Here is a 137677-nt window from a genome sequence, read left to right as displayed (position 1 = left end):
TGTCCAGTGTCATCCCTTCCCACTGGTTCCATCTCCCCGGAGCTCAGCCACCAGCCTCCCCTGAGGTCTTCTCTCCACTTCCTTGGCCTTCTGTTCCCCCGTGGATGACAGTGGGCTCAGCGCCTCCCTGCTCTCTTCTCCCACCTGCTTTACTCTCGATTCATCTGCAAAGACCCTGTTTCCAAATCGGGTCATATTGTGAGTTTCCAACTGATGTGAATTTGGGGTCCTCTTCAGCCCCATCAGCACCCTGTTTCATACCGAGCTGATGCCCCCTCATCTCCCCATGCAGCAGCCTAAGCGGCCCTATCCTTGTATGCACAGATCCTTGCCCCACCCCTGCTTGGCGACCCTCTCCCTTGCCTGGCCTGACTCCCCCTGGCCCCCGGGCTCCCTGCCCCACCACTCCAGCTGTTTCCTTGCAACACCAGGGACCCTCCAGTAAGGATCCTCTGGGAAACCAGGCTTCTGTGTGCCAATGCCCTTACTCAGACACCCTATGAGTGCCTCCCAGCTGGTGGCCCCACAACCATCTGATCAAAGCCAGACTCACCTAAATGGGCCCTGCCCTGGGCCATGCTGGCCTGTCTCAGGTATGTGGTCCTTGGTATGTTCATCGGCCACCACGTGGCTCTTTGAGACACAGCTCACTGGTTTGCATTGCATCCCAGGGCCAGGACACCAGAGGCAGGAGGACAGACTTGCTGGGCCCATAGTAGTTTGGGTAAAACACGTGTGTGGGGATACACACCAGTGTGTTTACAGATGGCGGGGGGGACATTCAAAGGTCACGGAGAGGCGGGCACCACCCCTGAGGGTTCTGTCAGACGGGTCAGTGGTGATCAGGCTTGGGGGTGGAGAGGTGGCTATGGCTCTGAAAGCACGTGAGGTGCCTGGTCATGTTATCATGTGACGAAGTCGCACAGAACTTGAGGTTTGATGGGTAGACTCAGAGTCTGGGAAGGCGAGAAAGTTCTGGAGGTGGATGTTGGGAATAGTTGCACGACTGTGAATGTGCCTAAGGCCACTGAGCTGTGCACTTAAAACGGTTAAAAGGGTAAGTTTTACATATATTTGACCACAGTAAAACCACGCAGAACTAAGCACATGCACTTGTGTGCACACATGCAGTTACATGCACACACGTGCAGGTGAGCATGTGGTAGGCACTGTTGACACCATCCGTCTCATCACAGGGTGGCTCTAATGCTCAGGCCCACCAAGGCCAGGGTGTCTCCTCTTGTGAAAGGGCAACAGGGCAGACAGAGCAGAGGGGACACACAGGCCTTGGGTGGCGCCAGAGCGGCCGACAGGAGTGTGAGCACCCAAAGAGGGCCACCTGGAGGGGTCTCTCTGTCTTGCAAACCTTTAATTCTCTGGAGAAAAAAAATTTTTTTTCCTTGTCAGAAGTAACCAGGCAGCAGTGGGTTGGTGTTTTTCCAGAGCCATGAGATGTCTCCACTTTCTGCTATGGCCTTGGAGTGGAGGTGGGCGTGAAGGGCAGGCTTTCTGCCTCACTGTGGTCTGGGTGGGCTGCCTAGCCCATGGAGCCCACTACACTTGGCACTGGGATATGCCTGTCACCCACCCCTAATTGCCTGGTTTTATCATCTGTATGCCTGGGACGCATCTGTAAGGTCCAACAGAGTAGGGACACCCGTGGTCTGGCCTGGGGTCTTAAACTTGCTTACTTCAACCCCACCCTGGGTACACAGCCCCTTCCCCATGTGGGATCTTCTGGGACCCACGGCCAAGGACAGAGCAAGCCTTGGAGTCTAGAGGGCCATGCCCCCAAGATGCTAGCATACTGTCCCTGGCCAAGCCTATCCATGCTCAGACTCCTTTCGATTCAAAGATGGTCCTCTGTTAAAGTCTGGGCCACAGGCAGCCACCGGCTGCCCACCTGCAGGCCCTTCCCATAGCTTCCAAAGAGCTGGATGGGTCCTCAGAGCTCAGCCCCTCCCCCACATTGTCCACAAAGACAGGGAGAGTCACCACCGCCGTGAGGTTTGAATTTCAGACTCGCAACAAAGAATGCGGTACTTAGCCACCAGATTATTTGTTGTGACTCTGAAATCCAGGTTGCACTGAGCTCCCGTGTTTTATCTGACGGCGGGAGTGAAGGGATGAAGCAGGGGGAGGTTGCATAAACACATCCCTGTTGCCACTGGCCCTGGAGGGGGGGCTTTGGACTGGGCCACCTGGGGGAGAGGCTCCACCCCACCAGGGTCCTGCCTTCTTCCCATCCCTGGAGGGGCAGAGGGCCCAGCCTGATGACCTATGCCAGGGCAGCACGAAGTGTTTACTTTCAGCCAGCTGCCCCCTGGTGTCCTTGGGTGGCCCAGCAGTAGTGACCCCCTCCCTCAGATGGTGGCACCGGCCCACATGGCTGCTTTACCCTGATGAGGTCGGGCCAGCTGGCTCATTAGGACCACAGAGGGCTGTCTGCAGTCCATAGCTGTTTAGGTGGCCTCCGGGGACCACCCAGCGCTGGTCCCAGGAATCCTCTGTGTGGGCCACAGAGCTGCTGACCCAGCATGGGGGTTCCATCCAGGAGCTTGGACTGAGGGATACTGACTTCTTTCAATGATCTGGGATCCTCAGTGACATAAGCTTCTGACTCAGGGCCCCACGGGAGCTCAGGACGGTGTGCAGACACCGTCCATCCTCGGCCCTCCCCCACCCGGGGTGTCTTGCAGTCTGAAACACTTGGGTTAGAATTTGACTCCTTTCGATTCAAAGATGGTCCTCTGTTAAAATGCACATCTCTCCTCTCTGGAGTAGTCAGCCCATCACACTTTAGTATGAATTAATAGGTTTGAGGAGCTGGGACAAGGGGCAGACAATTTCCAGGCAGAGCAGAGCCTCAGCTGACACAGAAGGCCCTGGGCCCTGAAGGGCATCAGGGAGGGGCAAGCAAGGAATGGTCCACCCCCGTGGCCACTCGGGAATCTGGGGTTCTGCCAAACTGGGGCCCAGGGCGGAGGGCAGGCCAGTCCCTATCCTATACCTACCTCTGCTCAGAACCAGGGCTTGCTGAGCTCTTTGAGGACTGTCCAGCATTTAAAGCAGAGCGTTTACAGATCACCCAGTTTGACGCGTTTGAATTTGGAAGCCGGTGACTCTGGAATGTCACAGATGCATTTTTAGCCCAGCACTACCACCCCCTTCTCCCCTTGCTCCAAACCCTCCCTCCCCCTCCCTCCCCCTCCCTTCTCTCCTGTCTTTCTTCTTTCTCTTTTGAAGGATATTTTTGTGCCCCTCTGAGATTTGTGTCTGACGAGCTCCGCAGCAAGGCACCTCCTCTGGACACAGAGCCTGCCACCTTGGGGACAGGACGCTAGGTGCTGTGTGGGATGCCCTGTTTAGTGGAGAAGGAATTTAAGCCAAGGCAGAGTTCCTGGTGACCTGTGGACGGGAAGGATGTCACAGGCCAAAAGCCTGGCATCCTGCCCTTCCTTCCTTACAGCCAGTATGTTACACTGAACATACCAACAGTCATTGTTTCCTACCAACAATCGCGACATCTTTGAATCACTTTGTTGCACACCTGAAACTAACACAACACTGTAAATCAGCTGTTGTGTTGTGTGCTTGGTCATGTTTGACTCTTCGTGACCCTGGGGACTGCAGCCCACCAGGACCCTCTGACCATGGGATCCTCCAGGCAGAAATACTGGAGTGAGTTGCCATTTTCTCCTCCAGGGGATCTTCCCGACCCAGGGATCGAACTCTTGTCTCTTAGGTGTCCTGCATCGGCAGGCAGCTTCTTTACCAACTGCACCACCTGGGAAGCCCACAATCATCACAAACAACTAATTATTATTTACTAAATGATTAACTCAACTTCCCCATTTTTTATTAAAGACAGAGCCGTCTCATGAGCAGGAATGTTTCCTTCCCCTCCCCTACCCCGAGACAGAGGAATACCAAGCTGGGTCATCACATTACAAAATGTTATTTTGTGCTGGCTTTAGGAAAAGAGGGGCATTTGTTGACTCATGAAACCAAAAGGGGCTAGCTTCAGGCCAGGCTGGATCCAGGTGCTCAGAGAGCAGCAGGTAAAAGCCATCTGCCAGTTCTCGTGGCTTTCTTCTGCCTTGGTTGCAGCAGGCGTGCTCCCTCCATGGAGAGGCCTCTAAAGAACAGTGTTGGAGGCCACCAGGCCAGCAACTCTAGTTGCAGGGGAGCATCAGCCTCCCAGGGCCCCCAAAGTCCCAGGACGGCTGCTGTCTGGCCACACTGGGGATGTGCACTGCCCCAACTTTCCCCCAGTGGTTCTTTGCAGCCACACCTGGGACCCACAGCTGTCCTGGAGCCCAGGGATGGTGTCAGCCCCTAGACCCACTGGAGTGAAGAGGGGATGGTTCCCAAAGGAAAAGCAGGAGCTGCTGCCACCAGAAGAAGGCACTGGGCTTGGGCAGTGAGAGGCCTTGGACTTGCTCAGGAGTGTGTGTGTTTCTAGGTGCCCAGAGTAGGGCTTGGGAGAGGAAGAGAAGGTGGGAGAGGGTGGGGTGTCCCCTTAGCCTTCCAGAGGGGCAGCCCCCTGCCCTGGCCTCAGCTTCCCCAATGTGTGGAAGCACATTTTCCACATGACCTGGGTGGTTGGGTCCAGGTTCCTCCACCCTCCTTCCTAACTCTCCCTTCTCTCTCCCACTTTCTTGGCTCCAAAAGGGCAACTTCTCCCAGCTCCTGTGCACCACACACAGAACATACAGCAGACACCACTGTGTGCTTTGGGTTAAGATCAGCACAGTTGAGTTCATTCCCAAGGCTCATGGGAGATGGGAGCCCTTCCCAGATGCACTGCCAGGCAGGTTTCTCCACTGTACTCGTCATCCAGGGATGCAGGTGAGTCCCAGGAGGACACAGTGGGGTGGAGACCCACTCACATACCACACCCCCCTTGGTGCCCGGAGGGACCCAGGGGGCAGGAGGATGGAGTCTTGGCCCCTACTGGCTGCTGAGTGTGGGATATGAGCCAGTTGCCCAGCCTCCAGGGCGCCAGCTCTAAGGTCTACTGAGTGTAGAGCTGAGCCCACCCCTCTCTGTGGGGAGTCCCTGAGGACACAAGCTCCAATAAATGTTGGTAGAAAGGTTCCCGCACCCCCCGAGCCCAGCCACGAGTGTCAGAATGGGAGGTGGAGGCAGGGGCTAGATAGGCTGGGTCTCCCCATGGCTCAGACCTCCAGAAGTCCTGCCAGCTGATCCCAGGCTTCCCTCATCATGACCCTGATGCCCCAAAGGACTGCTGAGTAACTTGACCTTTTGTAGAAAGATGGGAGCTGCCTGCTGGGCTCCTGGGAACTTCACCCCAGGGTGGGAAGGACCCACACCCAGCAGCTGCACAGAGCCAGTTCCCAGGCGGGCTCTCCCAGAGCCAGCACCGTGGTGGGAGGGGTGGCCAAACAGATGGAACCAGTGCCAGCCTGGAGAGGGGGGTTCCTGAGATCTGTTGGCCCTGCGCCCTGCTTCCCTGAGGGCCAAAGGCTGGCCCTGAGGGGAGCCAGGTCACCAATGAGTGCCCAGGGTAGAACCCTGCCTCAGGCCTTTGCCCAGTTCTTCAGCTGTGTGGCTCTGCCAGTCTCTGCACTTGTCCTCACAAATCCCCCAGGTATCCACTATTAGGGCTGGGCTGACACAGCCGGGCCACCCAGACTGCGCTCCATCCTAGGGCCTTAGGCTCACTCTCTGGAGGCCTCGTTGTCCTCAGAAGCAAGGTCACCCTCCTCATCTCGGCTTCCAGGCCCCGGGGCATCACTGCTGCCCATCTGGGTCCCTTTCACTTACATGCCCTTCTTTCAGCCCATGGGCTCAAACCCACCAGTAGGCTCAGTGGAGGTTTGTGGAATAAAGGAATGAAACAACAGCTCTGCAGACAGGCTCCCTGTCCACATGGCTGATGAGCCAGGTGCCCCCTCCTCTTGGTCCCCCCAACCCCGTCTTCCACCCCCGTGGGAACAGCCCTACTTATGGGCCAGTTGTTTGTCTACCTGCCTCCCACCAGCCCATGGCTGGCTCAGAGCCCGGCACACAGTAGGTGCTCAATAAACAGCAGCTGCCGATGTGGGTGGCGCCCGCGAGGGTGGCAGCTCCTGCCTCTGGGCTCAGCTTTGTCTCTGCTCCCAGCAGTGGATCCAAGGAGAAAGGCCCCCTTGGCGGGTTTGTTTGTGGCAGGACACGACCCAATAGACTCTGTGTCTTTCTTCTCTCCTGCTCCACCCCTGCAAGGGAGCTCTGGGAGCGGCAGTTGCCAGAGATTGAAGGCAAAATTGCTTGAAAGCCTGCACTTTTATCCTCCAATTTGTAGCCATTTAGCAGGGCTGGGCTGAGGGGCAGTGCGGGCTCTGGCTGTGCGGGCAGCACAGAGGCGCCCACTGCTGCAGAGAATGGGTTCTTTGTCCTTCTCCAGACAGCTCTGGGCTGCGAGATGACGCCCACAGACCGGGGGCCAGGCGGGTCTGCAGGGCCGCAGGGAAGGTCAGTGGCCAGCCTCACCCCAGGGCCCAGAGCTGCGAGGGCTTCCCCAAGCTCCGGCCACAGGCAGCGGGTGGCCTCTGTCCACCCTGCCTCACTTCCCCACTCCCAATGCTCAGCTCCCGACAGTGCCCGGGCCCAGAGCAGACCCGAGGCTTGACCCTCCCTTGGGCCACTAAGAAGACTGTTACCCTGCCCAGACCAGAGGAGTCTCTCTGGAGGACAGAGATCATGGAAGGGAAGGGGTACCAGCTTGGTGAGAAAATGTCTAGAAGAGGAAGATTGTGGGTTTTAAACATTGTGAATAGCTGCGCCCCTGCTGTAGTGGGAGCACTGTCTGGACCTCACTGTTGGATTCGGGAGCCATGGCACCCAGCCTTAAGGCTGGCACTGAGGCCGCCAAGCGTCTCTCAGCCAGAGGAAGAGAGGACATGGTCAGGACTGTGGACGCTGTGCCGGCACAGCAGGGGGTGTCCGTGAGGTCAGAGCAGGGAGGGCCCTCGTGGCTGGAAAGGAGGGAAAGCTTCCTGGAGGCAGTGGCATCTGACCCACCTATGTTTATGTCGCCCCTAGGTTGAGCTGGTCTTGCCCTCTTTCCGAGTGGTCTCTGGGCAGCTGGGCCAGTGTCTGCCCCTCTGTGGAGCCCAACGGGCTCAGGCTCACCCAGCACCGTCCTCATCATCTTCTCCCTGTCCCCGTCCATCACACTCATCCCATCTCCAGGCCATGGCCAGGAAGCCACTCTACCAGAGATGCCTCCCCACCTTGGGCCGTCACCCTCTTGAGCTCGGCTCCAGCCCCTACACCCCTGAAAGCTCCCCATGGCTGAGAACAGTGAGAACCTCTGTCCTGGAGCAGGCAAGCTGCAGCAGGTGGGGGCTGTGCTGTCTATTTTCAATCCTGAAGTGAGAGGGAGTGGCGGGCAGAGCACTGCTGGGGCACCATGTCCCTTACTGGGGTTAAACCCTCGTATGACTGCCGGCTGTCTTCTCTCCCCCTCCCCCGCTCGAAGAGACACTGAGGTGGGGGGGAGGGGCAGGCCTGCATCTCATGCCCGCCTGGGTGCTCCTGTGTCCCCGTGGGTTCCAACTGATGCTTGGCCACCCCCATGAAGTCCTCAGGAATCAGCACCAATAAAAAAATACACTTTACTGTGTGGACTGCAGGGTCTGCAGGGGCAGCACGGCAGGGGTGCGGGGAGCAGAGCATGCAGAGCGCCAGCCAGTGCACGGGACGCGGCGAAGCAGCCCCTCTGCTGGGCTTGGCACCTGGCCCCTGGGCTCCTCCGACTGCCCTGAGAGGACTCTCAGGGCTCGGCTCTTTCCCTCTCCCAAACCGGGATACTCTGGTTGAGCAGATGGAGCGGGAGGGGCAGCCTTCTGGACAATCGCGCGTCCGGGGCTCCGGCCACCCTCAGAGCCTCCAGTCGGGGCCCAGTACCCGAGCTGGGGGCAGGGTGGGCAGAGCAGCTGGCTCGGCTCAGCCAGAAGCGGCACACAAGGAAGGAGGACGTGGGAGTCCACACCTGCCAATCCAGCCCCAAGCTCCTCAGCAGTTTTGTCTCTTTTGATTAAACATCTAAGGAACACCGAGTTCACGGACGTGTTTTCTTCTTCTCCGTCTTCCTGAAACACCCAGAATGGAGACGCAGAGACCTGCAGCGAGCAAGGTTCCCGGGGAGCGCCCGGCACTTTGGGAGCAGATAAAGTTGGAGGGAGGAGGGATGAAGGACCGGGTCCGGCCTCAAGCAGGGGACGGACAGCAGCAAAGCCAGCAGCCAGGGCTTGTCTGGGACAGGGCAGGTGTGCAGGCGTGTGCAGGTGTGTGTGCGTGCAGGGGCCGAGCGCTGGCCCCAGAGGCCTGGAGCACACGCCAAGCACTTGCTTTGGGAAGAACACTGAGCAGTAATTGTGAGAAACAAGGACATGACCGGCCATCACACTGTCCGTGGGGGTGGACAGAGTGGCTGGGAGCCCTGGATTGTCCCTCCTGGGCTACAGCAGGACTTGGGTGGCATCATTCTGGCTCACGCAGCAGGGGCCCTTCCAGCTGCCCACCAGCCTGCCTCCACTGCCAGCGGATGGTCTGAGAGGCTGCCATGGCATTTAGGGTGGGCCAGAAACAAGGCAGAGCACACGCCTGCAGGGCGGCCAGGTGTACATGAAGGCCCAGCTGCCCAGGAACCCAGGGCCTCGAGGGGATGGCAGTGGCCTCAAGCATCCCGGGTGCCATGGAAGGCCAGCTCACTTCCAGCAGTGCTCCAGGGAGCTGTGGGGCTGGATCTTGAGCTTCTGGGGGCAGAGTAGCTTGGTGAAAGCCCGGCGGAAGCTATAGTGGCACAGCGGGTAGAGGACAGGGTTGACAGCCGAGTTGGCCCACAGCAGCCAGAAGGACGTCTCGTACCAGTAGTCGGGGATGCAGTGGCCATGGCAGGCGGCCCGAATGATCATCAGGAGCGTGTAGGGGGCCCAGCAGAGCCCGAAGATGCTCACAATGACGGCCAGCGACTTGGCTACCTTCTTATCCCGCGAGAGCCGGAAGCGCTGGGTGATGCTCTGGGACACCATCTTCATGCGCTTCTCGAGGGACGCCGAGGACGCGGACGGCTTGGAGCCGCGCTTGAGTGATCGAGGCCTCTCGGTGCCCCTTGAGGAGCTGCCGGAGCTGGAGGTGGGCGAGGCCATGGCACCCCCACCACTACCACCCCCGAGGGCCACCTCCCCGGCCTCAGGGCCCGGGGTCACCTCGCTGACCCCCACCCCGTACCTGTGCAGCAGCACGGCCTCCCCGCACCCTTTCTGCCAGCATCCCCAGCAGCTGGGTGCAGTGGGCGGTGGAGAGGGCTGGGCCTCGGGTGGAAGCTCGGTGGTGGCCGCCTCGCGCACTCCATCCAGCCGGACACGGGTGCGCCTCTGGATGTTCAGGTAGATGCTGAGGTTGAAGAAGGTGACACTGAGGAAAGGGGTGAAGAACTCAAGGGTGGAGGCCATGATGAGGAAGTACCAGTTGTAGAAGAACTCGGCGTAGCAGTGGCCCTCAGGGATGGAGCTGCCGCCAGACAGGTACTCCCAACTGAGGATGGCGGGTCCATAGAGCAGGAAGGCCAGCACCCACACCAGCACCATCTTCTGCACCGCCCGCCGCGTGTCACCCTGCTGGGCCCGGTAAGAGACCTGTGGCGGGACACGCTGGGTCAGGAGGCAAGGGGACTGAGCCAGGGCACAGTGCTGCCCAGAGCTCCAGGCAGCCTCCAGGCCTCTGTGCAGGGCCCTCCTCAGCAAAGACGCCTTCCCTTATCCTCCACGAACCCCCAGTAGGCTGAGGCCTGTGACTCTCCCATGGGCTCGGAACCGCCTCTCAGAATCCTAATATTGTGCCAGGCTGCCTGTAAGCCATCCCCCTGCCAGCTGTGTGCTCCCTAGGAGTCACATCACTGTCCAGTCCTTTGAGGACCCATCGTGTGCCCTGCTCTGTGCTCGGCATCTTTGATATCATCTCATTTAATCTTCACAGCTGCTCCACCCTGGTCCCCACATTCTTGATGGTTCAGGTCAGGCAGGAAAGACCACAGGTGGAGGGGCTCCACGGGCAGAGCTGACTCCAAACCCATGCTCTCTGCACCCTGACCCACTGCCTCCCTAGACTAGGACACACACAGCCCTGGCAGAGGGAGCCTGGCAGAGCCGTCAGAGGAGATGGCACCAGACTGACCTCTGGGGCAGTGCTGCCGCCAGCCCTGTGCCTGCGTGACTCTGACATAGGAAGCGTGGGCAGTCCAGGGTCCCTAAGTGTGGCCACCCACACCCAGGGCAGCTCATGGAGCTTGTCTTTCTGAGGCACACACACCCGTGGGGAGGTCCTACCAAGGGCCCTTGGCCCCAGATAGTCCCTTAGTTCCAGGGACTTTGGACCTGCTCCAGGGTGGAGGCTGGAGTGACCCCCTCCTTCAGGTCCAGACAGCCCCTTCTGCCCAAACCAGGACCAGTCCTACTGGCAGCAGATGGCTACTGAGCAGGCAGGTGGCTACAGAGTGCCTGAGGTGAGCAGACCCCAAGCCCACCCAGCACCGCCCATTCAGAAGTGGCCGTACCCCCTGCCTGGTGCATCTCCTGGCCGCCTCTGGCCGCCTCTGGGCACCCTGCCCCCTGAGAGTGAACATGGGCACCCACATCCCAGACTCACGGCTCGGGTGACCGACAGGAAGCGGTCGTAGCTGATGAGAACGATATTGAAGACAGAGGAGGTGCAGAGCAGGTAGTCCACCACCAGCCACAGCTTGCAGAGGCCCCGGCCAAAGGGCCAGCGACCAGTCAGCACGTAGGGCACGTAGAGTGGGATGCAGAACGCCCCTGGGGGAAGGAGGGCCGTGGCTGGGCAGGGGCCTGGGGTCAGACACCCCCACAGCCGGGAGATAAGCAGGACCTGGGGGCACATAACGGGCCCCTTTCTGGGACCAGCAATCCCCCCTCCGCCTCCTTCCTAGGCATGCTCTGAGCCCTGCACCTGGCCTCCAACCCTAGCCCCACCCCCAGCCCCACGGTGTTCCTGGACTTGGGAGCAGGAAAAAGCTCCAGCGGTAGGGCCCACTGGGCACAAGGAGACCCAAAGCGTCATTCCTGGCCTTTTGCTAGTCCTCTCAGTGCCTGAAGGAAGGAAGAATTTCCTTCCTCTCCGCCCCGCTGCACCCCAGCTCCTATCCTGGCCTTTGGGCAGCTCCTCCTCATCAGCTCGGAAGCCGAGAAAACATTTCTCCGGACTCAAAGGGCACTTGACTGCTACCATGCGGGCGGCTCCCAACGCCAAGCCCCGCTCTGAGCAGCTGGCAGACGCTCCTCTCAGCCCCAACAGGTGTCTGGCGCTCCGGCCCCCTCCTTGCGCCCCGCCCCCGCCCCCCCCCCACCCTAGCCGGCAGCAGCGCACGGACACGTGAGAGCGCGCGCTTCAGAGCATCTCCCCAACCCCCCCTTCCCCGCGGCCTCCTCCCCCAACACGGCTCTGAAAATCTCCCTTCCACGTCCCCTCCCCCCAGCCTCCCCCCCAGCACCCTCCCCGTGTCCTGAGTCCGCTGCAGCCTTTGTTTGGCTACGGCGCAGGAGCCCGCGCTGCACAGTGGCCGCAGAGCCTTGCGCCTTGCTGAGCGCCCGCTGGCTGGGACCCCTTCCCCGGGGACGTCCTTCCCCAGCCCGAGTCCCGGGGCCCGGGAGGCAAGGAACTTCGCCTGTGCCCACCTCCCCAAAGTCCTGGACACCCCCTACCCAGGCCTGGCTTCCTAGCGGGGTGTGTCCCCGAGGAAAAGCACCCTAGGTCCACGTTCCAATCCCTGCTGACCCGACCCGGCTGGGCGCCCCTGACTCTGGAGGGGGCTGGGGGCTTTACCCACGAGGAAGTCGGAGATGGCGAGGTTGAGCAGAAAGAAGTTGTTTTGCGTGCGGAGGCTCGAATCCGCCACGAAGGCGAGCATGACCAGCGCGTTGCCCAGCACCGTGGCCACGATGAGCAGCGCCATGAGCGCCGCCAGCACCGCGGTCCAGGCGGCGGAGAAGCCGCGCGCCCCGCCCGCCGCCGCCGCCGCCGCCTCGCCCGCCAGCGCCCCCGACGCGTTCAGCGGCCCGTCGGGCGATGAGCGCTCCATGGCCCCGCCGGCTCACGGGGCGCGGGGGCGCGGGGCAGGGTGCGGACCGCCAGCCGGGCGGCCAGGAGTGGCCCCGGTCCGGGAGCCTGGTCTTTGCGGGCTCTCGGCCCGGCCGGGTTCCCCGTTGGGTGCCCGGCGCATGGTCCGCGGGCGCCGAGACGGGGGCCGGGGCGAGCCGCGCCCAGGGGGCCCGGCCCGGAATCTGAGCCGAACCGGGCCAGCGGCACGACCACTGCAGCCCGAGCGGACCCGGGGCGGAGCTGGAGCCGGAGCCGCTGCCTGAGTGTCCGTGCGCCCGGAGTGCCGCGCGCAGCTGAGTGAGCCCCGAGCCCAGCCGGCGGCCCCCCGCGCCCAGCGCAGCGCCCCCGCCATTGGCTGCCGCCCTCGCCCCGCCCCCGCCCCGCCCGGCGCCGGCAGCACCACGGACAGCGCCGCGTGCCCGCCGGGCCGCCGGAGCCCCAGCCCGAGTGCGCACGCCGGCTGGCGAAGAGCCTGGCACGGCGGTCGCCCGAGCTGGGGGCTCGCCTGCGGTCAACCGCCCGCGCACACAGGAGCCAGTCTCTGGGCCGCTTGACCTGCCCCGTGCCCTCCGTCCCAGTGACCCCTGGCTGGCTCTCATCGGGATCTGGGGCGCCTGAGGGGGTCCGGAGTGGGAGTGAGGGGAAACTTCTGCATCCGCGCTCAGGGGAACTTGCCCCCACGGGACCCCCTCCTCGTTTCACCCTTCGAGCAAGCAGGACTCGGAGAAAGGAATCTCCTGAGGAGAAAGGATGGGAGGGGTCTCCGATAGCCGGTGCCCTGGTCAGGGGTTTGCTCCACCCCCCATATGGGTGGGACTTTGGCTCTCACTCTCCCTTGGGCAGGACCCAGGGTAGGGTCCAGGGTGACCTGCAAGGCGCAGACAGATGTGGAGTTACATAAGGGAAGATGGGGAACCAACGAACCCAGCCGCGAAGGGAGCGTGCCCACCCTGAGCTCAGGGGGCCGTAGGCTGGGGGAAAGCGACCGTCGGCCTGGCACCCAGCCTCGGGGTCCCCCCGGTGGACAGCGCGGTGGTGAGGTCGCTGATGCGGGGACAGACGAGGTCACTGCGCTCCGGGCGCAGCTAAGGCGGCGCGCTGCGTTAGCGCCCGCGGGAGGGGCTGGGGGGAGAGCGGCAGGAGGGAGCGCCCCCTCCCCCAGGCACAAGCGTTCGGATAGACAGGGTCAAGGACGAGACACACACAGCGAGACAGACAGACACGCCCGTAGGCAGACACACAGACACCCACAGACGAGGGAAACAGCCACCCAGCGTCAGGCTGGGGGACCCACGAACGGCAGTTAGACACACACACATCTGACAGCAGACAGCGAGGGAACACAGCCCGAGGGAGAGGGAAGCAGCGACTCCGCTCAGTCGCCAGCGGCGCACATCCGCGGAAGCCTTAGAACAGAAAGGCGCGTCTGCTCGTGGGGGTAGGGACGGGAGGCTGCGGGAGGGGCTGCAGAGGGACCCCAGGTGCTGGCACACACGGGCACCCCCACACTTACATCAGCTTCCTGATCAAGCTGGGACATATCCCTCCTCTAGCCCTGAGGTGCTTTAGAAACTTTGGGGAGTGAGGGGTGCTGGGCTCCCTGTCCCCCCTCCCCATGGCTGACTGCAGGGAGGAGACCCTCGCCCCTCATCCCAGCCCCAGAGGATGCATAATGATTCTATGGCTTCTTGCAGCTTGTGCTGGGGGAGAGCTGTTGAGACTCCAGCTCACCACCCCGCACCCAAGCGCTCTCTCAGTACCTCCCCACTACCAGCAGTCTTGCCCCTCTTACAGGCTCCCTCAGCTCCTCCTGACTGCACCCCGACTTTCACGGTGGACCAGGCTGCACCAGGAGCAAGCACCAGCTGATGGGTAGACAAGCCAAGGCAGAGAGCTCATAGAGTGGGCAGCCAGGCGCTCCCACCGTCCAAGCCTTCCCGCATCACTGGTGCTGGGTGAGGGCCTCTCGTCCCTGTGCTCAGCCATGGGCATCCCAGGGCTGGCTCTGGCTAGTAGTGGGCACACTCCCACCCCCTCCCCAGGTTTCTGGAGATGGAGTTGGATGGGGGTTTGGAGAGGGGCTGTGGCCCTCTCCTCACTAGCTGGGAGCCTGTTCCCCAGCCTCAGCTGCTGTCCTGGGTGGAGGGCTGAGTTGGGGAGTGTGAGGAGAGGGGCTGAGCAGAGGGCAGCCCCTTTACAGTCTCAGCCAAGCTCCATATGTAGTCAGTGTTCTCCAGCTCTCCTTGGTGGCCTCACACCACAGCGGCTGGAGCAGCGATGTGATGGGGGGAGGTGGACTCAGCTCAGACCCTGGCACTGGGGACCCAGCTGTGTGCCTTGGGGGAGTTACTCAGAGTGTGGAGACCTGGAAAGCAGGCCATCAGAAGCAGGAAGGCCACAGCTGGCCCAGAGGTTTGAGGTTGGCCGTGGCTGTGTGCGGTGAGCGCCCCCTATGGGCATATATACACATGACCTCATGAGCCCCGACATTCTCCCTACAAGGTGATAAGACGAGCAGCCTGCACAGAGCCCAGGAAGACACCAGCCCAAGTCACACAAGAACAGAGGCCCTTTTCTTGATGGCCACACTCCTGGCCCAGCCCTGAGATCAAGGCCTCTGAGGTCACCAAAGGTACCAACTCTTGGGGCCTTGACTTCGGGTGGATGGGAACCTAGAGTCCTCTGTGCTGGGTTCAACTTGGCCAAGGCAATTTGGGATGAATGAGGCAAGTCCCCACGTGGCTGTCCACAGAGCCTCCTGCCATGAGGTCTCTGTCCCAAGGAGGGGTATTCAAACCCCAGAATGGCAAGGAACCCTCCCCAAGATGACGGGAAAGGCTGGCTGAGGGTAGGAGACATAGGCTCCTCTTCTCAGCTCACCAGGACATCCTCGGAGATTATGGCCTGCAGCTTGAGTTTTCTCCATTTATCAAAACAGCCAGCATTTGGGATTCAAAATGTCCAGTCCAACAAGGAAGCAATGTCCTGACCATGTAAGCCCTAGATCAGAGAAACAGACCCCCTGCAAGGCCTCACAGAGGAGCAGCCTATCCACTGACTGGCTCATTCATTCATTCATTCACCCAACAAGGTTTTATTGAAAGTGAAAGTGTTAGTCGCTCAGTCGTGTCTGACTCTTTGCGATCCCATGGACTGTAGCTCACCAGGTTCCTCTGTCCATGCAAGAATACGGGAGTGGGTTGCCATTTCCTTCCCCATGAAAGTCGTGCAGTCGTGTCTGACTCTTTTCGACCCCATGGACTATACAGTCCATGGAATTCTCCAGGCAAAAATACTGGAGTGGATAGCTGTTCACTTCTCCAGGGGATCTTCCCAACCCAGGAATCGAACCCGGGTCTCCTGCATCACAGGCGGATTCTTTACCAGCTGAGCTACCAGGGAAGCATAGGCTTTACTGAGCTTTTACTAATATCAGGGAACTTCCCTGATGGCTCAGTGGTAAAGAACCCACCTACTGATGCAGGAGATGCAGGAAATATGGGTCTGATCCCTCAGTTGGAAGATCCCTCTGGAGAAGGAAATGGCAACTCCAATATTCTTGCCTGAAAAATCCCATAGTTAAAGGAACCTGGTGGGCTACAGTCCATAGGGTTGCAAAGAGTCAGACACGACTGAGCGACTAAACAACAACAGAATATCAGAGTATCAAGCATTCTGATGCAGGGAGATAAGCATAACAGAGGAGCTAAGCGATGAGTGTCTCAGATAGCCGTGCGCTCCAGGGAGAGAAAAGACCCCAGGCAGGGGATGGAGGGTGCCAGGACAGGGGGCTGGGGGGCCACCGCTGCCTCCCTGGCATTTTGAGGCCCTTGGACCCAGGGAGCAACAGTCAGGAGGAGGACTTTTGGTTCTGTTAGGGCTAACTGGCCCCAGTTGGCAGGGTGAGGTGGCACTGCTGGTACACAGAGTGGCTGGGAGATATGCAGGATCAGGGCCCTCCTAGCACCGTGGTAACTCTCATAGGAAGCCCTCTGAGAACTGCAGAGGCGACAGCGAGGAGGTTGTGGGCTGGAGAGTGGAGGTTGGAGGGGCTGAGCATCAGCTGAGGCCCGGAGACCAGCCGCGGCACAGGGCTGTCTGCCTCCCCACCACTGCACAGAGGTGAGCTGCTCAGAGGCCCCTCCACAGGGATGTTGCTGAGAAGAGGGCAGGTGACGCCCCCCCACCAAGACCAGCCTCTTCTCAGGCATCTCCCGGTGGCCGTGGTGCAGACTTCTGTGTGTGCGGTCTCTGCTCTGGGTCTCACTGCACTGGCCGCCCCACGCTGTCCCCGGACAGCGGCTCTGCTTCCAACTGCCCCACTGGAAGACCTTTCTCCAGGGGACCGCCTGCCCTGGGCTAGTGCCCACAGAGCCCTTCCCTGCTGCGTGGTGACACAGACCACTAATGAGAAATAATGAGGACAGTGGAGCCGCCAGCGACCTGCTGCGGGCAACTGTCCTGCTCTCCAGCCAGGGCACATTTGCCAGGGTGCTTGTCAGCAGTCTAGGGCCGAGTGCTGTGACTCCTCTTCGCTTTCACTCATTCTGCAGAAGCTCATCTGAATATGGGAATGCAGATTTTTCTTTTTTTGCTCCTTGTCTTCCTTTTTTTTTTTTTTTTCTCTCCTGGTGACATTCTGAGCCAGCTCCGGCTGCGTCCTGATGAGCTCAGGGCCCGGGTGTGATCAGGATGGCTCCTGAGGCCACCACTTTGAAAGAAAAGCTGAGTGTTCTGTCTTCGGGGACAAGACTGAACTGGGCCCAGGGCCCTGGTGGCAGGAAGGAGGAGAGGACAGGAGAACGAGGATATAGTTGTGGTTTGGCTGCAAATGACACAAATCTACTCAAAAAAGCCTAAGGAAAAGGAGTATTTATTGTTGGCCAAGGCTGAAAAGTCCAGGGACTGGGCTTCAGACAGAGTTGCATCTAGGAGCTCAAATACCAACTTCTGTCTTTCCCTTGTGTTCAGCTCATTCCCAGAAGTGAGCATTCCCCTGAGAACTCTTCCCTGCAACTCCAGGCTGCTCTCCTGTGCCCTTGTCTACTCTGGGGTGACAACAGAGCCCCAGAATTAGCCCCATTGGCTCGGCATGGATAGTGTTGGTGGCCAGCTGCGGCAGCATTGTTTGCGTTTACAGCAACATAGTCAATGTCACTAGAACCACCCCCCCGGGGGTCATCCCCTGGGGGTCGCATGTGCCTCCACCACTTCCCCAGACAGCGCCTTTGTTGGCAGTGCCCAGGGAGCCCATGCCTGGTCCTGGGGGAACAGTGGACCTGGACACTGAGAGCCCAGTGGGAGACCCCTGAGATGAAGTTCCTGAATGGGGTAGCTGGGCCAGGGAATGCAGCGATGGCTCTCCCTGGGCATCTGTGTCTTCTTGTGCCTGGTTGCTGTGAGTGCAGAGTCCTGGGCAAGAGTGAGGTGAAAGGGTGAGGGGAGTGAGGCAAGGGACTGAGGGAGGAGGGGCAGCTCTCTGCACAGGACTGCAGGGCCTGGGCAGGAAGGGGCTGGGGTCCTCCCCAGTGGTGGTTGCAGGAAGGAGGCTGACAGCCCTCCCCACCCAGTCTGTGCCCAGCCCTCCTGTAGCCAGCGCTGCCAGCTCAGAGGCAAGGTCTACCATCAATGGCTCCAGAAAACAGAGCTTTGGGGCCTTGATTTCCATGTGGTGGGAGGGGAGATGGCTCAGGCTGGAGGGAGCATGGAAAGCCCGGGGAGCTGATCGGAGCGGGGACCGGATCCTGAGTCTGAATTTTCTCACCCACTGCCCTTTCCTCCTACAGACAGTGCCCGCCTGTGGAGATGTTAGCACAAGAGCAGGGACCTCAGGAACGCTCCCTGGAGGAGGTGTGATCTATGGGCATGTGAACAGATCCCAGGGGAGGTGCAGGGGAAGGCAAAGAGGTAGTGACGCTCTTCTCCGAGGACAAGGTGCTGTGCCTCTGGAAGTCCCTCTGGGACCTGGCCTGTGGCTCTGGATGTGCCCTCTGCCCAGGGTTGGCCGTCCAGTCTTTGCTGAGGGAGTGGATGAAACCAGCTGGATCTCTGCAGGTTCTCTCAATGCACTAAAAATGCATAAACCAAGGAGAAAACAGGAAAGAAGGGCAAAGGCGGACCTTTCTCTGGGGTGCCTTCTCCAGAGCCCCGGGTGGGGCTGGGTGTGGGCTGGCGTGTGGCTTCAGGAGGCCCCCAGATCCAGCTGTGGGGGCTGGTCTCAGCCTGGGATCTTCCCCTGCAGCCCCAGGAGTGTTTGATGGGGCCGCCCGTGGCCCCGGTCAGCAGCATCATGTGTCACTGGGACTGGGGGCCTGAGCCAAGCATAGGCTGTGCGTCCCGCCAAGACTCTCCAGGGCCTGCAGACCAGATCCTGATCAGACTTGGACAGTAAGTGTCAAAACCCCTGGGATCACTGAGCCAGGCCAGGGGGGACAGGCTGCTCTGATGAGGGGCTGTGGCAGTGGGTGAGTGTGGGCCCACATGTGTAAGCAGTAGGGGATGCCCAGCTCTGCCCAGCCTGACCCCCAGATCCTCTCCCACACTACAGCTGCACCCCAACCCCAAAGTTTCCTGCTGTGGTCTCAGCCCTACAGTCTGAGTGTGAGGCAAGAGCTGGGGGTGGGTTCTGAGCCACGGCTTTGTCTGGACATCGGGCTGGCTGCCATCTGCCTGCCCCCGGAGGCCCTGCCCCCGCAGAGCATGTCCCCGCACTGCACCCTGTGCCCAGCAGCGCCACTGTCACAGCAGCCCAGAGCCCAAAGGCATCATCCTGACTGACCTTACTCTGGCTTGCCTGCCCTGCTGGGTTCCTGCCCCAGTCTGGGCCTCTCCTGGAGTGACCAGATGGGGTGGCCCTGGTGACAATGCTGATGAGATGACCTGGGCCAGGTGACCCCAGTCCGTTCTGCAGCCCCATGCCTGGGGTCGAGGCTGGGCGCGCTGGGCTGGGGCAGCATGCCCGTTCATGGGCCAGTGAAGCCCTCCCCATGGATGGTCACAGTGAGGGTAGGGTAGTTGGTCTGGGGCAGGGGGCTGGGTGGCTGCTGGGCTGGGCATTCTGGGATCGTGGGGGTCTGACTCCCATGCAGGCACCACCTGCCTGGCTACTGCCCTACTCTGCTCTGGGGTTGAGGCTGAGAGGCCGACAGCCCCCTCACCAGAACCCATCAGGGGCCCCAGGGCCTTGCCCTGGAACCACAGGCCACCTTTTTCTCTTCCCAGCACAGGCATCCCTGCCCACCACGCCGCTTTCCCCTCCCAGAAACCCCCAGGGTTACTCTAGGTCTCCCCATCTGGCCCAACTGCTGTGTACTGGGGTCCAGAGAGCATGAGTGTATGTGTGTGCATGCGTGTGTGGGTATGTCATGCAAGAGTGGTGTAAGCCCCAGGCACACGCACAGTGCCCTGACCCTACAGGGGACGGGAGGGCAGGAAGCCCTGGGTCTCTCTTCCTCACGAGGCAGCCTTCAGTGGATTCAGAAGACGAGAACCACTTTGGGAGCTGCTTCCTGCAGGAGACAAGCCCAGTCCCAGAGCGGCACTTCTGTTTACTCCCTGAGTCCCAGGTGCTCCGGCAGCCCTTTGGGGAGCCTGTGCCTGTCAGGAAAATAACTGACCAAGTGGCTCAGTGCTGGGGGGTGCAGTTAATTAAGATGTCCCCTGAGCCCTCAAGGAGGTGTGTACACATGTGTCTGTATGTGTGTGTAAGTACATTTGTGTACGCCTATGTGTGTCTGTGACTATATATGTGTATGTGTCTCTGTACACATGTGTCTGGGTGCTTTTCAGTGTGTGTGTGTGCATAGGGACCTGGCTGTGTGTCTATGAGTCAGTGTATGTGTCTGAGCGCACACGTGCATAGGTGTGTGTCTGTGGGTGTGTTTCTGACTCCAGCGGGGGTGGGGTTCCTCCATCCCACCCTGTAGGGACAGGACAGAGAAATGTCCTCTTCCCTCCACAGTGGTCCTGACTGTGGGACCAGGTCTTCAATCAGGGTAGGGGTCATGGGGTCAAGAGATTGCTCCAGAATCAGCCCCCTCCCCTAGCCTGGGCACAAGTCTCAGTCACTCATTGGCTACACACACACACACACACACACACACACACACACACACTTCTGCACACACTCACCCACAGCTAGAGACTGCAACATAGAAACAAGTGGATAGCCTCTACCAGGGTGGGGGTGGGGGTGGGGAGTGAGCTCAGCAGACAGAGGGGCCGGGGGGTCACAGGCTGGGGTCCCGGGAGCATCACCTTGTGGGTCTTGCCCTGGGAGCTGGGGGCCTTTGCTCAGAAGCCATTGGCTTTTCTTAGGCCCGGCTGGCCGGTGGCTGTGCTGGGAGACTGGCCTGACTTGGGCCACGAATGGAAAGTGGCCACGTTGGGCTGTGACTCAGAACCACAAAGTCCTCGCCCTCGATCAGAGCCTTGCTGTCTGTAGGGGCACAGTGGGACCACCTGCGCCCTCCCCACAGCCCTGGGTGCTGGTTACCCCGGTGGGACCCCTGCCCATTGTCCCAGTTCCTGCCCACCTTCCCACCTCTGCCCACTCCTTCACACTCCTCCTCACTCCCTCACACCCCTGCCCCTTCTCGCACACCCCTGCCAGACCTCAGTTTGGGTCCACCTTTTCCTGGCATTGCATAATCCTCTCACATTTTCTAAATTTGACCAGCTGATTCATGCAGAGCTGGAAATGCTCATGTAACAAGTAGCTAAGTTCACTGGAAGGCTCTTCACTGGAAAGCCCAAATGGACAGACCCAGATGGACAGAGGTCTCCCTGACACGCATGGAGAAGTGGGCGGGGAAATCTTGGCTCAGTAGGGCATGCATCTGACGGTTCTCTGGTGGTGGTCCTCCTTCAGGCCTGGCTGGATCCAGGAGCACAACGACTCTCATGAGCCTGTGTCTCCCAGCCCAGCTATCCCCTTGGTGTGGCCCCTCCAGGCTGACATCCCATCACTCACAGCCCTGGCAGCAGATGCGGGGGCCCCTTGCCCAAGGCCATGGCCTGACTACTTATCTCAAAATGAGGTAGTGAGGTCTCCAGTTCCAGTCTCCTGCCATTGATAGGGCCAGAGGTGGGATCAACCTGTGGGAGGTTCTGGGGCCTTTGCTAGAATACAGGGTTGGGAGCATTGGATGCTCATCACAGGGGTCCATGCCCATGCCCTCAGGTCCTACAAGGGCCTCACCACTGGGGAAACAGACTGCTTGGAGAGGTCTTGTGTGAGTAAGTGGCTGAGCTTGGCTTGGGGGCTGCAGGTTCCTCCCCAACCCCAGCCCACTGCTGTTGCCCAACTCACTCCCAGAACTGCCTGCTGGCCTCCAGATCATCTGTGGAGAACCTGCTATGTGCAGCTCAGCTAGGAGCCCAGGAGGCAGCGTGGGTTCCCGAGGCCCGTGAATGGTGGAAGGTGCCAGGGTAACTCGGTCTTCAGGGAGGCCTCAGGGGGACCCCAGTCCTGAAAGCCCAAGCCCCCTCGACCGTGGGACTCTTGGCTAGACCTCCTTCCAGTGGCTGGGGCAGGGCTGGACAATTGCCCAGCATGAGGCCTATTATCAGCCCCTTTCCCAGAACAAACCTGGCCTGCTTGCCCAGCCAGCCCCCTTGCCTGGAGGGCACGGAGCCACCAGGCCGGCTTGCCTGTAAGTCCTGTGGCCCCGGAAGTGAAAAGCTAGCACCCCATGGGCCCCAATTCCTGCCCCGAATCCTCCCCAGAATGGCTACGGAAGGTGTGGGTCCCAGTGCAAGACTAAAATGTGGTCCCCTCCTTAGAAGCTAGCAGGGAACTGAGACGGAGCCCCCACCACCGTGGCCACCTCTCCCCCCGCCTCCAGCTGCGACCCCCAGGGGCAGGCTCCCCCCTCGCTGTGACCGCCTGGCACAGACTGCTAGCTGCCTCTTCCTCTCCCCTTCCCTGCCTTCCTCTCCAGGGATAGAATGGGGGCAGCACCGCTAAACCTCCAAAAGTCCCCAAATGCCCTTATGCAAGGCCTCCATCCCCACCGACCGCTGGCTGCCAGGAAGGGAGCCAGGGCAGCTGCCACCTGCCCCCTCCCCACTGGCCTTGGCTGCTCCCAGGCAGAAGAATGATTCACCCCCATTCCTGTTCCTGGGCAGGTTTACACTTTGCCCCCTCCCACCTCGACGCCTGGAGCTCCCCTGGCCGGGCCAGCCACTCCGACAAGTTAAATTTAACCCAGCCCAAGCTGTCTTCCTCCCGCTTTCACCCGCCCCACTGGTCCCCTGCACACAGATGCGCCTCCACCTCTCCCACTCCACGTGAGCCCCTGGAAGGGTGGGGAGAGTAGGACCCGAGCAACCCTGCATGCCTGCATGTCCCCCATAGTCCCTGGGCCCATGCCTGCTCATGATGGCACCCAGCACCCAGTGCAGGGCCAGCAGGGCAGGCAGTGCTCAGCAGTCAGGGCACAGCCAGGAAGAGAGAAACCAGGGCTCAGCCCAGGGACAACACTGAGGCTCCTGCCTGGCACCAGGCTGGGCATGCAGCAGGTACACAGGGTGTGAGCTGAGAGTGCCTCTTTGCAGCTGGCACTTCCCCTTCTTTCCGGGCACCTATTGTGAGCCCACACCATGCCAGGTATCTGCCTGCATTTCTGAGCCTGCAGAGGATGTTGGAGGAGACCTACAGGCCACAGTCAGGCCTGGCCACACATGATCCTCTGGGTGTTCTCAGGGGTCTCTGTCAGGAAAGGCCAGTAGACAGGTCCTCTGACAAGTGACCACATATAATATTCTTCCCCAGCCCTTTTGTTTTATTCAGACTGGAAATGCACTTAGCTAGAATGTTACTGTTCCACCAAGTGGCATGGGATAAATTTCTGGCTAGTGAGATGTGAACAGAAGTACCTAGTGTTATCTTCAGGAACAGGTTCTCAAAGGGAGCTGATGCACCTGGTGGGGCCCTAGTTCTTTTCCTCACTTCTTCCTCCTGGTCAAATATGCATGTGATGGCTGGAGCACCAGCAGCCATTTTGTGTTGTAAGGTGACACTGAGGCTGGAAGCCGGTATTAGAAGAGTGATACAATAAGCGCTTTCCCAGGTGGTGCTAGTGGTAAAGAACACACCTGCCAATGCAGGAGATGTAAGAGATGGAGGTTTGATCCCGCATGGCAACCCACTCCAGTGTTCTTGCCTGGGAAATCCCATTGACAGAGGAGCCTGGTGGGAGTTGCATGGAGTCCCTGGAGGAGTCCGTGGCGTTGCAGAAGAGTCAAACATGACTGAAGCATCTTAGCATAGCACACAGCACACAGTAAGGTAGGAACTGAGTACCTGCCAAACCTAGACAGCCCAGGCTTGCGTCATGTGAAAAAGAAGTACATTTCTGTTTTGTTAGCACCTCCATTATTCTGGGTTTTCTCATATATGCAGCTCTAACTAATCTTAAAAAGCAGGTGCCAAGTGGGCCCAAGTGTCCCCCCAACAAGGTAGAAGGCCACTGCAGAGTCATACAAAGCATTCCATAGGGGAAAAAAAAGTTCAGTTCAAGTAAATCCTGGGTCTGTTGTAGGCTCTCCTGAGTCCTGGGGGATCCACACCCAACAGAGTGGGAAGGGCCCTGAGAAGAGGGACACTTGTTGGCTTTGTTTAAATACCATTCCCAAACCTGCCTGATGGAGGAACACTTTGCTCTCAAATCACCTAATAGCAGCCAGAATTGGGATTCCATGGCACCTCATTTGGGAAACCCTTCAGAAGGGGAATAGCGCATTTAACTGAGAGCGCACTCAAAGGTACTTGGCCCCCAGTTGGGCACACAGTATACGCTCAGTAAGTGCTAGGGCTCCTACTGAAGCTGGAAGTGGGGCCCATGTCAACTCTCAGCACGGAATTCACCCCAACCCCACCCGGCCCCTCATTCCTGCCTGCTCCAGGCCAGCTCCCCTGCTCTGCCCTTTCTCCTGTTTCTGTGGGGCAACGTGGGGCTGCAGAGCCCCAGGGGATGGGGGCAGAGCACTGTGGAATTGGGTGGGATCCACCTAGGGAAGAGTTAGTTTGCAAAGCTCCAGCAGCGAGGAAGGCACGGGGTAAAAAGTTTATAAGAGGAATACATTTTTTTCCTGTTTTGGCAGAATTTAATGGGTGCAGATTGCTCAGGTCCCAAAGCCATGGGGAAAAAAAAGAAAAAGCCCTTTGCCGCTGCTATTGATAACTTGTCTCTCTCCACGTGGTGGGTTCAAAACTAAAAATACTCTTCTCCGACGGTGGGGAAGCCGAGCGCTGTCACGTTGCAAAGGAGAGTTGAAAGCTGTGTGCGGAAGGTTCTGCGTGGGCCACGTGAGCGCTGGGGCCCCGCCGCAGTGGCCAGTCGCCCTCTGCTCACCCAGGATGCATCCAGACAGATTTCCTAGCATTCCACAGAAGGGGAGAGGAAACTTCCACTCCGTGGAGCAGGAGAGTGGGCAGGGAGAGGAGTGACCTCAAGGGGGCCTTCCCAAGGGCAAAGGCCAGGTCGGCAACCCCAGGCACCTGGCATGCTTGGATGCCTAGCTCTGTTGCTGCTCTGGCCACAGATAGAGATAAAAAGATTCACCCAGGCTCAGAAACCTGCTGGAAAGGAAAGCATGAAGCTGGGGACAGAGCAGTGGGCTGCAGGCAGGGCTGGCTCCATTGGCCCGCTCGGCAGCATGACCACTGACCCAGATCTCCTGGACCTTCAGATCTGCATCTGAAATAGGTGCCCAGGTGTTCCTGGAGCCTGGGGGGCATGGCTTGTGGCCTCTGAGCCTCAGTTTCACCTTTGAAGGGGGAGTGATGATCTCTGTTCTGCCTCCTGAAGTGATGGAAGGAAGGAGGATGATGCACTTGAATGTGCCTCCTGAGGGCAAAGTGAGGGCATGTGCTCCCCCACACTGGGGCCTCTGGGGCCCAGGATGCAGGGCTTTGCACCCACAAGTTCAGTTGGCGACTGAGGGGAGAGGAGTTGTGGGCCACAATACCATCTGATCCTGATTCAGAAGGAGCTGGGACAGGGAGGCTCCAGCCATGCTTACTTGGGGTCAGAGGAAGGTCACAGGCAGACATGACTGCAGGGCTGGTCTGATTTTGGTCTAATCTGAGAGCAATTGCAGTGGGACCAGACACCCAGCACTTCTCAAACTCTGAGAGCACACACAGGATGGACCCTGGGGTCCTGAAGAGACTGGGGCCAAGCTAGGCCTGAGTGCTCAGGATGAAGGGGGACACTACGATAACCCCTGCAACCATGGGACAAGAATCAGCTGATGTCCTGGCCACGAGCCATGCCCCTCAAGCTCCAGGAACACCTGGGCATCTATTTCAGATGTAGATCCTAGTCCAGGAGGTCTGGGCAGGGCTCTGTCTTTCTGGCAAGCTCTGGGGCTGGGCCAAGCAGGAACACCCCGGGTCGGGCCACTTCCTCATTGCAGGTCTGGGTGAGTCACTTCCCTGCTTGAGGCTCAGTTTGCTCATCTGTGAAGTGGGAATGATGACCCACAGTATCTATTGGATTGGCTGTTGCAAACTGAAACTAGTGTCAGCTTTCATCATCACTGTCTGGCCCCACACCCTCTTTGTCTGCTTTCCTGCTCCTAGTTTTCAGCCCATTCCTGGAGAATTTTGCCTCTGCAATTGGCCTCCTGACCTAGTGATGGTCATGAAAAATGTTCCTGACTGGTCCCAAGACACTCTCCTTGCAGCTTCTAGCTGGGGGAGGATTCCTGTCCAACCCACAGGCACAGGAAAGAGGAAGCAACAGCTAACACTCAGAACCCAGTTTGCTGCATTTGTTTGAAGGGGATGAACCTACACCCCAGCCACGGGACCCACCTAGGATTGGAGCCCACCCATACTCCTAAGGCCAGGGCGGAGATGGCCATGCTTAGTGTGGTCCACGGGCAGACAGGAGGCTCATTTAACCCCAGCCTGTCTCCTGGCCTGAGCACTCCCTTGTGCACTCACCCCTGGAGTTCATGGCTGAGGAGTGGGCTGGTTGGTCGAACCCCTCAAGAGCATGTCCTTTGCCTGGGGGTCAGAGTCTTAGAGGCTTGTCAGAGTAACAGACCTTGCGCTGGACTCAGGCCAGGCCCACGAGGGAAACTGTGGAGCATCTCCGTGGCAACCGGCCTTGTCCTTGTCCTGGCTTGGGAGCCTGCACACTGCACCCTTCCCTCTTCGGCTGGAGTCGGTTTCTTCAGAGGTAACCATGGCAATGCCTTTGTTTCCCAGGCTGAGCCCCGCCTCCCTCCCAGCTTTTCTCTTCAGCAGAGGCTGGGAGAGCTCCTTTTCAGTCCCTGCACGTCTCCAGCACCCACTGACAGTGGGCCCACCGGTGAGCCAGGGCCAGACCCTGGCATGGGGACAACTGGCTTTCTGGGCCCAGAAATGCAGTTCAGGCCCTGGTCGTGCTGCACTTGCTTGTGCCCCACTATTTACAGGCGGCACCTTCATATGCATGGGGCTGCACAGGCAGCCAAGGCTTGTCCCCATGGCACCCCAGCTGGAAGTGGGGAAGTGTTTTGAGGAGGGAGTGCAAAGGCCCAGGGGGGCTGGTGCTGTGGAGGAGTCGGTGAGGAGCAGGAGCCCAGCACAAGCTCTGTGACTGGGGAGGTCTGTCAGCACTCTTGTGGCTCCAGGGTCCCACCTCAAACTGGCTTAAGCAGAAAGGAAAACGTGGTGACTCACATGTCTGAATTCTTGCCTAGAGATTCCCATGGACAGAGGAGCCTGGTGGGCTACTGTCCATAGCGTGGCAAAAAGTCAGACACAACTGAAGCAACTTAGCACGCACATGCCTGAAAAGTCTAGACAGAGCTTGCCAAGGTGGCAGCTGGTTCCAGGTGAGCCAGGGGTGTTTGCTCTTGCTTTCCTCTGGGTTAGTCTCATCCCCAGGTGGCCCCTCCCCACACGGTGACAAGATGCCCATCAGTAGTCCCAGACTTACATCTTTCTCTCACCTAGCCTAGTTCTGTGGAGGTCTGTGGGTAGATGGGAGAGTCATTTGACCTCAGCTTTCCCTCTGGCCTGAGCTATCTGACCCTCAGTGAAAGTCCCAGTACTGACCCTCACTGGCCAGGACAGGGTAACCTGCTCACCCCTGAACCACTTGCTGTAACTCTCAGCAGTCAGCCTGATTCATGTTACTCCACTCACCCCAAATCAGACCTAAGACTTAGATGGGATTCGGTAGGAGAAACCTGGTTTGCAAAGGAAATCTTGGTACTCATAGGCTCAGAGACGTTAGTTTACTTGCCCACAGCCACACAGCTGGTAAGGATGCAAGCTCGGATCTGACTCCAGAGCTTCTGGGCTTAACCGTGGAGCCACGGCAGTCAGTAAGAGCCCCCAACGGTTTTAAACAAAGGAGGGAACAGTCAGGAGGGTAAACTGGCGCCGGGTTTTGGTGAGTGGTGAAAGGTATGGCACGGAGGGTGGACGGTGAGAAGCCCTGCATGCTGCTGAGGAAGGCAGTTTTTTGAAGGGTGACTCCCGGTTCCGCCAGTCCTCGGGGGGTTGGGAGGGGCAGGTGCAGAGGCCCCAGCGCGCGCAGCAGCAGCGACCCGGCCACCTGACTCGCTGTTTGTAAACTCGGCTCACCCAGCCACGCCCCTTCCTTCCTCTCGCCCACCCCTTTCGCGTCTATATCTGCATAATCCCGCCTTTCCCTTCTTTGATTGGTCTTCCGCATCGTCACTCCTCCGCAAGGGCCGGACTCCTGAGGGGCGGAAGGCGGGGCCTCTCTGGCGACGTAATTAGCATATTCCCGCCTCCCAGAGCCGCCTCGGGTCGAGCGTTGATTGGGCCGGCGGGGGCCGACGCGACGGCGCCAGGCGCAGCGAGTGGCGAACGCGGGCTGTCAATCGGCGGGGTGGCCGGCCGCACTTCCGCCTCGGTGTCAGTGGGTCGCGGGCCTGCGGGGCGGGGGCGGGGCGTGCAGCGGGACTCCGCGGGCGCCGGAGGGACAGCAGTCTAGGTGAGTGACCTGGTCAGGACCCCGACCCTGTGTCTCCCGGGAACCGCGCCCGGCGTCGGGCGGGCAGGCCTGGGCCTCGGGCGACAGGGAGGCCGGGCCCGGCTAGGGGGGAGCCAGAGCCTCGCGCCCCCCGCCTCTTGGCCAGGCCTCGACCCCAGCCCCGGCCCGCCTGGCTTCCCACCGCCAGCCAGCCCGCCGGCCGCGTCCTGGGTCCGAGGAAACTTGGGAGGAAAGTTGGCGGCCGGCGGCTGGGACGGTCCGCGGGCGGGGGCGGCGGGCCCGGGTCCCGGGCGGCCGCCCAGACCCCGCGTCTCCGGGCAACTGCGGCCTCGGTGCTGGACAGCCGGCCGCCGCACCCGGAAGTGGACTGGAGAGCGAGCCCAGGCGCCCTCCAGCCCCTCTCAGCGGCAGAGATGAGTCGGGGGGCGCGTTGGGCAGGGGTGGCGGGACCCCCGACTTTCCCTTGTGTCTAAGGTAGCCGGCGTCTGTGGTCAACCAGTCTGGAAGGGCACGGGGTGAAGAGCCAGTGTCCCCGCTCGTGGTGCAGCCCTCCCTCTCCTGCCCTCCCTCTCCTGCCCTCCTCTCCCCTGCCTCGCGACCACCTGTGGGTTTGTCTGGGCCCTGCGAGGTTTTGTGCCCATGTCCACCCCCTCCCCTGCTCTTCCTTTTGTTTTTAATTTGTCAACTTAGCAGACTGTACTTACTGCAGAGAGCTCTCCACCTCACACATATGTTAGATAAGTTAGATATGTAATCTGATTTTAAAAGCTTCCTTCTCTCTGCAGTTACATTTCAGTAATCAGCAGAATAAATCTTGAGACTTAATAAGCCCAGAGCAAGATTGGGTAATCAGCAATCAGTCTTCCCAGGTTTTTCTGGGAGAAGCAGCCGGGTGGTGTTAGGATGTTCCTGGCACTCTTGAGTGTGAGGATCACCTCCCAGGAAGCTGGGTTCCTGTCCTTGGGGTCAGTCTAGGACAAGTTTTGGACCTCCCAGCAGCCTGTGCCTTAGTCCCTTTGCTGGGGTGGCCTTCGCACATTAGGAGACGTGGTCTCAGTGCAGTTCAGCAGACGTCTCTGGGGTGCCCGCTGCATGCCTGGCTGTGAGCTGCAGGTGCTGTCCATCCAGTGGGGCTGGGGAGCAGCAGTGTCCTGGGACCCTGGCACTGTGGCTCCTTGTCCTGGTGGCAGAGCGAAGGCCCTTGCTGACTGTGCCCTGGGCAGTGTTTGCCCATCACTCCTGGCCTCAGTTCCTGCCTCTGTGACACATAACCATGTTCCTGGCAGGGCTGATAAGACAGCAGATGAAATGCTTGTCTGCAGCAGTTCTGACATGTGGCAGGTGCACGGTTGTTAACTCTCTGCCCCTTGGTTGGGGACAGGAACCTTATGGACTGCACTTGCTCCTTGTCCTGCGCAGCGCCTGGCAGGGTGCTGTCGTTCAGTCCGTGGACAACCGAAATCTCCTTAGAGCTTCCTTTGTCTGTTTGCTTCACCTGTCCTTCTGTTAATAAGCTCTTACCTAAGATGACAGTAATACCTGACAAGCGTTGTCCAGGACTGCTGTAAGCACATTATATTCACTTGATTCATGTGGTTTTCACAGTAGCCTCCAAGACTCTTCCTTAGTTCCATTTTCCTGTGTCTAGTCATGAGAAAGCTGAAGAACAGAGAGGTGAAGTGTGTGTACTTAGTCGGCTCAGTCGTGTCTGACTCTTTGAAACCCCATGGACTGGCTCCTCTGTCCGTGGGGATTCTCCAGGCAGGAATACTGGAGTGAGTTGCCAGGCCCTCCTCCAGGGAATCTTCCCAACCCAAAGATCGAACCCACGTCTCTCGCGTTGCAGGTGGATTCTTTACCGTCTGAGCCACCAGGGAAGCAGAGAGGCTAAGTGAGTTACTCTGAATCACATAGGAGTAAGTTATAGAGCAGGGATTTGAACCGAGGCAGTCTGGCTCCAGGGTCCACATCCTTAAATACCTCTCTGTAGTGCCTTTTAAAAACAAACATTTTCTTTTTCAAGGTCCCTTCAGCGTTTTTCTTTGGAATGTTTAATTGCCTCATTACTGTATGTCAGAACTTTGTTTCTTGCAGCACACATAACTGATAGATTTTCATTTGGGTTGAGCGTGAATGTTTATGAAACCATTTAATTTCTTCTGAAATAAAGTAGAAATTCTCCACTGGCTATCCAGGATTTTGCTCAAGTACCTTGCCTGCAGCCCGGTTCTGCAGTCAGTGGGGAAGCCGCTAACGTTCACTGTGTGAGAGGGCAAGTTGAGGGGACAGGGGTGACATGGATGGATATGCTGTTGGGCTCAAGCCTTGGTTTTGAATTCATTTCTGTGCGAGCTTGATGCGGTGAACTTAAGACTGTAAACCGTGCACTGAGGGCTTTGCTTTTTCATCCCAGGTGTATTCAGAGGGGTCAGGCTCTGGCTTACCATTTTCAGAAGCAGTGTCATTTCAGTGTTTAAAAAGTGCCACTTGACCTTTGTCCCACTGCATCTTATCTAGGCCCTCCAGGAAATGCTTGGATAAATACTTAAAACCAGCCTGATTTTAAAGATCTTGGTACAAATCTTGGTAAAATCTTCAGCTAATTATGAAATGTTGGAAACATTTTATTTATTCTTAAACTGTCTTCAAATGATTTCTTTAGTATTCCTGTGAAAAGCCAACACCCATCTTTTCCTAGGAGTTTGGCTATGTGGGGTATAAGGCATGCAAGGCTTGCATCTTTGAGCAAGGGCTGTGATGCTGGTCCTCAGGTGGCTAAAGTGTTCTGTCTGAGAGGTTAGGAATCTTCCCTGACATGGCCTGAGGCTCTCGGGTTCTGGCCCCCTGGCTCTCTTTGATGGGAGGAAAGTTACTCATCTGCTCTTGCCTCAAGGGTGCTGGCCTGTGAAGTGGGCTATTGCGTAGGTTATATGTGAAAGTGTAACTGAGCGGACCTGGCACTGTAGTAGATTCTCAGTAGACTTTCCGTCGTAGACCTGAGAGCACTGAAATTGACCTCTCCCGACACTGACACAGACAGACAAATGCAACTTATCAGTGAAGGGAAGCCAGGGAAATCGTTGGTAGGTAGATCTGCAGTTCTATTGAAATGAGCTACAGTAACACTTTTAAGATATGACTATTCAGGTGGAGTTGTCTGGAAAACCCCTGGACCCAAGCAGTATCTCTCCTGGGGCTCAGACCCACAGACAGAAACTTAGTGCAGATTGAATTGATATGGATACTGGGAGGAAGGTAGCATTTGAACATAATTGATCATTTACAAATACTTAAATTCTAAGAATCATTAGTATTTTAGGTCTTAGTTTGGGACTTTCAATGCAGTTTCTGTGCACAGTGATTAATTTGTGTCTCTGCTGCAGTGTGTACTTGTCAAAGCATTTTTGCTGATAAATCCCAGGCATTGGCATTGCAGCCATATTGCCCTCTGGCTGGAAGCGTGTGTGGAATACTCAGACCGGTAGCTCCCCTTAACAAACATGTAATGAAATGGTCACTGTAACCCATCCAGGAGCTTTGTGGCTCTTATTTCCTCTCTTTTCCAAATTCAGAAAAACACTTGGGGTATTGGGCAGCGTTTCAAAGCATCACCATCTTTCAACTGGTAACCTGTGCGAAGAGCTGGACAGTGGAGGTCAGCCTTCAGAAAGGACTGTTTTTAGAGACGTGGAGGTGTGGAGACCTCTCTGCCTGATGTTTGTGTGTCTCTTTCTTTGCTTTCTCATTTCATCGTTGGAGTTCTTGCAGGATTTCTTTTGATATGCAAACCCTGAGTCAGTGCTGGGCCGGTTAGCCCTGCACCAGCCCGGCCTGTAGCCTGGGGGCCTAGGGGGGAGGAAGTCTGCTCACCCCTGGGCTCTGGGGTCATGGCAGGAGGAATGGTCTGTGTGGCTCTGGGTGAGGCAGACCTGTCTGACCTTGAGCTCATACCGTTATCTGAGCGGTGGGCCCACCGGCCTCGACAGGTGCCTGGGAAGCACTGTTCCACGCTGGTACACAGGTTCTTGGGGGAGAGCCTGGCATGAGAAATGGTCTTGTGCGAAGTCTTCCTGAACCCAGGTTCTAGAAAAGACGATGGCAGCCATGGGGGGCAGGGGTGGGTGTGTGTTTTACTGAACAAATGAAATGCTGGTTGTGGGAAAAGATCAGCTGTGACCTGGCGCCTGTGCCACCATGCTTGGCTGAAAGGTGAGTTCCACTGTCGCCTTAAACCAGGGAAGTGTGTGCTCTGACGGCCAAAGCGGGAAGCTTTGTGGGTGAAAAGGAGCACCTCAGAGAGAGCTCCAGCAGTGACAGGTGTGAACTGGGGCCGTGACCAGGGAGGGCCAGTGCATCTTGTGCCCAGCTTGGTACCAGTTGGGCACCAGTGCCTGTGTTCTGTTAACCACGGGGCACGTTCCAGCACGTGAGGGAGGGGCTGGAAGGCTCGGGGCTGCCCTGAAGTCGTCTTGGAGGTAGGGTGCTGTGGGTTCAATGGCAGGGCTTCTTACCAGAAGAACTTGTGCAACTGTGTAAAAAGTGGAGGTTCCAGGCCCAGACCTCACCTCCTCGGAGCGGGCTCCTAGGCGGGAGGCCCGGGTCGTGTGTGTGCCCTACTTCTGTGACTCCAGTGGGGCTGGTGTACTTGCCAGGGGTTAGGGTCTAACTACAGGGTCCTAACCCATTTTGGATCAGGATCAGGGACCACCTCCACCCCCCACCCCTGCTGTCCCTGCTTTGAGAACTGAATGAAGAGTCTGAATCAGGTTCCTGGGGAAAAGAATGAACTCAAACAGAACTTTGCACTTTTCCCCTTTTCATTTCTCTCTTTTTTTCCTAGGGGTGGAGTGGTTAGAAATTTGTGGAGTTCCCTGACCTTGGTTAGTGCTCAGGAAGTGCCTGGGGTAGGCGTGACTTGGATGGTGAATTTCTTAGCAGGTGAAACCGGTCAGGGGAGCGAGCAAGTGTGTCCTACTTGGGCGGGAGCTAATGGGGAAGGACCTGGAGTGGGAGAGGGAGGAGGCGAAAGGGCGAGGCTGTCAGACTGGTCCCTGCCCCATGATGGATGTGGCATCTGGAGCATTCCCCCACAACGTGTCCGGGCTGTGGTCCTGCTCATGAGAGATGGACCCGCTGCAGGAGGGGTACTGCCATGGCCTGATTTCTCCCGGCCCTCAGTGTGCTGCCTCCACGGTGGCTGCGGCTCTTGTGGTTTTGTGTGAACACAGCCCCGGAGGCGGTGAACGGGCTCCCAGTCCAGAGCTCTCTCACCCACACCCCCAGGCTGCGTTCACACCACTCTGTTTTACTCTGTGTTGATTCAAACAAACGCATTTGCACAGAAGAGCATCCATTCATCCCGTGCAGTCCTTGTCTGCAGTGCTGTGCGCTGGGTCATCAGTGTGTCCTCCAAGTGCCTACCAAGACGTACTGTCCTGGTGCTCGCCACTGCACGGGGAGCAGTTGGATCCCGGGGGTGGGGGTGGGGGTGGGGGGCGCATGGGACTAGACTGAGTCTGTCGTGGACAAGTACGTGGACGGGGGTCTCAGCTGCTGCTGAGGCCCAGCAGGAAGTGTGGCTCCTGGGACCAGACTGGTTTGCCCCGTGGGGTGGAGAATGGTAAACAGTGGGTGATTAATGCAGCTATTTACACAGCAGAGAGGTTTGCTTACCTTCCTGAGTCTGGAAACTTTCAGTTTCTTGCCTGAACCCCTAACAACCTCGGCAAGTTGTGTGCTGACTGTAAACTGCTCGCTGGCATGGACAAGATGGGAGCCTCTGGGGTTAGGCTGCTCTGGCCCCTTGCCCTAACTCCCACCCCTCAACGAAGACATTTTGAGGTCCCTGCAGCATCTTCATCTTTTGCTGAAGATCACGCCACCCTGCAGAAGGCTGGGGTTGTGGAAAGTCCACAGACAGAAAATACACACGTACTCATTTTGCCCTAAAAGAGCACCCTGATAGAGCCTCAGGCACAATTAGACTCAATCAGATTCCATCGAGTGTAAGGAACCAGTGTCCAAAAGGCCACTCTCGGTTCCTCCCTGTGGTCCCCGAGGTGCATGTGGACAGGTGCTCTGCAGATGACAGCCAGCCTTTTGAGAGGCCTTGCTGGGAGCAGAGTGGGGGTGTTTACCGTATTCCACCACCAAGCGTTTCCAGCCTCAGGAGCGTGACAACCTGATCATTCTTCAGCAGGTAGCGAAGTGAGCATTTCAGTGAGTTCAAGAGGTGAAAACCAGGACAGCTTTGGAAATAAGAATAAAGGGCAGGCTTGGCCTGATGCTCTTCTCTGCGCTCCATCTGTGGCTGGTTGGGAAGGCTGCATGGACCAGGCCAGCTCTGCTGCTACCACCTGACTTGTGTGCAAAGGCCAAGTGGGGCCACCGGAGCTTCCTGGGTCCCCATGTTGTCCCAACCCAGTGAGGCCCTGCAGCGCTCTCTCTGGGATGGACACCACCCGCCACATCGGCCACTGGAGTGGAAGGGATTCAGCTGGGTAGCGTCACAGAGAAGTAAGCGTTGGCTTCCTCTCTGCATGAGCTCAGAGTCACCTGTGGCCCTGTGGCCACTGCTCCGGACAGAGCAGGTTAGAGAGAGTACTTCTAGCACGGCACTGGTGCAAACTGAGTGCTTGTATCCATTAAGTCTTGTTCTTTTACAGAAGAAAGAAACTGGGCACTGTGGCGTGGTGGCAGGAGGAGGATAGGTAGGAGCCGTTAGGCATCCAGGAGACAGGTGGGCTTCCTTGACAAAGTGGACATCTCAAAACTGAAACAGTCAATGACCACAAAGGTCACTGTTCACCCACAGTGACACTGCCACATGGAGGGGATGACACCTCGGGAGGCCCTGGGACTGGTGGTGTCCCTGGGCCTTGTTCCTTCCTCAGAGGGTGGCCAGATCAGGAGAGCCTGTGGGCACGCTTGCGCCACCCCAGAATGAGTTGACATCACCCAGCAGTCTCGGTTCCCCTTTTCCGGATTTAATTTTCCCATCCCCATCCTTCCGGCTCTTCAATTCCTCCAGATACTGATGGAGTCCATTATGTGCTAAACTCTGGTTTTCACACTCAGGAGAGATGGGACTTCCACGCTCTTGGTGGTCATCCCAGCCTGTGCGCTCTGGTAACATGGAAGTGTCTCTGTAGCATCTCCCTGGGGTCTGACAGGACAGCCTCGGGGGTGTGGCCAGGTTGGTCACAGCCAGATGGCCCGTGGGAAGGGGAGGCCCTGGGGCAGTACTGGGACCTCTCTCTGGTCTGTTCCGTCACTGGCCTGAGACTGACTGTGGCCCTCTGCACTGTGCACGGGAAAAGTTTGACCTTGACCTTGATAGCTGTGGGATGGTGAGAGACTTACGGACAGACTGGGCTCTTGCCGGCTACCGCTCCCTTGCTTCTGTCTCTGACTCATTCTTGACGGAAATCCTGTTTTTTGCATCTGATGGGTTGAGCACATGTCCTATCAGGGAAGCGTGCCCCTGGCTGAGGCCCTGGCTGGGTCTCACCGGCAATTCCTTTGGGGTCATCTGCTCCGTGACCACCCTCAGGGTGTGAGCTCTGGGGAGCAGGAGGTGGGAGTGGGGGTGGTACCAGGCCTTCTGGGCAGTTCTTGTGTACCCTTCTTCAATCCCCAGATCCGCTCCCCACCCCGGCCCCCGTGCTCTAGCCCCCTGGCCTCGCTTGGCTCCTTGCCTCTCCCAGCGGGAACGGGGATGGAAGGCTTTGGCTGTGTTCGTGTGAGCCGTTACAAGGAGCAGCACCCCCTGAGGCTGGAGTGTGGATGGGGTTTGGGACCCTTCTCAGAGGGAGTCTCGCATGAGAATCTCTCAGTTCCCAGGGGAATTCTCCCTTTCCAGGGCAGTGCTTCAGAGCCTGGCACCCAGCGCGTGGAGCTCCGTGCACAATTGTTCATTTCTTGTTTGTCCTACTTACGAATGTATTTTTTTTCCAGTTTAGAAAGTTGCAGTAAAATACACATAGCATAAAAATTACCATCCTGACCATTTTTAAGTGTGCAGTTCAGTGGTCGTATATACAGCCATCACCACCAACCACCCCAAAGCTCTTTTCATCCTGTGAAATGGTAAAGACCCATTAAGCACCAGCTCCCCATTTCCCCGCTGCCAGCCTCTGACAACCACCTTCTTCCCGTCTCTGTGAATTTGACTCCTCTACGGTCCCCGTGTAAGTGGGGTCACACAATAATTGTCTTTCGTGTCTGGCGTATTTCACTGGTCATAATGTCCTCAAGGTTCATCAGTGCTGTAGCATGTGGCAGGGCTTCCTTCCTTTCTAGGGCTGAATAATGTTCTGTCATGTGTCTGGACCCCATTTTGCTTTTCCTTTCGTCTGTGGATGGACACTCGGGTTGCTTCCACATTTTAGCTGCTGTGAACATAGGCGTGCAAAAAATTGAAAGAATTGCTTTCAATGCTTTTGGGTACATACCTAGAAGTGGAATTGCTGGATCATGTGGTAATTCTATTTTTAATTTTTTGAGGAACTGCTCTACTATTTGCCACAGCGGCGGTACCATTTTACATTCTTAGCGACATGCGCAAGGGTTCCTCTTTCTCCAAACCCTCACCAAGACTTGTCAGTTTCTGTTGTTTCTGATAGTAGCCATCCTAAAGGGTGTGAGGTTGTGTCTCACTATAGCTTTGATTGCATTGCCCTGATGATTAGTGAGCTGAGTATCTTTTCATATGCTTATTGGCCATTGGTATGGCCACCTGATGCGAAGAACTGACTCATTTGAAAAGACCCTGATGCTGGGAAAGATTGAGGGCAAGACGAGAAGGGGACAACAGAGGATGAGATGGTTGGATGGCATCACCAACTTGATGGACATGGGTTTGGGTGGACTCTGGGAGTTGGTGATGAACAGGGAGGCCTGGTGTGCTGTGGTTCATGGGGTCGCAAAGAGTCAGACACGACTGAGCAACTGAACTGAACTGATGTGTTCTCTGGTGAGATGTCTGGTCAACTCTTTTGGCCCATTTTTGAATCAGGTTGTTTGTTTTTTGTTATTATGTTTTAGGAGTTCTCTATATAGTCATGATATTAATCTGTTATCAGATGTATGATTTGCAAATATTTTCTCCCATCCTGGGGGTTGCCTCTATACTCTGATAGTATCTAATGCACAAATTTAAAAATTTTTTAATGAAGTCATTTTGTCTAATTTCTCTTTGTCTCTGCCTTTGGTGCAGTTGCAGGACACCTGGGTTCAGTCCCTGGGTTGGGAAGATCCCCTGGAGAAGGGAAAGGCTACCCACTCCAGTATATTCTGGCCTGGAGAATTCCATGAACTGTATTGTACATGGGATCGCAGAGTCGGACATGACTGAGCCACTTTCACTTTCACCTTAGTGTCTTATCCAATAAATCATTGCCAAATCCAAAGTTATGGAGGTTTTGCCCTATATCTTCCTCTTAAGAGTTTTTTAGTTTTAGATCTTACATTTAGGTCCTTGATCCATTTTGAGTTAATTTTTGTGTATGATATAAGGTAGGGTCCAACTTCATTTCTTTGCCTGTGGATATCCAGTTTCCCAGCACCGTTTGTTGAAAAGATAGTCTTTTCCTTCTTGAATGGTCTTGGCACACTTGCTTGTCAGAAGTCAGTTGACTGTATATGTGAGGGTTTATTCCTGGACTCTCTTCTTTTCCATTGGTCTCTGGGCTTGTACCACACTGTTTTGATTACTGTAGTTTTGTAGTAAGTTGTGAAATCAGGAAGTGTGGTCTTCTGGCTTTGTTCTCCTTTCTTCAGTTTGTTTTGGCTATTAAAGGTCACTTGACATTCCATATGAGTTTTAGAATGGATTCTTCTATCTCTGTAGAAAACATCATGTTGCTTGATAGGCATTGTATTGAATCTATAGATTGATTTGAATTGTATCAACATCTTAATATTCAGTCGTCCAATCCATGAACGTGGGATATGTTTCCATTTGCTTATGTTTTTCATTTCTTTTGGCAGTGTTTTATAGTTTTCATTGTATGGTCTTTAACCTCCTTGGTTAATTCCTAAGAACTTTATCCTTTTAGATGACATTGTAAAAAGGATTGTTTTGGGGATTCCCTTTTCAGACTGTTCACTGTAAGTGTGTAAAAATACAACTGATTCTTCCATGTCGAGTTTGTATCCTGCTACCTTGCTGAATTAATTTATCCTAATAGTTTTTTTGTATGTGTTTGTGGAATCTTTAGTGTTTTCTCTATATTAGATCACATCATCTGCAAACATAATTTCACTTCTTTTCCAATTTGGATGACTTTTCTTTCTTTTTCTTGCCTAATTATTCGGCCTAGAACTTTCAGTACTGTGGTGACTAGAACTGGTGAAAGTGGGCATCAGTGGTTTCCTGATCTTAGAGGAAAAGCTTTCAGCACTGAGTATGATACTTACTGTTGTTTTTTCCTATCTGGCCCTTTTTATGTTCTCCTTCCATTGCAGTTTGTCAAGTATTTCTATCATGAAAAGGTGTTGAATTTTGCATCAGTTGGGATGATCATGTGTTTTTTCCCCCTTCATTCTATTAATGTGATATATTACATCAATTGAGTTTCACATATTGAATCATCCTTTTGTTCCACGAGTAAATCCCATTTGGTCATGACACGTAATCCTCTTTAATATGTTGCTAAATGTGTGTCAGTGTGTTCTATCTATTAGTATTATGTTGAGGACTTTTGCATCTGTGTTTGTAAGGGATATTGGTTTGTAGTTTTTTTTTTGGTAGGGTCTTTACCTTATCACATAGATGGGGTTAGGAAGTGTCTATTCTTCTTAATTTGGGAGAAAGTTTGAGAAGAATTCATGTTAGTTCTTTTTTAAATGTTTTGTAGAATTTTGAAGTTGTCAGATCCAGGGTTTTTCTTTGTTGGGAGATTTTTGATTACTGATTGGCCTGCTCAGATTTTCTGCTTGATTTAGGCTTAGTACTTTTTGTGTTTCTAGGAATTTGTCATTTCATCTAGGTTATCCAGTTTTGCAGGGTTCATAGCCCTTTCTTATAATCCTTTTGTTTCTGTAGAATGAGTAATGTCCCCATTTCAATTTATGATTTTAGTTTTTTAACTGTTCTTTTTTATTGGTCCATCTAACTGAAGATTAATCGATTTTGTTGATCTTTTCAAAGAACTGACTTCTGGTTTCACTGATTTCCTCTGTTTTCCTCTTATTATTTCCTTCCTTCGGCTAGCTTTGGCATTTGTTTGTTGTTCTTCTCCTTCCTTAAGTTGTGAGGTTAGGGTATTGATCCGGTATCTTATTTTTCTAGTGTAAGTGTTGGTAGCTGTACAGTTTCCACATAGCTCTACTGTCTCTGCATTCCATAAACTTTGGTGTGTTGTGTTTTCATTTTCACTTGTTTATAAGGATTTCCTACTTTTCCCCTGTAGTTTTTTTCTCTGATCTGTTGGTTGTTTAAGATAGTTTTTCGTTTTGTTTTGGCAGTGCCAGGCAGCTTGTGGGATCTTAGTTCCCTGACCAGAGATTGAACTCAGGCAGATTGAACTGAGGCCACTGAGAGTGAAAGCTGAGTCCTAACCACTGGACCACCAGGGAATTCCTAAGAGGAATGTTACTTAATTTCCGAACGTTGTGAATTTTCTAGTTTTCCTTCTGTTAGTGATTTCTAATTCATTATTTTATAGTCAGAGAAGATGCTCTGTGTGATACAGATCATTTAAAATCTACTGAGACATAGTCTACAGCCTAACATATGGTCTGTCCTGGAGAACGTCCCACATGCACTTGAGAAGGTGCGTCCTGTTGTTGGGTGGAGTGTTCTGGATACATCTGTTAGATCTAATTGGTTGATGGTGTTGTTCAAGTCGTCTGTTTCTTATCTTCCATCTGGTTGATGCTTGCTAATGTATTTTTAAATTACTAAATAAAATTTATATTATTTTGGACAATTTAAATTCAGAATTGACATTTAACTGCAAAAGTAGCTTTAAAATTTTCAAATTATTGGTGAGCTTTTCTGTCTTTGTGAAGATTGCATCTAGGTTGCCTTGCTCATTTTTGAGCAGAGAAGTAACACACAGTTTGACTCTTTAGTGAGTCGACCTTGGAGATTAACCACCAGGTCCCTAAGCCAGCCACTTATTCCTCAGTGACTAGGTCTGTTTTTCTAAGAAGATGTAAAGATGGGTTTGTAAGGCTTGAGTGCGGGTATTCGTATATGTGGTGGTGGACAGTCCGCATTTGGAGCCGGGTCCTGGTGGCACGGGGCAGCACTCTGGGGGCGAGCACCTTGAAGAGAGGTGAGGGGCTCTGTGGAGGGGCAGGCGCCTTGTGGGGACCTAAAAGCAGTAGGGTGCCCTGGCTGTCCCTTGGCGGGACCTGGAGGGAATGCTCACTGCGGGGCTTGAGGAGGGGCTGCGGAGGGAGAGTCCCTGGAGGCCCACAGAGACGTCCTGCAGAAGCTTACTTTCTGCGTTTTTCCCTGGACTTAGAAAAGGAAGCAGCTGATTTGGAAAAAGAAAGTCCTTTCCTGAAACCCTGTCTTCTCTGAGGCCCAACAGATACACTGGAGAGGAGGCTTTCTGCTCCCTGCCCACCTTAGGGTCCCTCCATGAGTGTGGGCTGGGTCGGGGGCAAGGACCACCTTGGGGTCAGAGGCCACTCAGCAGGGGACTGAGTATGGAGGGTCCCACAGCCGTAAGACTTCTGAGAAGAGGTCAGGTGGGCAGCCAGACTGAGGTGGGACCAAGGATGCCCTGCCCCCATGCCCCTGGGGCCCCACTCTCCCTGCCCCTGGTCCCCCCCAAACTCAGGAGAGGCCTTCCTCGGGGGCTGTCCCTCCCAGGCATGTCCTCTGTCCTGAAGGAGGTAGATCACTGCCGTCTTATGTTGATCCCATAGTGGTGGCTGGTTTCTCCTGGCACAGTGAAGACCGTACAAGGTGTGTGGCTTTTAGGACGACACCCCCAGGCACAGCCTGGATGCTGGGCGGGATTAACTGTGCACCTGCGGGTATGTGCAGGTCTGAGGTGGCTGCGAGGCTTCTGGCCTTGACACGTGGCGCCTCGTATATGGCTCGGGTACCTGGTGGTAGTTGGACCACAGATCTGCATGGCAGGGTCACAGGGCTGCAGCCACGTCACGGTCCCAGCTATTTGCTCAGCTCCTGTCTTCAGTGTTTGTCCAGCCTGACATCTTACTTTAAGCCTGACCTTCATTTTAAAGACTTTCCATGAGTTTTGATTGATTTACTTTTAACATTGGGACTTTTGTTATGGGCAAGGGAGCATATAAAAAGAAAATACCACAGCTTTGAACATGCCTGCTATCATGGGAGATATTAAAGGCACAGAGAAGCAGGCAGCACAGCGCCATGGTCCCCTGTGAGCCTGTCTCCACACCTGGCAGTTCACCAGCTCCTGGCGCATCTCATCCCCTTAACCACCGCGCCCTCTCCCCAGGTCATTTTGAAGAAACTCCCAGACATGCTGTCGTTCTATCCAATGTGTTTCAGCGCATAGCTCTAAAAAATAAGAGCAGTTTAAAAGATGCAGTTACGATATCTGTGCCTTTAAGTATCTTTTGGGGGTGTGAAGAAGCTGAAGTTGAACGGTTCTGTGAAGACCTACAAGACCTTTTAGAACTGACACCCAAAAAAGATGTCCTTTTCATTATAGGGGACTGGAATGCAAAAGTAAGAAGTCAGGAAACACCTGGAGTAACAGGCAAATTTGGCCTTGGAGTACAGAATGACGCAGGGCAAAGGCTAATAGAGTTTTGCCAAGAGAACGCACTGGTCATAGCAAACACCCTCTTCCAACAACACAAGAGAAGACTCTACACATGGACATCACCAGATGGCCAACACCGAAATCAGATTGATTATATTCTTTGCAGCCAAAGATGGAGAAGCTCTATACAGTCAGCGAAAACAAGACTAGGAGCTGACTGTGGCTCAGATCATGAGCTCTTTATTGCCAAATTCAGACTTAAATTGAAGAAAGTGGGGAAAACCACTAGACCATTCAGGTATGACCTAAACCAAGTCCCTTATGATTACAGTGGAAGTGAGAAATAGATTTAAGGGACTAGATCTGATAGACAGAGTGCCTGATGAACTATGGACAGAGATTCGTGACATTGTACAGGAGACAGGGAGCAAGACCATCCCCAAGAAAAAGAAATGCAAAAAGCGAAATGGCTGTCTGAGAAGGCCTTACAAATAGCTGTGAAAAGAAGAGAAGCATAAAGCAAAGGAGAAAAGGAAAGATATACCCATTTGAATGCAGCGTTCCAAAGAATAGCAAGGAGAGATAAGAAAGCCTTCCTTGGCAATCAGTGCAAAGAAATAGAGGAAAATAATAGAATGGGAAAGACTAGAGATCTCTTCAAGAAAATTAGAGATACTAAGGGAAGATTTCATGCAAAAATGGGCTCAATAAAGGACAGAAATGGTATGGACCTAACAAGCAGAAGATATTAAGAAGAGGTGGCAAGAATACACAGAAGAACTGTACAAAAAAGATCTTCACAACCCAGATAATCACGATGGTGTGATCACTCACCTAGAGCCAGACATCCTGGAATGTGAAGTCAAGTGGGCCTTATGAAGCATCACTACAAACAAAGCTGGTGGAGGTGATGGGATTCCAGTTGAACTATTTCAAACCCTAAAAGATGCTGTGAAAGTGCTGCACTCGATATACCAGCAAATTTGGAAAACTCAACAGTGGCCACAGGACTGGAAAAGGTCAGTTTTCATTCCAATCCCAAAGAAAGACAATGCCAAAGAATGCTCAAACTACTGCACAATTGCACTCATCTCACATGCTAGCAAAGTAATGCTCAAAATTCTCCAAGCCAGGCTTCAGCAATATGTGAACCGTGAACTTTCAGATGTTCAGACTGGTTTCAGAAAAGGCAGAGGAACTAGAGATCAAATTACCAACATCCGCTCGATCATGGAAAAAGCAAAAGAGTTTCAGAAAAACATCTATTTCTGCTTTATTGACTATGCCAAAGCCTTTGACTGTGTGGATCACTATAGACTGTGGAAAATTCTGAAAGAAATGGGAATACCAGACCACCTGACCTGCCTCTTGAGAAATCTGTATGCAGGTCAAGAAGCAACAGTTAGAACTGGACATGTAACAACAGACTGGTTCCAAACAGGAAAAGGAGTATGTCAAGGCTGTATATTGTCACCCTGCTTATTTAACTTATATGCAGAGTACATCATGAGAAACGCTGGGCTGGAAGAAGCACAAGCTGGAATCAAGATTGCTGGGAGAAATATCAATAACCTCAGATATACAGATGACACTACCCTTATGGCAGAAAGTGAAGAAGAACTAAAGAGCCTCTTGATGAAAGTGAAAGAGGAGGGTGAAAAAGTTGGCTTAAAGCTCAACATTCAGAAAACAAAGATCATGGCATCCGGTCCCATCACTTTATGGCAAATAGATAGGGAAATAGTGGAAACAGTGGCTGACTTTATTTTGGGGGCTCCAAAATCACTGCAGATGGTGACTGCAGCCATGAGATTAAAAGATGCTTACTCCTTGAAAGGAAAGTTATGACCAACCTAGATAGCATATTGAAAAGCAGAGACATTACTTTGCCAACAAAGGTCCGTCTAGTCAAGGCTGTTGTTTTTCCAGTAGTCATGTATGGATGTGAGAGTTGGACTGTAAAGAAAGTGGAGCGTCGAAGAATTGATGCTTTTGAACTGTGGTGTTGGAGAAGACTCTTGAGAGTCCCTTGGACTGCAAGGAGATCCAACCAGTCCATCCTCAAGGAGATTAGTCCTGGGTGTTCATTGGAAGGACTGATGTTGAAGCTGAAACTCCAGTACTTTGGCCACCTGATGTGAAAAGCTGACTCATTGGAAAAGACCCAGATTCTGGGAAAGATTGAGGGCAGGCGGACAAGGGGACGACAGAGGATAAGATGGTTGGATGGCATCACTGACTCAATGGACATGGGTTTGGGTAGACTCCGGGAGATGGTGATGGACAGGAAGGCCTGGCGTGTTGCAGTCCATGGGGTCTCAAAGAGTTGGACATAACTGAGCGACTAAATTGAACTGAACTGAACTAGGGGGTGTAATTAACATACAGTAAATTGCAGGTATTTATTTAGTTTTATTTTGGGCCACGCTGCACAGTTTGCAGAATCTTAGTTCCTCCAGCAGGGATCAAACCTGCACCCTCAGCCATGTAAGCATGGAGTCGTAACCACTGGACCACGAGAAGTTCCCTAAATTGCACATATTGAAAGCGCCCAATGGGTTCTGACATCTGTCTGTACCCTTGAAACTGTCCTCACTCGAGATAGGGCAGTGTCCCTTTACCTGCCACTGTGTGTGTGTGTGATTTATTGGTTGCAGAAGCTGGGCTTCATCCTGTGTGCTTGCCCAGGGTCTGGATGTTGCCCACCGTGTCCCTTTGGTGGAGTTTGGCATGTTCCTGTCTTCTCTGTGTTCCTTAGGTTGGTAGTTAAGGTTGGAGGAGGGTCCATTGTCTTAGCAGGACCCCCGAGGAGAAGGCAGGTAGCCTAAGTGGGTCTGTGATGGCATGGCCGTCAGCACTCAGACATGGGAATTCGTCAGGGTTGCACACAGAATCGACATAGCCCGGTCCTTCATGGATCAGCAGGAATGCCTCTAAAAAGTGGGACAGAGAGCCTGCACAGGAAGGCAACTCAAAGGCTTGATGCTTTCCTGCATGTCCTAGTTTTCAGAAGAATGTGTTGGCGTCCTCCATCCAGTGGTGACCAGTCGATTTCTTTTTCAGCATCTCTGTGAACGCAGGGACTTAAATGTGTGAGGTGACTACTCTGGCTGTTCTCAGGGCTCACAGGAGCCTGCGGTCGCAGTGGAGCCTCTGCAGGTTCGTCTGAGCCTTTTGACCTGACTCAGGTAGTCTTGCCAGCTTCCTGCTGCCTCTAGAGGGACCCCAGTTCTGGGCTCAGCCATTTCTCCTCCAGGGAACCCTGGTTCCACTTTGTGGCTTCTGGAGCCCAAGTGTGATGCTGGATATTGTAGATGTGGCCTGTCACATCAGAGAAGAGTCAGAAGTGAGCAATAACTTCTCTAATTTGCCGAAAGGAAATCAGAACCAGCATGGATGACTGAGTGAGGCTTTGAATGGCTGTTTCCTGAAGCTGCCCGGGTGTGGTTCTGCCTGCGGGTTAGGAAGGTGGGGAAGGAAAGGAAACTCTGAAAGAGCTTCCTGGGGGGGAAGGAAGGATGGAAAACCCAACCCCAGTTGGTTGTATGACATAGACGCTCACCTGTGCTCAGGATGGAGCCCGAGATGAACGCTTTGGAGGTGACACCAGGTGCCATGTGACGGCTCCAAGGACTAGGGGACCACCTGTTCCTTTGGAACTGCTCTCAGAACTGGAGGGGAGCGCTCAGTCCTGTGCCTGCCTCACACAGTGAATGAACCGTGGGTCTCTGCTGATTTTCCTAGGAACATCAAACCTGTGGGGACAGTTTCTTGCCATTAATGAAACACTGTGCTTCATAAGGGAGAAGTTAATATGCATGAGTTCTAAAATATTGAGCTAAAATAATTTTGAAAAAATTTGATTACAGTTTATGCTGAGGACAGCGAACTTACACAGCAGTCTTATTTCTCCAGAATTGAAAATTGGTTTCAGGTTGTTGTGGAATAAATGTTTTAACAGAACTTTGCATTATTTATAACCATTTGTTCCAGCTTCTGGTGAAAATACGCAGTGGCAAAGGTGTGTTGGGGCCTTGATGTGTGGACGCCTCACTTTCACTAATTGGCTTTTTGAACTGTTCACGTGACCCCAGATTAGTCATTTCAGTGGACAGTGGCTTTTAAAGTAACTTCAGATAGTGGTGCCCACTGATGGACAGAGATGTGACTGTTTCCTCTTGTGTGAGGTCATTCCTTTTACTTCTTTGCTCAGATGTAATCAAGATGAACTCAAGGATAGTGAATGGGTATTTTTAAATGTTTCTAAACTATACAACTTCCGAAAGCTAAATACACTAAAAAAATTTTTTTCCCCTGTAGGTCTCCAGTGCCTATTGGATTTTTGCCTTAAAAAGTTCGCAGCTTGAAATTTCTGACGCTGTCGATGTAGATTCAGTACAATGATTGAGTAGAGGACCCTCTGGATCAGGCGGCGGGCGCCTGGCTGCTGAAGGATGAACGGAGAGGAGGAGTTCTTCGATGCCGTCACAGGTGAGCGGAGAGGGGGCCAGCGCAGAGGCCAGATGGTGAGCACGAAGCCCTCAGACCCCAGCCTCAGACATAGCCTGGGGACATGAGGATGGCCTGGGAGAGCCATGTAGAGGGAAGGGTGACGTGTTCCCAGGAAAAGCACTTGTCCTGGCCCAGATTTGGAGGAAAACATCCACTTCGGACTGCAGGAGATAACATGAAAGGGCAACTGTGTGTTTCAGTCTTTGAAAGGGTTGCCCTCAGGTGTAAATATTTTTATTTGGCTCCTGAATGAGATGGTCAGCATCCTTATATTGTTTATAATGATCAAAACCTTACTGTCCTGTCTTGTATCTTGTTTTGCACCACTTAAAGTCTACCAGGGAATAGTAGATTATTTGCTTCCCCAGCAACTCTTGCTGTGTTAAAAGTTCAGTTCTAAAAAAAAAAAAAGTTCAGTTTCGCTTTTCAAACACCATTGTGAACACTGGTACCCAGGCTAGTGGGGTGGAGTATGTGGTGGGGTGGGTGTTCTGTGTATGTGTGAGTGACTGGGGTGGCAGGGGGTGGGGGGCAGGAGAGGCCAAGCTGGGTCAGGCCACATTTGCTTAGAGCACCCCCTCCTCCTCCTGTCACCTCCTGAGGGGCCCCCAAACTCAAGTTCAAGATGTCCCCCCTACCCTCCACCCACTTGTCAGCACTGGGAGCATCACTTTGCTTTTCTTGCTGAGGGTTCTTATTGGTGGAGACGGACTTCGGGGGACTCTTCCAGTCCACGGCCTGCTCTTGGATGTGGGGACATAGAAACAGCGGCTCTGAAATGTTACTGCCACCAGGTTCTTCAGTGATAATCTCCCCAGTGCTGTCAGAGGGGCCCTGCCATGGTTGGTGCCAAGAGAGTGTGGTGCCCAGCGCGACAGGAGGCTCTTGCCTGGTGGTGGTCGCTGTCCCCAGACACCTGTGCTGCCCCTGCTGGGACACCTGGAGCCCTGGAGCCCTGCCGCACACTGCCTGCGTTCATTGCATACTTCTCCGAGGGAAGGGCTGGAGCAGTTGAGGGCCAGCAGCCTCAGGTGATCGACTTACTCTCGTCCGAAGCCCCAGGAGGAACTGGCATTGTGCTCCCCTTCGCTGTTCTCAAAGGCTGAACCACTGAGTCATCTCCCGAGATTTCATAGCCGTTATGTTCCCAGTAGACATGCTTTCCTGGGAAGTGTGTCGTCTGCTCAACCACCCGCTCGTCAGTGATTGTTAGCAGCTGAATTCCACCTAGCGGCTGGTTGTCGGGGAATCACACCCTTAGTCCGCCTGGCCCTGGCAGAGGGACCATGTCTGCAACCGGAAGAGCCCGACCTCAGTGAGGCCTTCTCACCCAGGAGCCTCCTGGAGGTGCCCTCTTACTGGGACCAGTGTAACTGGCTCTCCTGAAGGGCTTTCCCTGGAGAGGCCCTGAGCTCTGGGGGTGCCATGTGTGTATGACTCCATCGCCGCCTCTCTGCACGGTGGGACCTTCCACAAGTCCCTGAGATGGAGGCAGTTTGGTTCACTGAACCAAACTGTCCTTTGATTCCCAAACAAGCAACAGGAAGATGAGAAGTCTGAGGTCTCCCAATGCAAGGAAATGCCCAGCAAGTACTTCCCTGTCTTAGAGGCTGTCTTACTTTGTGACTCTATTAAAACATATTTAAACCCAGCAGTTGCTGAATGGATGACTTCAGTGGGCAGTTATTCCCTCTAAGAATCAGTACCTTTCAATTTGAAAGGCTTTTAAATAAAGCACTTGAGAATATGTACAGATGAAGGGCTGTAAAAAGTCAGACCGACCTGTCAAAGATGGGCATCTCTAAGTGATCAGATTATAGATGCTTTAAGCTTGCACCTTGGCTGTATTTTCTCTTTGTGTAATAACAAGAAACGTTGTATATTAAGTATTAAGATGATTAAGCTGTTACGGAGCATCGGCTTCACTAGAGACAAGACTTCAGGCACTTGTGAGGGAGAAGCTGCCTTGTTTATTGGGGCCCACCCCAGGGCTGTGATCTAAACGAACTTTCTACTTAATGGTGGCCTAGATTCTTGGCCCTGAGGGATACAGGGATACCTGTGCACTCAGCAACCCTAAGCTGGGACTGTTTCAGGCTCTGTTTAGACCCACGTTTATGCTGGGGATCAACAGGTGTCACTTTGGGGATGGTTAGCAAAAACTAGAGGTGACAGGCTATTTCAGAAGGTATTGATTATTTTAAATTATATCCTTTCAAGTTCATTGTGTCATCGGTTTCAGTGCTACTACATTTTGGGGATCTGTCAATAGAGAAGAATGTGAAAGAAGGTATTTTTGCATTTTCTCAAGAAAGCTTATCAGTGGCAAGGTGGTTTATGTTTTGTGTGTAGCAGCAGCCACCCAGGTCTTTCACGCTGGGCCACACTTTCCACTCAGAAATGAGGGGCTGTTATGGGAGCCCACCCTGTGCTCCTCGTGGGCTCATTGCTGGAGGTCAGCAGTCAGGAGCCCCTGCTCCAGCTGGAACGACTCACCTGGCAGCCACAGCTCCCTCCAGGCTTGCCCTGGAGCAAAAGGAAACACACTTCCCTTGTCCCTGGTCACTGGCCACTCAGAAAAAGTCTTCCCGGTGGAGAAGACCCAGGAGTCTGCCCAGGGTTGTGACCTTCTTCCTCAGGGACTGGACGGGCCAGGAGATAGCTGCCTGTGTTTCGCACTAGTCCTCATGGTTCATTTTCCCCAAGTTTTCCGTGTACTGTGTATTCTCTGGGTTCACATCCATCATCCACAGTTTGGGTTATTGTTCATAGGTTGGCTAGGTTCTGCCGATACGGTGGCGCGATGCTTGGTCTTAGAAATACTACAGCAGATATGTTTCAGAACATGATGCAGAGTTTGACCTCAAACTTGGACAGAGGAGGAGGATGTTGTGGCCTGAGTTAGGTGTGACCACCCTGGAGGACATGAGTCATTGATGACCACGGGAGAAAACTTCTCATGCCCTGTGGCTGCCCCACATGGAAAGGACCATGGAGCATACAGTGTCGGTGGCAGGGTGGGGTCCTCCTTGGGGAGCCCCCGGGAGCAGTCCTCTTTCTCCACCTTCGTCTGCAGCTCTTGGCAAGTGGAATTAATTACTCTGTGTCCATTAGAAACACTTTAGAGCTTCAGGTTTTCTGCTTTCAATGAGAATCCTTAGAGGTGACGTCCTGCCACATCATCCTCTGCTTGTCTCACACAGGCTTTGACTCTGATAACTCTTCCGGGGAATTTTCAGAGGCGAATCAGAGACTCAGTGGCGTGATTCATGTGGACACCAGCAAAAGTAATGGGATCGGAAAAGTTGGGGACGGGCCTCCTCAGGAGAATGGGATTCAGAAGCACAGGTAGGTTGTCCCGTGGGTACATCTTAATGTCTCCCAGCACACTGGTACTCACTTGCCCCAGAAATGCTGCGGGTGCAAGTTGTGAGCTGAGAACATCCTGTCCAGTGTCACTGGGCAGATCGAGGGCCTGTTCAGCCAGCCTCTGGGTGGGCCCTACAGATCAGTGATGGTGATCAACTTGACTCCCGTCCATAAGCTGACGGGGCAGCTGTGCCTGCTCCGGGTTGCGGGACTGAGCTCCAGGGGGCCCTGGTGTTTGCACACAGCCTGCCCTCACTGTTACCAGAACGTCCTTCTGGCTTCATGCAGATCTGCCTGCATTCTCTTTCCACACACTGACCTCTGACAGTGAGAGTTTCTGAGGGTTGTTTGGTGCAGCGAGACCACATTCTGTTCTCTCTCCACCACCACTGGGTTCTCATGGGAGCAGACTCCAGTGACACTGACTTGAGTTCACCAACAGAAGGAGGGACTCAGGTGGGACAGACAGGAAGCAGGTGAGCCCCTGGGATGGTGGCAGTGGCCTCTGTCCACCCAGGGAGCCCACCTTCACCCCAGCCTCTGCCCTGTACTGGACCCAGCGGGACCCTGAGCTGCCAGAGCACCTCCTGCCTGCTCTCACGGCCTGAGCTCAGCCATCAGCTCCCCCCATCCCCCATCCCCCATCCCCCGGAATCTGGCCCTGGTGCCGCATCCCCCCTTCCTCCCATATCCGTCCCCCAACCTGACTTGCTGCCCTCTGGAGACGTGTCTTGGATGCCTTCAGCTTTGCCAGCTCCTGTGTTCCGGCCTGTCCCTCCTACACTGGGCCTCCTGTGGGCACCTCCTCTGCCTGCTCCTTGCCCAGATTTCGCTGTTTCTGGACAGGTCCCATCCTGTGCCTCCCCCTTTTTAGAGCTCCCAGGCGGTGGTCACATGGCCCTGAGTGAGGGTGCAGCAGCCCTTCCTCTCTCCAGTGTGTTAGTTTGGGCCATGAACCGTAAGGGTCTCCTCTAAGGGTGACCCCTGTGCCTCCCTCTGGGGGTGGCCCCGCCCATGGTCAGAGGTCCCAGCCTCGTGGGGCCCTTGGCACCCCGGCTTCTCCCTCGTTAGGGCTCCGTCTGCTCCGTGCCCCAGGCCTGGGCCTTCTTCTCCCCCATCTCGTTGGCTCCTGCCGTCACTCCTGTCTGTATGCAGGGCCATCCTTGGGCTTTGCCCACCCTCCTCGTGGCCCCTCACAGCCGGGGCCTGTCATGTCATGGCCACGCAGGACCTCAGGAAAGACAAGCACAGGCTTCAGAGCGGTTTAAGAGCTGGTTTCTTTTTTCTTTTTATTTATTTATTTAGTTATTTTTACTTTATTTTACTTTACAATACTGTATGGGTTTTGCCATACATTGACATGAATCCACCATGGGTGTACATGCGTTCCCAAACATGAACCCCCCTTCTGAGATGTTTTCTGAGTGGGACTCCTTCCTGTCTGACCTCTGTCCATGGTCCTGCAGCTGCTTCTGGCTGCTGGCGCCCGGCTGCCCTGGGGTGGGGGTGCGGCGACCTGACTCCCGAGCTCCATGGGGGAAGGTCGTCTGTGTGGCTGTGATCATTTCCCAGGAGGCCCTCCAATATTCGGCACAGAAAGCTTTCTCTGGGACTTCCGCAGCAGTCTGGTCCTTTTTTCCTCCACTAGTGAGCCAGCATAGAGAAACACTAATGCTTGGAAAAAGTGAGGACTTCCCTGGTGGCTCAGACAGTAAAGTGTCTGCCTACAATGTGGGAGACCCAGGTTCAATCCCTGGGTCGGGAAGATCGCCTGGAGAAGGAAATGGCAACCCACTCCAATATTCTTGCCTGGAAAATCCCATGGATGGAGAAGCCTGGTGGGCTACAGTCCATGGGGTCGCAAAGAGTCGGAAAGGTGAAGGACAGGGGCCACTGAGCAGAGCTATCCATTGTAAGTGACTCTCACATTGTTGAAACACACGTGTTGCCCTGGTTGCTCCTCCGCAGGACATCTCTGCCTGCCCCAATGTTTACCAGAAGCGACTTCAGCGTGTGGAGCATATTGAAGAAGTGCATTGGCTTGGTAAGTTCAGAGAGCCAGAGGCCTCCACCATCTTGTCCGGCGCAGATGGCTGTGACTCCAAGAAGCGGTGCTCGGAGGAGGGGCGGGTGTGGGGAGAGCCTGCTGCTAATGCAGCGGGTCATCTCCGGCCCCTCCTAGGAGCTGTCCAAGATCACGATGCCCATAGCCTTCAATGAGCCCCTGAGTTTCCTGCAGCGGATCACAGAGTACATGGAACATGTGTACCTAATTCACAGAGCCTCCCGCCAGCCCCAGTCCCTGGAAAGGATGCAGGTGGGTGGCAAGCTCACGTTGGGGGGCACCTGGCACTGTGCTTGGTTGCATGCAGACCATAACAGTTAAGAATGTGACTTAATCTGACTGGCCACATGGGGACAGGGACCCGGGCCCTCAGCAGTGGGACATCTGGGAGCAGGGCCAGAGCAGCTCATACTGACTTTGGAGAGCTGTCCTGCCCAGTGGCCTAGGCGTTTGCCACAGGCACATTCTCCACGGGTGTCGTCTTGGCCTCCTGTCGGTTGGGCCTGTAGGGCTGCAGGGGGGTGTGGGGCTGGCAGTTGGCCCCTCTTGGGTCCTTTTAGCACCACTGTCCCATGTGAGTGTGTGCACACATGTGTGATAGACGGCCTGCAGGGCAGGCCCCAACTGGGATGGGAGATGGCAGAGATCCTGCTTTCTGTGGCTTTGAGGAAGTGGTGGGTGATAAACAGCATTTCCCCGGAAGTTCTGTGGTTTCACATGCGTTACCAGCGGGAGACTGAGAAGTCACCCCAAGCGCGTGTCTGGGTGCCACCCCCTCACTGGCCTGTGGTTGCTTCCAGTCTGTGGCAGCCTTTGCGGTTTCGGCTGTGGCTTCCCAGTGGGAGAGGACCGGCAAGCCCTTCAACCCGCTTCTGGGGGAGACGTATGAGCTCATCAGGTAAGCGGATGGGACCCTTGTGGTGTCTTGGGCACAGGGCTCTGGTGACGGATGAGGAGGGTCCTTGTGCAGCATGGATGTCTCCAGTTGGCTGAATTGAGGGGCTCCTGTGGGTGGACAAATTGTTCACTTTAGAGAGGTGTTGTGTTAATGGCATAACAGAACTCTCGTGAGAAACCGAGTTGAAAACCGAAGACTGCGTTAGCTCAGGAATGGAGAGGGGATGGCCAGAACGTGTGGCTTAGGTTCAGGATCTAACCTACATGTTGTTTAGCTTAGGTTCAGGGACAGAGAGGGGACGGTGGGGTGTAGAGCTGCTGGGTGCTTGTGTGGGGGCGTGTCTGCGTGGCCTGCTGTAATTTGCAGCATCTTTATAAAACACTGGTGTATTGTGTGACTAATCTTGGAGTCAAAGAACCACAGACTTCTGGCTGTAGTTCTTGGGTCCTTCTGTGCATGTGTTGTTAATGGCTGAGTCTTTCCAGTGGTGAGTAGATGATGCTGGGGTGTGGGGGTGCTAGGCGGCTGAGAACGGGCCCTTCAGACGTGTCAGAGTTTACAGTGTGTGCGGAGGTGTGCCTGTCAGCACTGCTTTCAGACCATCCGGGGAGGAGTTGTCATCTTAGTGATGCAGGCAGCCTGCACGTACATCTCTTCCCAGGTGGGGAGGCAGCATTCATGCCAGTTTCAGATTCCACCTTTTCTGGCTCGTCCTGGATGGCTCAGCAGCGGCCCCTCCGCGCACAGGGCCTGTGTGGGGGTCCTCCTGGGTTTTAGTGTGCTTTAGAGGCTGGCTGGCACTGGGTGCTGGAGGACCCCTTCTCCACATCTCATTTTCTTCGAGAAAGCCAGATGAGTTGGGAGAAAGCATGCTGTGTGCTTCCAGGGACCTTGTAAACGACAGGAGTGCAGCAGGTGGTCTGGGGCTGCGGCAAGTCACAGCAAGAGGGACCATAAGGCACAGCCCTCTCCTTTGAGAAACAGGGAAGCTGAAGCCCAGGCAGGGGAAGGCTGGCCTGAGGGTCAGTCTCAGGGGGGCACTTGTATCTGGAATTCGTGTAGATGTTCCTTAGATATTCCTCTCGAGCAAGAGCTTCCTCCCTCTGGTCAGCATACTCTGGTCCAGTATTCGAGATTCTGCCCTTATATAGCTGTTAGAGAGTTTTCGGCATTTGTGCATTTTAAAAGCATCATTGAAATATCAGAAAAGAGAAATCAAAGGATAGTACATTAAGAGTCCAGACAACAGAAAGTAAGCAGGGGGATTAAAAGCATGCAAGCCCTCAAGGCGCTGAATGTAGCAACAGCCCAGTGTCCGTCTCTTTCAGAGCATAGTTCAGGGCTGAACTAGCCTCACAGACTCGTAGGGAACACTGACACACTCTCTACACTCGTGTCAGGCTGCAACTTCCCAGTCACGCTTCCAGTGTCTGCCGCATGCCACGCGTGTGAGACAGCCATCTTCCTGTTTGGGCAATGTAACTAAACTGGCCACTCACCAGTATCGTTTTGTCCCTAGAGCTTGCTCATGGATAACTAAATATAACACTTTCTGTTCTTAGACAAGTATTCATTTTGTAAATTACATACCTTGGTAGGCAACCTTTTAAAATCTAATTTTTCAACTTTCCTTCCTCTGTAATGATTGGAAATTCTGATTCCAGTTAAGTTAGTAATTATGTGGTTGAGCTTTTATAATTTTTAATGACTATAGCTGTAGGTGTATTCAGAGTTCTCGAACAATTAAAAACTGACATTTTTATTGAAAAAGAGAGTGTACTAAAAATCCTATTTCCTGGCCAGGAATATCTTGGGGCATAAGACATTTCATCACAAACATCCTGGGAGCCTTGAAAAGAGGCTGGACAGTCCTCCTCTGGGTTTACTGGGCAGTGGGTGTCCCTCGAGAACTCAGGTGACAGTTTACGGTCAGGCCTCTGAGTCGCTGGTCCTAAGAGCACCGGGGTGGGCAGGGCGTCAGGGCAGGAGGCCTCTCCGCACAGTTGCTTGTTTTGTGTGTTGATGATGACCCCGTGTGTGTGTGTGTGTGTTCAGCATTAGGCCAAGTGTGACATTGGAGAGCCGTGTTGAATGTTTCTGCCGTGTGTGACAGCACGTGTGGTCCCCTTACCCCAGCACCCCTCCCAGATGTGGGGGGCAGGGACTCTGTGGGTCCTCCACCCCACATGCAGGTGCTGAGCTGTGGGTTTCCCTGGGGAGGGAGGTACGGGACTGACTTTATTGGCTTTGCTGTCACTCACAAGGTCCTTTGGCTGTCTCTCCCTCCCCTTCCTTTCTTTTCCTCATTTTTGCTTCCAGGGAAGACTTAGGGTTCAGATTCATATCCGAGCAGGTCAGCCACCACCCCCCGATCAGTGCTTTCTACTCGGAGGGCCTCCACCAGGACTTCCTCTTTCATGGCTCCATCTATCCGAAGCTTAAGTTCTGGGGGAAGAGCGTGGAAGCAGAGCCCCGCGGCACCATCACACTGGAGCTGCTCAAGTGAGTGGGGAGCTGTGCGGTGCAGGGTTCGTGGTGTTCTGCCAGGCAGGCAGCCTTGCAGCGCAGGACCCTCCTCCAGGGAGCCTGGAGGCCTCACTGGGGCGGTGGTTCCTGGGGCAGAGGGTGTGCTCCTTACAGGGTTGGGTTGGGTCCTGTTTTTTCTCCCCTGGTCTCTGCGGTTCAATCCCTGGTCGTGGTCGTCATCCCCTGCTGTGAGACAGCCCAGCTCAGAGCCTGAAATAGTCCTGTCCTCGCGTGGTATTGGGGGTGATGTGGGGGCTCTGTTGGGGTTCTGTGCTGGTGCAGCTGGGGTGCGGGCTGGACGAACCCCTAAAGACAACCAGGCAGAGCCTCTGCTCCCGCACTCCCTTCCCTGGCCACTGGCGGAGGCCTGGGTTGCTTGCCGCCCCCCTGTTCTGCACAGCTGTACAGACGGACACGGGCACCCCCCAGAGCTAGGGACCAAGGAGGGGTGCCCCAGGATAGACATGTCCTTCATCACCTGACCTCAGAAGTGACCACAGCCTATGTGCTGGTCGAGGGTCTGAACTCCAGGAGGGGAGGAGAATGGAGGGGCCATCTTCAAAGATGTGTGCATACCTTTAAATCTATTTAAATCCAGACATGCCCAATCTGACGTTGATCAAAGACCCTCCAGGCAGAAACCGAGTCTCTAGCAGCCTCCTGGCGCTGCAAACCCGTTGTGGACGGTCCAGGCCAAGGGGCACAGCCGGCTCCCTGAAGCACAAGCCTCGCTGCCTGCAGCTCTGTGGGAGCTTTGTATGGCATTTGTGTTTCCTGTGAGCCCCACTTGGCCAGAGGAATATGGGCTCCCCAGTCCCCATCCCAGACCCCTGCATCTCGGGGCAGACCAGGGCAGCCCCTCCTGGTCACCCGCTCTTGACTTTTAGGGGCAGGGCACCGGGACCTGCAGAGTCGCAAGGCTTGTCCGTGAACGCTTTGGGTTCCCAGGACATTCAAGAAGTTCCCAGTGTTCCTCGTGAAATGCTTGTGCCCTGGGCCGGTTTTTGCCCTCAACTGTGGCTCTGACACAGCCTCCCTTGAGACATGGGTCTGGCCCTCTGCTCCCCGCCCGTTTGTGAGGTTTCTTTTCTCCTTGAGGAAGCCCACCTAGGGAGCAAGAGGCCTGACTGATGGGAAAGGCATTTGCACCCCAGGACCCACCCCGCCTCATATCGGCCCCAGAAGGCCAGGGCCCAGGCTCTCTAGGGACCTCGTGGTTCCCACAGGGCAGGGTGGGGATGGGTAGGGGGGCTGTTCTGTTGACGACTTCACAGGAAACCTCTTGCCTTTGTTGGAGCCTTTTATTGCTGATTAACTTGTCTACAAAGGACATTTCAAATGAATGCTAAAGATGTAGCCACCGCTCGGGAGTTCAAAGCTGTGCTGTGCCCTTCTGCAGCTTTCAGTCCATTATGGTATGATTCTGTCTGGGGCTTGGCTGCTAGGGTCACGCGGTATCTCTGTTCTCTGGCGTATTTCAGACATAAGGAGGCATACACCTGGACCAACCCTACGTGCTGTGTCCACAACGTGATTATCGGCAAGCTCTGGATAGAACAGTATGGGACAGTGGAGATTTTAAACCACAGGTAACGGGCCCAGTGCTGAGATGCTGCGAGTCAGGGTGGCGATGGGGCACCCAGGGCACTGGCCACTGGCGTTCAGCTGTGTATTCATGCCGCCCTCAGCTCCCTAATGCCCTCCCTGGCCCCCAGTGCGCTCGGCTTCCGGACGGGCCATGCTGACCGTGAGACACCACCCGTGGTGCAGTTGGGTCTGATTCTGGCCAGCACTGGTCAAAGTCATCGTCAGTGCTCCGTGTTGTTATTTCTGTGTTTTTAGTCGCAATGGTTGATTTGGTTTGGAGTTCTAAACTACACTCAAGAATGGTGTGATTTTCCGGTGAAAGCAGTGGCCACTGTCCAGTCTGTCAGGCCTTATTCCTAGAAGTTCCTGGCTGGTTTGCTTTGTTTTTTAACAGCTTTGTTAAGATATAATTTACATGTCATAAAATCCACCCATTTAAAGTAGACATGTAAATGACTTTTAGTAAACCTACCGAATTGTGTAACCATCAGCACCAGGCAGTACTCGAAGCTTTCTGTCCCCTGGAAAGGTCCCTGGGCCATCCATGCGGTCCTGATGCTGCCTCGCCCTGGGGAGCCCCTTGTACGAGCTCTTGCTTGCTCCCTTCTCTCCCCTGCCATCTCCCCATCTTCCCCTCACTCTCAGTCTCTCCCTCTCTATCTCCCCCTCCATCTCTCTCTCCTTCTCTCTTTCCCTACCCCCTCGATTCGCCTTTTCTGACATTTCCCATCCACAACAGAAGCCTGTGTTTGTCTTCCCTGCAGGACTGGAGATAAGTGTGTGCTTCACTTTAAACCATGTGGACTGTTTGGGAAAGAACTTCACAAAGTGGAGGGGTACATTCAAGACAAAAGGTAGATCCCCGCGCAGGTCAGGTCACAGGTGCCCAGTTCGTGCATGCGTCTTCTGCAGAAGTCATGGTTTTAGAATCTGACCTCATGTTTCACTCTCTCTGCTGGGCTCAGTATGGTTGTCAGGCAAAACCCAAACACTCATTTACGGGCATCCTTTTCCACATGATTTTTTTGTTCCTGTCAGGAAATGTGGGACTTATTCAAGTTTCTGTGAGCAGAGAAATGACCAGTAGTATTTTAACAAGTTTGGGGGATTCTTCTCCGCTTTGGGTTAGTTACGCTATGTGTTGGGTCTCAGTTTCTCTCTCCCTTTTTTTCCATCAAGTAACTTGGACCACATAACAGCCATAAGATTCCTTTCAGCTCCTAAAATATGTACATTTTCATGTAGAAATAGTCCTAGTGTAAAGCAGCGGGTGCTTTTGCTCTGTCCCACTCTGTTGGGTGGCAGATGTTCACCTGTTCAAATCCCTTAGACTTAGGACTCTGACCACTTCGCCCCTTGAAATCTTTTGGGACTTGGCATGTGGCTTCACAGGACAGCAGTCCTGTTAGGGGGATTGGCATTGACCAGCCCTGCGGAGTCAGCCCAGAGAGAGACCGCAGTCAGCTGGCTCACAGACATGGGCTGCAGCAGTGGACACCCACCTGCACCAGCCCAGCTCCGAGTTTCTGGTTTTCCATCCCAAATTGGACACACAGGACCGGCCATGTGTCCCCACCTGCCACCCTCCAGGCCCAACCTCTGAGGCACAGGTGCCCTCCCAGCATGGCCCTCGGCTGCCAGCACAGCCTTCCAGGAGCACATGGGCAACTCCCTGCTCACCCAGGAAGATGCAGGAAAGGAGAACAAGGCACGGCATGCGTTGTTCCTTGGGAATCAGGCAGAGCGCCCTCTCTGGAGGCTGTGGGCGGACAGCGATGGGGGTCTGACTCCAGGTTATGGAGCTGAAGAGGCAGCGGCAGCTGTATGTGCGGAGGGTTGTTTATAGGACATACAGAGAAGAAGGGGCTGCAGGACACGCGGTACTTAAAGATGTAGTATATTTTAAAAATGACAGTCAGGCTCACAGGGTATTATGTTACACACTTGTTCTCACCCCATCTGCCTCCCGCAGCCCTTCAGGTTCTTGTACCCTTGTTTTCTCTTTCCTGCTTTGGCAGAGGAGTGTGAAGAGTTAGTCTGAAAGCTGTGAGTGGCTATACTGAAATGGAACTTTCTGTCTGCATGTTTGCACCAGCAGTATCTTAGGGTTTACAAGAAGACTGACGATGAGGATTGATTCTGGGTCAAGTTAGGGTGCTGCATGTTTGGATGAATGGTTAATGATCACTGTTACTTGCTGTTAAAAATTCCTTTTCCCTCCAGCAAAAAGAAGCTCTTCATGATCTATGGCAAGTGGACGGAGTGCTTGTGGGGCATAGACCCTGTTGCATACGAGTCCTTCAGGAAGCAGGAGAGAAGAGGGGACTCCCTGCGGAAGATGAAACCGGTACGGGGCTGCCGTGGGGAAGTCCCCAGCGAGGGTGAGGGGGCCTGGCCGGGCAGTGCCTTTATGGTCCAGCTGGAGGGGATGGATTACAGAATCTGTCTCTCAGAGCGAGGGTGCTTGTCCGCCTGATTCTGGATGGCCGGGCACTGGGGTACCTCTACCCACCCCCCTACCTGGCAGAATCAGAGGGTGCCTCCATTTCCTTCTGGATATTTCTTGATACCTCTCCTGTCCCTGCACCTTGTTAGCTGAGACCCAGTAGACGAGCAAGTGGATGTCCTTTCTGCATTTCTGGTTCTGAGTTCCAGGTGATAAAACCCAAGAATGATCATCTTAAGACTAGTTCTTCTTGAGCCTAAAACTAGCGGCAATAGTTCAAAAGAAGTGTCATGTTTTTCTAGATGATAAATTAGAATGTACCAAACCTGAGGTGTTCAATATCTGTTTCACAGAATATTCAACTTCTGCTGAGATTGTAATTATTTCTTGTTTTGTTTTTGACCAAGCCACGAGGCATGTGGCATCTGGGAACTCAGTTCCCTGACCAGGGGTCACACCTGTGCCCCCTATAGGGGAAGCTCAGAGTCTTAGCCACTGGACTGCCTGGGACGTCCCTGTTGGTTTTTATATTGTAATATTTCACAGGTGCTATTAGACATCTTTTCTAAAAATACTCCTTTAAACTAAAAAAAAAAAAAAAAGTAAAGTTCCATTTGAAGACCATAGAGCAGATGTTAAATCTGTTTGCTGACATGTGTAGTACGTTTGCTTGCCTGTGTTGCCCCTCGGGGTGGCGTCCCAAGGAGGGAGCATTTCATGGGGGTGCAGACCGCTGCCCTGTGTTTTCACTTGGCTTCTGGCGCCACACCGCATAACCCGCAGGCAGGGAAGACTGCCAGGCTGTGCCTGTTGTAATTAAGTATCTCCCTCACAGCTAACTGAAAGCCACTCTTCTTCTCCAGGTCCCACTGCTTTTGAAAAGGAAGTAGCAGTTGTACTTTTCTATTGAGATGTGACCCCAACAAGCGAGGGCTTAGTTTAGAGACGCTGAGACACCCTGACGTCACCACGTGCGCAGAGGGCAGCGTGGCGGGAGGGGACCACTTGGGGGCGCCCTTGGCTGCCTGAGAAGGTGTTGCCCCATCCAGTCCTGCTCAGGAAGCCACACGGGCCCCCTACCAGGAGCGTGGTGCCTGCTGCCCTCTCAGGGGCTTGGGAGGGTCTGCCAGGGCTCCGGGGGCAGTGGGTGCTGTGTCTTTCAGGACGACGGCCCCGAGAAGGCTGATGGCGATGTGGCGGACACTGTGCCCGAGTCTCAGGAAACGGTGCAGGTCATTCCAGGCAGCAAGCTACTCTGGAGAGTCAATACCCGGCCCCCCAACTCCGCTCAGGTCTGTGCCTCCGGCCCTAGCCAGGCTCCCAGTCATCCTGTCACCCTCGGGGCTCCCTGCCCTCTGACCCCTATGACCCCCACTCATCAGCACTCAGCTCAGGCATCCACACACACCTCAGGACCTGGTTACACTGAGAACCCTGTGTCTACACCAGCTGTGTCTGACCGAAAGGGTTTCCAAACCGGTTTTGAGAGAATTTTTCTGACTCGTCAATTTCAGTCCTTAAATGCATTTTGATATTTGTTTTGGAAAACTGCACTTGTAATTTTGTTACCTATGATAAAATTGAAAATTGTGCTTATAATTTTGTTACCTGTGGTAAAATTATTATATTACATACAGTAATGTTTATATAAAATAATTATATTATAAATACATAGTAAATTTCATTTTAATATATTATAAATTTATATTATTTATATATAAAATATATATACAGTGTACCATAGATTTTTAAAAATTTTTTGTCACATCCTTTAAGCAAAGCCACAGCCTGTGCAAAATAAAGGAAACAAACATGCAGCGATAAATAGATTATCTCAGCACAGCCACTACTGCAGTTTCAGTGGAATACAAATTATAAGATAATAGAGAAAAAGTTTCTGTTTAAAAATCATATACACACACACACACAATAAAAACTAGAAATCACACTCGTTTCTTTGGTTCAGTGAGCATTTACTGGGTTGGAGTAGGTGGGTCCAGGTCCCTGGGAGTAGAGCTTGAGGACAGATGGGCAAGGACCCCAGCCCCACACAGCAGAGTGACTGGTCTGATGGGCTGGATGTGGGCCTCCTGGGGACATGGGTACATGGAGCAAGGACTAGGGAGCTAGGGCCATTGGCCGTAGGGCCGCATTTGGGCCGGGGAGCAGCCAGGGTCCAATCTCCTCTCTTACTGTGCCTGACATGGGGACCCATGGGGTCATTTGAGGGACCAGGGGCCCCTCCAGCCGCTTGTGGACATAGGCTTCAGGGCCAGAGCAGAAGTGGCTGGAGGGAGGCAAGTCCCCAGGTCTGGGTATCAGGAGGCAGCAGACCCCACCACAGAGGGGTTGAGGTAGAGATTCCTCTCGGACCCCTGGGGCATGAGGAGACAGACGTGCAGGTCAGATGTCACAGTGAGAATCTGGGTGCCTCCTGTAGGGGTGGAGAGGATGAGCCCCCGAGGAGACCCAGGCAAGTGTGGAAAAGAGTATCATTTATAGTAACGCCTCTGTGCCTGCCCCGCAGATGTACAACTTCACTAGCTTCACAGTGAGTCTCAATGAACTGGAGACAGGCATGGAGAAGATCCTGGCCCCCACCGACTGCCGGCTACGCCCTGACATCCGTGGCATGGAGAACGGCAACATGGGTGCGTGTTCGCATCGGGGGCTGACTGGGCGCCCAGCCCTGGCCACGCGGGTGGTGCGGGGAAGGAACATATCCCTGTTAACTGAACACACGTCACATCTTCTCGGCGTGCTTCTCAAACCGTCTGTGGGGAAGAGTTGTAAAGCTTCTAGTTTGCTGCAGGCCACTTCTTTTATAAATAAAATAAGATTAAGTTACTAGAAAAATGAAATGAAAGACAAAATATACAAAATATTATACAAGTCCCCACTTTTCTTACTAGGTTCAACAGACAGTAAGGTTACATTTCAGAAGTTGTTATTTGGACGTCTCTGGTGTGGAGGGTCCCCCCCAGTGCCTGTCCTACCCCACAGCCCCTCTGTGGGCTGCTGGCTGCCCTGGGGTCTGGGCCTGGCCATGGGCTTGGGTCTGGCTTCCCACACACTTACTGCCTATGGTTCCGTGTGTGTGACTTCCCCCCTGGGGTTGGGTGGGGGGGGTGTGGGGTGTCCTTCACCCACTTTCTCAGCCTCACCTCTGCCTATCGCCCTGGTCCCTGACCTGCCCTGTGCTTGCACCTAGATCTGGCAAGCCAGGAGAAGGAGCGGCTGGAGGAGAAGCAGAGGGAGGCCCGGAGGGAGCGGGCCCGGGAGGAGGCTGAGTGGCAGACGCGGTGAGGCACCCAGCGGCCACGGGGATGGGGCGGGGGAGACACAGACCCACCCACCTGGGGGCAGTAAGGAGGGGCTGCAGGCCCTCCTGGGGCTGAGCGGAAGCTACCCCGTGTCCCACGAGATGGCGGCTTGCAGCCTGGGCTGCACATGAGATGACATGCACGGTGGCGATGCTAACTGGAGGGGCCATGATCCCAAGTGGAGAACCGGCCTCCTGACCGCCTGCTCTGTGTCACAGGTGGTTTCACCGAGGCAGTAACCCCTACACTGGGACCCCCGACTGGCTGTACGCGGGGGGCTACTTCGAGCGGGATTTCTCAGGCTGCCCCGACATCTACTGAGAGGCTGGACCGGCCCCCAGACCCGGAGACCTGGAGGCTGGACTCTGTCAAGCGGCTGCTCTGAGCTTCCGCCACGGCAGAAACCAGCTTTTCTCATGACTGTTCATGGAGATTGCACCGTCCCTGGTTGAGGATTTAATTCTAATTAACTTTTGATTGCCAAACATTTTACTACTGTTGCAGCCTCTTCATAAAACTTCCCTTGGGATCATCATGTTTCCATTAAGGTTTGGGAAGGAACAGTCTTTACAGTTCCCTTTATGTGGCAGGACGAGCTGGGCTGGTGTAGAGTACAGCACCCTCTTCATTACAAAAAGCTATAAATAAAGGAAGTAATGGGAGGGGTCCATATTCCTCTTCGTGATGCAGTGGCAAAGGGTTTCTGAAAGTATTTTAAATCTGAACCAGTAACAGGAAAAGATGGATCTTGAGAAAAGTGCCACCAGGAGCCTTATACAGGCCAGGAATTGCTTTCTAGATCACAGTAACACAGAAGTGGAGGTTTTCAAAGCAGTCGATTGAATGAAATGAAAAGTTGTCAGAGTTTGTATTTTTTATCAATTTTCAATAATGTAAAGATTACTTTGAAAATATTTAAGTTCAAACTACTTGAATAATACTTTGCTGAAGAGCAAGATAGGCATTAATCACCACTTGACACTGTCGAAAATGAAGCATTACCATGACAATGAGGGTGGCAAGAAACTCTGACCAGTAGTTCCCAGATGGCTCCTAGCCCTCTGGTCCCTGGGGCTCCCCCTCGCTGCAGGCCACGCCCTCACACAGAGTGAGTCCCGCACGCACGGCAGTCGACCTGTCCCTGCAGCACTCGTGTTCCTGTCATGCATGTGTGGCCCGCCTCGGGGTGTCCTTGCCGCTGTGCGTGTCCGCCTCTGCACACATGTACACCCTGTGACTGTTTACTTTCTGTAGAGATGCCAACACCACTGGCCGTGGCAGAGCTCTTTGAATCGAAGACAATCTGCCGTGTGCACGTGTGCACGAGCGCATGCGTGCACACACAAGCAGCTGTACACAGTGTGGGTTCTCAGCAAGAGGGTGTCAGCATTGTGTGTCCTGGCTTCAAAACCACATTTGTAATTAAAACACTTTTAAAAGTGAACCCTTGTTCTGAAGGCTTGATTCTGTAGCTTTGGACTCTGGAGGCATGATGCCATGGTCGAGTTCCAGGGCATCTGCCTGGCGGGACCCAAGCTGGGTCCCTGGAACGTGCAGAGGCCCCCAGACCACATGGAGGCCCCAGGCATGTGTGGTGTCAGGTTCCACAGAGAGGAGGTGCTGACACACCTGGTCATTAGCATCAGGAGCCCTGTGCCCCTGGTGGGGGCTGGGAACTGAAACAGACTGCTCCTCTGGGGAATGTAAGGTTGGGGGACCCGGGGCACGTTTAGAGTGGTGGTGTTGAGGGCAGTTTGACAGCTTTCATGGATTGTCCTGTTTCTCACCACTCCGGTAATTTGCTGCAAGGTTTGCATATCTGAGGACTTCCCTGCAGGCCCAGATGGTAAAGAATCTGCCTGCAGTGTAGGAGACCCAGGTTCAGTCTCTGGGTCAGGAGGATCCTCTGGAGAAGAGAATGGCAACCCACTTCTGTATTTTTGCCTGGAGAATCCCATGGACAGAGGAGCCTGGCAGGCTACACAGTCTGTGGGGTCGCACAGATTTGGACATGACTGAGCGACCAACACTTTCATCTGCATCCCTGGATCCTCCCCGAGGTCAGATCCCACAGCGTAGTCCCCACAACCACTTCCTTCAAACTCAAGTGGAAGGAGAAAGGGCAGGATGGCCTGGGACCGTAAAGCGTGGGCGGCACGAGTTTTCAACACGCACCAGAGCTGCCTCTCAGGTTGGCCACCGTGATGCACTGGGACGTCAGGGGTCTCTCTAATAAAAGAGTGTTTCCATGAGATTTGCTTTTTAGAGACGACCCCCCATGACCAGTGTGTGGAAGGCATGGCCTTGTAGTGGGCCCCCAGTGTGTGATCGTGGCTTGGATGGAGGGCCTGGGTGGTTTTCAGAGCAACCTTATAACTTGGAATGTCCTTGTGGGATGAAAAGTAGGGCCCACTTCATCCAAAGACCTTCAGGCTTTGATTCTGCTCTCTCAAGGTTCAGTTCTGTGTCTGTTGATTCACTGAACGGTTCTGAGAGCCACTGGGGAGCTGGCCACTCAGACGACATGGTGGCTGATGGACCTGCGGCATGCACACTGGAGCTGACCAGACTTCACAGGCCATCCGGGGCTGGGGCCAATGCAGTGTCTGGGTCCCTGAGCCACACAGGCTGGTCCCTTCCAGGTGGGGTGCTACTCCTCCTGGGGTCAAGGGTCAGGGCCGCCCGAGCACTGGCAGGCTTCTCACTGGGCGTGGCCCCCAGTCACAAGAAGGCATCAGAGAAGCGGGCCCAGCCCTCATAGGCAGTGCTTGTGTTTGGCCACTGCAGGCTTCCGTGAAGGCGAGGCCCCTCCACTCCACAGTGTGGTGGCTCTGTGAGGGGAAAACGAAGGTGCCAGGCTGACCTCTGCTCCTTCATAGGCTCACAGGTCTGTGAAGGGCATTGGCCACACATGACCAGGTGTCATCACAGCCTCCCCAGGCAAACGGAGCTGGCAATGGCACCAGCAGGGCCCCGAGGATCAGCTCTGACTGTGTTCTCAGCAGCATCTCCCTTTCAGACCTTGTCCCCAGAGATGATGCTGGGGCTCCTGAAAGGATCCTCCTGCTTGACACTCGGGGAGAAGCACCTAGCCCAGCGCTGACAGCCTCTGGGTGTCTGGACAGCCCTTGCTGATGCTGCTCACCACCTGTTGCAGTGAGTGTGGAGGTGTCCAGTCAGAGGTGTCGCCATCCTTCTCAGGCCCCGAGGCCAGGAAATCAGAACAGAATGAGAGAAAGGCCCAGAATCTTGCAGCCACCCAGCCCCTCAGGTTGCCGCAGCAGGTGGCTTTCTTTAGGAGGAAAACAAGTGCGCCTCGAGCATCCACCAGGAAGACATCATTTACAATGCTAATGTTAAGTCATTTCAGTCCTGTCTGACACTTGGCGACCCTATGGACGCAGGAGTCTGTGAGGCTTCTCTGTCCATGGGGTTCTTCAGACAAGAATTCTGGAGTGGGTTGCCATTTACAATGTTAACAAGCTTTCAAAAATCAGAAGCGAGGATAGCTCCCGCATCCTGTCAACCCTTGTGCCAGGAGGGGAGGGCCGGCTCAGTGAAGCCTTGTGGCCCGAGGGGAGCTGTTGGCCCCACAGGAGAGTCCAGTCAACAGAAAGTTCCTGCCGAACCTGGTTTCATGTTCTGAAGGACCTTCCTGTGTCCAAAGTGGGCATGAAGATCGGGTCCCTTGACAGCAGGGCCTGTAACCCGCTGCAGGACATTAGGGGGCCTTTCCCTCAATCTTCGTCATCTTTGGGCTTCACTATCCTGTGTGTTCTCAGCATAAGGGTTTCACAAAGTGAAGACACCATTTCAAAATCTCCTGGTACAAGCTTCCTGGACAGTCAGCCTTTGACTGGAGGCCCTGTTCCTCTCCCTCTCTGAACTGGCTGTCCTGGACCAGAGGCTTGGCAAAGGGCTCCCTGGTCTCTGCAGAGGGCGACAACACACAGGGTCCTCCCTCCATCGCTGCAGGCACAGTTCATCCTATCCATGCAGCAGGAAAAGGTCAGGCAAGAAACACGTAATGAAGTAGCTTTATTGTCATAATTTTATAATATGTAGTAACTGTCAGTGTTCATCCATGTAAACGGAATCAGTCATTCGCAGATTTGGGGGGAGGACTGGACAGGTCAGTGGAGATAGATGTTAAACCCTGGTTTTGAATAGAGATTCGTTGCAAAGGGCGCCAGCTGACATTTGTTTTGGACTGAACACTTCTTCACTGTCTGCTGCTCTGGCCTCTCTGGAAAGGACTGCAAATTGGCTGTGGACGTGTCCTGGAGACCAAGCGACAAATGTTTGGACTGTAGTCCTGTAGGACTGACCCAGCAAACAGATTGTTTCAGAAAACTCTTGTTACAGTGAAGAGGGGGCTAAGGAGCATGTAAGGTGGAGGAAGGGGTCTGGGTTCTCCGGGGGCTGGAGCCCATTGCCAGAAGCAATGAAATACCCAGAACACAGTGTCAGCCAGCTTGACTTGGTGGTCCCTGTGCCCGACCGCTGCTCTAGGTGCCCAGTGGCTGTGTGCTTTCCAGAAGGGTGAGCTATCCAGTATCCACAAGAGTTCCGGGCCTGCCCTGGGAATGCCCACGTACATAGAGGTGGGGCCTCCACCATGGCCACCATGTCTGACGATGGGGACCGCGGAGCACCCAGGCCTGCCAGAGCCTTAGCCTGCTGTCCTCGGTGCTTAGCCCCCAAATTACCATCCAGTCCCACCCACTGAGGAGGAAAAGGGGGTGCAGGGAGATGGGCTTGCCTGAGGCTTCACAGCAGGTGAGCGGAGGAAGTGGAATTCAAACCTTGACACACAGTGATACTCACCCTTGTGTACAGTTGACATTCCATCTTGTAACCATCAACACTGTCAACATATATAGTTTAATAGCAAGGTTCAAGAGAGGAGGGACTGTCTTTTCAACACATGGTGCTGGAAAAACTGGATAGTCATATGCAAAAGAATGGAGTTGACCCTGACCTCACACCATTTACAAAAATTAGAATGTATCAAAGGTCTAAATGTGAGACCTAAACAATAAATTCTTAGAAGAAAAGATAGAACACTAAGCTCACAACTATGGATGTGGCAATTATTTCTTGGCTATAAAACCAAAGGCACAGGCAACAAGAGAAGAAAAATAAGCAAGTTGTGCTTCATGAAAATTTAAACATATATTGTGCCTCAGACACTAACATCAGAGTAAAAAGGCAACCCAAAGAGTGGGAGAAAATATTTGCAAATCAAACATCTGATAACAGATTAATATCTAGAATATACAGAGACCTCCTAAAACTCAATAACAACAAAAAAAGCTGATTTAAAAATAGGCAAGGACTTGAATAAACATTTTTCCAAAGAAGATAAACAGATGGCCAATAAGCACATGAAAACATGCTCAACATCACTAATCACTGGAGAAATGAAAAACAAAGCTACAATGAGATAGCACACCCATTAGGATGGCCAGTATTTAAAAAAAACAAAAACAAAAACAGAAAACAAGTTTGGGCAAGGATGTGGAGAAACAGGAAGATTTGTGCACTGTTAGTAGGAATGAAATGGTACAGCCACTGTGGCAAACAGTATGGCAGTTCCTCAAAAAATTAAAGATAGAATTACCATATGATCCAGCAATTCCATTCTGAGTATTTACCCCCAAAGAACTGAAAGCAGGGCCTTGAAGGGATGTTTGTTCAGTCATGTTCGTGTGTGCTTAATCACTTTAGTCGTGTCCAGCACTTTGCGACCCCATGGACCGCAGCCTGCAGCCTGTCCATGGGATTTCCTAGGCAAGAATACGGGAATGGGTTGCCATTCCCTTCTCCAGGGGATTGTCCTTACCCAGGGATGAAACCAGGGTCTCTTACGTCTCCTGCATTGGGAGGCGGGATCTTTACCACAGGCTCCACCTGGGAAGTCACGTTCACAACAGCATTATTCACAGTAGCTGAGGTGTGGAAACAACCCAAGCATTCCTGCCCTGATGAACGCATAAGCAAAACGTGATGCAGACATACTTACAGCGGAAGATTACTCAGCCTTAGGAAGGGGATTCCGACACGTGCTGCAACATGGATGAAACTCGAGGACATTATGCTGAGTGACAAAAGTCAGTCACAAAAAAGACAAGTACTGTACAAATTCTGAAAGAGATAGGAATACCAGACCACCTGACCTGCCTCTTGAGAAACCTATATGCAAGTCAGGAAGCAATAGTTAGAACTGGACATAGAACAACAGACTTGGGTCCAAACAGGAAAAGGAGTACGTCAAGGCTGTATATTGTCACCCTGCTTATTTAATGTATATGCAGAGTACATCATGAGAAACGCTGGGCTGGAAGAAGCACAAGAAGGAATCAAGATTGCCGGGAGAAATATCAATAACCTCAGATATGCAGATGACACCACCCTTATGGCAGAAAGTGAAGAGGAACTAAAAAGCCTCTTGATGAAAGTGAAAGAGGAGAGTGAAAAAGTTGGCTTAAAGCTCAACATTCAGAAAATTAAGATCATGGCATCTGCTCCCATCACTTCATGGGAAATAGATGGGGAAACAGTGGAAACAGTGTCAGACTTTATTTTGGGGGGGCTCCAAAATCACTGCAGATGGTGACTGCAGCCATGAAATTAAAAGATGCTTACTCCTTGGAAGAAAAGTTATGACCAACCTAGATAGCATATTGGAAAGCAGAGACATTACTTTGCCAACAAAGGTCCATCTAGTCAAGGCTATGGTTTTTCCAGTGGTCATGTATGGATGTGAGAGTTGGACTGTGAAGAAAGCTGAGCGCTGAAGAATTGATGCTTTTGAACTGTGGTGTTGGAGAAGACTCTTGAGAGTCCCTTGGACTTCAAGGAGATCAGCCCTGGGATCTCTTTGGAGGGAATGATGCTGAAGCTGAAACTCCAGTACTTTGGCCACCTCATGCAAAGAGTTGACTCATTGGAAAAGATTCTGATGCTGGGAGGGATTGGGGGCAGGAGGAGAAGGGGACGACTGAGGATGAGATGGCTGGATGGCATCACTGACTCGATGGACGTAAGTCTGAGTGAACTCCAGGAGTTGGTGATGGACAGGGAGGCCTGACATGCTGTGATTCATGGGGTCGCAAAGAGTCGGACACAACTGAGGGACTGAACTGAACTGAACCGAATTCATTTGTTTTAATTTGCATTTCCCTTATGAATAATGCTGTCCACCATCCTTTCCTGCACATCAGGCCATCTGTACACCCTCCTTAGGAGATGTCCGGGCACTTCTTTGCCAGCTTCCTTGTCGACCCTCCCTGTGCCCACAGTCACTGCACCCCTTGCCTTTCGCCTGGGGGAGGGTGCCGAGGCTCAGGGAGAGGGACTGGTTTGCTTTTCTGCTGCAGGGCCCAGTTCACAGAGTCCATACTGGGGCGGGGGTGGGGGGTGGGGACACGTGGACTGGCCTCCACGATGGCCATCTGCTGGTAGCTTGTCTCCTTACTGGTTTTTCACAGAAACCAGTGAAAGTGTATAAAGCTTTCTCTTTTGAGCCTCCCAGGACACAAGCTCCCTTGGTTTGGTATAAGGAAGTACTCATTGGAGGCCCCACTGTAGTCACTGCCCAGAAGTGTCTTCAGGTTTTAGAAAGTTTCTTTCCCTGTGGCCTCTGCTGGCAGCTTTTGCACTTCCCAAGACTTTGGACACTGACCCCTGCCTGCCAGTCCCTTCTCAGGGAAGCCAGGTGGTTTTCTTACTGTCTTCTTCCTGGTTTCACGGAGCACGCGGGATGGCACTGCTGCAGATGTCGTGACCCCAGTCACAGGCCACTGAATTTCTTCACGGGTCTCTGTTCCCATCACTTTGGTCTCTGGAACTCTTTAGACTCTCAAAAACTATCAAGGATCTCCATAGAGCTTTTGCATACATGGGTTTTATCTATGGATATTTACCATATTAGAAATTTTAAAATATTAATTTAAAAAACACATTTCTTATCAACATAAATATTTTAAAATGAAAACCAGCTCTATTTTTCCAAACAAACAAACAAAAAAAGAGACTCTTTAGATCACAAAGCAGTGGGTACAGAACTTGTGGTGTTTTATCCATCAGAATGTTACACAGGAGGTAAGATAGACTAGGTTAGAGCTGCATGTGTCAACATGGATACATCTTAAAACAGTGTTGAATAAAAGAATAGTTTTCACTTTTATACCTTTAAAAAAAAAAGCTTTAAAATGGATTTTACATATTGATGATGGTGGTGGTTTAGTTGCTAAGTGGTGGCGAGCTCTTGTGAGACCCCATGGACCACTGTAGTCCACCAGGTTCCTCTGCGGTGCTGGTGGTAGGGGCCAGCTAAGTCGTGTCCTGCTCTTGCAACCCCATTGACTGTAAGCTGGGGAGTCACACATCATCTGTAGCATGGGCTCCAGGTGTGTGCTGCTCTGCAGAAACTACAAAGTGTAAGTGAAGGGGAGTAAAGGCAATGGGAGGGCAGCGCTTCCGTTTCCCTCCTCCAGTGTGTGCAGGACAGCTGATTTCATTCGGTTCAGACTTTACACATTACACACCAGACAAGGAATGAAGGAGCAGCCTTGTCGGCCGATTATAGGGGGTCGGGGAGGATGGTGACACAGTCACGCCGTCACTGTTGCGGGGGCTGGGGGACCCCCAGGGCACAGGGAGGGTGGAAGGTAGTTCTCAAGAGGGTCTGGGGGCGCAGAGCAGCGGCGCTGTGCGTCGCACGGGCTCCCAGGAGACCATCGCTCGTCGGGAGGACGCTGGGACCACGCACCTGAGTCCAGGGCTGCAGTCACCTTCCCCCAGGGACGCGAAGACACGGCACGGCCCAGCCGTCCTATGACATCCCCTCCCCTTAGCCGGCAACTACTTCCCCAGGTCTAGGAACCTGGCGTCCCGCACGGTCAGCACACCTGAGACACCTTGCCCCGCGCCCCGCAGGTGCCTCCGCCCGGTTCGCGGTCCCAGATCCAACGCCAGCCGCTCTGCCTGCGACCGCTTCGCCGTTCCCGGCGTCGCCGCCAGGGGCCGCCGCCGCTCCCCTATGACACAGCAACAATAGGGGCCGCTCTGGCCCGCGGGCCCCCGGCCCGCGCTTCCTCCGGAAGAGAGCCGCCGGCGCGGGGGCGGGCCTGGTGGCGAGACGGGCGGTGGCCCTCTCCAATCGCCCGCAGACTAGCGCCCGCCCCGCTCCTGAAGAAGCCCAATCAGCGGCGAGAGCGGCGGGCGGGGCGGGGCGAGCAGGGTCTTCCGGCGGGGCCCGGCAGGCGCTGAGGAGGAAGAGCGAACCCGGACGGCGCCTCTCGGCGGAGTCTCGGCGCGGGCCAGGTGCGGGGTCGTCGGGGGCGGGGACGGTTATGGGGGTGGTCGGGGGCGGGGCCTGCGACGTCGGCGGTCCCCGGGCTGGCGCCGGGTCGGCTGGGGCTGCAGAGGCCGGGGGCAAGCGCGGACTGGGGCTCTCGAGCACCCCGGCCGCCGCCCCGGGCCCGCGGCGCCCGCAGCCGAGAGTGCCGGGCGGTGGGGCCTGCGGGTGAGAGCGGGTGTTCACCCGCGCAAAGTCCTCGCCGGCCGCCGGGCTCGCGTTTCCCCAGGTGCTCGCTCGGGTTTTCTCTCCGAGGGAAGCGAACCTGCCGCGCTGCAGTTTACCGGCCGTGTGTCCGGTAGCAGCGAGAGTTAGGCCTAATTCTGGCTTGCCATCCAGCGTGTTAGCGGCCTGTCTGCCCAGCTCGAGGTTTTAAATCTTTCGGAGCCGCAGGTTAATAGATTATTTAAAATGTACGGAGCGTGGTGTTGACGAGGGTCCTCAGCTGCCATGCGCTTTAGATACACAGGTAAATTTCGGGGTTTGAGAAACGGGAGCAGAAGCTGAGAACCTGGCCCCGTGAGCCGGCCCACCCCGGAATGAGTTGGCTGCAGGTGTCGGGCGTCTGAGGCCTGGCCCGGCTGCGAGAAGCGCTTTCCTTCTGCTCTTCGAGCGCAGCATTGGAGGAGGACGTTAGGGTGTCCGCGGTCGTGACCGGGCCTGCGCGGTGGTGCTTCTTTTAGGATGACGACTTCAGGAGCTCTGTTTCCAAGCCTGGTGCCAGGCTCCCGTGGGTCCTCCAACAAGTATTTGGTGGAGTTTCGGGCCGGAAAAATGTCATTAAAAGGAACTACCGTCACCCCAGATAAACGGAAAGGGCTTGTGTACATTCAGCAGACGGATGACTCCCTCATTCACTTTTGCTGGAAAGACAGGACATCGGGGACCGTGGAAGATGTAAGTGTCTGGGAGTGAACCTTGTCTTGAGGACACCTACCCCGCCCCCCCGCCGCCCCCCAATGGTCAGGGCAGCGTGGTCTTCACAGTGGGACACCTCACTCTGGGCTTGAAACCACTGGTTGACAACTTGGAGTGTGTTGGTGGGGTATGTGGATCTGCCTGTGGGCTTTCTGGTCTTAACGATTATGTCCATCTCGTCTGTCACCGGGTGTACGTGTAAAGCTCTGAAGATCAGGTGCCTAAAATTGGAGAAATCGTGTAAAAGTCCTGACCTTGATCACAGCCCTCTAGAAAGCTTTCTTTAGCGGTCATTTTATTCAGACAGTATCTTCTTTTGTTAAGTTCAGGAGCAGGTCAGGGCTGACTTTTTAGCTCATCTTGGAATGTTGCTCCCAAAACATCTCTATCAAAAATCCTCCAGGAGCCGGAAACCCCCCTTCCCTGTTCAGTACCGGGCCCCTCTCCTGGCCCTCACAACCTTCCTGGGGTGCCTGTGACCCTCGTTTGTCTGCCCTGCACAGACCCTGCTGGTGAGAGGCTTGGTCTCTGTGTCCGGGGGCCTCTGCCCAGCCCGCCACACAGCCCCAGGCCCTGGCCTGGCCTGTGTTTCTGGAGATCCTGGGGCCCAGCAGTGCCTCTCTTTAGGATCTGATCATCTTCCCTGACGACTGTGAGTTCAAGCGCGTGCCACAGTGCCCCAGCGGGAGGGTCTACGTGCTCAAGTTTAAGGCAGGGTCCAAACGACTCTTCTTCTGGATGCAGGTATGCAGGTTTTGTTTACTTTTTCTCTTAAAATCTTGTCATAAAATTAGGTTAGAAATTTGCTCATGGGGCCTTTGGGTTTCTCTGGGTTTTTTTTCCCCCAAAACCCCTTCATATACAAGTCCGTATTCCACGAAGGCAGTAATTAGGTCTGTTTTCTAATTCTATTCAGTGTATAAAATAAAGGATTTGCCTGGTAGCACAGGCGCTAAAGAATCTGCCTGCAGTGCAGGAGACCCAGGCTCAATGCTTAGCATATAGTAGGTACCCAGAAAATATTGTTGTTTGATTGACCTATGTTACTTTATTTTCAAACACAATTTTTGAAAAGTGCCAGCTTATCAGAATTAGCTGTTCTAATGGTAGAATTTGCTTTCACTTACCAGCTGGTGCTGACCCTGCTTGCCATGGAACCAAAAGATTCAAGAGTGTCACCGTGTGTGGGGTGGGGGTTGTTGTAGCGGGCTCTGCCAGAGTCCAGAGTGTGTAGCTTGGCTTTGGGGGCCTTTTCGAGGCTGCAAATCCCTGGGTCACTTACAGGAGTGATTTCTGGGCTGGGTCCCATCTCTGCCTGTGGTTTGCTGGTCTCCCAGTGCCCCCTCCAGGGTCATAAGCCCAGGCCGGAAGCTTCTCTGGGTGGCAGTGCACCCATCATGGGTGCTGTGTCTCGAAGTTCTGGGGATGCCCTCAGGGGGATGCTGCCTGATGACCCCCTGCATGCCCAAGTGCTCATTGTCAGCGCCCAGCTAACTCTGGAGGGCTGCAGGCCAGGGCTGGTTGGTGACAGTGGTGTGATAATGGTTATTTTACAGCATTGAAGGATTTGAGGTTTTATTAAAAAAAAACACCAAACTTTGACTTGGGGTTTGATAGAAAACAGCAAAATTCTGTAAAACAATTATCCTTCAGTAAAAAATAATTTAAAAAAAAGTTTGACAACCATTTTTAAAATCTTTATTGAATTTGTTACAATATTGCCTCCTGTTTTATATTTTGTTTTTTTGGCCCTGAGGCATGTGGGATCTTAGGTCCCTGACTAGGGCTTGAACCCTCACCCCCTGCAGTGGAAGGTGAAGTCCTAACCACTGGACCACCAGGGACATCCGGGATTTGTGGTTTCAGATGGTCACACTAAGAGCCTCATCCTGGAAGATAGGGTTGCTTGTGTGCCAAGTGCTCCTAGAGCGTCAGTCTCCTCCCTGTAAGATGGGTGGGCTGCTCAGTTGTGCCTGTTGCTGTGTCCTCCCCACAGGAGCCCAAGACAGACCAGGATGAGGAGCACTGCCGGAAAGTCAACGAGTATCTGAACAACCCGCCGATGCCCGGAGCCCTGGGGGCGAGTGGGAGCGGAGGCCACGAGCTGTCTGCGCTGGGCGGTAATGGTCACCTTCCCGGATGTGCTGTGAGGTTGGAGTCGGTTTCCGCTGACGTGGACCCTGGGTGGTGCGGGCCGGTGGCTAAGTGGAGGTGGAGGATCCAGGTTAGGAGCCCCCTGGGGCGGTTCCGGAGTTGGTCCTTGCTCCTGTCTTCAGTTGGTGACCCATCTGTGAGCCCTGTTGCGCTGGCTCCTGGCAGGAGACACTCAGCGCACAGCTCAGGGGCAGCTGAGATGGGGACCGCCCCCAGAACCCTGGTGGCGGCAGAGGGGTGGGGGCAGACCCAGCTGGAGGCCCCTGGCCACTGCAGCCCCGATCTGAGCACTTTCTGTCCTGCAGGGGAGGGTGGCCTGCAGAGCCTGCTGGGGAACATGAGCCACAGCCAGCTCATGCAGCTCATCGGACCTGCCGGCCTCGGAGGACTGGGTAACACACCGCGGGCTTGGGAGCCTCTTAGTAACAGAGTCGGGCAGCTTGCAGCTTCTAGTCAGCTCTGTCTGAGCCATGTCTGTGTGCTGGCTTCCCTGGGCAGGGGCCTGGTTTGCCTTAGGGATTGACCTGGCACCAGGCAGGCAAGGCCTTCCAGGGCCCCCAGGGAGGACACAATTCCATACTTCAGGGGAGCACAGCTGGCTGAGGAGCAGGGCCTAAGAACGTGCGACAGGGATCCTGCCTGGGCCCCCTGGTCTCCCAGGTTGGCTTGTCTGTTGGGGAAACGCTTGTTACTTTGTACTGAATTTGGACTCTGTCCTTGAACCAGGGTGTGTGCGTTGGTAGTGTCATGGGATGGAGAAGTGATAGATTTAGTGGGTTAAGCTGCCAGAACACGCCTGAGGAGTCCGGCCCCGGGCCCCCGCAGACAGGCTCTCTCTGCTCCTTCCCCTGCTTGTCCCTGGGCTGTAGTGCTGGGTGGGTCTGCTCTGTGGTGGGGGAGGGGGCCTCCAGCCAGGCGTGAGTGTTGAACTGCGTGTCCTTGCTCCTTGCAGGTGGCCTGGGGGCCCTGACCGGGCCAGGCCTGGCCAGCTTACTGGGGAGCGGAGGGCCTCCGGCAAGCAGCTCTTCGTCCAGGTGAGTCTCACCCCTGGCTCTCTGGTTTCACCAGGTGTTGCCTTCTTCACAGAGGCTGGACGTAGGAGATGCTGAAGGACAGAGTAGGCACCTGGGGAGGCTCTGTCCTTTTCATGGTTCAGACTTCTCCCAGAGACCTGGCAGCACAAGGAGGTCTGGGGCAGGATGGATGTGTTGTGGTGCGTTTGTGGGCATGTTGCCCTCCAGTGTTCCCTCGCTCTCCCCAGCTCCCGGAGCCAGTCAGCAGCAGTCACCCCGTCCTCCACCACCTCCTCCACTCGCGCCACCCCAGCCCCTTCCGCTCCAGCAGCTGCCTCGGCGACCAGCCCGAGCCCTGCGCCCAGCTCAGGTGACGGAGCCAGCACAGCAGCCAGCCCCGCCCAGCCCATCCAGCTCAGCGACCTGCAGAGCATCCTGGCCACCATGAGTGTGCCGGCTGGGCCAGGAGGCGGCCAACAAGGTAACACTGAGCCTCTGCCCCTGCCTCTTGCCTCTCCTCACCTTACCACACCACGCCTGGAAGTTCCACAGCTGAATGTCACTGTCCTCCCTCATGGGCATCCTGGCTGGCCTCCAGCCGCTGACAGCCACTGCTTATGCCCTAGTTGACCTGGCGAGTGTGCTGACACCTGAGATCATGGCCCCCATCCTTGCCAACGCGGATGTCCAGGAGCGCCTGCTGCCCTACCTGCCATCAGGGGAGTCCCTGCCGCAGACTGCGGAGGAGATCCAGAACACGCTGACCTCACCCCAGTTCCAGCAGGTAGACACATGGCCCAGGTGTCCTGCGGGAAGCTTGGTGTAGGGGACACTGGCCTGCCTGTAGCACAGCCCCTGGCATCAAGCATCTTGGTTCCTGAGGTCCCCTTCAGCGCTCTCATGGACTCAGGTGCCTGGCTCTTCCCACAGGCCCTCGGCATGTTCAGTGCGGCCTTGGCCTCAGGGCAGCTGGGCCCCCTCATGTGCCAGTTTGGGCTGCCCGCGGAGGCTGTGGAGGCCGCCAACAAGGGTGGTAAGTACCTGCGCCCCCACCCCTCGGCCACAGGTGAGGCAGAGATTGTCTTCTTGTAGTTGAAAAGAAAGGCTTCCCCCATGTGCAGAGGATGCCTAGTCCAATGACCCTGGCCTCCGTCTAGCTTTCACCTCCCGTCCCCCGGTCAGCAGTGCGGGGCCCGGGGCTGGAAAGGTCACGTCAGGCTTTTTAATGCGTTTTAGACGTGGAAGCATTTGCCAAAGCCATGCAGAATAGCGCCAGCCCCGAGCAGCAGGAGGGCGATGGGAAGGACAAGAAGGACGAAGAAGAGGACATGAGCCTGGATTAGGTTGCCTGCAGCCACGAGGGCTCAACCCCCAGGTCATTTGGCCTCAGTAGTGGCGTTTGTGATCACACCCTCTCACCTCTGCCCCAACGTGCTAATCAGTAAAAGTCTTTTCTTTTATCTGCCAACTCTGGATTGTCTGCGTGCCAGGGTGGGCTGACGGGAGTTGGGTGCAAGAAGCTCCTCTGGGCCTGCGTTCCGACTCAGAGGGACAGTCGTGCTGGGCTCGGGCCTCCAGACCCGCTGGGCTGCTTTTCTTTTTCTACATTTAAAGTCGACACTCAGTTACACAAGTTACTTTTTAATTTTTGTTTCAAGAAGCAGGGGGGCCAGTGATTTATAGCTTTCCTAATATTGAATATTGGTGGAAGGGAAATTTCATAATTAAATTGAAAGATAAAAAATACAAACCCCCATTTTACAGTGTTATTTACCCTTTCCTTTAGCAAGTCAGACATAACTTAAAACCACTCCCAGAAATAAGACTTTATTACCCATAGAATCTGGAGTCTAGATAAATACACACAGACTTCATCTAAGAAGCCAGCTGAGGGTGGTGGTGTCTGCACGCTGGGTGGAGGGGCTGAGGGTTCTGGGGGGCAAGACCCTGCCTGATGAGGCAGACCACCTGTTGACTGCAGAAGACCCCCTCATGCGGCTGCTGGAGCTGTCGGCTGGGGTTCCGGGGGTGGCTGTGCTATGTGGCTGGGCAGCCGCTGGCCCCCACTGCCCCCTGCACGCCCACAGTTCGAGGCCAGGTGACCGACACCTGGTTCAGCACCAGATTCCGCACGCAGCCGTTGTAGGGAGGCCGTTTCCAGGGTTCTGAGGGAGGTGGGGACAGGGCCCGGTTGGAGCAGAGGCTCGTGTCTCATCAGGCCTGGGCTCCCCGCTCTCAACCTCAGTGCCTGGTGCCCAGGGCAGCCTTCCCCCTTCCCTGCCCCCAGGCCGAGGCCGCACTCACCCGGCAGGCCCCCGAGATGTAGTGGCACCAGGGTGTTGGCCCAGGTGGCCGGCGCTGGGCCCAGGGTGTGGTTGCTCTGCTGGTCCACCTCCAGCCGGAGCACGTTCCCGCCTTTGGTCACTGCAAGCACAGCTTCCTTGTGACCAGGCCAGGAGGATCTCGCCAGCCACAGGGCCAGGAGCTATTCACCCTGTTTCTTTGGCTTTAAATCCCTGCCACCCTCCCCGCTGGGGGCCTGCGGCTGACCCCTGCCGAGTCCCTCCAGGCTTGACTCTGCAGCAGGTGGGGGTCAGGAGTGTCTCCAGCCTCCCACTGGGAGAGGCCCCGGCTCACCTGCCAGTCGGTGCCAGCGCCCGTCACACAGTGCTGCGGGGCGTGTTACCAGCGTGGAGAACTCACCAGCGCCGTCGTTTGCCCACAGCAGGACCTAGGGGTGGGAGAAGTCAGGAGGGCCCTGCCAGCCCCGATCCCACCCTGAGGCTGTGGCTCACACCTGTCTTACCTGCTTCCCCAGCACCTGCAGCTCTAGGTATGGGGGCGTCTGGCCCTGGCCCAAGTGGAAAACCAGGCCGGTGGCTGTCTGGGGCCGCACCTCCAGCTCCAGGGCCACGTCAGGCAGTGTGGCCCCCAGGGTGTCTGCAAGGAGGGGCCGTGAGGGGGAAAGCTTCGGTCCCAGGCCCCACCCTTTCTGGTGTCACTGTTCTGCCCCCTGGCCCACCCCAAGAGGACTGAGAGGGCACCAATCAGGGACAGACCTAGAGTGACGGCTCCCCCGCTGCCTGTGAAGAACAGGCCCTTCTCCAGGGGCCCTGAGAAGCAGGGTGTGACCCCCACCATCCGCGTGGGGGACCCCAGGAGCCGCCCATCCAGCCTCAGCCTCTTCACACAACCCCTGAACCCAGTGCTGCTGATGGCCACCTGTGGGAACAGAGAGTGAACTGGGGTCAGGCCCTTGGGGTGCTAGGAAGATGGATAGCATCTGGCTGGGGAGGGGTGGGAGACTGGGCGAGGTGGTGCTCACTGGGAGCCTGGGGCTGTGGCTGCCGGCAGGAAGGCCCCCCACAAAGAGTGTGTGTGGCCGGGGGCCCTGCTGTCCCTGGTGCTGCCAGCCTGGCCCCTCCTGGCTCTGGGCCCAGACCCTGTCTGTCACCAGCTGGATCCGACTTTTCTCCCAGCGCACGGACACCTGGGGGTGGAGAGAGGCACATCAGGGTGGGAGTGCCCAGGTGCCCCCCCTACCTCCCGCCCCATGTCCCCTCTCCCAGTCCCTCACCGTATGCCACTGGCCAGTGCGTGAACGCTGGCGGCTCTGGACTCGGAGCTGGGGCCCAGGGCCTTCGGTCTGAGCTACAAAACGTCTGTGGTTCAGGAAGAGAACTAGGGAGGGGCTGCTGGCTGCCTGGGGGACAGCAAGGAGCAGGAGCCCTCGGGGGGCATGTGGGCGGACGAGCATGGAGAGCTGTGACCTGGAAGCCAAGCACGGGCATCAGCCTTGTGCCCTACCTCCACCCCACCGTGGCACCCCCTACCCTGGTCCCCACCCAGGCTTACCAGTCACTGGGGGAGGCTGGAACATGTGCAAACTCCAAGTAACTGGTCAGGGGACCCCCAAACTGGTAGCCGTCTCGGATGGTCCTGAGGGACCCAGGTGGCAAGCAGGCAGAGTCCTGGGCAGGCTGCCGGCTTCGGCGGGCAGCCTGGGGGGAGTTGGATGGGGGTGCAGGAACATGAGGAGGTGGCTTTCTGCCCACCCCAGCCCCGCCGCCCACACCCCTCCTGTACCCTACCTTCCGAGACACGGTGGCCCGCAGCCCTTGCGGGACCTGCTCCAGGAGCTGGGTGCGAGGGGCTGGGGCGCAGCCTGAGCTCACGTTGAAGCTGCCCAGGTTCTCCTGCAGGTCAAACACGCGCTGAGGCCCCAGGAGCCTGCAGAGGGTGAGGGGTGCAGGTCAGTGGCTGGGGCCACGTCAGCAGGTTCTTGCCAGCAAACACTGCCCCCCCTCCCCCCCATGCCCACTCCACTCACCGCAGCACAAAAACATTGCTGATGCAGCCACTGAAGTTACGAATGTCACTGGACTTGGGCGAGCCCCCCAGGAGGAGCTGAGGGGGTCCCTCGGGCTGAGGCTGGGGCCGTGGCCCCCGGTAGGGCTTCATCTCCTGAAGCTGGTCGTCCACGTAGAGCCAGACCCTGGTGGGGAGAGTGGTATTTCCCCGCCCTGCCGCCCAACCCGCAGAGTATTGTCCCTAAACCCTCAGCTCTGCACCCCCTCCCTAAAGAGGCCAGGTAAGCCAGGCTCACCCCGTGCTGTTGCTGTAGAAAGTGACATAGTGGGGGGCCCCATCATCAAAACGTTCTTGTGTCTTCAGCTCAGTCCTGGCCAGCCGAAGGGTCACGTGACCCTGCTGCAGGGTCACCTCACATGGCCCACCCTACGGAGCATGGCTGGGTCAGTGAGCCAGGCTGGGGGCCCAGACTCCCTCTGGCCACACGCCCCCACCCTGGTGCCCTGGAGGTGGGGCAGACGCACCGGGGACTCTCGTTGGAAGAGCAGAGCGCTGTCCTGGCTGCTGCGGAAGCCAAAGCCAGAGTAGACGTCACCCGTGAGGGGCACGGCATCGCTGGGGAGTGCCAGGCGCAGGAAGCCGTGGCCGTGGAAAGTCATGGCCCGTCCCACCTGTGGGCAGGGCAACCATGAGGGCCTGCGGTGGCAGCCGGAAAGGGCATGCACGCGGCCGGGGGCGGGAGGGGGCTCACCAGCAGGTCAGTGGTGCAGCCGGCGCTGATGCCCGTGGTGTTCAGCCTCTTGAGATCCACGTACTTGCCCAGGGCCTTGATGCCCTTGATGCAGCCTCGCACGGAGCCTCCAGAGGGGAAGAGCTGCCGCAGGCTGCAGGCACCAGTGTCCATGGGATGAGCCGCAGTGGTGGCCTCCCCAGGCCCTACTGCCCCACCCCCACCCCAGGCCAGTGCTCACCTGGCAGGCAGTTGGCTGGGCGGCACGCCTCCCAGGTAGTAGGCGTTGGCCAGCTCCAGCACATTCTCCTGCTCCACGCTGAACACCGTGGTCCTCTCCACACGCACCAGCACGCGCTTCCGGTTGCCCCCCAGCAGGAACAGCTGGATCTGGGAGGCGCCGGCATAGGTGGGCACCTTCAGAAGAGCTGCGACCCCCACTGTCCCTCCCCACCCAGGGCCTCCTCTGGACCTGGCCTTACCGCCTTGCTGGTTGCAGTCAGCTGTGGCGGAGGTCGCTGCAGCGGGTCGGCCTCCTTCAGGCCCGCGCCAAAATCATAGAGGAGCGCTAGTTTGCCTTCTTGCACAGCCAGGCACAGGAACTGGTCCTGGGGAAAGGGGAGGGTCAGCACAGCCAGGTGGGCAGGGGAAGCGGCGCGGGCAGCAGGCAGGCAGGGGCATGGACAGCTGGCAGGCGGGGGGCGTGGATGGGGGGCATAGGATAGGGGCATGGACAGCAGACATGCCTGATACTGCAGGAAGAAGATGATGCCGCTGTAGGACACGAGCCGCAGCTCCTGGTCGAAGCGCTTGGTGTTGCTGAGCTGGCTCTCGATGCTGATGCGGGCAAAACCAGAGCCGTCCAGGTAGGAGCCATCTGTGAGCCACGGGTCCCCAGTCGACTTGGAGCTGCCAGTCAGAAGTGGGAGGGTCAGCTGAGGGTGGGCAGAGTCAGAGTGAGGGTCGGCTCAGACCACACATACCGGGCACAAGGCTTGTCCACAGCTGTGTCCAGCTGGAAGGTTTTCTCGAAGTTGTAGAGACTGACCACCTCCTCATTGAGTGTGTCCAGTTCAATGCAGCCCCGGTAGCCGGGGAAGCGTAGGGGTTCGGGGGGCTGTGGGCACAGTGCACGGTCAGGGCAGACCCCAGGGGGAGCTTGGGCCAGACATTAAGTAGGACTTCATGGGACAGGTGGGCAGGGTGGCTTGCGCACCCAGGCCGGCCAGGCTCACCGTGAAGTTGCTGGGGTAGCCCCCCACGTAGAAGACAAAATCGTCCGGCTGGACATTGAGCAGCCCCTCAGCCCCAGGGGCCACCGTGTCGCCCTTGGTCTCTTGGACCATCCGATTCTCCACCGTGACAGACATGCGGCCGAACTGGAGGATCCTGAGGGCAGAGGTGGGAGGTGAGGTGTGGACACGTGGCCACACTCGGAGGTGGCGGAGTGCTGTGGGGACTGGGCGTCCTACCTGTCAATGCTGATGGCTGCGAACTGCTCCCCAATGTCCTCGTCGATGCTGAGGGTCGCAGGCCCTGCCCCACCGAGGCGGTACACCCAGTGTATCCTCTGGCCCCGCAAAGCCACACCCATGTAGTCTCCAGTGGCCTGGGCGACAGGAGACCCAGTGGGGCAGGGCCTCGGGCACCCCACCTGCGCCAGCCTGGCGCCCAGCTCCACCCAGCCCGCAGAGCCTGCCTGCTACCTGGTGGCCGCCCATGTACAGCACAAACTGGTCCCCCGTGACTTGGCCAGCTGTGGGCTCTGGGCTCTGCAGGTAGAACTTGAGGGCAGTGTAGGAGGCAAGGTTGGTGAGGTCCCGAGGGGTGCGCAGCTGCACCCCTGAGCTCCCATTGAACTTCATGGGCACCTTGACCTGTGGCGACATATGGCCTGTCAGTGTCCGCCTCCTGGTCTCCCAGATGCTCACCTGGCCCTGGCACTCGCACCCACCTTGCTGGCTGCACCACGGGCCTGGGCAATGAGTTCCCGCACACGGCCGATACTGGCTGACAGAGCCAGGCTGGCGTTGTGTGCCCCGCGGTCCTGCAGGAGGTTCAGCTTGGCCAGCAGCTGTGGCAGCGTCTTTTCCAGGGTGGACACTGCAGGCAGGGAACAGAGGGGAAGGAATTCCTGCATGCCTGGCCTGCCCACCCTGGCCCACCCACTGTCGGGGCACTGTGCCCCAGGACGCACCTGAGCGGCCAGCATCAAGCACCACACGGCCCAGGTCCTGGCTCTGCAGGCCCTTGTACTGGCCCTGCCACTGCTCCACGTTCCGGTGCATGTCCTGAAGCCGGGCCTGCACGTGGGCAGCTGTGTCCTGGGCCTCAGCGGCCACAGCCTTGGCATGGGCTATCTTCTTGCTTGTCTCGTCTGCAGTGGACCGTGTGCAGGCTCAGTGAGGGGGGCCCTCATCCCCATCTGGGGAGACCACTAAGACCCCCTGACAGAACCAGCAACAGGGAATTAACCCCCACCCCCCTGCCTTGTGAGAACCTCAGGGTGGTGGAGACTCACCTGCCACCCTCTCCCAGATAGACAGCCCTCCTGTGCCAGCCACACGCCTGAGTGGAGTCCCCTGAGGCCTGCTTGAGTCAGCTCCGCCTCATCTCCCCCTGGTGGGTCCCCCGCCCCGCCACTCCATCTCTCCTGAGGTCCTTCCAGAGTCCCCATGGCCCCCAGGTAGGCAGGGTCCCTCTCGAGTCAGTAGGGATCCTTCCTGTGCCCTGAGCCCTCCCGGACCCTTGAAGTGTCTCCTGGGCATCCAGCTCCAGCCACACTGACCTCTGCTGCTGCCGCCACCTCTGAGCCCACGGAACACCTGTGCCCTCCCCGCCCGCCCCACGTCCTCTCTCTCCAAATGCTCCCCCTTCCTCCTGGTTTCACCTGCTACCCAGGCTGACGTTGGGGGTGACGTTTGTTTGGTGTCTGTTTCCCGACCAGAAGCAAGTCCTTAGGATTGGGGAGAGTCCCCAGGGTTGGAACCACTCTGGCCTCCCTCCTGGATGGTGACCCCACTGGACAGGCAGGGCTGGTGGGGTGATGCCCGTGTGGGCAGGTGCCCCTTCAGCTCTGGGGACAAGAGGTGGGGGAAGTGCAGGGAGGAGCCCCACCCTACCTGTGTCCATAGCCAGCATGGCTTGCACCTCCCGGACACGGGCCGCCAGCTGTTCCTTCCTGGCCCAGGCATCGCGGAGCTGGGTCCCAGTGTCCTGGAGGGTGGCCCGTGCTGTGGGGGAGACAGCTTCAATCCTGAGGAGCCCCCGCCCCCACAGTACAGGCACCACCACTTCAGTTCTCCTGACCAGGGAGCGCTAAGGCTCACACACACACAGTCAGAGGGAGACACTTGGACACAAGGGCCATCGGCTTGGGGGAAAGCACTGCACCCCAAGTCTCAGAGCAGCCTCCTAGGCCCACAGTAAATGCAACTGTCCCCATTTTATAGGTGAAACAATGGAGACGCAGAAAAGCTAAGCCACTGTGCATGGCAACCAGCACCCTGAGGTGCTCACAGCAGAGGTGCTCACCCCCACCTGGCCCTCCCCCCTGGCCTGGCACACACACGGCCCTCAGCCAGGACAGCAGAACCATCAGCTGGTCCTCGTGTCTTCTTCCCAGGCCCTTCCACGTCCTGGGGCCTGGTCACAAAGTCAGGGTGGGTGGGCCTCTGGAGGGCTCCAGGAGCGGACTCGCCTGGGCAGTGGGGAAAATTCACACCCATGGCAGCTGCCAGCCTGACTCTCACAGTGACAATCCATGAACCCCCACACAACGTAGCTGGAGGGCAAGAGTCCCACAGAGCTGGGATGCCCCTCGGGACATGACTCTCACCGAGGTCCAGTCTCCGCTGCTCCCCCAGGATGGCCTCCTCCAGGGCACTGCTGTTAGCCAGCAGTTCCCGGGCCCGGGGCGCCAGGCCCCGCTGCACCACCATCTGCAGACGCGGGGATAGGATATGGTTTAGCCCTGCCTGGAGGGGCTGCCAGGAACAGGGGCTGCAGCCAGGGCTGTGGGTGGGGGTGGGTGTGGGAGGGTCCGGGCCTCACCGCCCACGTGTGGCTCGCCTGCTGCCGGGCCTGGTCAGCAGCGCCCTCGGCAGCCTGCACAGCTTGCAGAATGCTGCTGTAGGCGTTGGCGGCCTCAATGGCTCTCTGGATAAAGCGGTCCTGGTTGACTCCTTGGATGATGCTGTGAGGGGAGGCCGGGGAAGGTCTGAGGCTGGAGTCGGGGCTCAGCCCAGCTCACGGCCCTCCCCATCACAGCTGCTAGGCCTGCCTGCCTGCCTGCTGGCCCCAGACTCCCGGCCTAGGTCATGACCCTCCACCGCCCAGTGTACCTTTTCTGCTCCTATCTGCCAACCTGGGCCCCAACTTCTGCCCAGCCCTACAGGAACAACGGCTGCTCCACTGAAGAGCCCTTGCAAACCAGCTCTGCCCCACCCACGGCATCCTGTTTGGGTCCCATACCTGGAAAGGTTGAGCGCCAGCTGGTCCAGCTGCCGTGCGTGGGCCTCAGCAGCCTCTACCAGTTCTAGTTTGCTGCTCGCTGGGGAGAAGGCATGCATCTTCTCAAGCAATGGTGTCCGGGCGCCGTCCAGGCTGGCAGCAAGGTGCTCATACTCCTGGGGTGAGGGGTATGTAAGGGGGGACCCTCATCCCCATCCCTGCTCACCCAAACCTGATCTGGGTGTGCCCGCCCCCACTGAGTATGCAGCCCTTGGGGAGGGGGGTGCTCACCTCCCTGGCCTGGTCCATGCCACGCAGAAGCTCAGAGACCCGGGCCAGGGTGTCTCTGGCAGCCTGCAGAGTAGCCCCCAGAGTGGCATTGTCCCGGGACAGCTCCTGCTTCCGTTGCTGGAGATGATGGGGAGAGCATGGGAGGTAACAGAACAGAGGTGAGGTGAGAAAGTAAAGGGGTAGGGGTGACGGGGTGACGAGTCCGAGGGGGCAGGGCCAGCTCTCTACCAGGGCTTCCTCCAGGCGCTCCTGGTTGCGGCTGTTGAGCTCCTCTGCCTCCCGTGTGGTGCCCACTGCCCGGTTCAGGGCCTCCCGCAGGTCCATGAGTCCAGCCTCATGCCGGGCCAACTGGTCTCGGGTGTGTGTGACCAGCGCCTGGTTTCTCTCCCAGCGTCTGGTCAGCTGCTCCTGCACACGGTCCAGCACTGGCAAGGCCCAGGGTAGGAATGGTCACTCGGGCAGTGCCCCCCGGTGCCTGCCAGCCCCCATCCGCCCTACCAAGCTGACGGGACGCCAGTCTGGACTGGCCTCAGCCCCAGGGCCCTTCCCACTCTGCCCTGCTGGGAGGACCCCACTCACATCGCTGGGCCTCCCCCAGCTCAGCCTCAGCGGCTGCTCGTGGAATCCCCAGGTCACGTGCCCGCATCTCCTGGAGCAGCCGCTCCACTTCGGCCAGCACCCGGCGCAGCTGCTCACCCGATGGGATTGAGGCATTGGCTGGTGCCAGGCGGTCCGTCTGGGACTCTAGCTCTGTGGGGGTTTGGGGAACGGGCTGTCAGGGCCCAGGGCTAGCCTGCTGCCAGGCAGAACTCTGCTCACTAGCTTCCATCCAGAAGCCCCTGGCCAAGCCTCTTCAGACACCCCACACATGAGCTGGCAGGCCCTGGACAGAGATCCTGCTCCAGGCCACGACTCTGAGGCCTGCCTGGCCTCTGGTCCATGTCGCCTCACCTCCTGCAACCCCCACGGCAATACACCCACCACTCCCTCTGCTCAGCCCACTCCTTGGCCCCCTGGTTTAACCATCCCTCCTCCCAGCCCAGCGCTCAGTTGCAATTTCATCTTCTAGACCCTAGCCTGGGCCTGGTCCCTTCTGATCTCTTCTTGTGACATGTGTCAGGTTTTAACTAAGGCTCACCCACCACTTTTACAACTTTGCAGGGACCACCTGCCCTCTTGTTCTGGCCACGTGGGCTGCCCCTCTCCCCTCCCTACTCGGACCTGCTGTTTCTGTGACCAGGGCGCCATCTCCCTATCTAAACACCCCAAAGTGTGTTTAGAGGCCAAGCCCCCAGAGGCACACCCCTGCCCTCAGCTCAGAACATCACTCTGCTCAACTCTCCCCACCCGCCCAGCTGGGCCAGTGCCTACCGTTCAGGGCAAGGTCCACAGCCCGGACGGCTGCCAGCAGCGTCTGTGCCTGGCCCAGCGTGGCCTTGGTGCTGTCCAGTAGGTGGCTGGCCTGGGCTCGGGCTTTGGTGGCCTGTGAACAAAGTGCCCCATCAGGCCTCAGCCCCTGCTGGCTGAGGAAAGCCTGGGAGCCTGGGGAGGGACCTTGAGCCTGAGCCAAGGTCAGGGGTGATTCTGGGTGGTTTGGGGCCTGAGGAGAGAGACTTCTCAGGGAGGGTTTTGCTGAGAGGGAGTGGGGGCTTCTCTGGAGAAGGACTATTCCAAGGGGTTCTGGGGCGGGAGTCCCCAGGGGCCTGCCTGGCCATCCAGATGCTGAGTGTCCTGCCCAAGGCTTGAGATCTGTCGTTCCAGTGCCTCCAGCTGCTGTGTGGTCTCATAATGGGGGCCCGGGGGGCTCCGGAGCTGGCTCTAAGGGAGAAGAAGGTGAGCCTGTGACCCAGGACAGGTAGGCTGGGGGCCAGGAGAGGGTGCCTGGGGGTCGGGCAGGGCAGTACCTGCAGGTCGGTGATGGAGGCGTTCAGCCTGTGCAGCCTGGCCCAGGCCACAGAGCTGGCGTTGATGCCACTCAGCTGCTCCCGGATGGCAGGGAGGAGGGTGCCAGCCCGCTCCAGGTCGTCCAGGAGCAGGACCACACAGTGGTCACACACTGTAGGCAGGGGGCAGGTGGGTGCGGGGTGAGGGGGGCAGGGAGGGCAGGGGCCAGCAGGGAGTCACAGGGGCGTCAGCATGGTAGAGATGGTCACTGGGGCTCACAGAGATATAACAGGGGTACTGAGCTAGGCTGAGAGTGATGAGGTGAGTGGGAGGTCAGAGGTTAGCATGGGGGTCTCAGGATCAACAGGAGGACAGTTATGGGGTCTCAGAAAACAGAGAGAGAGCTAGGGCCAGAAGGCTGCTCTGGAAGTCGAGATGAATGTCAGGGTCACCAGGTCAGCAGGGGGCTGGGACCTGCACTGCCCCAGGGCAGGGTGAGCAAGGTGTGTTCCAGTGGCCAGGGCAGTGGGCAGGGCAGGAACACACCTTCACAGTGCACGCCGTGGCCCCCAGGTCCTCCTGGCACGGGCACCTGGTGCTGGTGGCTGCAGGTCTCACAGCGTTCCCCACTGAGCCCGGGAGGGCACGTGCAGCGGCCCGTGTGCAGGTCACAGTGGCCCCCCTGGCACTGGCAGCCTTGGGTAGGAGGGGTGGGAGAGGCAGGGTGAGTAGCTGGCTGAGGACCCTGGGGGTACTCGCCATCCCAAGGTACCCCGCCTGCTCGCACTCACGCCTGCAGCCCTGCTCGGGGAGCCCCCAGTGGCCAGAGGCACACTCGCGACACTGGGGTCCCCCCGTCCCTGGCCGGCAGTGGCACTGCCCACTTTGGGGGTGGCATTCGGAACTCTCGGCGGCTGGTCCACAGGCGCATGGGCGGCAGCCCTCGCAGCCCTCGAAGCCAAAGTGTCCTTCCTGGGGGCACAGACTGCAGTCACGGCTCAGCCCAGCCCTCAAAATCCACCTTCCTTCAGCCCTGGAGCCATGAGGCCCCGCCCACACAAAGCCCCGCCCCTCCAACCGGGCCCCACCCACAACAAGCCCTGCCCCGATCACCCCGAGCCCCACCCACAAACTCCACCCCTCCTACCAAGCCCTGCCCCTATATCAAGGTCCCGCCCCTCCCAAGCAGTGCTACCTGACAGCGGTCACAGCGCAGCCCAGTCACACCGGCCTTGCAGAGGCAGCGTCCACTGTGAGGGTCACAGGCCTCTGTCCCGCATGGGGAGCAGTCACATCCTGCAGAAAGTCACCCTGGGAAATCACCCTAGCTTCTTTCTAGCCCTCGGAAGCCCTTACTAGGCTCCTACTCCACATGCACCTTCTTCCTGCCCCAAAGGAAGCCCCCAGACACTTACTTTTCACCGCCTCCCTGCTCCATCCAGGTCCAGACCACACAGCTGCCTACTCACTGTCCCACTGTGCCCAACTTCGCTGCAGCCCAGGCTGGGAACCCCCACCCTCAGGAGAGGCCAGAGTCTCCAAACAACCTCTGGCCTGGCCATGGGGGTGCCTGGTCGTGAGCTCGGGCACCCTGGTCAGGTACACACCATCCATGCTGGCCTCGGCCCAGGACATGGGGAGGACACCCCTCATCCCTGACCTCCCCGCTTACGGGTGCAGTTGCCGGGCAGTAGGGCGTTGCCATAGAAGCCAGGGGCGCAGCTCTCGCAGCGGGGCCCGGTGGTGTGGCGCAGGCAGCCGCGGCAGGCGCCTGTTAGGGGGTCGCAGTCGCTGAAGAGCATGTTGGGGTCACCGTTCCCGCTACAGTCACAGGGCTGGCACGAGCTGCCCAGCACCAGGGGGTTCCCAAAGAAGCCCGGTGCACACCTGGGGGGGAGGCATGGTCAGTGGGCGGCGCTGGCTCAGGCACTCAGTGCCCTGGGCCCCTCAAACAGACCCTGCCCCACTCAGGCACTGCCACCCAGCTCACCGCTCACAAGAGGCCCCAGCGTAGCCGGGTTTGCAGAGACACTGGGTGCGGCCCCCTCTCAGGATGCAGCCTGTCGCAAAGCTGCAAAGATGGAAGTGGTCATCACACACTGGCATTCTCTGGGCAAGCACCTGTGTACTCAGGCCAGGCCGGGCATCAGGTGCTGGGGTCCCCACCTCATGGGCCCATCTGGCTGCACTGGCCTCTACAGAGGGCAGTGTTGATTCAACCAGGTGTGGGGCTAGTATTCCGTTCTGGGTCTATAAAGACTTTGGGCCACCAACCAACAGTCGGGACCCGGGATGGCTGGCCCAGCTTACTTGTTGGAAGGCACGGCCAGGGGGCAGGGGCAGCTGATGCAGGGGGCTGCAGGGTCCTCGGACCCAGTGCGCACGAAGCCGGCCTGGCAGCGCTCACAGTGGTCACCCTCAGTGTTGTGCTGGCAGCCCTGGGCAGAGGGAACAGTTCAGCACCCACAGTGGAGGCCTCACTCCCACCAGCTCCATCCCCAGCCCTGCAGGGTCTGTGCCCAGGGCATCCACCCCTGCCTAGACCTCAGCATACCCACAACCACGGACCCAAAGGTGCCCTGGCCTTCCCTACTCTGTGCCTTTGGTGCCTGCTTCCCACCCGCCACAGGGCCCCACTTACTACACAGACGCCTGAGCCAGGGAGGCAGCGGTCTGAGTGGCCGTGGCACTGACAGGGGATGCAGCGACCCAGGAAGAGACCTTTGATGTCCCGGTAATAGCCAGGGGCGCACTCCTGGAGTGGGTGGGCACTGGCGGTCAGGGAAGGAGGCAGGGCCAGCCTGACGTGGGGGCAGAGCAGGGACCGTGCTCACAGGTCAGCCCTAGGGGTCCTGACCCTGACGGGCTGAAGGCACGAAGTCAGAGCCCACAAAGCCACACAGAGGCCCTGGCTCAGGGCACCCCCAACCCCCATTCTCCTCTAGACACTTCCAAGTGAGTGGAGGAATGCCCCACAGGTGAGATGAGGAGGTGAAGTGGATGCTGTCTGGGTGAACTGTGGATGTAAGATGAACTGGGCCCTAAATGAGTGAAGACCAGCTAGGGCACACAGGGGCCGGGCAGGAAGCAGCTGACAGTGGATGAGCAGATGGTCGAAAAAGCAGCCGGCTCAGCCTGAGGCGGGAAGGCTGGCTGCTAGCAGGGTGGTGCCCAGGAGGTATAAGAGGAGAAGTGGGGTGAGATGGAGACAGAGGCCAAGTGTGGATGCTCGGGGACATGCGGGCCGGGGAGGGGGACCACTTGGCCCTGGTGCCCACCTCCACTGCCTCACCTGGCACGAGTCCCCACGGTAGTTGGCAGGGCACATGCAAAGCTCCACATTGCTGGCTGGAGGCCCCCCACCCATCTCACTGGCCACCTCCAGCGCCACCCTGCGCAGGGAGACGGCCGAGGAGGCCTGCGAGAAGAGGGCACGGATATGCAGCTGCTCCAGGCCAGCTAGCACCATCATGAGCTCCTCGCGGGACACAGCACTGTGGGTCTCCATGTGTCGGAAGTTCCCCTGCAAAACCATGACAGGGATCGCTGTGGTGGCCACAAGAGGGCACAGCAGGAGCCCAGGACAGACCCTCCCATGGGGGCGGGGGCACTCAGAGCACATGAGGTGAGGGGGGGGGACATGTGGTACAGGTGAGCGACTCCTGACCTGAGAGACAAAGACAACTCACAAAAACACTGACTGCAAACACAAAGCATCGATTGGAGCATATTGAGGATAAGACTTCTAAGATCCTGAAGGGATCTGAGAAAAAGACGCACAGGCTACAGACGGAGAGCAGACAGCACAGCTCTGAAGTCAGGACACAGGCTGAGCATCAGGAATGACACAACCCCACCAGAAAAGAAACAGGTAAAAAAAGACAGGAGTGGGCAGTGTGCAGAGGGAACCACAAGGGCAGCGCATTGGAGGAGCTGACCCATCCTGCTCCTCGACGCTGTTCTATATCACAGGGAGCAGGCCCTGCAGCCCTGGGGACCAGGGACGACCGCTCACCTCCACCAGCTGCAGCTCCCCATGGTGAACGTCGCCAGGCGCTGGGTACACCGGCTCCAGGAATGTGATGCTCATCTGGTTGCCCTGGAGAGGCAGGTGGGCGGATGAGGGCCAGGAAGCTGGCTGACCACAGTCTCAGCTTGGCTGTGCCCACTGCCCACCCCCCCAAGATCCCCTGGTTGGCCACCTGTAGCACCACATCTGGCCTGCTTTCCATGGGGTTGAACACGTCCCCGCGCTGGGTCTCCGAGTGCAGTTCATAGCGGAGGGTCCCACCATAGGACGACACCTGGAGGCCAGACAGAGAGATGCGACTTGGCCAGACTCAGGCCAGGGGCCCGGAGTCAATCGACAGCAGTGGTTCTGGGCACCCTGGGGCTGGGGGTACGGGTGGGGCCGGGCACACTCACAGAGCCTCCTCCCTCCCTGCTTGCCCTCAGCCTCCAGGAGGCCCTGGATCCTCTCGAGGTGCCCTCCCAGGGGACACTTGGCTACTCACCCGGTCCCCCAGGTAGGAGGGTGGGGCCTGCCAGTACAGCTCAGGGATGGCCTCGGGCACACGCTGCAGGTCTGCGCGAAGCATCAGCGGCTCCTGCCGCTCGTGGGGTACTACCTGCCGGTCACCACTCAGCAGCGTCCAGCCCTCCATGTCCACGAACTGTGGGGCACACAGATGGGTCACACAGGCTCATGTTCAACATCCACGCGGGCTGATGTGTCCCTGCCTGCCTGCCTACACACCTCACGACGGGCATAGGTTGAGCTCCGGCAGCGGTCAGTGGCCCCGAAGCAGAAGCAGCGGGTGCAGCCTTTGGGGCTGGCAGCATCCAGTGAGAATGTCCCCAGGCGGCACTGGTCACACCTCGGGCCCTGAACGTTCTCCTGAGGGAGGGAGGGCATGGCAGGGCAGGATGGTCAGCCATGTGCAGGGGGTCCAGCCAGTGTTGCCTGTCACCCTGCAACTGGGCTGGCTGTCCCAAAGTATTCCAGGAGGCTCCAGCCTCCCAGAGAGGATGAACTTCAGCTGACAAAACAAGATGAGGGATGGGGTGAGGAACAGGCCGGGCCAGTGGACCCCTCACCTTGCAGTAGCACTGGCCTGTGAGAGGGTCACACATGCCGGGCGCAGAGCCTGCCTCGTGGCAGTCACAGGGGCGGCAGCTGGGGAAGCCGTGGAACCCGGGAGCACAGGTGTCACAGCGGCGTCCGGCCACGTTGGGTCTGCACCTGCCATGAGAGGTCAGGAGCTGGCTGGGCCTCCCTCCACCTGCCCTTCATATTGAGACGGGACCAGAGGTGTCCCCCCACCATGGTGATGAACCCTCAAGAGCCAGAGGGGAGGGCGCTGCTGAGCCCCAGGAGACCCTTCCAGGCAGAGATGGAGTCAGGGCTTGCTGGCAGGGGATCCGGGACTTCTCCAAGGCCACAGAGACCCCCAGCGCAGGTACTCACTTGCACTGGCCACTGTCCACATCGCAGGTGGGATCCATGAGCTCCTGGACACCAGGCCCCGAGCAGTTACACTCCTCACAGCCCACCAGGGGATGGCAGCCAAAGGTCTGGGGCTGGCAGACGAGGCAGTCTGGTGGGATGGTGCGTGGCGGGCAGATGCACTGGCCTGTGAGCTCGTCACAGAGGCGGCCGCTGCAGTCACAGGCTGTGGGTGCGGGCACAGCCCCCAGTCAGCAGGCCCGATGGTGGCCCTGAACGTGGGGTGGGGAGCGAGGCCACCCTACCCCAGCCTGGATCCACCCACTCCAGGCCCCAAGTCCCAGGCAGCTCCTCTGAGGTGAAGTCAGGTGCTCAAAACTGCTATCCGGTCCCCAGGACCTCCCAGACAACAGCACAAGGCCCGACTCTCGCAGACAGGAGGGGGCAGCGCTAGTCCACCAGCTTCGGAACATTCTCCTGACCACTGTTGCCTGGTGGGCACCCCTGGGCACTCCCGGGACTGGGGTACTCACGCCTGCAATTGGGAAAGCCCCAGTAGCCGGTGGCACAGCGGGAGCAGTCGCGGCCGATGACGTGGGCGCGGCAGGGACACTGGCCCCCAAAAGGCTCACATGTGGGGCCCATGGCGCCCACCTCGTGGCAGCCGCACGGCCGAGCCCCATTGTTGTAGAAGAGCGAGAGGGAGGTGGCGGCGCTGCGGCAGAAGGCAGATGAGCTGGAGGGGCTGGGGGAGAGGAGGAGGTGAGGCCAGCTGCCAGCCAGCCACACCTCTGCACACCCCCACCCCCAGCCCCGAGCCCTGCCCACCTGATCTGGTAACCGTGGGTGGCGCACTGGCTGATGAAGTCGTAGGACTTGTCCAGGGGCTCCTCCCGCAGGTAGCTGGAGCTATAGGCTTCCTCGGGGACCACCAGTACGTACTCCTAGAGCATCAAGGCCCGGTCACCTCCCGTGGGCCCAGCGCTTCTCTCCCGTAGGCCAGCATCCGGCCGGATAACGTCATACCCTGTCCTGGGCCCTAGCGAGGCTGCCAGGTTATGGGTCCCTCCCTTGGTCACTCAGAGGGGAGTCCGGCCTTTGCCAAACAGAAGCTCAGGAACAGGTCATGAAGAGGTAATTGGGCTCCTGGTGCCCCCATCCCTTTCTGCCAGACACCCCCGTCTCCTTCCAGGCCTCCTCCTCCAAGAAGGCTACTCTGACCAGCAGGGCCCCCAGGAGCTGGTGGGTGTCATCTTGGCTCATGGACCTCCAGGGCCTCTCAAGATGGGCCTGGAGGTCCCCAGACGCTGCTGCCCTGGCACTGGGCTCAGAGTCGCCTGTAAAGAGCAGGGGACACGCCCTGGCAGGGTAACCTCTAATGGTATGATGGGTGGAGGACAGACACCAGCCTCCGACTCACCAGCCAGAGCCACCGGCCCTCAGGCACACGCACGGTCACAGTGAGTTCACTGTCAGTCACGTCCAGGATGGCCCGGCCCTCGCACACCACCAGCGTGCGGCAGCCATAGCCATGCGGGCAGAAGCTGGCATTGGCGTGGCCTGGAGGCGAGAAACAGTCGGTCAACACCCACCACATGCAGACCGCCCCTGCCCCACGGCCTTGTCCAGGGACCCCTGCAGTCGCCACGGAGGAGGGGGCACCCACGGGCAGCACGTGCCACTGTGGACTGTGCATCTGTGAACAAGACACGGATGTGTGACCCATCCAGAGGCCCAAAGGCCGGGCACACTCGTGCAACATGAATTGGCAGTGGTCATGTGCAAGGGCCGGTGAGATGCAGGTCTCTGGGCCCCACAGAGCAGAAGGGAACAAATACACATGGACATGTGTCCCCAGGGAGCCCTCAGTCACCCTGGCACGTGGTGGGGGAGTTCTGAGTTACCACACAGACGTGAGGGGCAGGGGCTGCACCTGATATGGGCTGGGGCACCCCGTTTGAAAACCGAGGGCAGGACAAGGTGTGTGGCCCTGTCACTCACAGCTAGGGATGGGCCCCGCTTTGTGGCCACGTGAGCTGTGGACCCAGCTGCACCCCATCCGTGTCCTGTATAGGCCGTGTGGACCCCTGACAGCCCTCTCACCCAGGGGTCCACCTTCTCTGCTCACCCTGCCAGACGCGGCCCCCGTTGATGAGGACCTCCACAGCAAAGGTCGGGTGAGCGGGCTGGTAGCAGTGCAGCAGGAAGGCGTAGCGGCCCAGGGCGGGCACAAGGGTGGTGAAGACCACAGTGCCCTGCGGGGAGAGGCTCTGGTGAGCCCACACCAGGAGGGGCGGTGTGCCCACGAGGCTGCGAGTCCTGGCCGGGCCCTCACCTGGGGGTGGCGCAGCAGCGTGGGCTCCGCATCGGGGTCCGCAGCAGTGGGGGGGCGGGGCTGGGGCCCAGGTGGGGGTGCGCCCGGTGTCAGCTCCTGTGAGTGGGTCAGCGGGAGGCCGGGCGGCAGTGGCAGCACCTGGCAGTCTCTGAGGAGCACGGGCTGGGGCGGCTTCGGGAAGCGGGAGGGCAGGCAGGCGGCACTGGGGCAGGGGATACACCGGTGAGCTCCCGTGTCCCCGAAACCACCCTGCCACCCCCACCAGGCCCCCAGCCCCACTACCTGCTGGGGCTAAAGGCACCATGACTGCTGATGCAGTGGACTCGGGGCTCCACGAACTCTGAGCTGAAGGTGTCCGTGGGTACCAGGGTGACGCTGTGCTGTGGGCAGCAGATGGTGTGGGTGCGAAGGCAGGTGAAACCCAGCTACACCTGCCCAGGCTGGCCCGGCTCTTGGCACTGAGCCCCTGATCCCCACTCAGCCTGCCTCTCCTCCGGCCACACAGACCCCAGCCCTCGACCGAGGTTTCTGGGCCCTGGAGTGCCTTCCAGCCCCACCCAACCCCAGGCCACACCTCCTCTTCCTGCGCCCTCCCCACCATCCGTGGTCACAGGGCAGGACCCAGCACAGGCAGGTGCTCTGCAAGCCAGGGCTCGTGAGCAGGCGTCTCCGCCCTGTACTGTCCCCAAGGTGTAGAAACACGTGTGACAAGTATGGTAAAACACGACATCACAGTGTGTCTAGAAAAACCCTAAACAGTGGACAGAGAAGGCTGCGAGACTACAGCGACAGCTCAGTCCACCCCGACACGGCGTCGGCAGAGAAGACAGCACACCCGTGTGACTCCCGTGTGGCAGGTTCCAGAAGAGGCACACTAGGTGCACAACCAGTGTCCAGGGTGACCACGGGCAGGGGGGCCGAGGGGCATCTGGGGTGGGGCTGTCTTGCCTCCTGGCCTGGGTACTGCGGGAAAATCGTGCTTGGGCGGTGGGTATAGCTCCATGGGAAGTTTACAGCGACCCAGCCCAGGACTGCAGGGCTGTGTGTGTGTGAGGAAGGAATCACAGGGGTTCCAGCATCAAAAACTTAGGAGGAAGCTATGTGACATGAGTCACTCAGCAACGTGGAAGAGACACACAGACTCTGGAAGGAGGAACGAGACACGGCAGATGGGGTGTGGGACTGTGGTTTTCGTTGCAAGTCTTTTCAATATTTGAAGCTTTTATAAAATCTGCTCATATTACTCTTATAAAACTGTTAAAGCCTAGGGAAACATAATGATGAAACTGTGTAATACTCTGATGAGAAAAATTGTCATCTATTTCGTCACTTACTGAACAAACACATATGCTTGGTTCTGGGCATCAAACTAAGGGTTAACACTGCACAGAGTTTAGTGATGCAGAACAGGCCTGCAAACCCAAGTTAACCTTGGGATTTAGTTTCCAACTCTGTGAGGAGGACACAGAAGCAAGTTACTTCGATGCTAGTGAGTCCCAAGCTTCAGGACCTAAGACGCTCACACGGTGTGGCATTTTTGTAAATTATACCAAAAAGCGGCCTTTCATTAAGATTGTTCTTTCTGGGCTTCCCTAGTGGCTCAGTGGTAATGAAGCTGCTTGCCACCCTGATTTGGAAAGATCCCACATGCTGCGGGGCAACTAAGCCCGTGGACACAACTACGGAGACCACACTCCGCAACTGCTGAAGCGAAGCCCACACACCCTAGAGCCTGTGCTCTGCAACAAGAGAAGCCACTGCGGGGAGAAGTCCACGCCCCACAACAGAGTCGCCCCCGCTCGCGGCAACTAGAGAAAGCAGGCACCGCCGAAAATAAATTAAAAATTTACAAAGGTATTTCTTTCTACCCTGGTTCCAACTCATCATAGTTCCCCTTAACTGACTACAGGCATTCTTTATAAATAAATACACGTTTCACACCCACAGGAAAAAACCTGCAGGGGAGGGGTTCTGGAAGAACCTGGACTCAGCACAAGCTGAGGGCGGTGCCTGCAATGGGCATCCAGGCTCATCACACTCTACTTCTGCGCATGTTTAAATCTTTGGAAAGATGGAGCTCTGCAGTGGGGTCCTGGAGCCCATGCAGGTGAGGGGTCGGGGCCTTACCAGGAAGAACCGTGCCTGCTCAGCTGTGACCCGGATGCTGGCCTCCGTGTCCAGGTGGAAGACAGCCAGGTGGCGCTGGGCATCCAGGGCGGTGCCTCGGCACAGGGTGCTGGGGGGGTGGGCAGGGGTGGTTAGTGGGGTCCTGAACCCAGCCCCAGTGGCCCCCATACCCTCAGCGCGCACCCTCTACCCGCTCCCTACACACCTGTATGGGCAGGGGTGGAGGGTGAGCACCCCCTGCTGGGGGGCCCTCTGAGGGGTGTGAGGGGTGTGCACTGCCACATCCACCTCCTGGCGGGCGTCCTCGTTGGCATACTCCACTACCAGGGCATAGGGGCCTGGCTGCGGCACTGCCACCTGAAGCTGGACGTCCACCTGGGGGGATAGGGCAATGTGAGGCCCCACCCCAGGCCCCTCCAACAGAACAGGGTGCTCCCAAACATGGCCCTTCCCACGCTCTGTGCCCAGAGCCTTGTCCTCCCATCTCAGGGCCTGTGTGCCCACCACTCCTGCTGCTGGAGGCACGCCTCTTGTGGCCACTCGACCTTCCAGCCTGTGCTCACTCTGAGTCTCCCCTGCCCATCGTGGCCCACCAGCCTCGTCACTGTAGAGTGTCTGGTGCCTGAAGTGAACCAAGGATCTGCCACCCCCTCATGATAAGCTGGAGCACTGGGCCACCCTCACCCCATTTACAGCTGAGGTCCCAGGCACTGACTCTAAAGGTCAAAATCCGGAAGGCAGCAAGCACTGCCTGAGCCACTATCTGTGCCATGCCTGCGTCTCTTTTGCCCTGTACCCATGTCCCTTCTGCAACACGGACCCTCATCCTCCAGGCCAAGGGCACGCCTCCCCAGGGCTTGATCCTACTTGTCCCCAAGGGGCCCCAGGGACACGCACATCAGTGCCCCAGCAGACAACAAGCGGCGGGTGTGCAGGGCTGAGCTGCTCCATGGGGCAGGGCCGGGGTAGGCTGTTGTCATGGCGACACAGGGCATCGGGCCCAGCGGCAGAGGGGAAGCCATCCAGGGGTAGGTGGGTGTAGAGCAGGCAGCTGGTTGGGGACACACAGTCTGGTCAGCACAGGGCAGGTGGCCTGGGCACCGGGAGGAGCAGGTCTACCCCAGCCCCGCCAGACTGGCCCTCACTTGTCTCCAGAGCGCTGGGCGTTTGGCTGGAACGTGCAGGGCTCGGTCACTCTCAGCTGTAGCAGGGCCGCCTCATAGTAGGCACTAGGCAGCAGAACCACATAGTCCTTGGGGGGAGGGGGGAGGTTAGGTGTTGTGGCCCCTGCCTTGGGCCCCACCCCAGCCCTCTCAGCCCTGCCTCACCAGAAGCACCCCCTCGGCCTCCACGAGCAGGGTCCAGGCGCCAGGGTTCAGCACGAAGGGCTCCCCAAGGCCCCTCTGGGGCACAGTGACAAAGGCAGGCTCGGTGCTGGGTGGGAAGGCCACGGGCTGGCTCTGCTCTGTGCCTGGGGGTGGGGACAGTGTGCTTTCTGGACGCAGGGGTAAGACGGCCACTGCAGGCCACGGTCACCAACCCCTCAGGGTCAGGAGAGGCCTGGCCTCCCCACCCACGCATGGGGATGTGGTGGGAGCTGGGTGGGGAGGGGGCAGCCCCAGCACTCACAATTGGGACATGTGGTGAATTTGCCCTGGTCTCGCATGGAAACCCGCCCGCTCACACTCGTGGGCCCACGGTTGACGTAACGGAAGACGAGCCGGAAGAGGTCAGGGGAGGTCAGGTTCAGCTTCGCCACGATCCTGGGCTGCAGTGGGGTTGGAGGGCACAGAAAGTCAGGGTGGCCCCTCCTGGTCATGCTCAGCCCACATCCATGAGCTCAGAGGCCCGCCCACCCTCTGCTAGCCATCATGCCAGGAACACCGAACCCGCACCTGGATGGGTGTCATCTGTGCATAGCCCCTCCAGCTGAAGTTCTCGAACTCCAGGGGGTTGAAGCCGAAGCGCACAGTGTGGCCCTCAGGCGTGGCCGCCTCCTCTAGCTCCAGGCGCAGGTGGTGTAAGTCAGGGAGATAGTGGTCCTGAGCAGGCCTGGCCACAGCAGGGGCAGTCAGGGTGGGACAGGTACTGGCCCTGCACCGCACACCGGAGTCCCCAGGGAGAAGCCAGTGGACAAACTGCTGCCCCAGCCCAGCTGGGGCACGGTACCCACTCGCTGCAGGTGGAGCCCTGGGTGTTGGGGCGGCACATGCAGGCACCCGTCCTCAGCTCACAGCTCTGCCCCAGCGCTCCGCCAACATCACACCGGCAGCCTGCAATGGGGGAGTGAGTGAGTGAGGCCCAGCCCCACGGCCTCCATGCTCCTCCCGCAGCCCCCGGCTCAGGACTCCTCTCCGTCCACCCTCCATCAAGGGTGACCCAGGCTGAGAAGACGAGTGTTACCGCCACCAGGACCTGCCCGGGGCTCTGGACAGCAGAGGGTCAGGATTCAGGGCAAGGGCCCTGGGATTGGTGAGTGACGCCTGCCAGGGTATGGGACGGAGGGAGAAGGATGGGGTGAAATCTGCAGCCCCTCCACACCAGCACAGGTCTGGTCAGGCACCCAAAGTGGCTCAGTGAGTGCCACGTGACACCCAGACCCTGGCTGGCCCTTGTCCCATGTGTCCCTCCTTGGGCCTCTGCCTCCCTGGCACGTGGTCCAAGGGCCAAGCAGTGGGCCTTACTACGGCAGCCGAAGTAGTCAGCCTGGTCCAGCCCGAAGAAGCCGTCCTTGCAGGCCGCGCAGGTCTGGCCACACACGTGGGGCTTGCAGAAGCACTGGCCGTTGCCCTGGAGGCCGAGGGAGAAGCTGGGACCAGGCCTGGGAGGGTCCCTACACTCTGTTCCCATGGCCCTGGCATCTCTGCCCTCAGACTTACCGGCTGGCACTGGGCAGCCCCACCCAGCGTGCCCCTGGGATCACAGTTGCAGCCTGGGGGAGAGGCAGAGCAGGGCTGAGAGTGGGACGAGGGGCAGGAGGGCTGGACTCCATCCCCACCCTGGCCACTGTGGAGCCAGCCCTCCCCTCCGCAGGGTCTCCCCTAGTACCCTAACACCACTCCAGGCAGACTCACGGGTACAGCCCTCAGGGTTGCTAGGACTCAGCCCCCAGAATCCAGGTTTACAGCGGTCGCAGCTTGGCCCCTCCACGTGAGCCCGGCACGTACAGGGGGCCTGTGCCTGGGAGAGGATGAGACTGAGGGTCAGAGCAGGTCCTTACCCTCCTAGCACAAACCCTCAGCCCTGGAGCCTGGCCCCATCTCTGGCATCACCCAGCCAGGGCACCAAATGGGCTCTGAGGTTGCCATGGCAACTGAGCAGGTGAGTGATGGTTTCTAGAAGTGAAGGCCTCAGCACCAGAGGGCTGCCCTGGGCTCACCTCGGGAGGGACACGGTCAGCTGGGGCCAGGCCAGCAGGATGGCAGGAGCCAGCTGTGGAGAGAGGCCCAAGCCACAGTCATTACTCAGCCACTGACCCTGACGGCCGAGGGCTTCCCCAGGCCTGGCCAGGACCTGAGGCCCCATGGGAGCCGGCACACATGCCTTCCACATGTATGAACAGGCAAGAAACCACGCATACCTTCATGCCCTAGTCCCCATAGCTGTGAAGGCATGTGCTCTCCCCCATCACACAGCTGTGAACACACAATGAGCACTCACTCGCACAAAGCACATAAACAAGCATGAATAAAGACAGCACGTGACCACATGCGCAACACATGGACACTCACGTGAATGCAGCGAGTGAACAGAGAGCACACAGTGCACTGCAACAGTCGTGGGAACACGCAGCACATCACACACACACACACACACACACACACACACACACACACACACACACACACACACACACACACGGCCAGCCCCACCTTCGCAATAGGGGAAATCGTATGCCCCAGGCACACACATGTCGCACCGCAGTCCCGTCACTCGCGGTCGGCAGCTGCACTGCCCACTGCGGGGATCGCAGGCTGCGTGCAGGGAACCTTCGGGGGAGCAGTGGCAGGCTAGAGAAGGGGGAGGAGGGGGTGTCAGCACGTGGAGAGCATGTGTCCTCCCCTCCCTGCCCCCACCCCCTGCCCCCACCCCCTCCCCCGACCAGGGCACTCACGAGCACAGTCGGGGAAGCCGTGGAAGCCGGGGCTGCACTCCTGGCAGGTGGCTCCCGCGTAGCCAGGACGGCAGCGGCATAGCCCGCCTGCCCCACATAGCTGGTCCACGGATCCCCGGGGGTCACAGGCGCAGGCTGCAGAGGACTTGGGGTCATGCTCTGGGCGCCTGCGGTGGCCCTCCCCCCTGCCCAGAGCCCCACCAAAGCCACCCGCTCACCGTGGCACTCGGGATAGCCGTGGTAGCCCAGGCGGCAGCGGTCACAGTGGGCGCCGTTGAACTCTGGCCGGCACAGGCAGCGGCCAGTGGCGTCACAACCCTCAGGGAGGGTCCCCACGGGGCTGCAGCCACACACTGCAGACGGAGAGTGCAGGGGCCCTGAGCCGGCAGCCCAGACCCAACCCCACTCCCGCCTGCCCGCTGGGGGTGCCGTACTCACACTGGCAGAGGGGGAAGTGGAAGTAGCCGGGGGCACAGCGGTCACACGTGGCCCCCTCGAAGCCTGTCCGGCACATGCACTGGCCCGAGTCACGGTCACAGGTTCCGTCCACCACGCCAGGGCTGGAGCACTGGCAGGCTGCAGGGAGGAGGAGGTCACAGAGGGGCCGGGCTCCTGGGCCCTGCGAGGGGATGCTGCCAGGGCCAGGGCTGGACTCACGCTGGCAGCCTGGGCCGTAGAAGCCAGGGGCGCAGAGCTCACAGTGGGTGCCCTGGAAGTTGGGTTTGCACACGCAGTGTCCCACCTGCGGGTCCTTCCGGCAGGCATTGCCCTGGGTCCCGGCGGCACTACAGTCACAGTCTGGAGGGGGACGTGGGATGGGGGTCTCAGAGGCCCTGCAGCTGCCCCGCTCAAAACCTCCCTTCTCTACAGACTCCTTTCCTTGCCTTTTGACACTGCACTCATGCACAGTGAAAAAGACTTTAAAAAGGCCAACACGGGAAAGGGGATGTTTTAGGAAAACAGTGGCATGCAATGAAATCAGGAGCATTTTACATACACATAATTAGTTATTTATAATGCAGACACAAAGTCAACTGCAGGTGTTGACATAACCAGAGAAAAAGCAAAAACAAAATCTTAACAAAGCGGAAAGAAAATTCTACTCTTTATAAATAATTCTGGAGATTAGGAAGAAGGAAGAGAAAGTGTGCTAGATGTCTTAACTGATGCACAAAAAGGGACTAAAGCTATTTTTGTTACTGACATAAAATAAATTATGGTTCGTTGTTCAGTCGCTAAGTTGTGTCCGACTCTTTGCAACCCCATGAATTGCAGCATGCCAGGTTTCCCTGTCCTTCTCTGTCTCTTGGAGTTTGCCCAAACTCATGTCCATTGAGTTGGTGATGCCATTCAACCATCTCATCCTCTGTTGCCCCATTCTCCTCTTGCCCTCAATCTTTCCCGGCACCAGGGTCTTTTCCAGTGAGTCAGCAATTTACATCAGATGGCCAAAGTACTAAAGCTTCAGCTTCAGCTTCAGTCCTTCCAATGAATATTCAGGGTTGATGTCCTTTAGGATTGACTACTTTGATCTCCTAGCTGTCCAAAGGACTCCCAAGAGTCTTCTCCAGCACCACAATTCAAAAGCATCAATTCTTCAGTGCTCAGTCTTGATAATGATCCAACTCTCACACCCGTACATGACTACTAGAAAAACCAGAGTTTTGACTATATGGACTTTGGTCAGCAAACGCTGTCTAGGGTTGTCATAGCTTTTCTTCCAAGGAGCAACTGTTTTTTAATTCTGTGACTGCAGTACAAAATAATGGTTCATTATTTGTCAAAACATAAAGGTAATCTTGGCCCAGACCAGAAGATAGAAACAGAACTTGCAAACCCTCAGAGAAGAAAACACAAACCAACCAAAACATGCTTTGCTGGTCAATCCAGCAAAAGTCAAGAAAGGAAAAATTTAAGCAGAATGAAAGAAATGATACAGTTGGGGCAGGGGCAAGCCCGAACTAATAGCAGCCACGGTCCCTCTCCCAGACCTCATCTCCTCTCATGAGACAAACCCAAAGGCATCGGTTTGACTCTTGAAGGAGAATCTGGTCACACACTTTTGAAAGAATGCACCTTGAACCAAGGACTTGGATAAGAAATAAAGAGATTCCAGAAGGGACTGCGTGTAGGGTGGTGAGCCCAGGCATGAGCATTAATCGAGACAAGGAAGGATGTTGTGTGTGGAAGAAATGGACTTGCCCCCCAAGAGATGCTGAAAACCCAAGGCTCTAAGAGGAGGATAAACACGGCCCAGAGGTACTGAAAACTAACTATTGAAATTGGGAGGGAAATGTGGCCAAACCACTGTCAAAGAGAGAAAGACTGAATACACTGTTCCCAGAACGTGACAAAAACTAAGAACAGAGTGGGTTTAAATAGTATAATTAACATGTCCTTTAATAAACATATGTGTACAAATCTATTCCCACAGTGAACAACAGTTCCTGTCAAACATTCTTGGACAGTCTAAAAGGGGTCACATTCCAGGTGAGAAAGAAAACCTCTAAATCCAAAGATAAAAAGTAGAAATTTCCAGGCTACCAAATGCAACCACGGTGCAGTAAAACAGAACAGAACCATCAAAAGAAGGGACAGGATGGAAATCTAACCACCGGGAGTGACAGACACAGCTCTAACCAACTCGGGTGAAAAGGGAAACGAAAACTGAAATGATACACAGTTTAAAAGGAACAGCAGTGAGAACACAGCACATCAACTCTATGGGCTACACCTAGCCACAGCTACATTCTGAAGCAAATTCATAGCTTTACCCCTGGGTTTCTCAACCTTGGCACCAGTACCACTCTGTGCTGGATGACTTTGTGGGGGTGGGTCTGTCCTGTGCTCTGCAGGACATTAAGCATCATCCCTGGCCCCTACCTACTAGATGACCGTGGCATCCCCCAGTCATAACAACCAAAGATGTCTCCAGACATTTTCCTGCAGAATGAAATCAGCCTTGCTTGAGGAAAAAATGCTTTAAACGTTTTGTGGATAATTAAGAGAAACTAAAAGTAATAATAATTCAAAAAACCATGAAAATGGTAGTAAGTCAAAAGAAAGCAGAAAAAGACAAATATTGTATGATCTCTCTTATATGTAGAATCTTAAAAAATACACACACACTGACTCTTTAAAAATACCCTGAGCTTGTGGATATAAAAAAAAGATTGATAATTGCCAGAGGCGGGGATTGGGAGTTGGGCAAAATGGGTGAAGGGAGTCAAAAGATGCAAACTTCCAAATAAAATGTAAATAAGTCATGGGGATATGACCCACAGCATGGCAACAATAGTTAATAATAACGTACTGCATAATTGAAAGTAGCTAAGAGAGTAGATATTAAAAGTTCTCGGCCAAATTTTTTTAAAAAGTTCTCATCATGAGAAAAAAATTATAATTCTGTGTGGTGACAGGTGTTAACTAGACCTTCTGTGGTGATCATTTCACAATGTCTAGAAATACCTAACCTTTGCGTTACATACCTGAAATTAACATACTGATTTAGGATTATACCTCAACAAAAGAGAGAAGAGAGAAAGATTTTAGCTCAAATTTTTCTATATTAGTAAGTAAAATCTCTCTCCCAAACCAGAGAAAAACTCCAGCAGATCTTATCAATATAAACCTTAAGCTGCACTTCAAAAACACTAAAAAACTCAGCAAACTTCTGTCTCACGAAGGCAGGAAAGAAAAGAGAAACAGACAAAAGGAATGGAAGGAAATTTGAAAATCACGTACAGAATACTGTGTATAACTTTATGCCAACACCTTTTAAAATCCAAATGATATAAACAAAATTTGCTAAGAAAACATAAGTAACCAAAACTGACTTAAGATGAGGTAGAAAATGAACTTGCAGAATAAAAGAAATTAAAACCATCACCTAAAATGTCCATGGTCTAATGAGATTCCCATGAAGAAAATAACAACAAGGGCAAATTACCCACTGGGAGAAAAGCATGTGAGTCGTGAGGCAGAGATACTACAGTCCACATGGAAAGAGCTCACAGCAGCAAATGGGTGAAAGGAACACTGAGCCACAACCTCAAAAGGGAAACTCACACGTGAAAACCACAGGAAGAGCCCAGAAACACGAGAGAAGATTCAGACTCAAACGAGGCAAAGAAATACGGCTAAGACCAAGGAAACACCAAATGCCATCAGGCCTAAAAGCCAGTTACAGGACACACCACTATCTTGAGCTGCTGTGAAAGGAAAATACTGGCCAATTCGACATTGCTAAGCCCCCAACCAGAAGGTGCACCCCAACTCCAGGAAAACTGAAGATTTCTGTAATAATGAATGTTGCCGTGCAGAGACAGCAGCGTTCTGACACGAGTGACATGAATGATGCCACTCCACCCAGGCAGACGATTTTGCCAGGAGAGCAGTTTGGCAACGTGCAGCCAAAAATGTTTCAAAACCTTCTTCTAGGAAACTGTCCTGCAGAAATAGTTAATAATTCATGGAAAGCTTTAGCTGCAAGGATGTTTACTATGGTGTTATTTTTAAAAACTCTGGAAAGAACCTAAATTACCAAGAATTGAGAGTTGGTCAAACAAGAACTACATCTGTGTACATAACGTAGAGTGTGAAATGACGTGTTTACAGGATGGTGTGGGTGGAAAGCGCAATTACACAAAAGTGCAGACAGTGCACGTGGATGTTTATAAAAACACAGCACACATGCGGAGGGAGGAGGCAGTGTTTGCAGGAGCTGCAACTCTGGATGACTCTCTTTAACCTTCTGCTTTCCTATATTTTTTAAGGTTTCCTAGAATGAATATCTATTATTTGCACAAAATTAAAAGAACCAAAGAAAAAGTGAACAAAATGGAAATATCAGGTTGGTGAAAACATAACTGCGGTTTGGGACTGTGAATTTTAAATCATTATAGCCAGGCTCAAACACATCTTTATTAATGAAAACAGGAACCCTTACAATCAATACAAGTAAGTTTGCTTATTCCTATAGCAAGGAGATTCAACCAGTCCATTCTGAAGGAGATCAGCCCTGGGATTTCTTTGGAAGGGATGATGCAAAGGCTGAAACTCCAGTACTTTGGCCACCTCATGTGAAGACTTGACTCATTGGAAAAGACTCTGATGGTGGGAGGGATTGAGGGCAGGAGGAGAAGGGGACGACCGAGGATGAGATGGCTGGATGGCAACACTGATTCGATGGACGTGAGTCTGAGTGAACTCCGGGAGTTGGTGATGGACAGGGAGGCCCGGCGTGCTGCGATTCATGGGGTCGCAAAGAGCTGGACACAATTGAGCAACTGAACTGAACTGACAGCATAAAGATCTGTGCTTCAGGATTTGATGAACACTTGAAAAGCATTTTCTGCCTCCTGCTCGTTGTTGGAAGCGTTTTTCCCTGAAAAAAGTTGTCAAGATGCTTGAAAAAGTGGTAGTTGGTTAGCAAGAAGTCAGGTGAATATGGCAGATGAGACAAAACTCCTCAGTCCAATTCATTCAATTTCTGAAGTGTTGGTTGTGTGACGTGTGGTCGAGCATTGCTGTGGAGAGGAACTGGACCCTCTCTGTTGACCAATGCCGGCTGCAGGCATTGCAGTTTTCGGTGCATCTCATCGATCTGTTGAGCAAACTTCTCAGATGTAATGGTTCTGCTGGGATTCAAAGAAAACTAGAGTGGATCAGATTGGCAGAAGACCACCAGACAGCGACCATGACCTTTTTTGGTGCAAGTTTGGCTCTGGAGCTTCTGGGTCCAACCACTGAACTAGCTGTCACTGGCTGTCGTATACAATCCACATTTGGTCTTACATCACATTCCGATGAAGAAATGGTTCGCTGTTGTTGCACGGACCAAGAGAAGACAATACTTAAAGATTTTTTTTATTTGTAGTCAGCTCATTAGGCACTGTCTTACTGAGCTTTTTCACATTTCCAGTTTGCTTTAAATGCTGAACAATTGTAGAATGGTCAGCACTGAGTTAGCTGGCAACTTCTCATGTAGTTGTAAGAGGATCAGCTTCGATGATTCTCTTGGTTGTTGTTAACCTCCGATGGCTGGTCACTGTACTCATCTTCAAGGCTCGTCTCCTTTGCAAAACCTCTTGAACCACCACCGCACTGTATGTTCATTAGCAGCTCCTGGGCCAAATGTGGTATTGATGTTGCAAGTTGTCTCCACTGCTTTACAACCCATTTTGAACTCGAATAAGAAAATCGCTGAAATTTGATTTTTGCCTAATATCATTTCCCTAATCGAAAATAAATATAAAATAAACTGGGGTTGCAAAGAGTCAGACATGACTGAGCAATGTTCACTTTCACAAACAGCAAGTAATAACTCATTAGGGCTTCCCTGGGGACAGTAAAGAAACTGCCTGCAAGGCAGGAGACCCAAATTCAATCCCTGGGTCAAGAAGATTCCCTGGAGAAGGAAATGGCAGCCCACTCCAGTATTCTTGCCTGGAAAAATCCCATGGACAGAGAAGCATGGTGGGCTACAGTCCATGGGGGTCACAAAGAGTCAGACGTGACTGAGCGACTAACACTTTCAACTTTCAATAAGTCATTAGCAAAAAGAATATGAAGTAAGAAATGTGCATTAAAATGACGCATGCATAACTACATTTAAAAATGTATTCCAATATCAAACAGCAAAGGTCAACAGTGCAAAAGCACAATTACTTTTGCACCCCCGTCTCTGCGGGCCTGGGTGTGGCCCACCCAGGCAAGATGGGGATCTTGAGGGACACTTACTCACGATATGTCCGGCAGACAACACCTGCTCCCCGGTGTCATTGTGGGAGGAGGAAGGCACCGCTGCAAGAGGACACAGCATGTGTCAGCGAGGTGGGGTAAGCACCTGGCTGCCAGGGTCTCCCCACATCACCAGTGGTACAGGCAGGATGAAAGGGTTCCCACCCCTCCCCACTGGCTCCAGCCCAGTATCAGGGGATACTCAGGTGCCTGCCCACTCCCCCCACCCCAGCTACGCCCTCACGGTAGCAGCGTGGGAAGTCAGTGAAGCCTTCAGCACACGCATCGCATCGCGCCCCCGTGAAGTTTGGTCGGCAGTAGCAGCGGCCGGTCAGGTCCTCACACGTCCCGTCTGTGAAGTCCGACTCACAGTTGCAGCCTAAATGGGCGTGGGAAGTCAGGCGACCCCAAGCTCAAAGCTCTCAGGCCTCCAAGGAAGGTCAGCATCTGCCCTCCCCTCAGACCTGGGATGTGGGATGAGAGCCACAGCCTCACAGATAGCTGCAAAGGCCCCAGGAGCTCCCATCTGGGCACACCCTGCTCCTGGACACCCTTGGGACACCCCCGCCCTGACCACACCTGGTCACCCCCACTTACGGCGGCAGGCATGGGGTGAGTCGAGTGGGTGGTCTGGGGAACGGTAGAAGCCAGGCAGACACTGCTCACAGTTGATGCCTGTGGTGTGATGCTGTGACAGGACAGGGCCACTGAGTCCAGGAACCCACTGCCCCCAGCCTTGTGCGGACCCTGCCCACCCGAGACCCGCACCACAGACCTGGCGACAGCCCCACCCACCTGGCAATCGATGCACACGCCCCCGCCCTGGTAGACCTGGTCCTGATTCTGGCTGGCGTTGCGCCGATCCACCTCCGGGTCATAGTAGCAGTCGTGGGCGTGGCCATAGCAGTTGCAGGCTGGAGAACAAGGGGCTCAGCTGTGGGCAGGCCTCTGTGACCCCACCCGACTGGGACCCCCAGGCACATCCCATAAACCGCAGGTGATCCCAGACTCAGGTGATGGAGTGTGCCATGTTGCCTGAATGTGCCAACAGCACTCTTCTGAGCATGTATAAGCATGTGTGAACATGTATGAATGCTGTATGCACTGTGTGAGCACATGTGTGCAAACGTGTCTGTACATGAGTATTAAGAATGTGATGTGAGTACAAGAGTACACTGTGTGGATCTGAGTACATCTGAGCACGTGTGAGCACTGTGCGGGCATGTGGAGGGGCACTCACACTGGCATTCGTTGGCACTGTCTGTGGTTGCTGGCCTCCATGGCTGCTGGTTGAAGCCGGGGCAGCAGCGGTCACAGGAGCCCCCACATGTGTTGTGTTGACAGGCGCACTGAAGCCTGTAGGGGACACATGGGCACAGGAAGGGCTCAGACCCACCGGGGACCCAGAGGGACCGGAGAATGGCAGTGGCTGTGTTGGGACTTCATGGAGCATGGAAGCTGGGGCAGAGCATGGCATGGTCAGTGCATGTGGCCCCTGACCACAGGTGAGCCTGAGTCCTGGGCCCCTCAGGTTCCAGCTACACCCTCCCCATCACAGCCAGGACCCAGGCCAAGTCTGCAGCTTTCCTGGGCCAACTCTGAGGTTTGGGTCTTGCTCAGCAGGCAGCCCTGGGCTCAGCCAGACACCCCTATTACCCAGGGCTCCTCCCCAGGGGCAAGTGGCCAAGAACTGCTTCCTCTTCCAGCTGAGGGTGGACTCCAGTCAGAGGGCTGGAATCCAGCCTACTGTCCTGGAGAGCAGCTCCTGCTGGTTCAGTGGGCAGGGGGACAGCTGGCTGCAGCTGAGGACTGAGCACAGAACCACCCTTCCCCTCAGCACACACCTCCACAACTCAGTCAAAGAGGAAGCACAGCCCCACCCCAGGGCCGTGTGTTACTCAGTCCTAGCCCAGTACCACAGTGCTTGCAAGTCCTGAGCCAGCCACAGCAGCCAGTGCAAGAAGAAGAGACTGAGAGCTCCAAATCCACTTGAGCCCCTCCCTTCCTGCACAGGGGCTGCACACAGAGCCTGGAGAGGCAGCACTGAGGATCCGCAACCAAGGCCCTGTGGCTGGTGTTTGATTTTTCAAGAATCTACACTTGAGAAACCTATATGCAGGTCAGGAAGCAACAGTTAGAACTGGACATGGAACAACAGACTGGTTCCAAAGAGGAAAAGGAGTACGTCAAGGCTGTATATTGTCACCCTGCTTATTTAACTTACATGCAGAGTACATCATGAGAAACGCTGGACTGGAAGAAACACAAGCTGGAATCAAGATTGCCAGGAGAAATATCAATAATCTCAGATATGCAGATGACACCACTCTATGGCAGAAAGTGAAGAACTAAAGAGCCTCTTGATGAAAGTGAAAGTGGAGAGTGAAAAAGTTGGCTTAAAGCTCAACATTCAGAAAACGAAGATCATGGCATCCAGTCCCATCACTTCATAGGAAATAGATGGGGAAACAGTGGAAACAGTGGCTGACTTTATTTTTCTGGGCTCCAAAATCACTCCAGATGGTGACTGGAGCCATGAAATTAAAAGACACTTACTCCTTGGAAGAAAAGTTATGACCAACCTAGACAGCATATTAAAAAGCAGAGACATTACTTTGTCAACAAAGGTCCGTCTAGTCAAGGCTATGGTTTTTCCAGTAGTCATGTATGGATGTGAGAGTTGGACTATAAAGAAAGCTGAGTGCTGAAGAATTGATGCTTTTGAACTGTGATGTTGGAGAAGACTCTTGAGAGTCCCTTGGACTACAAGGAGATCCAACCAGTCCATCCTAAAGGAGATCAGTCCTGGGTGTTCATTGGAAGGACTAATGTTAAAGCTGAAACTCCAATACTTTGGCCACCTCATGTGAAGAGCTGACTCATTTGAAAAGACCCTGATGCTGGCAAAGATTGAGGGCAGGAGGAGAAGGGGACAACAGAGGATGAGATGGTTGGATGGCATCACTGACTCAATGGACATGGTTTTGGGTGGACTCCAGGAGTTGGTGATGGACAGGGAGGCCTAGTGTGCTGCGGTTCATGGGGTTGCAAAGAGCTGGACATGACTGAGCAACTGAACTGAACTGAACACTGTCAGTGTACCCCTTAACCAGGAAATTAACACAAAGATTAGGGCATCTGTCAAAAGTCCTTAGAAAACAACGCTGGAGGGATTCTTCCCAAACTAGGGCACATGGTCACCACACGGGTGAAGCCCTATTGAAAACCTGCACAGCAACAACCCAGTGGGGTCAGTCAACACAACTAACAGCAGGGCTGCAACCCAGGAACTTCACTTCATGGAGCAATCAGGTTGAAACCATAAAAATAGAGTGTTTAAAGATTATAACCCAGAAGACAGTGAAATGACATTTCTCAAGTGTTGAAAGAGATAGCCATCAACCAGGAATTCTACAGCCAGCTAAACTATCACTATCGCCTCCCTGGTGAGCCAATGGTTGGCAGTCCACCTGCCAAAGCAGGGGACACGGGTTCAATCCCTGTTCCTGAAGGACACATGCTGTGGGGCAACTCAGCCAGCACAGCAACTGCTGCGCCCGTGTGCCGTAGAGCCTGTGGTCTGGAACAAGAGAAGCCACCACAATGAGAAGCCCAAGTAGCACAAGTAAGAACAGACCCCGCTTTCTACAACCAGAGAGAGCTCCCAAGAAACTACAAAGACCCAGCGCGGCCAAAAATAAAATGCTTTAAAACAAAAAGGAATCTTAAAAAAATAATAAAAATAAAAAGACCCCAGAGAGCTCCCTTGCTCCTCCCACATTACAAGGACACAGCCGGAAGACAGTTACCTATGAACTAGGGAGGGGGCCTCAGCTGCCTCCAGAACTGTAAGGAATGTCTCCATGGTTTATAAGCCACCCAGCCTCTGGCATTCTGTCAGCCTGAATAGACTAAGACACAACAGAAACAAAACACGTGACTTCCAAACTGAGGGGTGGAGAAGAGTGACTGAGGGCTGGGCACAGACTGGGCAGGTAGTCAGCACTCAGAATGATGGTGGTAGAGAGGGCAGAGAGGATGCAGGTGGGGGTGGAGGTGATGGTGGTAGAGGCTGAGGGGCTGAGACGAGCAGCTGGTAGGGCAGAGCCCTCGTGGAAGAGGCAGAAGAGGCAGCAGACACAGCGCAGGGAGGACACAACAGGCTGACGCTGCAGGGCATGGGTGAGCAAGGGGTGCTGGAGCTTGCGGTTCTGGGAGAGACACCCCACACGCTCTGCAGGGTGAGCAGAGCTCTGTTTATGCCCAGGTGCAGGTGAGTCAGGGCGGATGCCGACGCCCTCCCGGCAGGCATGGGCAGGCCTGCCTCTCCTCCGGGGCTAATCTGGCCGCCCAGCTGGCGCCCTAACCAACCATCACGAGTCCCACTTGGCACTTAAATTTCCCAAAGCAACCAACTGCGTCTGGGTTCAGCACCTGAAGCTGTGGGCAGGAATCCTCGCCCAGGGCCACAGTGAGGCTGCATGGGCCACACAGGTCCTGGGGGCCTGCACCAGTCTGATCGTACCCCTCCCCCTGCAGACCCACCAGCCACGCCTGAGGAGGTCTACGGTTCACCTCTTGGTGTTTTTTGACTATGAGAACAGGGGTGAGCTTCTGCACTGTCTGGGCTTCATCCACCTCCCTATCAACTAGGATGTGGACACAGCGATAAACCCCAGAACTGAGGGGGCTGCACGATTTCAAGGCGAGGGAAGCAGCAGGAGGAGGTGGCTGGCAGGGGGTGGGGGCTGCAGGAGCCTGGCCTCAGGCTCCCTTGGCAGGCTCTGCTGCCTCTTCCAGCACCGCCTGTCCAGCCCTGGACCTGCTTTACGTCCCAGAGCCCTCAGCCCTGCCAGGACCCCTGTGCTGGGCACAGACCTCCCATTTCCTGCCTGCCCAGAACAGGGGCTGCTGGGGTGGGGCGGGAAGCCCACCTGTGCCTCTGGAGCAGGAACACAGCCTAGCATGTGCTAACTCCACACACAGCTGCTGATGGATGGGAGAGAGGGAGGGAGGGAGGTAAGAGGGAAGGGAAAAGGAGGGAGCGAGGCGTGAACACACGGATGACTCCACTGCCGAGCCTGGAGGAGAGGTGGCCTAGTGCCAGGCTCCAGCTGGTAATTTAGCTGAGTGCTCACTGCTGAATTCACGGCGCTGGAGCCACTTAGGCACACAGCACCAGTGGCAGCTTGGTAAAGACACAGGTTCCTGAGCCCTGCCTTACTGGCTGAGCTCAGAGCCTCTGCTGAGCGTGTCAGAGTGGGCTCTCTGGGCTTCGCCTCTGCCCCTGCCTGTGTCGAGGATGGAGGTCAGGGTGGGGCGGCAGGGAGTGTATCATCTGTGTCCTCAAGGAAGGTGGGAGAGCTCTTCCCACCCCAGAGGGCAGGAACATGCAGCCTCAGGCAATTACCTCCCTCAGACTCCCCTGCACCTCTGGGGTTTCCACCAGAGGGGCAGCTGGGTCACAGGTCCAGGTAAGGCTCCACCTCTGTGGGCAGCAGGGCAGAGAGGCCCAAGCCAGACACTAAGCCCTGCCCTTCTACCTCACTGTGCACATAGGGAAACTGAGGCCATGGGGAAAGGAGGGGCGAGGGGCCAGTGTAGGGGAGATGAAACCAGGCCTCCTCTCCCTCAGGTTGAGCACAAGATGGGGGGATGAGCAGGGAGCTGCAGGTCTCACCTGAAGGGGTCTGTGGGATCTTTGGCATCACAGACATCCGCATGCCCGTGGCAGACACAGCGGCCGCCGATGCTGATGTCCTTGATACTGTAATAGTACTGTGCAGGGCCCGCAACGTGAGCGCGTGGCTTCCCACTCCTGCCCCGAGCCCAGGTGGCCCCGCCCACAGCAGCCCCAGCCCCCATGGCCCCGCCCACAGCAGCCCCAGCCCCCATGGCCCCGCCCACAGCAGCCCCAGCCCCCATGGCCCCGCCCACAGCAGCCCCAGCCCCCATGGCCCCGCCCACAGCAACCCCAGCCCCACGGGGCCCCGCCCACACCTAACCCCGAAGCCCCGCCTGCCCGCTCGCTCACCCGGCGGGTGACCGTGGGGTCCCGCAGCGCCTTGCCCATGAGGTGGCCCAGCAGCGTGTTGGTGCGCAGGAAGCGCAGGCGGATGTTGGTGGCTTTGGTGAAGTCACGCAGCAGCGGCGAGTAGGAGAAGTTCATAGCACCTGGGCGGCCGTTCACCAGGGACACCACGATCTGAAGATGGACGCAGAACAGGCGGGGGCATGGTGCCGGCACTGACCGCCAGGCCGCATGCCCCGCGCCGTCTCGCTCGGCCCACCTCGCCGTTCTCCAGAGGCACGATCCGCGAGTACTCCGTGCTGCAGATGACATCATCGTCCTGCGTGATGCGCTCCAGCGTCCTTGGCCCGAACCGTTCCAGGCAGTCCCTCTTGGAGGCTGCGGGAATGCAAGGGTGAGCGCTCGGCGCCCTGGGGAAGTCCTCGGAGAAGGTAGTGCCCTGCTGCTCTGAGCGCCCTGTCTTCCCGGAGCCCCATGGCCTCAGCCAGGAGGAAGCATCAACTGGAATGCAGGATGGCAGCCCACCCTCGGGGTTTCGTTGAACAGAGCGTGGAGCACATGGCAGCTTCCTCCAGAGGGCGCGTCAGGACCCAGGGTGCCCCTGCCCGGAGGCTCTGAACTTGCCCAACCTTGACGAGCTGACCGTCCAGGCCTTTGCCTTTCTCTCTGCAGAGTGTCCCCTTGTGCGTCCCTCCCCAATCCCACCCTTGGGGCACCCATCCTGACTGTCCCTCCCAGGGCTGCCCTGCACTCACTCTTGGGCTTTGGAGCTTGAAAGGGACCCAAGTTCCAGGACCACCCAATTGGAGCTGCATGGACATGATTGGTCAGGGTGGCAAGTGGCAGGGCCAACCAGTGAGCAGGGGCGCAGGGCTCCCGTGCTCTCCTGATGGGGCTGCTAAGTTGGTGGCCTTTGCCACCTCCAGAGTTGCTGGAGCATAAGGCCAGTCCACAGCAAGCTAGGAGATGGACCCAGCAGTGCCATGTCAGGGACGCAAGGCACTGAACCCCCACCTGCCTTCAGGAATATGCACCCCACAGCCTGGCCCACCTAGAAGCTGGGCGTGAGGGCAGGCCTGGTATCCAGAGGCCTTGAGAGCACAGTACTGGCAGCCCACTCACCCAGGGTATCCCCCCTTGCCCGCCCCTCATTCCGGGAGACTCACATGCAAAGTACTGCCAGGGCTGGTAGGTGTGGCCAAAGTCTGTGGACCGCTCCAGCACCCAGAGGTCTGGCCGAGGGGAATTGGCAAACTTGATGAGCACGTAGGCCACATGGAAAACCTGCCGGATGGTGGGTGAACACCCCTGAGACCCCTTCCATGCCATGTGGGGCCCCCAAACACCTGGAGGGCCACCCCCACCCTGAGAGGTGAGGTTCCAGGGGATATCTGTGGGCTTGCCCTCAGGGGCCAGACACACCCAGGTAAGAGGGCCAGCTGGCTCAGGGAGCAGCCCCTCGGCTTACAGGTCAGCCCAGAGCCACTGAGACCTGCACCAGGGACATAGAGATGACCAGCAGAACCCAGCATTTCTGGAGGGCTCCCCTCTTGGGCCTGAGGGTGACTTAGGGCTCAGACGCACCCCCTCCCCAGTCCCACCCCAGCTGAGGCTGCACACAAGCCTGATGGGGGCTGAAGTCAGACAGGGCCCACATGCAGGCAGCCTGTCTACAGGGTCCAGGCAGTGGGGCTGGGCAAAGTGATGGCAGAAGCTCATCCCACTGTCCCCAGAGCTCTGGTGGCTGGCCTGGGAAGGTGGCCAGGTGATGTCCCAAGCTCCCAGGAGCCTGGCCTCCTTGTACAGCAGGCCGATGAACCCCTCCCCAGGATGGGGGCCCCTGTCACAGTCATCCTGGTGATCCCATCATCCTCAGAGCCAACTCAGGACCTGCCCATCTCACCCACTGACCGGCCACAGGGGCAGGCAGCGAGGATCCACCAGGGCCCAGCCTCTGCCTGTCACTGACACAAGGCCACTGGCACAGGCTTGTGTGCAGCCTCAGAGGAGAGACAGACAAACAGGCCCTCCCAAAGCTGGGCCAGGGAGACCCTGCCAACCCAGGAGTCAGCAGTTGGAGCTCTGCTGGGCCAAGCTGTTAGGGCAGCACCTGGCCAGGGGGACAGGGGAGGCTGTTCATCCAGAGGCACCCAGAACCCCCCAAGGTCCCGCCAGGTGACCCAGGCTGACCTCTACTGTTCTGTCCCTGGGTCTCGATCTGATCTCACTCCTCTGTCTCTCTCCTCTGGGCCAGAGGTCGGCATCCGTGGATATCCCCCTGTCCCATGCCCCAGACCTCAGCTTAGAGGGCCAATGACCCCTCCTCCTCCCCCACCTCTGCCCCAAAGCCAAAGATGAGGCGCCATTTTCTGAGCTGCTCTCTATGGGCAAAGTCTGGGCTCCAAGGAGACCTGGGCAGGGCCAGTGGAGAGCCCGGTGCCCAGTCTGTACACGAGGAGAGCTGAGGCCCTAGATGAAGGGCAGAGACACAGCTAGTGAGCACCCCACCCATGGACGATGCCCTCCCCACCCCTCGGGGCCCTCCATCACACCCCCATGCCAGACCTGCTCACAGGTGGGCTCTGAACTGCTCACCAGCCTCAAGGGCAACGTCGCACCTCAGGCCACTCACTGTCCCCTCAGTGAGGCCCTGCCCAGCCCAGGGGAACAGGCCCCTTCCTGTGTCCACTGCTCTGGAACCAGCTGGTCTGTCAGTCAGCCAGGCCCCAAGCCTAGGGACAGAGCAGGGGTCCCCTCCAGGGCTCCCCAATGCCCACAGTCACCCCCTCCCCTGATCAGCCTGAAGCTGCTGTGGTAACCCCTCGGACAGTGAGGGGACCATGGACCCCTCAGGGCCCAGCCCACAGGAGACCAGAATCCAGGCGTGGGGGGTGGGGCAGGGGGCCTGGGTTGTGAGGTCCCAGGACCCTGAGACACGCCCATTCCTAACCCTGCCCTTCCGGGAAGGCCTGGCTTTTGCAGGGAGAGGCCTTTCCCCGGGCGTGTATAGGGGGGTGAGGGCCTATTCACCCATTGCCAGGCCTTGAGGTCATCTTCCACTTGGCCCTGCCCAGTCAGGGGAAGGGCTCAAGCCTCTAGGGGTACAGACCCTACACTTGGCAGGCACCTTGGCCAACCCCTCAGGCATTCCAGGAAGCCCTGGGGACCGCAAACGGCCCCTGTGCCAGGAGGGATCTTCGTGAGGAAGGGGGACATGGCAAGAGTGGGGGTCTCAGTGTGCACTGGACTTGGACATAGGCTGTTTTGGGGGCGGCAGCATGGCTGCCACAGAAAGCCCCCAGAGAGATTAAAGCCTTGCTCCGAGCCCCGTGGGGCCCACCCCCGACTTTCCCTGAGCGAAGCCACCAGGCTGCACCCTCCGTGGCCAGCTTGGTCCCTCCCCCAGGTCGGCGGGCTGCACACATTTTTCCCAGCTGAGAGCACTTGCACAAATATTGACTCGAAGATGCTAATCAGGCAGGACAGGGGCAGCATGAAAACTAACCGCCCCCCCAACCCCGCGCAAGGCCCAGCCCTCTGGGTGCGCTCCAAGGAAGACCCCTGCCTTCTGTCCATCTGTCCACCTGGTTGTCTCACTGTCACAGCAGGCTGGAGGGACGGGACGGCATATGTTCAGCTTGCCCATCTGTCCCCAGTCTGGTTCGGGGAGCCGCACAGCTGCCCCAGGCATGACCCGGAGCGAGTGTAGACCCCTGGCCTCCCTGGACACAGCCCTCCCCATGCCGTCCCCACCCGCTCCACTCTGCTCAGTTGCCAGCTCCCCTGACCTTTCCTGCTGCTACAGAGCTCTGCGCAAAAGGAAAAAAGTCTTTTAAAGCAAAAGCCAAACAAAAGCCTCCTGAGTTATTTTTAAAAATCTGGCTATTCTGGGGCAGGCACGTCTCCAGGACAGCAGCCGGACCCGCCTCTTGGCCACAGCCCCCCCCACCCAGCCTGACCTCGGAGGGCCAGGCTTGCCAGGAGGGGGTCTGCCCTGTGACTGCTGCCTGGAGAGGGTGGCGGAGCCTGGAGAGCCTGGGTGCATCCCAGGCCTCAGAGGCTAGATGGTCCAGGGTGGGCAGGGAGTAGTGGGACAAACACAGCAGAGGTCAGAGGCCAGGGGTCAGGGTGCAAGACCTGAAGAAAGGTTGTGAAGGCTCAGAGAGTCTCCAAAGAGAAGAGGCCACCTGTTCCTGCAGGCGAGCGGAGGTCACCCAGAGCCACACCAGAGGCAGAGATTGGGGGTGGGGAGGGCAAACAAGGGATGGGCTGGAGTCAGAAGACACAGGGAGGGCTAGAGAGGAAGCTGCTGCTGCAGACCCCCAGGGGGTCTCCTTAGCCCCAGGGACAGGGGTGCAGGAGGGGACAGCAGGGAGGAAGCCTCCTGGGCTCAGGCACCCATGTACCAAGGACAGGGCTGATGCTGGAGCCTCTGGAAGCACAAGGTCATCAGGGCCAGCATACTCCACCTTTGCCCCAAGCCAGGCCCTGTGCCCCTGTCCTGGGTAGGGAGCACCCTGCCCCCACCCGCTGGGACACCAGCATGAATCACCAGGCAGCCTGTGACTCAGCCTGACCCCACAGGAAGCAGGGCCCCATGCTGATTCCCAGGGATGGGCCAGGGTCCCAGCCGGGCCGGGTGGGGCAGGAAGCCCCTCCTAGACCAGGCGTCCGGACCAGCCCCCACTTTGTTCCCAGGGGCACCCAGACCTCCTGGACCACCACCCCAGACTGTTGGACTGGCCTCAGGGCCCTGTGTGCTGAATCTAGTTGAGCTAGCACCCCGGGTTTGCCCTTTCCCCGGAGACCCCATCTGGAAACCTTGATAAACATAAACGCCACAGCAGGAGGTGGGGAGTGGGGTAGCCTAGTGGGAATGTCGACTCAGGCCCCCAGCTGGGTAAATAAGAATGGCCATCCACACAACACACAATGGGGAGCTGAAAACAGGCCACACATGGCTGCCACTCCAGGAGTGGAAAAGCCAGTGCTGGAAAGAAAAATAAAACCTGGAAATATAGAGTGGGCAGGCAGAGGCCCCAGGAGCCCTGACTCTGTGGGGCCAGGTACCCAACACACTGGTGTGTAGAGTGGAGCAAGTAGGGGGATTTTCAGCAAATGGGCAATCTGGCAGCTCTATAGGAGCTCACCAGCCAGATGAAGGGCAAACACTCGTGTGGCCCAGCACCTCAATGGAGCTGGGCTTGGGAGGGAGTTCAGACACACCCCCCCACCCCATATGCTGTCTTGGGACCCCTGCCTTGAAGGGAGGGGTTTCAGGCCCACCCCACCCCCACCAGAGCTCCTGTCTCTGTACCACACCCCCCCGCAGCCTGGCCCAGGTCAGGCCAGATGGCCAGCCTCAGGCCATAGGAAGTGGAGTTTATCCCAAGAGGACCCCGACACCCAAACAGTTTATAGACTTCAGTGTGAGCTGCGTTGCTGAAAGCCAATGCCACAGCGTTTGTTTAAAAACAGACAGAAGAAAAGAGCCTAGGGGGCTCAGTACGAGGAGGCCGGAGTGTCGCTGCGTGCCATGATGGCTGGGGAGAGTGGCAGCAGGGGCGGAGGACAAATGGCCCCCAGTCCCAGCCCCCGGCAGCCCCTCTGGCCCTGCGTCCTTCAAGCCAAGGGACGAGCTGAGCAGGGTCTCCCAGTTCCCACAAGAAGAGAAGGGACCCCTGCTGGCCTGACGACTCACCGTGGGGAGGCTGTCCCAGACCCCCACGCTCTCAACCCCACCCAGGGAGCCCATCCCAAGGGGCTGTGTCTGGTCCAGACCCCCCCGCACCTGTAACCAGAGGCTGGCCGGTCTCAGCCGCACATCCGGTCACTTCCCTTGAGCAACCCCGCTGACCCTCCTGGGGCGCTGCCCACATGGCTGAGAGCCCAGCTGGGCTTGGCCAGCCAGGCCAGTGACCGTGACCTCATAACCCAGCAGGCCAGGCTGCCTGCCTAGGGAGCCCTGGACTGACCAGCTCAGAGGGGTACAGCCCGGGACCAGGGTGGGCAGGGTAGAGCTGCATGGGGTGTCCTGACCACAAAGCAGCCAGCACGTCCCTCATGAGCAGCAAGGCCCAGGCATGTGCTCAAAGCCCACGTCCAGAGGAGGGCCCGAGGCACAGTTGGCCCAGCCTTTCCTCCACACTGGTGTTCCAACCCTGCTGTGGTAGGGGTTGGGGGGGCAGCTGGTGCCCTCCTTGCCTCCCCACTGTTCCTCAGGGAGGGCAGACCCCTCACCAACAGTCAGTCCCCCAACCAACACTTTTGGCCTCCCACCCAACCCCCCAGCCTACACCCAACTGCAGCCCAGACCCCCCTCCATTATACCTGTCCATCTGGTCTCCAGTCTCCTCCCCTCCAGGCCTGGCCTTTCAGGGCTGGGACAAAGGGCCATCCCGCCCAGGGTGCAAGCAGAGAACAGAGCCCACAGCTGGAAGGGGACCTCTATTCCTCGCCTGCCTCTGCATCTGAGGAGTGAGGGCTGAGCCCACAGGTGGGGGTTGCTGGGGAGAGGCCCTCCCCAACGGCTGGGCCACCAGGGGGCGTCTGGAGAGGGAGGGGACTCCCCCCAGAACCAGCCCTTACTCACCCTGCCCAGCTCCCTAAGACCCCCTGGGAACACAGAGGTGAGGCTCAGAACAGGGAGCCTGAGACAGGCAAGAGGGGGAGAAAGCAGATAGCAAGAACCCGTTGGCCCCTGGAGGACCCCCAGGCAGGCCACTACTGGGACTCAGGACAGTGCCCCCTCGGTCTCCAGCCACAGAGACCCTCTCTGAGGCTTGCATCTCACAGGCTCAGCCCCACAGACTGTCCTCTCAGATCTGGGGTCCTGGCCAAGGTCAGCAGGGCAGGAGTGGAGGCCTGGACCTCTCCACGCCCTTCTTGGCCAGGCCCTCACTCCTGGGGCCTTTTCTCCATCTGCAAAATGGGGGGAATAGAGTGCAGTAACCCCTGCCCCATCCTGGGGAAGGTCAGAGGCGATGAGGAGACAGGGAGAAGACTCCTCGAGGCCCCAGGACAGACGGACGCTACAGGGACCAGGCCTCACCAGCCGCAGCCCCACCCCCGGGGTGAGGAGGAAGAGGAGCTGCCAGCGGTCCTCCCTGGCCTCCCAGGGCAGGAAGTCCTCCTGATGCCCAGGGCCAGCTGCCCTGCCCCCACCCGCTTTCCTGGGGCATCCGCTTCACATCCCAGAACAAAGGCCCCTGGCAGCTGCCACAGGGGGAGGGCCCAACCTCACTGCCCATTCACTGCCTCCCGACAGAAGACCCAGCCCCACCCTAGGGCGACCTGTGCCCCAAAGGAAGGCCCAGTCCCCAAGCCAGGGAACCCCCAGGCCCCTCCCACTGGCCTCTCTCCCCCTGCACAGCCAGTGTGCTTGGAGGGTCCTGCCCGGGACACCCTCAGTCTGGCTGCAGGCCAGCTGCTCCCGTGACCAGACTGGGGGCACTTGAGGAGGTAGATCCCAGGGTCGCTGTGAGGGCGCCTCCAAAACGCCTTCCCCCAGCACTCCAGCCTGTGCCCCCTCCGTCCTCCAGAGCCCCCATTTCCTACCCCCGTGGGCACCTCTGCCCATGAGGAGCCTGGTCTCTGTCCCCAACCCCCACGAGCAGGGCATGCCGAAGGGACCCAGTCGTCACGCAATGAATTGGGGAGGAAGAGGCAACAAGCTCCTTTTCCTAAAGGGAAGATGGTGAATGCGGGAGTCATCTCTGGAATTCCACCGTGGCTCAGGAACATGCCCAGGAAAGGGTTTTCTCTCGTCACGGAGCTGGACACTGGGTGCTTCCACTCCAAAGCACACAACTGGGCACGTCCTAGGCTCCCCTGCCCCCGCCCCAACCAAGGCTGGCATCCCCTTAACCAAGACGGGGGCTTCCATAAGTCATAAAAAGGAGAAGGAAGAAGGGAGGAGTGGGGACATGAGAAGAGCAAAGGGTTGGCAGGTAGATGGATGTTAGGTGCATGGGCTGGTGGGTGGGTGGGTAGATGGATGGGTGGGAGGGTGGCAAAAAGAGAGGATGGGGGAGAGAGGGGGGAAGAGCAGTGGGCTGGTGGGAGAGTCGATCTCCCCCCAAGCAGGGCTGGAAACGGTCGCTTTTCCATTTGTGTCGTTTTAACATTTGGGGAAACCGAGTCTTGGTGGGCAAGACGCACATAGAATGAAACCCTGGCCCAGCGCAGGCCCAGTCTGCAGGGCAAATGTCCCACCTGCCTCTGCATCCCTGTCTCACATAGATAGACACTGAGGCGCAGGGGGCCACAAAGACAGGGCGGGGGTGGGGTGGTGTGAGCACTGTCCGAGCTCCCCCTTGCCCCCACCCACTGCACCTCGGGAGGGCACTGTGCCCACCTGCTTCGGGAGGCCAGATCACTGTGTGCCCAGAGAGCACCCCTGCCCTGCCCCAGCCTGGCCAGGCTTGTCCACAGAGGAGGAGGGGCGAGAAGGACCCAGCGGCTCAGCACAAGCTCCCCTGCTGACCCCGGGGCAGGGGCAGAGTCCATGTCCCCCTCTCCCTCCCTGGCACCCCCTCTAGGGCAGTGCCAGAGACAGGGGCACCCTGAGGCACACAGGGTCGCTGAGGTCCCTCTCATGCTCCCGGCGGAAGGGAAGAGAGCACAGGTGTGGTGAAGGCCCAGTGAGCTGAAGAGCAGTGGGCCTGGCGCCCCCCAGACCTGGGCCAGACAGCACTGGCAGCCCAGGGGCCTCCTGCAGGGCCTGGGAAGGGAGCCCCTTCCAGGGCCTAACAGCTAACCCCACCCCTCCATTCCCGTGGAACTTCCAAGCCACTTCCTGGGACTCAAACCCATTCCCCTCACTACCCCCTACCCACCAGGCCTCCAGGTGGGGGCAGGAGGCAACCAACACTGCCCACTAAACCCGCCTGCAGGGCCTGCCTCCCACCCAGACAGGCTTCCAGGAGATGTGTCCCCGCCTCTCCTGGGATGCCCTCAAGGTGACAGCAGGAAGGAGCCCCAGTGAGGAGCAGAGACCCACCAGGTCACGCACCAGGATGCTGGCTAAGCCGGCCTGGACTCAGGCCCCTGGGCTCATGGTCCAGTGCTCCTTCCCCAGTCCCTGTGACCAGGGAAGGGGTGAGCGTGGGGTCAAGCAGGATCAACCCTGAGCCTGATGCCCAGGCAGGCCCAGAGCTGGCTGCTTCTGGGCTCAGCCTCATCGACCTGCCACCCCTGCCCCGTTCTACCCAAGGAGGCGATGGGACTGCTGGCCCATTTCCCAAGCCAGGATTCCAAGGCCAGACACCTAACAATGTCATGTGGAGAGTGGGACACAGCCTGTGAGCCTGAACCAGTCCAGATCCACCAAAGGGGGAAATGCCTGACACCCTCCTGCCCGCCTGGCTGGGAGTGGGGGAGGGCACACCTAACCCTTGGGTGGCCCCCGAAGCACAGGTATCCTAGGAATGTCCACTTCCGCTGGCCTGTGCATTCCTGCAGCCCCTCCCACTCCCCAGCAGGCCTGGCTCCCTGTGGAGGAATTCCTCTGAGTAAACACCAGGGCGCTTGGCCAGGGATACAGGGCCCACAGCCTTCAGCCCCAACTCTGTGTCAGCCCCCCAGTGCCCCTCACCCTAATTCTCCATGTGACCTCTGGGAAGCCCCCGCATCTGGCCTCCTGCCTTGCTGTGAACCATGAGGATGCTGAGAAAACAACAGAAGGTGCCCACTGCCACGCCTGTGTCCGTGCTGAGCTTGCTACAAGCAGTCCATCCGTGCCCAGTCCAGCCCAGCCTCCCAGCCCACTCTAGGTGGAGACCCCGCCTTCCAGTCCATGCCCCAAGGGGAGCCCTTCGGCCAGAGACACAGGGTGGGGCTGCGGCAGATGCAACAGGGACTGTACCTGGCCCAGGTCCAGGGTGACGTTGACCTCGTTGTACTCCAGGCCCCGGGACAATGGTGGGCTCTGCCACCAGCGCTCCGTGCCATCAATGGCATTGCTCACGGGGTGAGCCCTGTTGCTGCTGGCAGCCGTGCAGATGTCGCAGTACTGGCCCTGTGGGGGAGAGGTGGTCAGATGGCCAAGGAGTGCTGTGACCTTTTGCCTCTCTGGTCACTCCCACCCCTGCCCATGGGGCCCACCCCTAGCCTGCAGAGCCTTGTCTGCCTTTCACTCTTTCACTTGGCAAACACACACTGGGTGCCAACACAGCTCATGTGAGAGACGATCACACCTGCCACAGAGGAAACAGGAGAGCGGGCCGGGGAGGGGCACCCAGTGCAGGTGGGGAAATCAGGGTAGGCCTCTCTGAGGAGGTGGTATCCAAGTCCTACACCATAAGAGAGGGCATGCTCCAGGCAGAAGGGCTGGCTGTGCAAAGGCCCTGGGGCAGGAAGAGCAAACTAGGAGTAAACAGCAAGAAGGCCAGTGTAACTGGAGCTGAAGGGCAAAAGGCTGGCTAAGGGGCAAGTCACATGTCATTCCCCCCCACAAAACTGGCCACTGCAGGGGGCTTTAGAAGGGCTGGCACAGGATGGGGCCCAGTGGAAACCTAAAGAGGGAGGAAGGTGGGGCTACAGTCAGAAGGCCCAGGCCCAGTGTGTGCCCCTCCCCACCTCTACCAGCCCATCCCTCAAACCTCCCTGCCAGGCTCTCACCCGAAGCCATGGAGCAGGGTCTCCAGGGAGGCAGCCTCTGGGGAGGCCCCAGAGGGCAGGCACGTGGGCAGCCGGCAGACGAGGCCGGGACCTGCTGGCTCTGCCATTTCCGAGCTCTGGGACCCGGCCAGATCCTAGCAGCGGCTGAGCCTCACTGCCCTGTCTGAAGAGTGGGCGTAATGCTGGCACCTGCTGCAGCCACTGCAGGATTAATGGATCCCACGCGGGCCCTGGCAGCTGCTTCTGTCACGGTCCAGCCACCTGCCGGGGCCCTGTCCTCTGGCAGGGGACACAGGGGCTCCCAGCGCCATCCCGGCCTGCTGTCCCCATGGGGTAGGAGCAGGTGCTGGAAGCCCAGGCTGGGGTAGGGGGCAGCGCTGGGCCCTGGCTGCTGGCCCAGCGGAGGCCCAACCCCCCAGCCCAGAGGAAACCAGACCTGCTCTCCTTTCGCACACAAAGGCGGCCCTCGGAGACTTGGCACTGATTGAGGCCCAGAGAGGCCGCGTCTGGGAAATGTGGCCGCTCCACCCCTCCCAGCCTCCCAGGGGGCCAGACCTCCTCCTAGGAGTTGGGAGCGTGGGAGATGCCCTGTCCCCACTCCCAGGCCTGGCAGCCTGAGAGCTCCCAGCCTCCACCCACGCAAGGTGCGCCCCTGCCTCCCCTGGACACACAGGTTCACAGCTTCCACCGTGTGCCCAGGACAGCGAGACCAAGAGGCGGCAGCCCGGGCACCAAGCCGCCAAGCAGCAGGACCCCCTGTGTTGGGTGCTTGGGGAAACCCCCCTCTACCCTCTCCCTATGGCCCTGGAACCCTGATCTCCAGATCAGCTGTCACTCCTTAGCAGGGCCCCATTGCGTAGGACCACCCAAGAAGCTGACCTGACACCCGCCACCCCCCACCACTCTGCTTTATTTATTCTGTCGCATGAGGCTGTTGGCGATTCTTCATTTACTGCCTCCCTGGGCAGAGGGGGCGAGGGGGCAAGGGGGCGGGGTGCACCTGCCTTGTTTTTATATTTATTTTATTTATTTATCTGGCTGCGCCAGGTCTTACTTGTGGCACACTGGATCTTTTTGTTGCAGCATGTGGGATCCAGTTCCCTGACCAGGGATCAAACCCAAGCTCCCTACATTGGGAGCACAAAGTTTTAGCCACTGGACCATGAGGAAAGTCTCCTTGCCTTGCTCTTAACTGCATCCCTGAGGTCATGACCTGGAGCTGCCACACAGAGGGGCAGGAGCAATGGTGCCCACAAAAGAGGGGCACCATCTGTACAAGCTGTACCACCAGCTCAGATGGAGGAACCCAGGCTCCGGGTCCCAGACTGTGAGAGCTCCCAGAGGGTGGGCTCAGAGAGGATCATGGGAAACACCGAGCACATGTGTGCAAGCTGTCTGAGGCCTGGTGGGGCTCTCAGAGGAGGTGGGTAGGGCCGTCTGGCTGGGGTGGTGGGCCTTCCAAAGAAGACTGCCTTGGTCAAGGGAGACAACGGAAATGTCTGCTCAGGTCCACCCAGAGAGTTGAGGCCACAGCAGGGCCGCCTGACGTGGGCGCACAGTGGACGGAGCCGGGGGTGGAGGGGTGGGGAAGCGAGATTCCCTCCACCCCTCCGCTGCAGAGGGTCCTGCTGGGAACAGAACGAGGAAGCAAGGAGCAGTGATAAGGACTTCCCCTCCCAGTGAGTCACCATGCTGGCAGCTGAGCCCCCGACTTCCCCTGCAGTGCTGGGGCCAGCCCAGAATTTCTCACGTGCCCACCTGAAGTCACAGGGCCAGATCCCCAAGTTACCCTCTGCCTGCCCCAGCTGCCTACAGGACTGCTTCGCCCCGATGTACAGCAGGGCTCATCCTGTGCCCTGGGTGGCATGCCCCCAGCCAGCTTCTGCCCCATTTCCCCCAGGGGACCCGAGGAACTGCTGGCTTGCAGCTGTGGACCACACAACCCTCGTGACCCACCCACAAAATTGGGCTCTTGGGATGGAGAGGTGGGCCTGATCACTCAGCTCCAGAAGGTGCTTGGAGACAAGGCCCTTCACCAACCCAACAAGAGGCCAGGGTGGTGAGCAGACCTCGTCCCCTAAGAGGACGGGGAAGCAGGTCTGGTGACTCGACCAAGGCTGCTCATTGGTGTTTCCGGCCATGCTGGCAGCCTCCAAACAGGGCTGCCATGGCTGAGCGCTGCAGACTTTTAAAGTGAGGCTTCAGTCCCAACCTGCTAGACTGGGAGCGCAGGACTCAAGTTTTGCACAGGGCCCTTGCCTGCAACGCCACGGCCATAGCCACTTGCCAAGCAGTCACTGTGTGACAGACCGCCTCCCAGGCCCCTCAGGCAGGCCAAGCTCATAGCTTCAGGTGAGGCGGCCCTTGAGATGTACCCATTTTATAGATGAGAAGCCTAAGACTGGGATAGGGGGAAGCCACACAGCTAAGGAAAGGGCCTTGGGCCACAGGCCACCAGCTCCTGGGCTGCTCCTTTAAACACTGTGAGGAGGTAATAAGCAGCCCTCCCTCAATGGCCTGGGCAGGCAGCACAGGTGGGCAGGGGGAGGTGGCCTGGAGCCTGAGCTGATTAGCTGTGGAATCCCAGCTGAGCATCTGGGGGCGGGCACTTAGCCAGGCCCTCTGGGCAACTTTGGAGTCCCCCACAAGCTCCTCCTCTTGACCTGGCCCCTCTGATGTCACCCAAAGACACTAAGGGCCCAGGGTAGGGGTCCAGGTGGCCCCGCTCACCCTAGCCAGATCCTGGTCTGCTTTGGGGCTTTACAGGCCTCAGTTTCCCCACCTGAAACGTGGGCTTGAGACCCCCCCACCCTCAGCTGGGCAGGGCTTTCAGGAGAGCATGAGTCCAGAAAGGTGTGTTCAGGAGCCCAAGGGAGATGACACTGTCCCAGACAACACTGCCTCACCAGGGCCCCCTCTCACTTCTACCCACCCCCATGGGACTGGGGGGGCAAGGGGAGTGGGCAGGCAGGCCCTATGAAGGGGCCCCAGCAATGCCTCCCTCATCCATCACCCCCATCACGGCCCCTCCCCTCCCCCAGTCTCTCCTACCAGGAAGGTGGCAGCAAGTCCCTGGAGGCTGAGGCTCAGGTTACAACAGCCTTGGGGCCCCCAGACTCTCCCTAAGGTAGGGCAGGGATGGGAGGAAGGGCCCAGCAAGGAGTGTCAGGGAACCTCCGGAGCAGGCCCTACCCCGCCCCCAGGCAGAGCGGTGCCCCTGATCTCAGCTCCGAGCTCTCATCCCCAGTTAAAAACCCCTCCGTCTGTCCTCCTCCAACCTCGAGGGTCCTACCGACTCCCTAGAAACCCCGGCGGGGAGAGCTTCAACCCTCCAGCCGGAGCTAGCACTCCTTGTGTCTGGCCCCCTCGCCCCCATCCCTGGCCCATCCCGTCGCCAGCAGGTTCCAGCCTGTCCCAGAGGAAGGCGGCGCGGTCGGCCCCCTCCCCACAGGCAGCCGGCCACGGAGGCCAAGTCCCGCCCTCGCCGGGATCCCGGGACTCGGGGCCTCCGGGGACCAGGCACCAGCCCCTCCCGTCCAGCTCGTCACTGCTGCCGAACTCGACCGGTGCTGGCCGCGCCCGGGACGGTTGCGTGCCGCCTTCCCAGCGGGAAGCGCACTTCTCTGGCTGAACCCGCAGGGCCGAGTTGGGGGTCCCTTCCATCCCCCGAAATGCAGAATTGGGGCGTTGGGACGGGCGGCGGCAGCCGCGGTGCGTATCTGGGCTCTTCGGCTAGTCGGGCTGGAATTCCGGAGTCTGAGCCCGGTGCTCGCCCCGCGCCGGCGTCCCCACCACCCCCGCCCGAACTCCCGTCCTCGCTCACCTGGATGGTCTGGTTGGGGTCCCCGCCGGCCACGGGGCCCCCCACCAACTTGCAGTAGAGGTCCTCGGTGGGGCGCGGGGCGCCGCGCGCAGGGGCCTCCTCGCCGCAGGTGGCCGAGGCGGCGATGCGAGCGCCCTCCGCCAGGTTGAAGTAGGGCGGGTGCAGGCTGAAGCCACCGCCCGGCGCCCGCGCCTGCGCCGCGCCCAGCAACGCCAGTCCGGCCAGCAGCAGCGGCGCGGGGCCCCGGGAATCGCGGGGCCGCGCGCCCGGCTTCGCCATCTTCCAGCTCGGGGACTGCGGGCGAGGCGGGAGCCCGGCGGGTCTGCGGCGCCCGGCCGGGCTCGGCTCGCTCCGCCCGCGGACGTCAGGCCCCGCCCCGCCCCGCCCGGGAGCTTCGGCCCCGCGCCCCGGGGAGGGGGCGGGGGAGGCCGGGGGGAGGGGCGGCCGGCCGCCTTAACCCTTGGGACCCCGGCCCGGCCGGCCTCCTGGAAGGGAGACACCTGCTGACCTCGGCCGGGCCGTGGGAACGCGACGCCGAGGCGGCCCCGGGGCGTGGCTCCCGGTTCCTGGCGGCCCCCTGCGCCCTCCAGCACCGCGGCCCGGGACGCGCCGGCCGGCTCCTCTCGGTCCAGCGGATCCGCTCTTTGTTTCCCTAACTTCGAGCACCTCTAGGCGGCCGAGGGTCCCCGGCGGTCCCGGGTTCGGCGCCGCTCGCCTCGGGTCCAGTCCGGGCCCAGCCCGTCCCTACCCGCGACCCCAGAACCGGCAGAGCGAGCCGAGTGACCGCAGCCCGGGAGCCCAAACGCGGAGTCCCTGGGATTGAGATGTGAACCGCGGAGCGCAACGCAACCTGGCCGCCTCTCGCCGGCGGGTTTTCGGTGTTTTGCGCACGGTGCTGGCCCCATTCTGACTCGTCCAGCAGGTGTGCAGGAAGGTGCACTCTGCGGGCTGTGAGCGGTGGGCAGTGGCCCCGGAGACAATCCGATCTGCAGAGGGAGACTCCGTGCTCCCTTGCGAGGGGCCAGGTCAGATTCAAGCCCTCCTGACTCCTGCCTGCGCAGGTTATGGTTTAAAAATTCTCTAGAACGGGGAAGCGGGGCCCTCTGCAGTGAGGGGAGGATACTCAGAGCCCCGTAGGCCCCGGGAAGACTGGCTGCAAAGGAGGGCATCCATTGAGCACCTGCTGTGTGAAGGGAGGGACCAAGTGTGAGCCCACCCTGGTGCCTGGGGTTCCTTGCTGCGAGGCACTGTGGACCCCACCATCTCTGTCTGCTAGTGGAACCCTCAGGCTCAGGGCAGGTGCTCAAGGACACTGGGGAAACAGGGCTGGAAGAGAGGCCGAGCTCAGGATTGTGTCTCAGGATCGTGTCCCAGCTGTTTCTGCGCTAGGGTGGCTTCGGCCAGTGGGTCTCCTCCCCTCCTTCAGCTCCTGGCCCACATCCGCCTCAAGGGAAGCCCTGATGGGGCTGGCGCAGCTGCTGGGCTGGCAGGGTCCCCAGTCTATGAGCCAGGCCAGCTGGGTGTCTGTCCCACGTGGGACCCCTTGGACAGTCCTGGGGAGTCGAGTAAGTGCGTGGGGTGGCAGCCAGCTGGTTCTGGCGGGTCCTGCCCCAGTAGTTGTTCCCGGAAGGTCACACCACTGGTCACATCTTTCTGGCTGTCCCTGGCCTCCTGCAAATCCTGAATCCCAGGGGCTGGACGGCAGCTTCTCTGCAGAGTTGAGACAGGCAGGCAGTGTGGGCTGGCTCCCTCCTCCCTTCCCTCTCCTTTCCCTTCTCTCTCATCTCCCTCTGCTCCCAGGCTATTCTATAACTCCACCTGGGGGAGGGGGAGAAGAGGTGGTTCCTCCCCAGAGACCCTCTGAGTTGGAGAGGGCCTGGCCTAGATGGGGGAGGGGCAGGTGGACAGGAAGGAATCCAGAGTCCCCGGTGCCTTGACAGGCCAGCTCACCAGCTAATTTATGACCCCTTGAGAGGAGCGCTGCCTCTGGGAAGTAGCAGGGTTTCCAGATGGGGGATTTGACCTGTCCTTGCCCCGCCCTCCCTACTGCCCAGAGGTGCCCCTGTAACACACATCACAGCAGTGCGCTCGGGCCCTGGCACCAGCACCCCCTTAGCTCTGGTGGCCTGGCATCCTGGGGGCTGGGGCTGGGAACCCTCCAGCCAGGCCACCCCCCATGTCAGCTTCTCAACACCCATGGAGGGGCCCGGGGACACAGGTGAGAGGCAGGAGCCCTCTGAACCTCCCAGCAACCAGGCCACCGCTGTCCAGAGGGCACAGAGCAGCCGGGAGGGAGGGGCTGCCGCCTGAGAATGCGCTGAGTCAGCCGGGCCAGCATGCGGAGGGTTAATCGTGGGCTAGCGGCTTCCGGGAGACAGCTGCCCTGAGCAACTGGTGGCCTGGGCTTGGGGGTGAGGGGGGAGGCACGTTGCCTGGTGAAGTAGGCAGAGGGCAATGTGGTGGAAGGAGCTAAGTGAGGTGCCCACTTGGCCCCCACCCTGTGCCCACTTAGGTGCCCCAGCTGGCGCAGGGCAGGGGAGGGAGGCCCGTCTCTGCCCACTTTCATGCCTGATGCCCGAGGCACATTTCCAGCAAGTCATTTTCAGCTGGCCCAGCGAGGGTGTTCAGTCTTGCTCTGACTCCTGGGCCACCCAGCCACCTTTCCTACTTAGGAATTGGAAAACTGAGGGTCAGTTTCCAAGGTCCAGGGGTCAGTCAGGAGCATGTGGTTAGCAAGGGAGAGAAGAAGATGGACTGGCATTCATTTTCTCCTCCCAGATGTATTGGGCAACTTTGGGGTACAGGTCCGTAATGCAGTGCCCCCCACCCCAAACAGGCTGCTTTAGCCTTCTGTCCTAAGTTCACAGGAGAGGGACACCAAGTCCTGGGAGGTGGGTGGTGTGTGGAGGCAACCTGACCCCCTCTGTCCTGCTGGGCTCTGACCGTGTCCCACAGGAGGACCCCACACGCAGAGTTCCTCCACCCAGCCCCACAGTAACTGGAGCCCCGGGACCTGTGGGAGGTCGGACACAAGTGGGGAAGAGGTGCTTCTGAACCCAGGTAGGGGGTCCAGCAGATCCCCCCCACACCAAGCCCTGGGATAAGACCCCTGCAGTGGGGCCTGGGCCAGGGGAGCCCACCCTCAAGACTGCGCTCCCCCCACCTTGATGTCATGCCCAGGAACCCTGCTCAGCCCCATCTGCAGGGAAGCTGTGGTGCCCACAGTCCAGGCCACATGGGCACACCCGCCGTACCCCAAGCTGAGTCCTAACCGTGACTATAACTCCCCAGAAGCAGCTGTGAGGGGCACCCCTCATTACACTCAGCCGCATCATCATGTCATAGTCGGTAACAGATGACTGTGCCTGACCTTGACCGCTGTCCTGGATCCCAGCTCTCACCCGGGCACCGCTCCTCTGGGGGGAGGAGAAACTGCAATGCCCCGTGGGGAGGAGGAAGCTGAGCTCTCTGCTCCTTGCTGGGAGTGTTTGTCTCCCTTTGGCAGAAAGAGGTTTCAGGAGAAGCTAGGCTGTGGTTTGGAATATTCCCTGCCTCAGGGCTGCCCTGATGCCTTCTGGAGAGCCCAGCTGGCCAAAACATGTACCCTGTCCATCCAGGCTGGCTGTGGGGCAGGCGACAAGGCGGCTGCTGGCTGCTGCTGGCTGCTGCTGGCAGCCCTGGTCCAGCCCAGGCCTGCGGGGTAGGACCCAGACCAGCTGAGGGGAGGCCTCATTAGGAGGTTGTAAAGGGTTATAAAGCCAGCAGGTCTGAGACTGAGAGAGCTTCCTGGCCTCTGGGCCATTGCTCAGTCCAGAGCCCTCCCCTGGCTGTGGGCTGGCACAGTCCACTGGGAGGGCAGAGGACAGGCCAGATGACCTGAAAGGGCACCAGAAGGGTGGGGCCAGGCTGGAGTCCCCTCATTCCCGGATGAGGAGGGTCCGGGGACAGGTCCCTGGATGCCCCTGACAGACTGGTGTCTCCTGCCTGTGACTCCAGCCTGGCCACCTTTGGGCTCCCCCAGGCCTCCAGGGCGTGGGCTCTGGGAAACCTCCGAGGCTACCAGGCTTTGGGTTGACCCCAATGAGGAGCAGATGGTTTTGACCCCCTTGCTGCCCAGCCAAGGGCCTTCCTCCAGGAGCATTCTGTCCCTGGAGCTCTGGAGGGTCCACCTCTGCCTGCTCTGTGCCCAGCCTACAGGCCACAGTCTCCAGGGTGCCCACTGAAGGCCGGACCCTCGGGCATCCTGGTGGGCAGTTTGTACCTTGGAGGGGGTCCAGACACGCTTACGTGTGCCCAGTGCCATGGGCTGGGCTGGCCAGCCCCCAGGTCCAGGGCTCTACACAGAAGTTCCCCAAAGCTCCTTTCTCCCACTCGGCTCACCTCCTTCTGGACTGGTGTCCTAGATGGCCAGGCCTGGCTCTCTAGAAGGCACACACATCCAGGATGCTCAGAAATGTGAGGCTTTGTGACCCTCCATAGGCTGGACAGTGTGCTGTCTGTGAGCAGAGAGCCTGGATGAGGCAGGAGTCCAGAGTCTGGGGTTTGGCTTGTACATCCCCTCCTGCAGCCTCAGTGTCTCAGTGTAGGGGAGCCCCCACCCTGCTGACATAGGGGCACCAGGCTTTGTGAAGGATGCCACAAGCTGGAGGAATCGGACCAGCCACTTTACGGACCGGAACCTTTATGATAATAGTTATGGGTGCCGGCTGCCTCCTGGGCTGGGCCCCTGGCTGGCACCCGCGCCTCATCCTGTCTCCCTCCTCCCAAGCCATACTGGCTTTTGCTTATCTTAGGATAAAAGCCAGACCCCTCACTGCAGCCCCCAGGCCCCAAGGAGCCTCCCAGCTATGCACTGCCTGTCTGGGCAGTCAGGCTGAGCCTCCAGCCTTCCCTCCCCCTCTATCTCATGAACTTTGGCCTTATTCCCTCCACCCAGGACACAACGGAGCCGCTGTCCCTTTGTCTGCTCTCCTGGGCCCCTAGTGGGTCAGACAGGTATGCACCTGCCCTGCTTTCTCAGATTCAGTTTAATCACACCTGTGTCTTGCCTGTCCTTCTTGCCATGTCCCCGGGCCTGGTGAAGAGGAGGTGCCCAGGGAGTACCCACCACATGAAGTGCAGCTTCTTGGGTTTACCCTGTCACAGGTGGTTCCAGGCTGTGCAAGGCCCTACGAATTGGGCCTCTGGTTCCCCAGAAGACGCCCACTGCTGTGCTCCAGAGACCCCTCCAGCCCAGGGTCTGTGAGCTGGAAGGAGAGGCGGGCCTGCTGAGAGGAAGGAGCTGCTGTCTGAGATAGCCCCCGTGTTGGCATCCTTGCATCATATCTCTCCCACCATGGCTCACCAGATACCCCCCTGACCCAGCGCTGGGCTTGAGGAGCAACCCTCAGCCACAAATCTCCCACTCCAGCCCTAGGGGAGCGGTGGGCTGAGTTGGGGGGAGCCCTAGGAGGGGGCCCAGACCTCCATGGAGAGCCAATCATATCCAGAGGGCAAAGGGAGGGGCTGGTTCAGAAGTGAGTTTGCTCTGCGGACCCCAGGCCCAGGTACTGTCCTCAATGGGGCACCTCCCAGCACCTTCCTGGGGTGTAAAGTTGGGGGTCCAGGACTCCTGCTCCCAGATCTGTGGGGAGCAGGGGCTGACCCCAGAAGGCTTACATCAATCCCTGTATCCCCCACACAGGACGGCAGCATCCACATTGGACACCTGTGGGGCCAACCTGTCTGCAGTGTTATTATTTACCCCATTTGACCTTTGGCTCCTAGGACTCCCCCACGCCCATGCTCACCACCTCCCTGCTCTGTACTGTGGACTGGGCAGCCCTCCGGGAAGCAGGTGAGGGGCAGAGGGTCCCCAGCACAGAAGGAGGGGGTGGCACCTAGGGACCCGGGTTGTCCCTGCCCCCCCTCCCTCTCAGGACTGACCTGCAGCAGGCCCTTCCCCCCAGGTCCCTGGGGGCCTGGCCAAGCTCTGGTTCCTGCGGGGTGAGGGCTCTGCAGCTCCTCCAGGAGGTGCCCACAGGCGGCCTTATATGGCCAGAAGGCCTTGCTGCCCAGGAGGAATCTGATCCCATGGGAAGGGCAGGGATGTGGGGCTGAGCCCCAGGCCGGGCCAAGGGGAGTGGTTTGAATGGCGCTAGTCTTCTGGCCCACAGCCCCCTAAAAGCAGCCAGATAAGCCCGACCCCCTTGCCAACTTTGGGACATCTGGTTGGGGGCCCTGTGACGAATCCTGGGGGTCTGCCATCCTGGCAAGAGCTACAAGATTCAAGGCCAGCCGCCCCACCCCCACAGTACCACCCAAACCATACCAGGTACAGCCTGCGAGGGTCTGGGGCCTGCAGCCTAGCTCTGGCCTTGACTGGCTAGGTCACTGGCCCTTAGCAAGTTGCCTCCTTCCCCAGGCAGGCCCAGCCTGGCATCAGTGCCCTCCCCAGAGTGGCACCGGGGTTCCCACACCACATCTGGACACCTGCTGGGATTCAACCCCCCCCCTGCCCAACCTCCCCGCCTCCCTCTCAGCCCATCATCCCTCCCTCCATCACCCCCACCTCTCTCTCTCCCGACTCTCTCCTTCTCTGGGTTTCTCACTCTGGCTACCCTCTCTCTCTGCCTCTGCCTCCCTGCCTCTGTCTGTCTCTCCTTTGCTCTGTCTCTTGGTGTCCCTCTTCCTCCCACCTGCTGCCCTCCATCTGCTGAGCTCCACTACTTTGGGCAGCCCTAGCTCCTCCTCCAAAGATCGGCAGCAGCAGCAGTGACAGGCTCCTCCTGTCCGCTGGCCTGTCTGCCACCTGGAAGCTCTGGCCCTCGGGACCTGGTGGCCCTTGCCAGCAAGGCTGGGAAGTGGGCCAGCTGATGAGGACGCAGCTCCCCTGGGCCCCTGAGCTGTCACATGGCCCTGGGACACAGCAAGTAGAGGTGGAGTCCACCTTTCCAGGGGGCACCAGAGTCCACTGCCTGCACATCGGGGCTGCGGCCAGGAGAGGCCCCAGACCATGGGCAGGGAGGGACAAGTGGTGACAGGGCCCACTCTGTGCTCAGCGCAGCCATTCCTGGGCCAGTGGGGGAGGCAGGGACTCTTGTCACCCTGCTGACCAAGTGAGCAGAGGGGGCAGGGCTGGCCCAGACCACCCCCTGTGTCTCCCCATATGAAAGAAAGAGGAGGATGGTGTGGGGGCCAGCCCCTGCCATAGGCCTGCATCTTGCCTGCAGGCTCTTGGGGAAAGCTAAGTTTCAGGCAGTGCTGTGACCCAGGAAGGGGGCCCGAAACAACACGTTGAGAGGTCGACAGCTGTCTATCCGTCCAGGATACGCTCTGGACAAGGGCTGCCTGGCTTCCCAGGCCAAGGAAGGGGAGGAGGCTTGGGGCAGCACTTAGCCAGTCCATCCTCTGCAGTCCAAATGGGCACGTGCCCTGGCCTGGCAGAAACCCGTGACATCTCCTCCCAGGAGGGGCTGGGCACAGCCCTTGGGAGCCCTGACTTGGATGCTGCCCGGGAGCTGCAACCCACTGACCCTGAGGCCCCCGGCTGTGACTGTAACAAGGGGTCCCTCCTCTGTCTGTAACCTCAGGTGGCTTTTAAGAGGCAGGTTGCCCTGTCATTCCTGTCTTCAGACTCCCCCCCCGCCCCCGCCCCAGCCTCCAAGGTCCTTGAGCAGCCCCTCACCCACTCAGAGCCTGCAGCGCTCCAGACTCACTGGCCTCCATACAAATGCTAAGTGCTCCCTTGCACCACAGGACCTTTGCACAAACCACACCTTCCACCAGAAATCTCCCACCCAGCTCTCGGCCCACCCGACAGACCCCAGCTCCAGAGTACATTCCCCCTTTCTTCTTTCAACAACTATGTAATATTTTGATTTATTACATTTCACCTTATTTTGTTATTTAGTGTCCTGAGTCCTGTGCTAAGCAAGTGCTGGGCAGTCACAGCTGGATGCTGGGACACCTGTGCCCCATTGCCTTCACATTGGCCTGGAGGCCTGGGATAGGGACTGGCAGGTCAGAGGGGAGAGGGCTTGGCGCCCAGGCCCCTGTTCCTCTCGTGCAGCGGCCACAGTGCAGAGTAAAAACACCGACAGCAGCAAGTGTGGGCAAAGATTTGGGGAGTCAGGGCACCCACACTGCTGGTGGGGATGCAGATGGTGCGGGTGTGGAACGGTCTTGTGCTTCCTGAAATGTGAAACATAGTGTCCCCGTGGGTCCATACCTCCACTCCCGGGGACGGGTGCATGTGAATCCCCTCCACGAATGTTTGTGGCAGCACTTTCTGTAACAGTTGAAAGGGGGAACCAGCCTAGATGCCATCAGTGGGTGAGCAGGAGGGAGGTGGTCTGGGCACCTTCACACCTGCCACCACACCGAGCCTGGGAGGCAGGCTCTTTGAAGAAGCTGCTGGAACCAGGGGCTGGCAGCTGGGGCGCACCTGGGCCACTGGCCTCTCCCAGGTGTGGAAAGGGAGGCGTGGCTTAGTGTGTGCCGAAAGGTGGAGATGGCGGAGGCTGAGTCACCTCCGGGTGCTGGACTACCCACAGCCACACAGCCCCCATGCTCACCAGCTGGTCCCGTGCGTCCCGTGAGCATGGGAGAGGCGCAGGTTTGTGTTTAGGCCTGTGGGGAACCAAGACACTCAGCCCTAAACAGCAGACTGACTCACCCTGACTGACTCACCCTGTCTTCCTCAAGCACACGTGGGGCCCCTGGTCACACGCAGGTCAGCCTGTGGGCTTGCGCCTCAAGGCCTGACTGCGAAACCCTCCAAGTACTGGGGCTCCCTCAGGGCCACCAG

General features: G+C 57.2%; 4 protein-coding genes across 5 annotated transcripts; 2 read left to right on the top strand and 2 right to left on the bottom strand.

The window, feature by feature from the left end:
- Nucleotides 1-8720: 8720 nt before the first annotated feature.
- Nucleotides 8721-12109, bottom strand: HRH3 (histamine receptor H3). Its single transcript, XM_052651193.1, has 3 exons — nucleotides 11854-12109; nucleotides 10660-10826; nucleotides 8721-9650 (listed from the first exon to the last, which is right to left on the bottom strand). Exons 1-3 carry the CDS (start codon nucleotides 12107-12109, stop codon nucleotides 8721-8723), a joined length of 1353 nt encoding a protein of 450 aa, XP_052507153.1.
- A 15925-nt stretch (nucleotides 12110-28034) lies between these two features.
- OSBPL2 (oxysterol binding protein like 2) lies at nucleotides 28035-63971 on the top strand. 2 transcript variants are annotated; one of them, XM_052650515.1, is made up of 14 exons: nucleotides 28035-28094; nucleotides 46130-46300; nucleotides 49525-49669; nucleotides 51659-51734; nucleotides 51873-52007; nucleotides 52556-52653; nucleotides 54973-55155; nucleotides 56661-56768; nucleotides 57531-57620; nucleotides 58990-59113; nucleotides 60376-60504; nucleotides 61740-61863; nucleotides 62424-62514; nucleotides 62754-63971. In XM_052650515.1, the coding sequence occupies exons 2-14, from the start codon at nucleotides 46264-46266 to the stop codon at nucleotides 62854-62856; spliced, it is 1443 nt and encodes a 480-aa protein (XP_052506475.1). In that variant the 5' UTR covers nucleotides 28035-28094; nucleotides 46130-46263; the 3' UTR covers nucleotides 62857-63971. The 2 variants fall into 2 exon arrangements, with proteins under 2 accessions (XP_052506475.1, XP_052506474.1); XM_052650514.1 differs by lacking the exons at nucleotides 62424-62514; nucleotides 62754-63971 and having other exon boundaries at nucleotides 61740-62063.
- A 7811-nt stretch (nucleotides 63972-71782) lies between these two features.
- ADRM1 (ADRM1 26S proteasome ubiquitin receptor) lies at nucleotides 71783-77452 on the top strand. Its single transcript, XM_052651224.1, has 10 exons — nucleotides 71783-71865; nucleotides 72583-72796; nucleotides 73445-73561; nucleotides 74814-74937; nucleotides 75277-75363; nucleotides 75924-76005; nucleotides 76233-76465; nucleotides 76611-76768; nucleotides 76915-77017; nucleotides 77221-77452. Exons 2-10 carry the CDS (start codon nucleotides 72584-72586, stop codon nucleotides 77325-77327), a joined length of 1224 nt encoding a protein of 407 aa, XP_052507184.1. The 5' UTR covers nucleotides 71783-71865; nucleotide 72583; the 3' UTR covers nucleotides 77328-77452.
- A 165-nt stretch (nucleotides 77453-77617) lies between these two features.
- Nucleotides 77618-129168, bottom strand: LAMA5 (laminin subunit alpha 5). Its single transcript, XM_052651223.1, has 80 exons — nucleotides 128890-129168; nucleotides 124312-124464; nucleotides 115613-115730; nucleotides 114706-114824; nucleotides 114450-114620; nucleotides 114096-114193; nucleotides 109656-109771; nucleotides 109211-109329; nucleotides 109013-109103; nucleotides 108660-108794; nucleotides 108416-108478; nucleotides 102332-102472; nucleotides 102113-102250; nucleotides 101893-102027; nucleotides 101675-101809; nucleotides 101433-101570; nucleotides 100940-100992; nucleotides 100635-100740; nucleotides 100440-100492; nucleotides 100245-100350; nucleotides 99734-99833; nucleotides 99456-99612; nucleotides 99190-99328; nucleotides 98889-99031; nucleotides 98706-98812; nucleotides 98458-98611; nucleotides 97766-97935; nucleotides 97561-97669; nucleotides 95716-95813; nucleotides 95434-95635; nucleotides 95227-95353; nucleotides 94519-94658; nucleotides 93927-94042; nucleotides 93632-93843; nucleotides 93120-93324; nucleotides 92750-92894; nucleotides 92409-92549; nucleotides 92167-92325; nucleotides 91855-91956; nucleotides 91668-91751; nucleotides 90945-91175; nucleotides 90294-90407; nucleotides 89963-90090; nucleotides 89643-89723; nucleotides 89325-89539; nucleotides 88848-88948; nucleotides 88444-88624; nucleotides 88199-88348; nucleotides 87673-87824; nucleotides 87476-87586; nucleotides 87140-87251; nucleotides 86348-86518; nucleotides 85997-86193; nucleotides 85769-85885; nucleotides 85499-85653; nucleotides 85079-85220; nucleotides 84864-84966; nucleotides 84148-84258; nucleotides 83223-83402; nucleotides 82980-83128; nucleotides 82732-82902; nucleotides 82498-82634; nucleotides 82261-82414; nucleotides 82009-82142; nucleotides 81772-81934; nucleotides 81508-81633; nucleotides 81267-81415; nucleotides 81047-81179; nucleotides 80820-80966; nucleotides 80591-80721; nucleotides 80315-80479; nucleotides 80076-80214; nucleotides 79840-79985; nucleotides 79562-79754; nucleotides 79310-79474; nucleotides 79044-79206; nucleotides 78791-78924; nucleotides 78622-78715; nucleotides 78289-78408; nucleotides 77618-78149 (listed from the first exon to the last, which is right to left on the bottom strand). The coding sequence occupies exons 1-80, from the start codon at nucleotides 129166-129168 to the stop codon at nucleotides 78022-78024; spliced, it is 11070 nt and encodes a 3689-aa protein (XP_052507183.1). The 3' UTR covers nucleotides 77618-78021.
- Between the last annotated feature and the right edge of the window lie 8509 nt (nucleotides 129169-137677).

Source organism: Budorcas taxicolor, chromosome 13, assembly GCF_023091745.1.
Source record: "Budorcas taxicolor isolate Tak-1 chromosome 13, Takin1.1, whole genome shotgun sequence".
NCBI classification, from domain to species: Eukaryota; Metazoa; Chordata; class Mammalia; order Artiodactyla; family Bovidae; genus Budorcas; species Budorcas taxicolor.
Note: the sequence above shows the minus strand (reverse complement) of the source record. Positions and strands in the feature narration are given on the sequence as shown.

Excerpts from the sequence above, each read along its gene's own strand:
- LAMA5 (XM_052651223.1), bottom strand. The coding sequence starts at position 129,168 with ATGGCGAAGCCGGGCGCGCGGCCCCGCGATTCCCGGGGCCCCGCGCCG. Across the intron at positions 114,621-114,705 it reads TGCCTCTGGAGAACGGCGAG|ATCGTGGTGTCCCTGGTGAA; the intron begins GTGGGCCGAGCG and ends GTCCATCTTCAG. Across the intron at positions 100,741-100,939 it reads CTGACCGTGTCCCTCCCGAG|GCACAGGCCCCCTGTACGTG; the intron begins GTGAGCCCAGGG and ends ATCCTCTCCCAG.
- ADRM1 (XM_052651224.1), top strand. The coding sequence starts at position 72,584 with ATGACGACTTCAGGAGCTCTGTTTCCAAGCCTGGTGCCAGGCTCCCGT. Across the intron at positions 73,562-74,813 it reads GACTCTTCTTCTGGATGCAG|GAGCCCAAGACAGACCAGGA; the intron begins GTATGCAGGTTT and ends TCCTCCCCACAG. Across the intron at positions 77,018-77,220 it reads GGAGGCCGCCAACAAGGGTG|ACGTGGAAGCATTTGCCAAA; the intron begins GTAAGTACCTGC and ends AATGCGTTTTAG.
- OSBPL2 (XM_052650514.1), top strand. The coding sequence starts at position 46,264 with ATGAACGGAGAGGAGGAGTTCTTCGATGCCGTCACAG. Across the intron at positions 56,769-57,530 it reads GTGGAGATTTTAAACCACAG|GACTGGAGATAAGTGTGTGC; the intron begins GTAACGGGCCCA and ends TCTTCCCTGCAG. Across the intron at positions 57,621-58,989 it reads GGGTACATTCAAGACAAAAG|CAAAAAGAAGCTCTTCATGA; the intron begins GTAGATCCCCGC and ends TTTTCCCTCCAG.
- HRH3 (XM_052651193.1), bottom strand. The coding sequence starts at position 12,109 with ATGGAGCGCTCATCGCCCGACGGGCCGCTGAACGCGTCGGGGGCGCTG. Across the intron at positions 10,827-11,853 it reads CATCTCCGACTTCCTCGTGG|GGGCGTTCTGCATCCCACTC; the intron begins GTAAAGCCCCCA and ends TCCTTCCCCCAG. Across the intron at positions 9,651-10,659 it reads TCCTGTCGGTCACCCGAGCC|GTCTCTTACCGGGCCCAGCA; the intron begins GTGAGTCTGGGA and ends GTCCCGCCACAG.